Source organism: Pelmatolapia mariae, linkage group LG23 (genome assembly GCF_036321145.2).
Source record: "Pelmatolapia mariae isolate MD_Pm_ZW linkage group LG23, Pm_UMD_F_2, whole genome shotgun sequence".
Lineage (NCBI taxonomy): Eukaryota > Metazoa > Chordata > Actinopteri > Cichliformes > Cichlidae > Pelmatolapia > Pelmatolapia mariae.
Window position 1 is genome coordinate 41,208,732 of NC_086246.1, and position 144,179 is coordinate 41,352,910.

General features: G+C 40.8%; 4 protein-coding genes and 1 long non-coding RNA gene across 6 annotated transcripts; 1 reads left to right on the forward strand and 4 right to left on the reverse strand.

Moving 5' to 3' along the window:
• Positions 1-8,773: 8,773 nt before the first annotated feature.
• grin3bb (glutamate receptor, ionotropic, N-methyl-D-aspartate 3Bb) lies at positions 8,774-66,822 on the reverse strand. Of its 2 annotated transcripts, XM_063466935.1 has the most exons (10): positions 66,127-66,822; positions 29,699-30,339; positions 20,668-21,760; positions 19,114-19,259; positions 17,675-17,790; positions 15,430-15,581; positions 14,605-14,769; positions 14,441-14,508; positions 12,577-13,431; positions 8,774-9,435 (listed from the first exon to the last, which is right to left on the reverse strand). In XM_063466935.1, the coding sequence occupies exons 1-9, from the start codon at positions 66,613-66,615 to the stop codon at positions 12,621-12,623; spliced, it is 3,681 nt and encodes a 1,226-aa protein (XP_063323005.1). In that variant the 5' UTR covers positions 66,616-66,822; the 3' UTR covers positions 8,774-9,435; positions 12,577-12,620. The 2 variants fall into 2 exon arrangements, with proteins under 2 accessions (XP_063323005.1, XP_063323004.1); XM_063466934.1 differs by lacking the exon at positions 8,774-9,435 and having other exon boundaries at positions 10,613-13,431.
• A 9,647-nt stretch (positions 66,823-76,469) lies between these two features.
• On the reverse strand, positions 76,470-99,757 carry wdr18 (WD repeat domain 18). Its single transcript, XM_063467507.1, has 10 exons — positions 99,507-99,757; positions 96,246-96,356; positions 94,703-94,836; positions 94,319-94,460; positions 93,875-94,018; positions 93,717-93,781; positions 91,684-91,808; positions 82,300-82,463; positions 81,422-81,490; positions 76,470-76,631 (listed from the first exon to the last, which is right to left on the reverse strand). Exons 1-10 carry the CDS (start codon positions 99,717-99,719, stop codon positions 76,503-76,505), a joined length of 1,296 nt encoding a protein of 431 aa, XP_063323577.1. The 5' UTR covers positions 99,720-99,757; the 3' UTR covers positions 76,470-76,502.
• A 4,097-nt stretch (positions 99,758-103,854) lies between these two features.
• On the forward strand, positions 103,855-112,285 carry LOC134621263 (uncharacterized). Its single transcript, XM_063467692.1, has 8 exons — positions 103,855-103,886; positions 105,743-105,916; positions 106,623-107,380; positions 108,358-108,433; positions 109,426-109,636; positions 109,851-109,939; positions 110,017-110,189; positions 111,530-112,285. The coding sequence occupies exons 1-8, from the start codon at positions 103,855-103,857 to the stop codon at positions 111,721-111,723; spliced, it is 1,707 nt and encodes a 568-aa protein (XP_063323762.1). The 3' UTR covers positions 111,724-112,285.
• Positions 112,286-112,395: 110 nt separating this feature from the next.
• On the reverse strand, positions 112,396-118,315 carry stx6 (syntaxin 6). The gene is made up of 8 exons (XM_063466031.1): positions 118,113-118,315; positions 116,337-116,506; positions 115,229-115,323; positions 115,024-115,080; positions 114,744-114,872; positions 114,561-114,667; positions 114,089-114,183; positions 112,396-113,811 (listed from the first exon to the last, which is right to left on the reverse strand). The coding sequence occupies exons 1-8, from the start codon at positions 118,145-118,147 to the stop codon at positions 113,735-113,737; spliced, it is 765 nt and encodes a 254-aa protein (XP_063322101.1). The 5' UTR covers positions 118,148-118,315; the 3' UTR covers positions 112,396-113,734.
• Positions 118,316-124,291: 5,976 nt separating this feature from the next.
• Positions 124,292-125,470, reverse strand: LOC135932288 (uncharacterized). The gene is made up of 3 exons (XR_010573399.1): positions 125,404-125,470; positions 124,486-124,534; positions 124,292-124,317 (listed from the first exon to the last, which is right to left on the reverse strand). It is a non-coding gene; the product is annotated as an uncharacterized LOC135932288 (long non-coding RNA).
• Between the last annotated feature and the right edge of the window lie 18,709 nt (positions 125,471-144,179).

Consider the following 144,179-nt stretch of genomic DNA (forward strand, 5'->3'; position numbering starts at 1 on the left):
GTTTTAAGAGTAAGAAATTGAACCACACTTGGTGGTGTTTGTAGTTCAACTTGACCCGGTTTAAATTTCTTTTTTACTATGGATTTAATTTGTTGATATTCTAAAAATATTTTCTTGTTGATCCCATATTGTGTAACTAGTCTGTCAAATGAAATAAATTCTGTTCCTTCTAGTATATGTTCTAAATATTTGATTCCTTTACCACTCCAATCTGAAAAGTTTATCATATTATTGTTTTGTAATATGTCAGGGTTGTTCCAGATAGGTGTACGTTTGCATGGGATTAATGAAGACTCTGTCAACTTCAGAAACTCCCACCATGCTGTCAGAGAGGAGCTAATGTTGACGCTTTTGAAGCATTCATGTCGTTGAATGTTTGAGCTGATAAATGGTAGATCTGAAATCTCTAGATTATTGCAAAGTGCTTGTTCTACATCTAGCCAAGGTTCATCTAAGAGGGTATGTTTTAGCCATCCTGAGATAAATTGGAGCCTGTTGGCTAAGAAGTAGTGCTGAAAGTTAGGTAGTTTTAATTATTATTTAATTTTTTAAGGAGAATGAACAGAGGTATGCACGTGTAGCTGTGACTTCATCAGCTGTGATCTTTTCTTCTTTTATCAAAGTAATAAGCGTGCTGCTTTAAGCAGAAATCCTTTCAGATACGCTGAAGCTGAATTCGCTGCTTCAGCCATATCCAACACGTTCTATCAGATCAGACGGAGCTCCGGCTCCACCTCAGCAGCTTCACTTAACCTCGCTCTCCTTTCTGTTTTTGTTTATTGTTGATGTTAGAGTGACTTTGATTATTGACAATTTTATCAAAGACAAATTTGGATACAGATAATATCACTCTAAACAAAGGCAAATCCTTCTTCTCACATAAAGTCTGGAATAATTATCTTAAATACCTTGTAGTACCTTTGTTACCCTAACAGAGCTGCTATAGGCTCAGACTGTCCTCAATTTAAATGATTGTTGTTTAAAACAATGATTTCTCAAACTGTCCAGTTTGGTTTACTCATTCAAATTGACTGCCTAAAAAAAACAAGAGAACGAGATAGGAAAAGGATTTTCAAGTTTTGTTTGTCCAATACAGGTAACAATGGCACAGTATGTGTTTCTGTCTTATTTTGTGCTCAGCTAAGATAAAATGTAGATGCTAAAAATGACAGTCTCAGAACTGGCTTCTCTCAAAATGTAAAAGAACCCACACACAACTTTAATCACACTCTGGATCTTGTTTTAACATATGGCATAGAAATGGAACATTTAACAGTGTTTCGTGAAAACCCACTTTTGTCTGATCAGTTCCTAATAACTTTTAAATTTACAATAATTGATTACACAGCAGTGGGGAGTAGATTGCATCACAGAAGATGTGTTTCTGAAAGTGCTGTAACTACGTTTAAGAATATAATCCACCCACTGTTACCATCTTCAATGCCCTGTACTAACACAGAGCAGAGCAGCTACCTGAACGCTAGTCCAACAGAGGTCGATTATCTTCTTAATAATTTTACCTCCTCACTACGTATGACTGGATACTGTAGCTCCTGTAAAAAATAGCACCTCAAATCAGATGTACTGGTATAATTCTCAAACACGTTTATATTTTCAGATAATTAGTTATTAAAAGCGAGACATTTTAAGAAATGAATGATAAAAAAAAAGAAGCAGCTGTGCAGCGTAAAGACACAGAATAAATCCAGCTTTCTGTCTTTTTTTTCATTCTAGCTGAAGTACAAAAGGACAATAGAAGTACAATAGGACAAACTGCGTTCCTTTTCGGCTCAATACGAAACACATAATATTTTCTCTGAATATGGGACGATTTCGTTTTTTACGGGACGGTTGGCAACTTACTAACTAACCTTATGAATAAAATAAAGTTCACTATCAGTAACATCAAAGCACCCACTCAGCTGTATAGAAACTCCGTCATGCTAGCTAACACGCAGTACAAGGTATTGTAACTGACTGTAAAAGGTTAGCACAACGAAAATAAACTACACCTAAACTTGGTTTATATTTGACCCAGATAGACTGCAGGTCATAACTTCTTACCTGAAGATCAGTTCACCTGACACTCGGCGGCCGTCTCGGGTCTCTCCTCCTCCTGCCTCCCCTTTCCCTCATCAAGCTGCTGGCCTCTGTGGAAGCTCCGCCATAGCCACCACCAAACAACTGAGTTATTTTTACACATCGGCCATGATCTGGCCAATCCACCACCTTTCATTGTTTATACCGTTACAAAAGAAAAACAAAAAAACAGAATCACCATCGGCCCACTGGGCAAATGCCCGGTATGCCTGATGGCCAGTCCAGCTATGGCTCTGCACACCTATTTACCTTACAATATAAATCCCCTTGAAGCAACTATTGTTGTGATTTGGCACTATATAAATAAAATGAAATGGAATTGAACTGATTTGGTCAGGGTTTTTGTTGCCTCTTTGCTTGTCTTGCAGGAGTTCTCTTGGCCTGTCAGTCAAAGCTGAGGGCACACACGTAACTCATGGGTGACATGCTGGAGGCAGTTCAGGTTTGGGACTCACCCCATACCCCAATGGAGGACGGTAAGGAGGATGTACTGCTGCGGGAGCTTTCAAAGCTACCAATTGTGGAGCTCTGGAGGATCCAGTGGGGTCTCAGTCAGTCAGACCTGCTGCAGGACTTCCCCCCCATCCCTCCACGCTGGCTGCGGTCTGCTGACGCCTGCAGCACCGCCAAAACCATGATGAGGTGTTACCAGGAGGACAGAGCACCAGCGGTGTTGGCCGCAGTCCAGTCTCTAATCGGCGGAAATCATCAGGTTCGCCCTGTATGCTTCACCATGATCCCCCTGAGACCTGAATCAGATCTAAAACCTGTCCAGGGCTTTGTGAAGACTCAGCGGCGGAAGCTTATCAGCAGGATCCAGAGACCCGGCCCTATCCGTGAAGCCCTGCAATGCTACAGGATCCTCAACGCCTCAGAAAGGGAGGCCATCGCCATCTACGGAGCTTGCAAGGACAGGAACCGGGTTCTAGTAGACCTGGTCCTCAGGAAAGGGGAGGAAGCTCAGAAAGTGTTCTACCACGCCCTTGGTCAATCAGAACCCTTTTTACTGCAGGAGCTGAAAGAGGATCACATCAGGGGCAAGGTTTGTTTTTGTCACCTGACAGTTTCAGCAAGGCTCAGAGGGAATGTCAGGTCTGAAGACCACTAGTTCACCTTGATCCATGATGTCACCAGCTGTCCTATTTTTGTTTCCCAGAATGCCTCAGACTCAGTTGTCATCATGGAGATGTTGGAGTTTCTGGTCTCAGATGAGCTCAAGTGTTTCCAGTGGTTGGTCAACAAATGCATGACTGCAGAAAGTCACTCTCCTATTGGTGGAGAGCAGTTGGAACACGCAGACAGACGGACGACGTGGAGACTTCTAGAAAAACTCTTTGGATCCAATCAGGCAGAACGTGTCGCCATGGAGATCCTGATGAAGATTGTGCCAACGCTGTGTATGTATGCAAAGTCTGTGCTGAGCTACACTTGACTCGATATTTATCAGGAAGGATGTAATCATGTGATGTGATGATGTCATCTTTCTGCAGGTCTCTGTTTTCAAGCAGAAGCAGTGACATCACTGACCTACTCTGACATCAGGTTGGAGACAAATACACCACAGGTAAGTTGTGTCACTGTGATGTCACTGATGTGCTAATTGTTGATTTTATGATCAGTCCAGTTTTTTAATCAACCTTTTTTTTTGGTCTGTGCAGGTTGAGATTACACCTGAGGTCAGCGAGGATGGGAGCATATTCAGGTAACACAGGGTTGTTGGCTGATGTGGTTTAATGGAGGGTTAGGGCAGATCTGGTGCCATGCTGCTGTTGACCCCGCTCTTGATGTTGTGACCTCGAGTTATGTTTGTGGTGTTTGATGTGTTTTTATTTGTAAGTTCTTGTGAGTCAGACCCAACACATACTGACGTTATCACCAAATCATACGAGTTTATCAATACCACCTTACCCTACAGTGGAAGTATTCACAGTGCGTCACTTGTTCCACACTGTCATGTTGTCTTGTCATGTTACAGCCTTATTCTAAAATGGATTAAATTCATTTTTTCACCTCAAAATATTTCTCAGCAGCAGAAACAGGGAAACTAGCGACGGTTAAGGGAAAGATTAATGCAGCAATGTACAGAGACATCTTTGATGATAACCTGCTCCAGAGGGCTCTGGACCTTGGACTGGGGCGACGGTTCCAACAGGACAGTGACTCTAAGCACACAGCCAAGATAACAAAGGAGTGGCTTGGGACCACTCTGAAGTGACCCAGCAAGAGCCAAGACTTGAACCTGACTGAACATCTCTGGAGAGATCTGAAAATCGCCGAGTACCAACGGTCCCCATCAAACCTGTTGGAGCTTTTCACTTTGTCATTTTGAAGTATTCCCCAAGATTATTGGACAGATACGCTACGTCCAGATGAACAGATTGATTCTGTTCATCTGGACGTAGCGTTTTCAGTGGGAGAAATGTTTCACCACTTCTTTTTCTTCTTCTTCAAACTGAAAAAGTCACTTGGATGACTGACAATATGTTTCTCCCACTGAAAACGCTATGTCCAAATGAACAGAATCAACCTTTTGAGATTTATTTACCTGGATGATTGAGCATGCATCAAGACATTATGGGGTATTCTCTGTAGAATTTTGAGGTGAAATGAATTTAATGCATTTTGGAATTACATTAAATTAAATTCAGTTTCACTTGTATACCACCAAATCGCAACAACAGTTACCTCGAGGCGCTTTATTTTGTAAGGTAAAGGCCCTACAATAACACAGAGAAACCCCAACAACTATATGATCCCCTATGAGCAAGCACTTGGCGACAGTGGGAAGGAAAAACTCCCTTTTAACAGGAAGAAACCTCCAGCAGAACCAGGTTCAGGGAGGGGCCATCTGCTGCGACCGGTTGGGGGTGAGGGGAGGAATACAGTACAAAACACACAGTGTGGAAGAGAGCCAGTCTTGTTGATGATCTCAATGAGTCTAGTCTCTGTCTAGTCTTCTAGTTTGCATCACATCCCTATAGGAGCATTCAGGTGAGCCATTTTATACTATGGTTTGTTCTTTCTACCTCGTTGCCTCGTTCTTTTGAGTCGGCTACAACATGCAGGGGACGAGCGATTGCAAGAAGAGCAGGCTGGTTTTCGGAGTGGCTGGTCATGTGTCGAGCAAATCTTCATCCTCCGCATGATTGTTGAACAAACATTGAAATATCAAAGGAAGATTTCTATCAATTTTATCGATTTCAAGAAGGCTTTTGACAGCGTCCACCGGCCGACTATGGGCTATCCTACATCACTATGGAGTCCCCCAGCAGTTTGCAGATGCCCTTCGTGGTCTCTAGTCCAACTCCCACTGCTGCGTCCGGATGGTTGACGGCTGCACGTGTCGCTGGGAGCTCCAGCACCCCCCGCGACCCTGAAAAGGATAAGATGAATGGATGGATCAATACTGGCGTCCTTCCTACTGGGACCGGATAACGAACAAAGAGGAGCAGTCACCCGTCCCTTAGCCTGATGTTGTTGCCGAAAGACGCTTCCACTTTGAGGGCCATATTCTACGTCTATCCCCTTATTTGGAGATAAAGTATCTGAATTTCAGGAGCGGGACGATGCCTCCCAACAGGCTCCTTCCGGTTCTTATCTATATATGATCCCCCAGTTCTACAAGCTCTTTGTTCTCACCCTCCCTCTCCTTTTCAATTGTTTCACTTCTTCACTTCTATGTAGTACATAGGGATCTGCCAGGCCCGGGAGCCGCTGCAGGTTCCCTTCGAGGCCTTCCCCAAACCGCAGCTCAATTCATGTTTAAGCCATTCACCTCTATCTACTAAAATTCTGTCAAACCTAAAATGAGGACATGGGCTTTAAAGCCTCCCAACAAATAATGACTGTGGTTTCATCCTTCTTTAGTTCTTTATGTATTAAGTATTTATCTATGCACCTTTCTACAAATTTTCTACAAATGCCGTCACTGGGGCCATATATATTTATAAAATGTATTTTTTGTTATAGGATATCAACTTGAACCATAATGTACCTTCCCTATGGATCTTTGATGAACTTTGGAGTTTGAAATAGTGACCTGGCCATCTTGTAGTCAGTATTTTTATGTCTAATGTGGTCGAATGTGTTTCTTGTATGAAGACAATCTTAGATTTATTTAGACTCACTAATGATTAAATGCAAAGTGGCAAAGGGCTGTATAATACAATTTAAGGCTGTAACATCACATCATGTGGAACAAGTGAAGCGGTGTGAACACTGTCTAGATGCTCTGAATATCACCTCACAGTTAAGAGCTAACAAATCAACAGTGATGTCTCCATGGTTCCATGTTGCCAGGTTGCGCTGCCAGCAGCCCGGTGTGTTCAGGTGCAGTCTGACAGGCCTGGTGTTGGAGGGATTTGGTGACGTGGTGTATGAGATGGTTCCCTGGGATGTGGACTTCCTGTCCTCTAAAGGGCTGCAGGTGGCAGGAGCTCTGTTCAGGTTCCACCTGCTGACTGGGAGCTTCCAGCGACTCCACCTGCCACATTGCCAGCTGCTCTCAGGTCACTAACTGTTTCTTTGACACGTTTACTGCCAGTTATATGTCACAGTCCCACCATGAGGTCAAACTTCACATTCACATCCACGTTTACTGGCCTTGCAGCAGATAATTAATGAGCGTACTCATGACTGCAAACAGAAACTGCAGAAGAAATCATCCTCGCCTGATGTTTTGGAGGAAAGAAAAATACTTTCTGATCTTGTTTAATCCTCTGAGTCCGAGACTTTGGAGAGAAGTTTAGATTTACATTTTGTGTTTGGCTCATTCCAGGGTTACCATGTCAGACACGTCTGAATTGCCATCGCTGGCTGACGTTTGTTGATGGTCTCTGGATGAATGTTTTCCTATCTTGCAGATGGTGGTCAGCACTTCCTATCTGTAGCTCATGTCACTGGGGACTGTGTGGACTTTATCACTCCAGGTCAGGTGACTGATAGTCATGTGACAGTTGATATCTCGGGCTTCTCGTGCTTTGGTCTGGTGACACCAGCGCCCAGTGACCAGATTGCTGGCTTGGTGTTGATCTTCTCTCAACCCACTAATTCCACACTGTTCGTCCTGCTGCTGCCCAGGAATGTCTGCCTCACTCAGGTAAGCAGGCCCTGCCTGAAGGGTCCTTACAATATCCATGAAAAGTGCAGTGAAAGGTTTGAAATCTTTGAAATATAATATAATATATTTGAAATGATATCCTCTGACACCTGTAACAAATACCTGAATCAGTCTTTGTGGCTCTGACTGATCACCTAATGTGCAGGTGAGAAAGGAGTGGAAGCGGCGGATTGGGGCTGAGTACGTCGAAGCTATTCCTGACTGCGAACTGATCCCAAATCACACATACAAACTGATTGGAGAGCCCGTCACAGTCATCCAGCCAGAGGTATGTCACTTAGACGCTGCACCTGCTCTCACCTGTGAACACCTGATGCTTTGCTTTCTCTTTGTTTACCATTGCCATGGTGAATCCTCGAATTGGAACTCCATCAGCTGTTCAGAAACAGGAAGCTGAGTTTGTTGACGCTGCTTCCCGATCAGAGCCTTGATCTTAATTTTTACAAACACACACTCTCATGAAGCTCATTTGTTGTTTTTATAATTTCAGACATCAAAGTTCGTGAACTTCAGAGACTACAACAACTTCCTGCCGTCATTCCAGGTGCAGCTGAAGGCTGGAGCCACACAAGTGAGGCTGCAGCTCAGGAGTCATGTGGCTAGATCCCGTCTGATTGGCTGGCTCTTTGGCAACAAAGAGTGTGAGGTCTGGGCCCGAGACATCCAGCTGAAAGGTAATTCACACTACATGTGACCTTCTTTTACCTGTGTCTGTAGTTGATTCACAGTCAAACTGAAAACACATCATGGTTCTTGAAAATGTGAGACTTTATCATGGAGGCTCGTTAACCTGCAGCTTCTCTTTGTTTGTTTCAACCAGACATCTCCATTGAACGTTTGCCTGTCCTGACCAGTGTTTTTTTCACGGCTCCCAGTTTGTGTTCATGCGTCTGAATCCTGTCCTTTAATTGGCTGGTGTCCAGCAGTTTCAGACTGCTGCCCCCAGACATGCTTTTTGTCCTTTAGAGGCTTTAATCAAACCAAACTTACTCTTTCATCAGCTAATCAGAAATCCAGCTGTTCCACCTGAGAAATGTTTATGAGGTAACAGTGATAATATAAAATTTATTAATGAGTCCTTTAATTAATAACTGTAGTTTCAAACATTTCTTTTTTTTGCCTGTCCCGTTTGGCTCTTTTGCCATCAGAATTATTGTCTAAAGGCGAAGAAAGATGCCCAACGGATTTACTTTACCAAATGGACCATCCCAGCCTTGCCGTAATGGTCTATTTGATTCACCTTTTATTGTTTATTTTATTTTCACTTGCTGAATACGGGACAGACTTGACTGGGGGAAAGAAAGGGGAGAAAGAAAGAGGGAAAGAAAAAAGTTTCAGACATTTCTGATGAATTAATCTGAATAATCTGTTTAATCCAGAGTGACCCCAGATCTTCGAGTGTGTTCACACAGACAGATCTTACTACAGTATGAACGTCAGAATCAGAATCCTTTATTAATCCCCGAGGAAATTAAATAATACAATATATTACAAAATTACAGAATATAAAAAGTAGCTTTAATATATACAAATAGCTCAATTATAAATATCCAGAATCTTACAAAGGTTAAAAATATATGATTGACATTTTACCCTAAACTGTAAAACTTTATTTATATGTTATTTGTTATTTTACTGTAGGGGATGTGCAAAATGGTGTAACTACTGCAGTGTGTACTGTGCATTAGTTGGATGTGATATCCACAGGGAGGAATGATTTCCTGTGTCATTCAGTGGTGCATTATGAGTCTCTAACTAAGCGTGCTCCTGTGACTGGCCAATACGTCATGGAGTGGGTGGGAGGTATTGTCCAGCACTGTCTTTATCTTGGCCTCTTTGACACCATCTTAAGGGAGTACAGCTCCATCACCACAACATTACCGGTCTTGCAGATCAGTTTATGTGTGTGGATCCGGTCTGACCTGTGTTCCGGTCTCTCCCATCTCAGTGAAGGTGCTGGACTTGCAGGAGGAAGATGCGACCCTGCAGCTGCTGCAGATGCTCAACCGTCTCGGTTCAGAGGATCTGAAAACCTTCCAGCGCTTCCTGAGTCTCCAGGCTGATCCGATCTCCGTCAGCCGACTGGAGGCCGCAGACAGAACCAGAACTGTTGACCTCATGGTCCAGAAGTACCACGCTGAGGGGGCCAAGGAGGTAACTGAGGAGATCCTGAGGAAGATGAGCTACAACCAGCTGGCAGCTGCTCTCAACAAGAGCTGATCAATCAGAAAACAGATGTTAAAAAAAAAAATTAACACGATTAAATGTTTATAATTCTCTGTGTGAACAAGGTTCAGTGGTTTATTTTTACAAACACCTGTTTCAATATTTGAGATGAAATTATCTAAAAGTTTTTTTTAAATAAAAAGAGAGAAACTCTTAAAGTGACAACAACCACATTTCTGTTTGAATTTCCAAAAATGTCACAAGATCAAGAACAGGAACACTGATTGCATTACAACTCCCCAAAACTAACAGGTCCGCGAACACCTCATCAGGAAACAAGGTGTAAAATCTCACCTATAGATGTCAGCAGATTGTGTTTCTTTTCTGATCACATTAAGTAACTATGACAGTATTGCAAATAACTTGTTTATGCACATTTTCATGTGTTAGAGCCCCAACTTCATTTCAGGAGATGAGACTTGAGGTGAGGAAAAAAAGGATTAGGTTTTAATAAGATCGTGGTGGCATTGTCCCTTTCATGTTTTTGTTTCTATTTTCTTTAATGATAAAACATAGATTTGATCCTTGATATCTTGAGTTTGAAATGCAGATAGGAATTAAAATGCCCGTCCACAGCATGCCAATGCCTACCATTTCTGTTCTCCTCCACCTCTGGTATGGGGCCAGTCTATAATCGCTGTGCTGATTAGGCAGAACAGCAATCACTGTATTCAAGATGGTTGGGCAACATGGCAGCTGTTATCTATTTTTAATACATTAATGATAAGTTCATGAGGGTTCCTCAATTGTTGGAAGATGTAGCTACCTACAAATCAATGTATATTTATGATTACAGTATTTTCTTCAATTAAATAAAGAAAAAAATGACTGAGTATACCCTTCATCACATCTGCAGATGACATTTTGTGTTACTTTAGTGTAAATGCTAGAAAACAAAGGAAAGTGTTAGCATAGGTGCATACTTTCTACATGCATGCTCTTGTGGCTAAGACGTCTTATACCGGTTTAAGCCAAAGTGTATGACAGCTTTATGTCGTTGCAATACCTTTTACAGCAGTAAGAGGTATTGTTATTGTTATGACTGATGGATGCTTAGTGTACACTCAGTAAAGCTGTGTTATAACAAATCACTGATCGATCATTCTACACCTAGCTTGTTAGCTGTGAATAAAACAGAGTTTAACAAATTTTAGACTGACACTGAGGTTTAACCTTTTAATAACTCCAGCCGATTCCTCAGTTAAATCAGATCAACCAGTAAAATACAACGTCACAGACTTCATTATAAAGTCGATTTTATTAATTATCATAAAAACACTTAAGAAGAATAACAGGATGATTAATGGATTTAACTCAGTAAAATATCTGAAAGTTAAAACTCAGGCTCATCTCTCAGATTTAAGTTTAACTGATGAAAAACAAACTGAATGAATGAATAAAATAGGAATCAATTTTTTTCTTTCTTTTTTATGAGAAACCTGTAAATGTACCAAACAGAGTGAAAACATCCTCAACTTTTCAGACCATTTGAAGGTTTAACAACAGATTTCATGTTTTCTGGAGAATCTGAACATTTCTTCATCTTTAGTTTGGAAAGTGACGCAGTTCAGTGTTTCTAAGAAACATGTTTGAAGAAAGATAAATATTTGTTTAATGTAGATGCTGAAGGACATATCCTGGTCAAAAACGACTCCGCGATTACTCACAGTGTTACTGGAGGCCAAGGTAATGCCATCCAGAGTAGGTATCTGATTAGATACCATATTTCTAAGATTTTCAGGGCTGAGTACAATAACCTCAGTTTTTAGAAGTTTAGAAGCAGAAAAATAGAGGCCATCCAGGTCTTCATGTCTTTAAGACATTCCTGCAGTTTAACTTATTGGTGTGTGGTTATTGGTGGGGTTAAAGTCACATTCGGGGATGGGTTCAGGCTCTGTGGTAACATTTAAGGTTTCATGTCTGTAGTGAAGTGACTCTAATAAAAACCTTCGGCATACTGCTTACACTAACCATGTTCATGTGACATGAAGAGGAGTTGCGTCTGTGTGAAGAACAAACTATGTTATTGCATGAACACCACCGTTTCTGCTCCCAACAGGAAACAGCTCTATTGTTCATGTTGTGTCTGGTGGTATGTGTACTTCTTGTAATTTATTTTTAAAGAGTGGACATGCTTTTTGCGCACTGCCAGAGTTTTAGAAAGTTCCAGAAATGCTCTTCAGTCTCTGTCACGGCGGCCGTTTTAACCAGTCAGAGGTGGAAACTGAACATCAGACTCTGATTTTATATAAAAATAAAGAATAAAATCTTTAGACTCACTGCAGCTATTTTAATTATATACAAACTTATTTGTTTTGTTACTAAATATGTAAAAATATGCAAAAATAAGTCTCTGGATTCTTTAGGAATATGCACTTCTATAATACAACTGCTACATTATTCTGTATTTGGCTCAAACTAAGAACTCATTAAATTCGGTGTGCCTCAGGCTCACGTCCTGGTCTTCTTCTCTTCCTCAGTTTACATAATTTATCTGACAGACTTTAGACTTCACAAGCTGTACTTGTGACTGAAAAACATTAAAAGATTTTTTTTTTTTATTGAGCACTTAATTGACAAAAAAACATCACTCTTAAAGTGATAAATATATCATATTAAAATATTTTAAATAGATTGTCTTTGACGTTTAGGAGTAAAAAACCCTGAAAAACAAACTGTACTCACAGTAATACTAATTCAATACTAATTACTAATATTAGTAATATTACAAAATAATAAATTTAGTGTATAAATAACTGATTACTCAAACTTTGAAATGTGTGAAATAATAAAGGTTCGGGTTTGGGGCATGTTACCTGATCTTCCGACTTTCATTTTAAGATTTATGGATTTAAATTAGCATATTTTCTCAACAGTAATTTTTTATTTTATAAAGTCATTGAAACAATTTCATTTTTTCTTTAATGTTTTCACAGGATTTCTAATTTTAGCTGGAAATATAAAGTGTTTGTACTCTAAGGGGTTCAATAATTTCATCCAGCCTAAAAATATTGATTAGGTAACCAATCATCTGATTAGCTTCACGGCTCTTTGATGTTTTCATGTCCAATCAACTTATTTGAGAACTTGAGAAAGTTAAACAAAATAAAAGGAACAAATTTTTTCCTCACTCTTGATTAGAATGGCCGCCGTGTCGTGACCTTTCCAGAGAACATCACCTCCTCTGACTGGCCAGGCTGCTATGGAGGGGCCGGACTTTAGATAGGACTTTGTGAGGTGGGTCGGTCATGGTCGTTACGCATTTCATGTTGGAAGGAAGAGTTGTTACTGGGGTAATGGTGGGTATGGGAATGGGCGTGGCTCCTGTCGTTGTTGGGGTCGCCATAATGGTTGTCGTGGTAACGGATGATGGGGTGCTTGTCACTGTGACAGTGGGTTTGGTTAGAGTCGTCTGAATCTCAGCTCTCCTTGCCAGAGCTGTCCGTAACTTCTCCCTCATCTGTTCGATCTCTTCCTCCAGCTCCTCCAGCTCGCCAGGCCGGGGCGGAGCGACAGCAGCACGGGGTGGGGCATCTGAGGCAGGCGGGGCTATGGTAACGGGGGCAGGGGTGGAAGTAGCAGGCGGAGAAAGCGCCGCGGCTGTGGGGGGTGGAACTGAAGCATTGAGTCTTGCAGAGGAGGATGAGGAGGGGAGCGTGAGGAGTCGGTTGGTGAACGAAGCCGCCGGTCCTCCATTCTCACACAGCCTGCTGTTTGGCCCCGCCTTCGGCTTGGCTGGACCCTCCCTCTCAGCCATGGCGCTGCCCCCCTTGGCTTCAGAGACTGCGAGACGAGCAAGCAGACGGCGGGTGTTGAGCGTCTCCAGGTTGAAGTGGACTCTTTTGAAGTCTTTGGCATCTTTGGCAGCAGCGGCGGCAGCTGCTGCAGCAGCGTCCTTGCTCGTCTCGTTGTTCCATTTGGCTGAAGCTCCCGGAGCTGGAGGGGCCGGAGGGGCCGGAGGGGGCTGAGACTTCTGCAGGTTACAGCTGAACACAGACAAAGACCTTAGGCTCAGAATAATGCACATAAGTAAGTGAGAAATATGTGGATAAGAAATCTCTAAACTCCAAAGGAGGAGCATGAAGAACTGAAAAAAACATTATAAGGTCATGTGTTTTGTGGGGATTATATCATTTTATATCATGTTGATTCTTTTATATCTTTTTATTTAGCTTTGAGCAGTGCCATTTGATTAAACATTTATTCAATTTATTAAACATACAGTTTCAGTCATGTTATTACACACATTGCATCTGTGCTCATGATAGAGTTAGGCATACACTCTGATGAAGGTTAAAAGCGTCGTTCAGCGTTATGTCTGAACTGATATATTGATGAAATGACTTGAATGCTGTGAAGGAATGCATAACATGCTTGCACACACACAGACATTAAGTACAATTTCTAGGGTAAAGGTGAAATACATCTTGCTTTGTCTCTGCTTAGCAACGAGTGATGCAGAAGGTGTTAAAGATAAGCTTGCCATGAATAAGTCTACAGGAAATATCTGGAGAGTGAGACAACCATATAGGGCAAAACGCTGTTGAACACGGAAACTTGTTTAAATTGTCATTAATTATAACCTATGCATGTGATGTTTTGTCTAACGCGAGAAGGGGCGTTAACCCTGACATAATAAAATCATGCTGAAAGTATGTTTTGACGAGAGATCTGTGTTGACAATATTGAGCTGTATCTTTCCACACGTGTTTAATAAAATCATTGTTTTGACGCACTTGGACCAGTAGTCGTTTGTCTCACACATCAATCACGAATCGGGACAGTTTCTAATTTAAAACCAAGATTTTTTCAACAGTGTTTTTGCTCATGAAAGTTTATATTTATTGTATTTCTCATTCATGGATTACAAAATCAGCTTCATAACTGAAAGAATAACTGGAGATTGAAGCCTGAGGTTGTGCTGTTCTCTGTTGACATCCTGCAACTCCCATCAGAGTTAACCTAAACACTCTGAGCTCAGATGGTGAGACTGACCTCTTCTCTCTCTCAGCTCGCTGCCTCTTCACGTCCTCGTACGTCATGTTCAGAGCTCGGTGGATTTTCTGCACACAGAGCGTTTAGTTTTCTCATTTAGTTTTTCACAAACATGAATGAATTATATAAAAGCACTCGGCTGAGGTCATCCTTCTCTGACTTACCTGTGAGGTGTGCAGCCAGTACTTTAGGTTCTGACGGCGGCGGATGTGTGGCAGAACGAGTCGGTAAAAACCATGTTCGCCTGCCAGAGTCAGCAAAGCGCCGCTCACGCCGACGCACAGCAACACGAAGAGTCCGGAAAAGTGGCTGATGCCCATCTGAAGAGTCTAAAAGAGAAGGGAGTGGCGATTACTTATTTACCACATTTCATTAGTTGCAAATGGAACATGCTTAACACAGAAGAAAACATAAAAACCTGTGCATGTTTAAAATTGTAAAGGCATCGAAAAGAGCAAAATATAAAACTAAAATAAACCAAAACAAAAAACACCTGATGAGTGCAGGCCTGTGCAAACAAAGAGATTTTGAGTCTGTTTTTAAATGGACGCACAGATGTAACTGATCTAAGGTCAGCAGGCAGCTTGTTTTAAAAGAGCAGGAAGATGTATTTGCCCTGTCCTCTGTGCCTGCAGTGTGTCTGCAGCTGGTTTCTTGCTGTGTTGCTAACTGGTTTCCTGTTGCTTTGTTTTGTTGCCAACTGCAGTTTGTGTTATGTTTTTTAATCTGCCTTTATGAGGTTTGATGGCTGTGTCTCAGAATGACCAGTAGGGGACAGCATCTGCCCACCTGAGCACAGTCAGAAAGTATATCCACTCCAGATCTGAAGTGTCCAGACGCCTCCTCATGTTGTTCTGTTGGCTTTGAGAAGGTTGAAATAAAATACATTTCATGAAAGCATCTCAGGTTTGATCTCTGAGCAGCTCTACACCAGCAACAGGAAGGAACAGGTGGCCACGGCCACACAGGTGTGCTGCTGTCACACTGACCTCAGTAACGGCGAACACGCGGTTCCCACACGGAACTACTTTGTACCACTTGTCGTGCAGCAGGTCCATGTAACCATCGGATTTGTATCTGCTGATGAACTCGGAGACATTGGATGTCAGAGGAGAATTCTGAGGGAGGCCGATACCGTAACCTGGAAACAAATAAACAGTAAACAATAAAAACAACAAATGGCAGTACATAATTTGTTTCTCTATCTGTCCAGGAACTGCAGAGAGAAATCAGACATTTGAGCAGACAGATGTTATTGAGCATAAAAGAAAAAAACAAAACAAAAACACAACACACAAACAACAAACAAAGAAACTGTCAACAACAATCAATAACAGGCGATCAGGCTCATATTACAGAAAGCTGAACCTCAGAGGTTCTGAGAGGAAGAAAAAACATCAGAAAGGTGAACAATACAAACAGCAACATCAGGCATTGTTCATGTCTGTTTGTGTGGAGGGAGCAGACGGATGTCTGAGCCAAGAACAGGAAGTCGAATAATTCAGGAGAGAAAACCACGGACCTGTTAATTAAGAGGTCTAAGCAGTAATTATTCTGGAGGATGACGCGAAGTCTAATTAAACTAAAAGAAAATCTTAATTATGGTTCATCTGAAGGTCAGAGCAGGAAACTTTTACTGCTCATATTCAAATTTAAACTTTATTAATGTTTCAATCCAATGTTTGACCTCATAGAGACGAGTCACTGTGCTGATCTACATCATTTCCTGTCAGCTTTGGTTTGTAGGCCTGCCTCTACATGGTTCATGATGTATAACATCAACAATCCACCATTGGTCTTCTTCTCCATCTAAATCTGAGAACTGATCTTCTGCCCCTACACTGTGATGGCATCAGCCACATATGGGTAAAACAATTCCATTCGTTCACTTTATTTATTTGGTTTGCAGCTACTTCACTAATATAATTCATTAATCATTTTACCTAAAGTTAACACTGATATTACAAAGCATGCACATAATAGCATTGTGTGGTTTTTCTAAAAATGTTTTCTGTTATATTAATTATGTTTTTCTTTCTTTGAGTTACCTGGTGTGGGGCAGTAGCTGTTTCCTGTCTGGGCAAAAGGCGTGGCTGAGGACTTTGAAAACAAAATGCCTGCTCAGCAGGACCAACAATGTTCTTAACAGAAACAGGGATGTTTTAGGCTTACTTATGTTATTCTGTGCTTAGTTAGTATTAGTGTTTGTTTTTGTTTCCCTCCTGTTGTGTGTAAATGGTTTGGCCAAACCACTATAAAAGCTACCCTCTTGTGTCTTGTAATGAGGTCAGTTTGTGAGTTAAGTTGTGTCCACTTTGTTTAAGTTTCTGGAAATTATGTTTTGTAGAGTTATATTTAGTTGAGCTCTTTTATGTGCCCTCTAATTATATATATATATATATATATATATATATATATATATATATATATATATATATATATATATATATATATATATTTATTTATTTATTTTTTTTAAAAACGTTTTTTTGAGGGTTAAAATAAAGAAAACCCATTTTGAATATATTTTTTCCTGTGTCCTCTATGCCTTGGCTACTTGGTCCCTCACATACACCCACCCATCTTCGAAGAGTCTGAGTCCGTGCCTTTTGTCAAATCTGCAGACTCAGTTTGTCCAAACAGTTAAAATAAAGAACAGTGACGCAGGACTGGTGCAGACCTTCAGTAAATGTAAACCTGAAACCATGAAAGTGAGAAACAGATGAAACTAACAGCTGTGGACTCTTTATTTCCATTATTTATTAAAACTGTTTTTATTGTTGACGTCATCAGTGTGTGTTGAGGGATCACGTAAACTTCAGCTTCACCTTTTTTCTGTTAGTCGCCATTTTGACAATAGTGATGCTGTATCAGAGCACCAACAGTGAAGCATTCGTCTTTCTCTACAATGACTCAACAATTTGGCTTCAGACTAAGATCCGTTTTTCTGTTTCTTGTTATCTGAAGGTTCAGGTCACCTGATAAGTTTCATAGTGCTGGCTTGTTTTCTGAACTTCTGAACTATGATGTTACACCCCTCAGTATGTCAAGGTTGTTTGACTGATTCACCAGCTGATCTTTAAATTGTTAAACTATCACACAACTTTGCTCCTCTCCTCTGATTAGTCCAATTAAAAGAAAACACTGACAGGAAGTGACCTAAACAGAAACAGCAAATGTGCACTTTGACCTGACCGAAACACAGACAGAACACCAGCAGTATTGCTTGCTTACCTTCGATGGCAAACGGTTTCCCGACTGTCGCCAGTTTGCAGTCGGCATCGATGGAGACTTCGTAATCCAACAGAGCTTTGTCCATGATGAAGGCATCGAGCTGAGGAGGATCTGTCCTTCAACACAGAGCCACACTGTTACTACGGAAAACTCCAAAACACCGCACAGAGACAATGATGCATGTCATGTCTTCCTGTTTTCTCCTGACGTGTTTCCAGTCCGAGCCTCTACTGTACTGGGATGTTCAGTTTTAATTATGATCAGCCTGTCTTCATCAATCACCTACATACCACAGTATAAGTAATTAAATCGTATCTTGACCCAGCGGTCTTAGCTACTTATAGGCCAATCTTTAACCTTCACTTTCAGTAGCTGTCAAACAGCTTAAAGACCATCTGCAGAGGAATGGCTTGTTTAAAGAGTTTCAGTCAGGTTTCAGAGACCATCACATTACAGAAACAGCTTTAGTGAAGGTTACAAATGATCTTCTTATAGCCTCTGACAGTGGACTCATCTCTGTGCTTGTCCTTCTAGACCTAGGTGCAGCTTTCGATACTGTTGACCATAATGTTCTATTAGAACATTAGAGGAGGTTCCCAAAGTGGGGGACGCCATTGCAGGAGGGGCGCAGTACGAGAAAAAAAAAAAAAAAGAAGGCTTGGACACTGCTAGCATAATGGACAGGTTTTTGATGGGGCTCCCACACAAATGCAAAGCAGAAGATGAACATCGCCAAATATGTTTCCAAACCAACTTCCTTCCAAGCCAAATACTAGAAAATATGATGAAGCATATCTTGCCTTTGGCTTCCCCTGCATAAGTGCCAAAGTAGGTGTCCCCGACAGAATTTGCCAAAGCACAGAATTCATGTCTAGATTTTTTTATAATCCAATTATTTCAATTGCTTGATGAATTGCTGCAGTGGTTTGGATCATATCTATCGAACAGATTGTTATGAACAGATAGCCATTTGTTCATGTAAATGTAGAGTCCTCTTCACATACTAAGGTTAATTATGGAGTTCCACAGGGTTCAGTGCTAGGACCAGTTCTGTTTACACTATACATGCTTCCCTTAGGCAGCATCATCAGAAGGCATAGCATACATTTTCACTGCTATGCAGATGACACACAACTTTGTCTATCCATGAAGCCAGATAGCACACACCAATTGGTTAAACTGGGGAAATGTCTGAAAAACATAAAGACCTGGATGACCTTTAATTTTCTGCTTACTTAATTCAGATAAAACTGAGGCTATTGTACTCAGCCCTGAAAATCTTAGAAATATGGTATCTAACCAGATGCCTTTAACTTACAAAACCTTGAGATGTTTGTGTTTGGCCATAAATAAAATTAGAAAAACTGAACTGAGTCTGGTTTCTCTGTTAGATCCAAGAGAATCAGAGCATAACCTGCAGCTGAATGCTGCTTTCTTACTTGAGGGTGGCAACTCCTTCAGGTGTGGTCGGCTCATTGAAGCGTCTCATGTATTCATGCATTTCTGGAAAACTCTTCTTCATGTAATCCTCCGCACTGCTTTCCCTCACTGTCCCAAAACGAAAACCCTGTGACGGATGATGCAGCTGCACACACCAACGAAGAGGAGAAGAAGAATGAAGGACACACAAACAGAGGAAACAGCGGATGCTGCATATTCAGCTGAAACACCTGAAACATCTGTGAACACATTTGATCTGAAACACCCCACAAAGCTGCACAGTACAGGGCCACTCTGGCCACTCACACTCACATTCAGTTTCATGTTTCTTCTTAGTCATGCTTTATTTTATAGATTACATCCACAAATTTCCTTCACAGCCTCTTGATACACTATGAGGACAGACGGCACCCAGAAAGCTGCAGGGCTTCACATTTAAAATAAAAAGCTAATCACACACAGATGGACGTCCAATTAAAGCTCCCTGAGCTCCCAGCAGCCCCGGCTGTGCAAACACTGAGAGGCGTGCTTCATGCTTCAATCAGCCGCTGAATTAAAAGTGTAATTATGACAAGGCAGGTGATCCACAGAGCAAATTTAATCTGTAATTGTTTCAGGATGGAGAGCACAGAGTGAAAAGAGTGTGCAGAGAGTTCACAAACACAGATCTGACCTCGACTGAACCAGCAGCACCACATTGCCTTTATCATGAGACTGAAAAATGTTTCACAAGAAAAACACTCGTGGTCGTCTCACTTCAAACTCACCGTGTGACCGCAAATTTTACCAGGAACCAGTTGCATAGAGTGTGAAACTGATGGTGTCAGACCGGGCATGGTTAGAGGTGAGAAATGGTCGAGTTTAGTCGCATGCTGTGTGAACCCCAGGCTCCAAGTAAGACTCTGACCTGGGCGTCTGTGTGAGATCTTATGTGGTGTAGCTGATATCCCCTGTTGGTGTTTTTCCTGCATCTTCATATTATTGTTGTTCCAGGATCACCATTGCAACTGACCAATTACATTGTGATGTCATAGCTTTGCAATTTGGGGGTAAAAGTCAAAAACCCCTTTGTTTATATAAAACTGTAAAAATTTCTTCAATAAATGGTAAGTGTTTCAAGTGTTTTTTTAATTTTAGTTTTAGTTTAAAAAAAATTCCTATGTGTGGGACTAATAAAGGTTTATCCTCTTAATTAATTCATACAATATAATAAATATATTGTCAAGTTAGGTTTCATGTTAGCCAAATTTTGCTAGTGATAGTTTTTAAGAGCATTCGCTAACTTCCTGGCTGATAACTGAAGGTTCAAGTTGTTCTTGCCCAACTTGGCTGAAAATTTAACTGGTCCTTGACCAACATTATTATAATGATGCAGGATGCTAATCTCCAGTATGAGCCCTATATGCTGAACCAAAAGGATGCTTCAGAAATGTTTTAGTCTCTCAGGATGTCCTGTTTGCACTCTCCTTGCTCTACATGTGATTGGAGACCAGCTGAAGATCCTGACACTGACAGCAGAACCATGACAAAATAATCTAACCTTACGGTCTCACCTTGGCATCATGGATCCCTGAGACCTCCTCAAAGGTCTTCTCTCCCACCATGACAGCAGCAAGGTTGGCAGTGTAGCTGGACAGCACCAGCAGACAGAAGATGGCCCACAGGTTCATCAGGAAGCGACCTGTCCAGCACTTTGGGGTCTTAGAGGAGACGGTGCGCCCGAACAGGATGGCGTAGCACAGGTTGAGAGCCGATGAGTAAGAGAATACCCTCACCCGGTTGCGCCCATGAGGTGTCATCCCATAAGGACTCTTCCACTCGTAGAGCGTGAGGAAAAGTGCAGTGATGTGCAGCGCCAGGAAGATGCCCACCCACATGGACCAGTGCAGGGGCCACATGAAGGCCCCGATGGGGGCCGCTGTGTCCTTACTGCGCACCAGGATGCCCAGGCTGGTGGAGAAGAAGGGCGAAGTGAAGTCGATCACCCGGCTACGGGCAGAATTTATGCTAAATGAGGTGACGGCCATGTCTGCCAGACCATTCAGGAGATCTCCCACCAGCCCGGTCCAGCGCCCTCCCTTCCAAGCTCCATACTTTCCATCTCCGACGATGTAAAGGTCAAACTCAAAGCCTAGGTCCTCAGCCAGCTTCTCCAGCAGGTCTATACAATATCCATAGCAGCACTTGGTGTAGTCTCTGGGCAGCGAGCTGCTGTTCCCAACTGCCACTTCCCTGAAGTATCTCTCCAGGGTCTCTGAGCTGTTAGCGGCAGCATCCAGGCAGAATTGACCGGCCGGGCAGCTGCCCTCGTCGTCCACGTCCCGCGTGAACACGAAGGGATGTTCCACCAGGGTTACCACCCGGACCCGACTCCCTGCCACCGGCAACCCTGCCCTCCACTGGCCCCTGGTCCTCCCACCCATCCCATCCATCCTGTGGTGAGGCTTGGGTCCCTGCCACACTTGCTGGTCCTCCACCTGCAGCGAGCCATCCTCCCAGCTGCCTACTGTCACCCAGGTGGGTTGACCCAGTGCGTCCCGCCGCAGACTCCAGATATGGAATCGCTGCAGAGTAATAACCTCAGACCAATTCTGGTGGACTCGGACGGGACCGGTGAGTCCAGAGAAAGATGTGTTTGACAAAAACCTGCAGCAGAAAAAAAAGAGGGTTGCATGTGAGTGGGGGCAGGGCTTGTGAGCAGTGCTGTTGGATCATTGTCTACTGAATTATCAGTTTTTAACTGAGAGTAGAAGAAAATGGATCACAAAATTATCAGTCAATAGGCTAATAAATTAATATGATGTATACTTTTCAAACATGGTCTCTTAATAAAAACTTACTTTCCCACCGGGATCAACGCTTGACCCCGTCTAACTTTAACCATAAAAACTAAATTTTTAATACACAGATGACCCTGATGTGTTTCCAGCTCTGACTGGTCAATATGATGGCAGACGCTACGTTTCCACTGATCATGAAGAAGTTTTTTGGTTCTACAGATAATGTAACTGTCATGAATCGCTGTATGGTAGGCAGGAGATTGGACACAAAATGCAGGACTCTCAACCACAGATGGGCAGTAACGCATTACGGTAATCCGATTACTTTTTTCAAGTAATGAGTAAAGTAAGGGATTACTATTGCAAAAAAGGTAATTAGATTACTGTTACTTTCCTGTTAGCACGCTGCATTACTGCGTTACTAAAACCTTGATTTTTTTGCGAGAGTGTCTTATGACAATGACATAAGCGAGTGCGACGTTCCTGGCAACAGCTGTGTGCAGATCAACAATGGATAATATATCGAGTGCGGGAGAGAGTATGAGCATGCAGCGTTTAAAGCGTGGAAGTACTGACCTTACTTTGAGTTTGATTCCGTAAAAAGTGACAAAAACATTAGCGTCTGCTGTTCACTGCGTGGGAAGCAAACTTCTTTTTTACAGCGAACTTCCGAGCAAGCACCGAGAGTACGCTGCCACAGAATGGGAAATTCACAGAGAAACTCCCAGATCCTTCCACTGACCGCTGCGACACACCTGCACCAGGGCAAACCTCCCTCCGCCTGCCCCACTCCTGCTATACAGGTGAAAATAGAGCAACAGGACCGCTGAGTCTTTGATTTTATTTATTTTCTGCTGTGTTTTACTTGCATCTATTTGAGTGAGTGTAAACACAAAAAACTATTTTATTTTATATGCTGGAATGTGCAGAAAATAGGTTTAAATGTTCCAGAAATTTCTTCAAGTCAGAGAATGTGGCATAGAATTTAATTTTTGCTTGATGCATAAAGTTAAAAGATTAAAACTAATAAAACCAGTTTTAAAAAGAGACTTTTTCATTTGATTACATTTTGTATGATGGATTATGCAGAAAAAGTAGAACTGGGCTGAAAGATCTATCGCTTTATTACCTGTTCATGTTGTAAATCATGTTTTTAAAAAGTAACTAAGTAACTAATTACTTTTGAAAATAAGTAATCAGTAAAGTAACGGGATTACTTTTTGGGGGAAGTAATTAGTTACTGATTACTTTTTTCAAGTAACTTGACCAACACTGCTCTCAACACACCTGGGTGAACTCAAAATGCAGCTTTATTGCTGACTCAAGGGAAAATGATACAAAACTATACTGGAAAAATATAAACTAAACGCACAGAGAGGCACACAAAGGAACACACAGCATGAGGGACTGAGGGAGACTCTGACATAAATACACAGAAAATTAACAAGGAACCTAGGAGCACACAGGGAACACAGCTGACACGAATCATGATAATAATGAGACAGGGGAAGAGCAAACACAACATGAGGGACACAGACAGAGACTATCAAAGTAAAACAGGAAGTACACAGAGATGCAGACCGGAGAGGGAGAGAGAACATGAGGAGCACGAGGGAGAGAGGCAGGTATGACAGGCTGGGGAAAACATGATGGCACAAGAACTCACACAACCATATAAATGCAGACACCCAGGTGGAGACACAGAAGGCAACCACACAGGGGGAATACTGAACAGAATAACGTAGGAAACCTAGAATAATCCTTAACATAATGCAGAAAATGACAAAAAACACAGGAAACTTAAACCGCTGGGCCAAAATGACCCAGAACCATGACAATAACGTGATGTTTGTGTCAGAGATGGTTTTTACTCTGTAAATCGTCCTGTGTTTATTCTCATGTCTTTAAGGCATTTATAACCAAAAATAATACCATTGATTAAGAGTTTCAGAGTCAGGACATCACCGTGAAAGCTGTAAAAGGTTAAGTTAATGTGGAGTTTTATTGACAGAGCTCTCTGTGACAGATGTGAGCAGATATGCAGTCTTGAAGTCTTTAACCTTAAACAACCTGAACAAAGTTTAAGTGTTCTTAGATCCTCATGTTTGATGATTCTAACATTAAATGTTTCACTTCACATTTTACCTTTTCTTCTCCTGCAGCTGATAATCTGTCTGCTCTGGTTTTATCTCAGTCGAGTATAATTTAATTTACTGTGAATGTGTTTGATCTGCCTTTGTGAGGAATCCCGGCGCAGCAGCTAAACCTTTTATCCTTCTAAAACTTGCAGCTCTGTTTCATGTACACCACAGTATTTGATGCAGCTCTCAGAGTTTCCTGCAGCTCGGGTGCAACTGTTGGTTTTGGTATTTGACAAATTTTTGCTTTCACACCTTTTAGGAACTGATATTCTCATAGTAGAATCCTGCAGTCAGTGTCTATTTTTACTTTTTTTGTTCTATAATTTAAAAAAGTATTCATTTCATTTTTGCACACCAACTCTTGTGGTCATAAACTGTAAAATTATCTGTGTTCACATGTTTATAACTGAAAACTAAGGCAGACTGATGATATGTTTAACATGTTAACCTGTTTTAATGCAGGATTCACTTAAAGAACTGAGTTCTCTGACTCAGTCAAATATGAGGAACCCAGTTTATCAGATTCTGCATCTAAACTTTGGACATCTAAAGAAAGACTGATCTCATATTCTTGTGTCTTGTGAAGAAGTAACAGATAAAGTTAATCTGAACAGAAAACACATCTTTAAACATGTCCAGATGTTTAACATAAAAGATAATCATTCAATCAAACAGCTGCTTACATGATGCTGACAGAGAAAGAGCATCTCCATCTCACGTTCAGTGTTAGAATAAAACTCCAGCAGACATAGGGAAATGATCAGACAACTGAACCCAGAGCTGCTTCTGCTGGCTTTGAATCCAGGAGGACACCATTAGAAGATTGAACAAACATTAATGAAGCTCAGCTTTTAAATAAGAAAAAAAATAACATAAAAGTGCCCAATCATCCAGGTAAGAAAATGCCAAAAAAGTTGATGTAGTTCATCTGGACGTAGTGTTTTCAGTAGGAGAAACGATTCATCATCATCCAAGTGGCTTCTTCAGTCTCAGCTGACTGCAGTTGTGCCCAACCTTATAAATAGTACATTTATGTAATGACTGTAACTAGCCCACTGAATGAACAGTTTCTTCATCATTAATATGCAAATTGTCATAACCACTGATCAGCAACCACTGATCAAAGACCATGAGTACCATTCACAGAGAGTTAGGAAATGGCTGCAATCACAGCATTGTAAGATGGTGATTGATTCCAGTGTAGATTCCAGTCAACTGAGTTTTTTTTCTTACCCCTCCCAATTCAAATGCATCAGACTTCTTCCTATCTGTGGAAGGCTGTTTACCTCAGCTGCCAATACTGGGTGAGAAGTATTTGCCTTGATTTACTTTTTTTTGCCTGTCCAGCTCAGCACTGTAGCAATCAGAATTATTGTCTCAATAAAATGCCCAACGGATTTATTTTTCCAAGTGGATCATTATTGGTCCACTTGATCTTTATTATTATTATTATTTATTTATTTATTTATTTATTTTATTTTCTTTTATTTATTTATTTATTTTTACTTTTAGGTTTTGACAAACACATGATTGGGGGATAGGAAAGGGAAAGACGTAGACTTAGAGAAGTTCAAGAAAAGGAGAGGGGAAAGAAAAACAGAGCGGAAGAGGGACAATGAGAAAAGACATTAAGAAGTCCACTGAATCACCTGCTGGAAGAAAAAAAAAAGAAAACAAGCAAAAAGAGAACAACACAGTAGGGAGACTACAGCAACAACCTAGATAAGATAAATATAAGTAATAGTAAATAATAAATATTGAATGTTACTGAGCAGCATGCAAGATCAACAACGCACGGTATGCTTTGAAGCAGGAGCCAAGGAAGATATGGTGTGTGTCTGTGAACACCTGTGTGTACACCTGTGTGCGTGAGCACGCTTGGATTTCAAAAGGTTTCTCCATGTAACTATCTGATAGAGAGTGTGGGGAGCCATAGCCCTGCCCCCCATGACATGAAGCAGGCATGGAGGAGATCCAGGCCCCAGACATCTAGAGGCCCAAGGAGGACTACCGGAGGGGCAGCCGCACCGTCCTCCTGGAAAAAGCTGAGGAGAGCCCCATACAGGGGGTCACCCAGCAGCAGCGGTGCAGAAGCTACAGGTGACTGCGGTGACGTGCCTGCGGGCTCTGCCGGCAGCCAGTTGCACCAGAGTGGGTTTCATGTTAATTCTCCAAAAAAAGTAATCCTGCTACTTTACTGATTACTTATTTTCAAAAGTAATTAGTTACTTAGTTACTTTTTAAAAACATGATACACAACCTGAATAGGTAATAAAGCAATAGACCTTTCAGCCCAAGTCTATTTTTTCTGCATAATCCATCATATAAAATGTAATCAAATGAAAAAGTCTCTTTTTAAAACTGGTCTTATTAGTTTTAATCTTTTAACTTTATGCACATTGCATAAAGCAAAAATTAAATTCTATGCAACAGTCTTTGACTTGAAGAAATTTGTTTAACGTTTAAACCTATTTTCTGCACATTCCAGCATGTAAAATAAAATAATTTTCTGTGTTTACACTCACTCTTTCAAATAGATGCAAGTAAAACACAGCAGAAAAAAATCAAATCAAAGACTCAGCAGCACTGAGTCCTGTCGCTTTTAAATCTATTTTCACCTGTTTAGCAGGAGTGGAGCAGGCGGAGGTTTGCCCGGTGCCACAGCGGTCATGTCAGTGGGAGGATCCGGGGGTTTCACATTCCCATGGCAGTGTGCTAGGTACTTGCTCAGAAGTTTAGGGGTTTTTTTCGCTGTAAAAAGAAGTTTTCTTCCCACGCAGTGTACAGCGGACGCTAATGTTGTTGTCACTTTTTACAGAATCAAACTCAAAGTAAGGTCAGTACTTCCACGCTTTAAACACTGCACGGTGATACTCTCTCCCGCACTCTATATATTATCCATTGTTCATCTGCACACGTCTGTTACCACAAGCGGTGCACATGCTTACGTCATTGTCATGAGACACTCTCACAAACAAAATCACAGTTTGTGGGGCAACCATGGTTCAGGGGGTTGGGAAGGGGGTTGGGAAGCTCATCTGTAACCAGAAGGTTGCCGGTTCGATCCCCCTGCTCTCTCTGTCCTGGTTGTTGTGTCCTTGGGCAAGACAATTTACCCTACTGCCTACTGGTGTTGGCCAGAGGGACCGATGGCGCAATATGTCAGCCTCGCTTCTGTCAGTCTGTCCCAGGGCAGCTGTGGCTACAACTGTAGCTTTCCTCCACCAGTGTGTGAGAGTGAATGAATAGTGGAATTGTAAAGCTCAACCAGTTTTTAACATGCGGCGCAAGGGAAGCCGATCGGATCAGGGTCTTGGAGCTGAACGCTCCTCCACCTGTTCCCAGCCAACTTCGACTCCCAGTGTCCCCTTGCCGCCTTTTATTCAGTGACAAACAGTTTCACTAACACCCATTTTAAAACCCCCCTGTCGTGCGTCATAAAACTAAGGCACTGTGTGTGTGTGTGTCTTCCTGCTGATCACAAAGTGTCATCTCCCCTCACCCTGTATATGGTGTAATCCCTTTAACGGTCCACCATACACAAGCATAGGTGAGGCCATAAAGGGGAGGAAGTTTACTAAATAAGAAAACAGAACCTTCACATAGGATGTGCCTGCAGTTAAACACTATAGCCTCCCCCACCATTCTACATGTGGGGGAGGAGACCAGAAGAATATCTAAACATGCAGTTTGAAACAAGGTTTACAAATTTAATTACAATAATGACAACTATTATCAAAATCAACCTAACAACTACCTCTGGTTGTCTCGTTCCTTCATATTTTTGTTTCTTTCTCCTTCGATGATAGCACAGGTATGATGCTTTATATCTTGAGTCTGAAGGCGCAGAAAGTAATTTAAATGTTCCTCATTCACACATGAACGCCTGTAATTTCTCTTCTCCTCCGCCTTTGGCTTAGTATGTATGTGGCCGGTCTCTCGTCACCTACGTGCAAAACCATTAGCCAGAAGGAAGATGTCCTTCCCAGCCATGGTATTCAAATATGGTGGAACATGGCAGACTTCGCAAACTGGCAACTGCTCGTGTGCATATTTAATAGATTAATCATAAGTCTATGTGTTAGGTTACTGATAGCTAAACTTATCAGTTTTTTGGAAGTTACACACTAATCTATTTAATAGAAAAAATACTTTACTCATAAATATATCTTAAAAAATGTCTGACTGCACCTTCAAAGTCTCTCAGAGTAATGAGAAATGCTGGCACCACTTTGGATCTTATGTTCAGAAACACACCTTTGGTTAATGGCAGTAACTGGTTCAAATACATCAATGATCCTCATGAAGGAAACATTCTGGTTTCCATCAACACATTATTCTTCTGAGGCTGCTGGAGGTCAGAGAGTGTGAACTGTAATAAACTTCCTCATAAATAACAGCTAGATCCAACATGTTTATTTCCAACACACGCACTGTATATATGAATATAAGGCAGTATTAATATAAACTCCTCCTGCCTGCAGGTGTGGATGGTGTAATCAAAGTCACCCGGTTTTTCCATCAAACAGTTGCTGGAGCTGAATCTCAGTGTTGATAGTAAAGCTGAAATAACTCATTAAATCTACCATAAACATTAATTGCTTCACTACTTTCTAATTATGAGAAGAATTCATGTTTAATTCTGAGAACAGAGTGATGTACCCGTTCCTTTCAGTCAGAGCAGCTTCAAACATGAGACACACAGAAGGGTGACACTGGTCTGTCGATGAGAGCTGTGTTTTACCTCAAATGCTGAATCTGGGACGATCTTCGGCTGCATTCGAGCCTCTCTGTACAGTCTGCATATTGACGCCTACCTCTGCAGAGGCTTTAATCCTGTTACAGCTTCCTTCTTATCGGCTCTGCCTCCAAATGAGCTCAGCTGCTGTATTTGTGACAGCCTCCTTTGTTTCAGCAGTGCTTGCTTCATAGTTCAGTCACGTTCCAGAAGGTTAAAGGTCACCAATAATTGATAAATGGGGGTCCAGGAGTCCAAAAGGGCTTTTAATAAGATTGTAATTCCTCTGTAATTAATGGAATTTGAATGCATTTCAATGCAATTGATGGAACTTCAATGCAATTGCATTTTACAGTACAGTACAGTAGAGACAAACTATACTGTAGTTAATTTTAAGTACTGCATAATTTCTTGGTTATTTTGGAGAAAAACAATATTTCCCCATCTTGCATCTTAAGCACACTTTGCTTTTCAGGACTTGGGTCGTATTATAAAGTGTTACTCAATGTTTTTTAATTAACTTGATAATTAAATAAAATTATTTTGTCTTCCTAAGGGAAACTTCTAAACCATCAGCATGGCAGACTGAGGCACAGACTGATGAAAAATGATTTCTTCTGTGCTGTTTTTGAAACAGATTTATATAAAACTGTATTAAGTATGAAGAGTCAAAGCTCTAAATGATCAGGCCTGCTCCATGTGACTACCTTACTGTAAGTCTTCAGCTTCAGGTGTGCTCTCAGATGAAGTCCACCTGGTCCGCCCTATGAATCCACAGCTCTAAGAACACTGGGAGAGTAAAATCTTTTCTTTGGGTTGTGATGTTTTTTGTCCTTGCTTAAAAAGCTATGAAAACATCAAATCCAGAAAAGTGAAACCATTTCTGTGATGATATCAAAACTGAGAGACTAAAGTGTCCTCTTACCTGGACAGGTACTGTCCTGAGGTCAGCAGCTCGTGCTTTTTGGGTTTGTCGTAGCAGTTCATCGTGTTCTGGATCAGAGCCAGGTCCGGCCTCACCGCAGTTGCCGCAGCAACAGCCCTGGTGATGAGCTGCAGGGCGTCTCTAACGTAGTAGTCAAGCGGTTTCCGTTCCACCTCACCGTAGGCCAGTAGGCCGAGCGGCAGCCCGATGGTGTGCAGCACGTCGGGGCTGAGCGGCTGACCCAGCACCCAGTGTACCATGGGTAACGTCAGGCCCAGGTCCTGGGCGCTGCGCAGCACAGCCGCTGCGCACTGCGGGTCGGCCCCAAACAGCAGCACTGAGGCTGGTGAGGCTTGGTTCTGCCGGAAGTGTCGAGACAGGAAGTCGTGGATCTGCGTGTCATCGTGAGCCGACTGTGTCAGGTTCAGCAGGGCTCGCAAGTGCCAGGTGACCCTCCTGCCGCCCTCCCACGATGCACTGCTGTGATGGTCTAGGAGCTGCAGAAGACCCCGAGCCTCCTCCCAGCCCCGACACAGCACGGCGGTCCCCTCCCGCCAACCGGACCGCTGCAGAACAGTCAGCAGCAGATCAGACAGACCGGACTCTGGAACACCCGTCACCATCTGCAGGTGGAACCGGTTCTGGAGGAGAACAGTTTTAGAAATGAGAATATCAATCAGATCAGTCAGTCCTGTTCGTGTCTGGAAGTTAAATCTGCTACTAAAGAGCAACGCTCCACAAACCCACACAAAACCACCAAGAAACAGCTTCCTGTTTCAAACCATCAGAGGAGAGCATCAGAGAACAGACTCTGGTTTACATGTTCAGTTGGTCTTGGAAAAAAAAATCTGATATGCTTTTATTTCTGAAGTGTGAACAGATTGTTAGTGACATGAAAACTGTGAACTGATTCCTACGAAGTTCTCACAAAAGTTTATACATGACACACAAAACATACAGCAGAACATACATTCATTTAAAACAGCTTCCTGTGGGTTGAAGCAAACTAACTGAGGGCACCTGTGCTGCTCATTTCCAGCTCCACCTTTTGATTCCTCTGTGGCCACTTCACATGTCTCCACAAAAGCCGAGTGTTACTTCAGTGTGTGCGTTCGTTTGTGTTGTTTACACCACATTGCCGGGTGTTCACACTGTAACATGAAGACCTCCCTGCAGGTGTGTCCAGGTATGATAATCAGTCCTGCCGTGACCTTTGAGCCAGGCACTCACCTCAAAGCTGCTGATGTCTCAGCTCAGGTGCGGCTGCAGGTGATCAGTTTATCACCTGCAGCTGCTGATGCTTAAAACTATCAGACAGCTGGAGGCAGATCAAAGAGATGCTGCTCTCTCTGTTGTTATGGTGATGCAGGACACGTCCTCTGTCCGTCACTGTGACAATGCACTGACAGGCGGAGCTTTAAGGATTTGAAGTGTCAGACCTGCGAGAACAGAAACGTTGGATTGGCCGTCAGGTCGACACCTCGCTTTACTGCAGTTCACCTCCAAATCCGCAGCAGCACGAGGTCACCTGAGGTCACCTGATGTTACCTGAAGTCAGGACAATGTTTGGTTTTGAACAGATAAGGTTTCTGGGTACACTGTGATGTCATTTCCTGTTTTTACTCTCAGCAGTTTCAAAGGACCACGAAGAGTTCATTTTAAGAATGTTTAAGTTTGAGTACTGTGGCCACGCACACAGTCACATGATGTCACAGATCAGAGACGATCCTCGCTTCAGAGCCATGAGATCACAACAGAATAATTGGGTTAAATCTGAGTTGAGACACCTGAAATCAAGAGGAGGATGAAGAGGAGAAGGAGACAAAAGCAGTTTGCTCAGGAAGATAATAATGATGATGATGATGATGAAGAGCCCAGTGAATATGCGAGTTCCTGAGCTCCAGAAAGTTTTGTGCGGACTGCAGCATGAAACGTTTCCTGAGGAGAAACAAAAAAGCAGCTGATTTTACTCGTTTCACTCCCAGAATAAAAGCAGCCCTGCAGGGTCTACCTGTCCTAGGGCATCATGGGAAATGCAGGAAATCACCGATGAAGGCAAAAGGGCCGTGACACTTGAATTTTTAAAACATGAACTCGTAATCCTTGGAGTAAAGGGTCATTTCCCGTTCCTGATGGGATCAAATTGTCAATCCTCTCAACTGCATCTGGAAACGTTTCTGTGTGTGTGTGGGTTTGTGTGTGCGTAAAACACACTGTGTAGTTTTGTGTGTATCTGTGTGTGTGTGTGCGTGTGTGTGCGTGTGTAAAACACACTGTGTAGTGTTTTTCGTGTTTGTGAGTCTGTGTGATGTTAATCGCAGCTGCACAGATTTAACCACTGGATCACTGGATGTGTGTGATGGAGGAACAATGAAACACACACACACTGATCTGCAGTGTGCGCACAAACACTCGTCAGGCTGTGATTTAAACATAGATCACTCTGAGCAGAATGCTGCTCGCTTCTTCATTTCAGAGGTTGTCAGGATCTCAGATGTTCTTCCTTTCATGAACATTTTGTGATCTCAGTACAGAAACCATGATATGAGAAGGAACAGAAGGCTAATAAAAACACTAAATGTAAACGTCATCGCCTCTAACTCAGACATTTGTCCACGACATTCGCCCAGGATCAAACGTATTTGGGATAAACCTGGACCCGAGTTTTGATCTTCTGCTGAGCCTGCAGGTGCACCATGAAGAACCACGTATTTTAAATGGACAATGGGGTGGAGTTCTTGCTGCGAGTAACGCAAAAGTACAAAGTTGCAAAAGCGAGTGAGAATTAAAGAATTTGAAGAAAAGCTATCTGGAGCATGTACAAACTGATATTAATCTTTAATAGGGCTGTCAAAATTGAGACCAAACAAAACAACTGCTGTATAATCCTCTCCGCTATCTTAGTTTAGTTGGTCACATGACTGCATCATATGACTAAAATGTGTAATTGTTTTCGAAAAGCTCCAGGTTCACAGTCCACACCGTGACGCAAAAAATGGCGTTTTCAAATGTATCCGCTTTGGAGAGGGTTTTCAAACACCTCCGTTTTCCTTGACCAAAAACTCCATCTCAGTGTGGACGGAAGGTCAAAACTGAGAGAAAACTATGTGTTTTCAAACGAAAACGTATTAGTGTGGACATGGTCTCAGTGTTTCTGACTCACCTGGATACAGGTGGTATTTTTCAGCACGGAGCTGCAGCTCTCTGCATCTTCTCCACCTTTCTCCAGGCAGTGCAGGTACAGGTGAAGCTGAAGTGTGAACTCTGAGGTCTGTTTGTTATTTTGGAGCCGTCAGGCTGTCGGCTCCTTGCAGACTTAAATGAGGCCATCCCGGCCTTTCTGACCAGCCGTTTGGATGATAACTTGTCATCCTACAGGAGAACTGCAAGAAGAACAAACCTACCCTCTCTGATTTACAGAGTGAAACCTGAGATCATCTCCTGACAGGAAACACAGGTGAGACCTTAAACACGCCATCAAACTCTGAGGAGTTTCTGTTTCGAAAGCTAAAGCTCACCGAAGAGCTGCTAAGACCAATGTGAATGTTTCATTATTCAACTGAGCGTTAACAGCAATGCGGAAGAAAAACTGTGACGTTTCAGGTGATGGAGATGTGCAGCTGCTCCGAGTCTGAACAAAGTCAATAAAACACAGAAATGAGATCAAAGCACACACTGAATAAAAGATGAAAACGAGGAGATAAAAAGATAGCAGAGATGAAAGATTCACGGCTGAAACACAAACTGAGTTCATTTACAGCCAAACATTAGAAACCCACATCTGACTGAAGCTGAACATAACAGATTCAACAAGAAGCATCCACCTCAGCGACAAAACAGGAAGCAGGACGGGTCGCTTTATAGAGGAGCTGCTGAGAGAGTCTCAGATCATTCTGCGTTTCACCGAGGAAGGGGTTATTGATTGTCATGCTCAGCAAAAAGAGGAGCATCATCAGCATAGAAATTAAACTTTGATGAGGAACACCCAGCTTGAACTCGGTCCTTTCAGAGAGGATGGGGAAAAAAAATCTTTCTAGCATTCTGAATTGACCCACTGCAACTTCGAGAGCTGGTCAGAGGAGTGATGAAGCTCAGGACAGCCTTTTTTCCAGGCAGCCAAAGCAGAGTTTTAGCTTGGGGGATAAAAGACATGTTTTTACACATGTCAGAAATACATTTTCAAGTATTTTATATTGTGCTTACACCTAATCCATAATCACACAGTTTAAACCAGGGTAAAAATGATGTGGTAGACTCAAAAGATCAACACAAATCAGTAGTGTCACAGTGGGACCTGCCGCTAAGGAAAAACGAGGGAAAAACTAAACTAAACCTACACTGGGAGCAGCTAAACGACTATGACAATTAGAACATGAAACAAGAATATGAAATTGAACAGGAAAATGTGAAACATGAACGTAAAGAAAACTAAATCTGACGTGAGTGTGAACCTAAACCGTAAACAAAAAGACTCTGTGACATGACATAAATAGACGACCCGTCAAAGAACAGAAGGAGACAGACTTAAGGAGACTTAAATACACAACAGGGTAATGAGGGAAGTGGAAACACCTGGGGAGACACAGCTGACACGAATGAACATGACGCCACAGGGGAAGTAAAACAAAACACACTGAACATGGAAACACCAGACTCTCAAAGTAAAACAGGAAACATGGAGAGACGTAGACATGACCAGTGTTGGGGAGTAACGGAATACATGTACCGCCGTTACGTATTTAAAATACAAAATATGAGTAACTGTGACGCGCTCTCTGCGGCTGTGTGTTTCCTGGGTGAGAGAGCGCCTTTTTGTTGTTGTTGGTGTTGTTGTGCTAAGCTAATAGGCAGAATGCTACAGGCATAGCCCTAAAGAATGTAGCATCATGGGCAGTGTAGTCCGTGCTGCAGGGAGAATGGACTGCCATACACGTTATGTGTCTGTGAGCAAGAGGAGGGAGAAAAAGGAGAGTGGAAAAGTACGAGCTGTCATCGAGCAGAAGCGGGAGCTGGAAGCATGTAAATATAATAATAACCACTGCAGCCAAGAAGAGTGCCTGACGAGCCCAGTTGTAAGTAAGCTATTAAGACTCGACTGTACACTGTGTTCGTGTTTTCCTCCGAAACAATAAGTTCCGCTGGAGCAGTCTTTCAAATCCTCTCTTTGTCTAAACTTGACCCAGACAACAAAGTAAAGCTATTTTTCGGCTACGAGGCCGACACGGAACCCGAAGTATTAACCAGAGGTACCTTTACTATGGTTCGGAGCCGCGGACTTTCAGTAATCGTAATAAACCACACAGCAATAGTACATTCATGTAGTTGTAAAAAGCATGATAAGTAAGTAATCCAACGTATTCAGAATACGTTACTCTCATTGAGTAACGTAACGGAATACGTTACAAAATACATTTTGGGGCATGTATTCTGTAATCTGTAGTGGAATACATTTTAAAAGTAACCTTCCCAACACTGGACATGACACACAAGCTTGACAACATGAAACACGCAGACAAGAAACACATGACAGACTGACACAGAAGACAGGAAAAGACTCACAAACACAGGGACATAGATGAAACCTAAACTAGACTAAAGACAACTAAACCATAACTAAATAATAGCACAAGAACTTGATATATTTCCAAAATAACATAAGAAATCCAAAATACAGAATAAACTCAAACTGCTGGGTCTGCACAGACCTAGCCCCTGACATAGAGACCAGTTTATCAGTTTATATTTGAAGGTGGTTAGCTCTATAGTGTCTAGTGGTTGGAAATCAGCAATGCAGGTTGTGAATTATCTGCTTAGATTTTGCTGAATTCACTTAGTCCAGAAAGCAGCAGCAGGTTCAGTTCACAGCCACACAGCTTCTTGTTCCTGCTGTTGTCAGCCTCATCACACACCTGATAGAGTACAGTTCATCTGGTTTGGTCTGTAAGTTACTGACAGAATCCAGAAAGAACAATCACAGGTTGACAGACGAGCCTACCTGTAATCTGCAGACATTTGCCTCACTTTGAGTCGATCTTAAGGTTTTGGTGGATGTGATGACTCTTCTCAGGGCAGCATGCTGGAGATGCCATGAGGCTGATATAAAGGATACCCAGGTGTCAGCTCAGTCTCCTTCCATGTTCTCAGGCTCACGTTGTGTTTAACTGAACAACAGAGTTTTGTGTGTTTCAGGCCTGTCTGAATGAAGCCATGGGAGGAGAACAGTTTGATCCCTCTGACCTCTGTCTCTCTGGGAAACTCCAGTGGGCTTTCAACAGTTGGCTCTGATCCCTGTCCCCCCACCCGGATCAGACCAGGGCAGCAGCTCAGATTAAAACAAAGCCCGCTGTTTCCCCCAGGCTTCGTGCTCCGTTAAAGCATGTTTTATCAGCTACGCTCAGAGCTGCAGCAGACTGTCTCTTTGTCCTGAGGAGCCTGAATGCATTGTGGTTCAACAACAGAAACACATCAGCACTGGGAGGAAAAAAGTGGCCGGCGGCCCCAGTCCGACCTTCAGAGAGATTACATGCGGTCAACAAACTTCTGCTGCACCCATTAAACAACGATTAGCAATAAAACTGCACAACAGGTCCAGTTCATTTTATTGATTTCTGCAGCCACTGGACCGACTGCAGTCACACCGGAGAGGTCCAAAATTCCACACACAGGCCTGTGAACCTGGCTCTGTTTGTGTGTGTGAGTGTGTGTCACACAACAAATCCTAAAGAATCTGATTAAAAATTGTTTGTCACATCTCCTCCAGACACCATCGGCTTCCATCATTCAGGGAGGCCTCTAGCCTGGACCGAGGATGTGCCAAAGCAGCCCAGACTCCAGTTATGATCCAGTTCCAGGTGTGGTATGAAGGAGGGTTGGTTTTAAGTAGTTAGAGAGCCCTAATGGTTAACTCAGGCTGTCTTTAGTAGACTGAGTAGTGTCGTGAGTTAATTTTAATAATAATAATTAATTATTATTTCCTGGTGTGGATTCAGCAGCTCTCAGAGGAATGGGGCATAGCATAGCCACCTAACAGCCATAGCTGTTAGATGAGGTATCTTGATCATCACCTTCAGCTCAGAGGGTCCTTCTTCAGTTTGATCGACTGATCTGCACTGATGTGAGGGAAGGAGACTGGGCTTTTGACCTGTTTAAGTCTTTTATTTCTGCCTCATACGCTCCACCATCACTCAAAATCATTTCACATGTCATTCAAACTAAACGGCTTCTAACTCGACCCTTTCACACATGACAACATCACAAAGACAAGAAAAATCTGAGACAGTCGAGCAGGCAAGTGTAGCTATATGTACACTGGGAGAGTAATGACCTGATGGGAAACCAGAACAAAGACAGGAAGTAGAACTAGCAAAAATAAAACAGGAAATGGTGAGTCTCTTCAGGTCATATTTCAGGAGACAAGTTTATCAAGTTTGTCTTCAGCATCACTTCTCCCTCTGATCTGAGACCTGATTAAACAAAAAGTCAGCAGGTGAATGTTCTACACAGCAACCTGAGCTCGAACTGAGACACTAATGAAGCTTCATGAAACAGTTCACCTTCTGCAAGAACCATCGACAAGCTTTAACCACAGGGTTCCTCACAGAGAGGCATTCAGGAACATCAGTTCAGGAACTGTTCAGACAGTGGTGACTGTAAATAATGGCGGTTAAATAGAACGACTGAGTAGATGATAGAGTTGTCGTCTTCTTCAGGCAGCAGCAGATCAGAGATGATTTTTCTGTTCTTTCTGGTGAAAGAAATGGAGCCAATCAGTCTAACGAGCTCTCTCTCTCTGTGCTAATGTTGCTGGCTCGTCCGTGACGACAGATTTATCACGTCACAAAATGCTGAGTCGACCAAGAGATGAACTCATTCTTCTGAATTACAGTGAGCTGAAAGGTGGATTGGTTTAAACTGTTTACAGCTTGATTTAATACATTTATCCGAGCGCCACTGCAGGAACCGTTGCAGGTTTTAGCAGGAGGAGCGGCGCTTGGCTCGGAGCTCTGTAGCATCGAGCCAAAAGTGTTAAAGATGGATTTAAGAGAAATTGTTCTGTATCAGTACACTGCAGTAAGAAGCCCTGCTATCTGTCAGTGAACGCCCCCTCGGTGATGTTAGGTGTGTTCCTGTTGGTCCTGGTCTGAGTCCCTGAATCACACTGACTGCTGCGCAACATTCAAGTCAGAGATGAGCTGATGCAGTAACACCGAGGAGTATTTAGAGCTTTGCTGCAGTAAAAGTACAAATGCCACAGAATGAAAATACAGCAGTACAGGTCACAGTCCTGGGTAGGAAAGTTCTGCCAGCGTTCAGTTTTGTGCTTTTCTAAGTGCTTAGTGTGCACTGATGGATTACAGAAAGTCAGGCTGTTTTCAGTTTGTGAGGTTTCCAGCTCATCCAGAGATTTTTAAAAAGATTTGAGTGGAAAAATGAGAAAGTGCACCTCACAAACAATGCTGGACTGGATTTAAGAGCACAGTGTTCACCTTTGACCTCTTTTCTGTAAGCAGGTTTGAACCAGATGCTGTGAGAATGCAGACCAGTAATGTCTGCTGAGGTTTTTACGCTATCACAGACTGTATATAAAAGATGGTGGCACTGCGACATCTCCTGCTGTTCTCTCACATTGAGCTCTCACATTGGGTGTTGATCCAAAACTTTTCCTGTATTCGCAGAACTAACACAAGCTGAAACTTGGCTTTATGCTTTGTGTGAACACACCAGCAGAGAGAGAAATCCTAGAATTTCAATCAAAACTCGAACTCAGCTTTCTTGGATGGTCTGTTACTACAGTAACCTCACAGCAGCCATATTATTGGCCACATGATGTCATTAAAAATACTCCAAAAGGCTCAAACAGAACAAACACAGGCCAGAGGTCCAGTTCAGGTGAAGACAGCAAACAGCTAGCAGCTACAGCCACCTGTCACCATCCACCTGTCAATCAAAGAGGCCACACCCCTTAATAAAGTTTATACAGGTGAGTTATGGAAACATTCTCTCCCTGTGCAGTTGTTTGAAGAGGGAAATTATCTATAGAAACCAAAGCTCCAGAAGCTCCAGACAAATGTAAAGTGAGATTATCCAACAGGAAGTATAGAATAGAGTAGAATAGAATAGAATAGAATAGGCCTTTATTGTAATAACAACAAAATTATGTGTGCTCCATGCCATCTGTGCAGGAATAAAATATAAATAGTAGACAGCAGGCATACATAACAAACAGGACAAATATATACAATCAAGAGCAAAGGCACACAGTGGAAAGCAAAGTGCTCGGAATCAGTGCAAAGAAAAAGAGGACTGAATAGTCCGCATGTGAGTGGCCTGAGTGATTGGGGTTACTCAGACCATGGGCACCCCTGCCCCTAACCCTAACCCCAACCCTTAACAGTCCGAATGGCCCAGGGGAAGAAGCTGTTAGTGAGTCTGGAGGTGTGGGATCTTACTAACCTAAGTATTTTGTGTTATAGGGTCTACCTTACAATATAAAGCGCCTTGAGGCAACTGTTGTTGTGATTTTGCGCTGTATAAATAAAACTGAATTGAATTAGAATTATGGAAGGTAATCAGCTGACCCATCAGCTGATGTGTGCATCTCTGAGATCAGCCCCTCCTTTTACACTGTCATGGCTCTGCCCATCTCCACCTTTAACCCACAGTCTTCAGCTCCACTCCAGTGTTTTCTACAGTCATTGGTCCTTACACTCTGCAGCGCTGAGCTCTGATCTATTCCAGGGTTTATTGGCGAGGCAGGGAAACTTCCTGTCTCATTCTGAGGCCTCATCTCACTAAAAGCTCAGCAGACCCGAATCCAGCGCCTGATTGAAGGGGACAGACGGATCAATGAGTCCCCCTGGCTCTCGCCGAGTCCACATCCATCACATCGGCTGCAGAGTACATCACGCTGTCGCTCTTTACATTCTACATTAGGTAATCACAGCCCCACCAATCACATGGGCCCACAGCCAGCTGGACGTCGCTGGCTCCAGCTAATCAGGAACAGGTAACAGATCAGATCTGGGTCAGCAGCTCCGAGCAGGAGGAGGTGCTCCATGTGCCGCCACCTGCTGATGTCTGAGGCTAAGTGGAGGTCAATGGTCAGCTGACTTTTACCTGGAATTAAAGGACTGTTGCATGCTGGGAAAATTGAGCAGCCAGGTAGGTAAGTCTCAGCAGACACACACACACGTACACACAATGATTCTGCAGCATCTGATTGGATGAGCACAAATGAAAACACAAAGAAAGATGTAACTTATATAAACCTGAAGATGTGACAACACGACTGAGACAGAGGGTAGGATCCGAATAATTGGGAACTGAGAAGTCAGAGACAAAACCAGCTCCTCTGACCAATCAGATTTCAGGAAACAGTGTCATCATTCCTCATACTCTGGGAGTCAGAGGATCTGAGGATCCTGATAATCATCAGGAGGAAACACAGAAACTTTATTTTTCTTGTGGCTACAAATTAAAATAAACTTTATTGTTCCAAGAACTTAAATATCTCACTCTGAACTCTCTCTTTGATAAATGTACCGCACATGCTCACAGACTATTTAACTCTGGGATTACTTATCGAGCATAAAACCTTCATGTGACCTGCCTCCTGCACGCTCTAACCAGGAGCTTCCACAAAACAAAACGAACCAGTGAGAGATGCCGTCCTAAAGTGTTCTACCTCTTAGAGAGCTCATGAAGGAGCACAGCTTGAAACAAAGAGCTGATTTAAACGAGCTTGCTGTCATCACTCTGTCAAAACTCCATCCCCTAACATGACTGACTGTCAGATACATTTTTAATCTGATCAGCTCAGGAACCTGACAGAAGGTAAAAAATGAAACATTAAAATGGTTTCAGACTTCGACCTGCAGCTGTCTGTTTTTCTGGTAAAATAATTTCATTTATACGTTGCTATTATCACTCTGTGACCGCAGCACACAGTGAAGATTTAAGCTTGTCTCCTGTTGCTGCCACACTGCACTCGTTTCCTCCGTCCTCGCTGTGTAACGCTTTCAGCTGCTTTTTGTTGTCACTCAGCTCAGATTGATCTGACTTCCTGTGAGTTTTCCTCTTTGATGCTGTCAAACTCTCATCCAGTCTGAATTATTGATGATGTGTGACGCCTCCTGGTGATTATGGTGCTCTTTAAAAAAAGGCATCGGGCTTTGGGATGATGGTGAGTGGATAGTTGTAGTGTTTCTGGGTCTGCGAGCTGATGGCTGAGGTGAGAGGCAAGGTGAAATTTCAGCTGTACTGTGACAGATGCATTAACTGCTGCAGCATCACCTCATTTGACGAAGAGGAGGCAGATCAAAGAGGAAACATCTGCAGGCTGAGAGGATCCAGCAAAGAGTTTAACTCTGGGGATGAAACCACTGCTCTTCATCAGTTCTCAGAACCAGCAACATGAAAAACTCCAGCAGAGATACCATCACGCCACAAAATGCAGCACACGCCAGAGATTCCCAACCAGGGTTTATTTCTGCAGACACAGAGGAATGTGTAAGGGGGAATTAATGATTCAGTGAATGTGAGCAAGAATAAATTCCAGATGAGACGCTGGTTTAAGGCTGATATTTGTAGATTTACAATAAGCAGAAAAATTCCTTTGCAGAGTCAGGTTGGTGTGGCAGAAGAAAAGGGAAGCTGCCCCTTAAATATCTAAAAAACTCAGACAGCATTCCCTTGGATGTGAAGAGCTCCTCAATATCAGTTTATTGTCCTAGTTTGAAATTCTTTACATCCAGCTGAAACCTGCCTGCTCTCACCTCAGACTCAGACTAAAGGATCAAAGTGTAGAGGCAGCCGAGAGCAAACACAGCTAACTGTGCTGGACTGATACCCACTCATCCACTTCTAATCGATCAACCCATCTTTCACTTCTCCAATTCAACACTGTTGGTGGTGGAGCCTATCCCAGCTGTTGAGTCTCCAGTCTGTTGCAGGGCTAACACACAGCGACAGATGACCATTTTCTCTGATTAACTCCTATCACAGGTCAGAATCAGGTAACCTGACCTGCTGTAGGAAGAAGCTGGAGAATTCGGAGAGAACCCATGGACAAACAAACAGAACTGGCTTGTGGAATCAAAACCAAACACTTTCTGGTGTGAGGCCACTATGCTGACCACTGTGCCACCAAAACAAACAGTATTTATGACATCATGATAATAATGAATTACAGTAGTCTAGCCAAGAAGTAATAAATGCATGAACTAGTTGTTCAGCGTCACTCTGAGACAGGATATTTCTAAATTTACAGATATTGTGCAAACAGAAGAAAGCAGTCCAACATATTTGTTTAATATGTGCATTGAAGGACTGACTTCAGTCCTTCAGGACGGATAAATAAAGTTGTGTGTCATCTGCATAGCAGTGAAAATGTATGCTATGCCTTCTGATGATACTGCCTAAGGGAAAAAACGTCTTGATGCATTCTCAATCATCCAGGAAAGTAAATCTCCAAAAGTTGATTCTGTTCATCTGGACGTAGCGTTTTGTGGGAGAAACGTTTCGTCACTCATCCAAGTGACTTCTTCAGTCTCAGCTGACTGCGGGTTTCCCCAAATCGTATAAACAGTACATTTGTATAATGACTGAAACCAGCCCAGTGGGTGAAGGAACAATGGGCTGGGAGGTCAGTTCCTTAATCATAATTATGCAAATTCTCATGACCATTGATCAACAACCACTGACCAAAACCCACTGTTCAAAGACCACTGATCAATGGCCATGAGTACCATTCACAGTCATTATGCAAACGTACTGTTTATACGATTTGGGGAAACCTGCGGTCAGCTGAGACTGAAGAAGTCACTTGTATACGTGACGAAACGTTTCTCCCACAAAACGCTACGTCCAGATGAACATAATCAACTTTTGGAGATTTACTTTCCTGGATGATTGAGAATGCATCAATACGTTTTAACCCACTTTAGGAAGGACTGCCTAAAGCTTGTACGTCAGTATGAGCCACCTGAGATTCAGCCTCAGATGCCGACAAAACAGGATTACTCCTAAAAGTCTGCAAATGAGCTCTTCAGTTAAAGGCTTCCGGGCAACAAAAATCCTCCAGAAGGCACAGCATCAGTTGCTTAATGAACGGGTGAGGCAAACAAATTTTACCATTGACATGCTAAAATCTCAAGAGGAGCGGATCCGACAGAGACTGACAATGCTTTTAGATGAGAATACTCTTAAAAAGGTGTTTGACTTTACTGAGAAGGCTCGTCTAGCACAGCACAAGACGTCTAAGACCAGGCAACAAAGGAAGTTTGACTTACTTGTTGTACGTCGGAAACCACCGCAAAATACGGAGAGCGTCCTCAGCGGCCAGAAGAGAGAAGGATGCGACACGGAGGATGTGGACAAGTGGGTGAAGAATTTGTCTGACAGACAGCTCACCCAAACAGAGAAAAACATCCTTGCTAAAGGGTTGAATTTTGCTGTCACACCGAGACAAATCCCGCTAGTGGAGCTGATCACAGCCACAGAAACAGCAATTCGTAACAACAATATTGCAGAAGTGGAAGCAGAGCAACTACGGACGAAAGTTTCGGCCTGTCTCAGCAATGCAAAGCCCCCAGCATCCAACATCACCATGGAGGAGAGGAAGGCACTCACATCACTTAGTGATGACAACAACATTATCACCCTTCCGGCAGACAAGGGTAGGTGCACAGTATTGCTAAACCAGAAAGACTATCATGAGAAAATTTTGTCACTACTCAGTGATGAAAATACTTATGAGCCCCTGAAACGAGACCCAGGAAGTGGCTGCAGGAAGAGGGTGATAGACTGTCTGAAGCAGTTAGAACAAGACAAGGCTATTGACCGGACCTCATACCACAGGCTGTACCCAGGGGAGTCTACACCAAGTCTGTATGGTTTACCGAAAATACATAAACAGGGTGCACCTTTAAGACCGATTGTCTGCATGATCAACTCTGTCACCTATAACATCTCCAAGTTTCTGGCTTCGATCCTCAACCCGCTGGTGGGCAGCTCTGAACACCACATCCAGAACACTCTGGATTTTGTTGAGAAGGTGAGCGATGTCATTATGGAGGCAGATGAAACCATGGTCTCGTACGACGTTACATCTCTCTTCACTTGCATCCCAGTCATGGAAGCGTTGGAGGTAGTCCGTAAGAGATTACAGGATGACACCAACCTCAGCAACAGGACCACTCTCAGCATCGACCAAGTGTGTTTGCTTTTGGAACTGTGTCTTCATTCCACCTACTTCACATACAAGGGTCAGTTCTACAGGCAGAAACATGGGTGTGCCATGGGCTCCCCAGTTTCACCCATCGTGGCCAATTTGTACATGGAAGAAGTGGAAAAGAGGGCTTTGCTATCCTACCCTGGAACACCACCAAGCCATTGGTTCAGATATGTGGATGACACCTGGGTGAAAATCAAATCTCAGGACGTACTACATTTCACGGATCACATTAACTCGGTGGACCGACACATCAAATTCACCAGGGAGGATATGAAAAGTGGCAGGTTAGCCTTCTTAGACTGTGAGATTTCCATCAGTAATGGGGGACATCTAAAAGCTGACTCGTATCGTAAACCTACACATACGGATCAGTATCTAAGGTTTGACTCTCATCATCCACTGGAACACAAACTGGGTGTCATCAGGACGCTACAACACAGAGCGAACACAATCCCCACTGACACAGCGGCCAGGGAGGCAGAAGAACAGCACATCAAGAAGGCCCTGAGTAAATGTGGTTATCCCAGCTGGACTTTTGTCAAAGCTGGAAAGGCACCTAAAGAAAGCTCCAGCCGATCCAGGAGAGAAGGACAACCGCTGCCCAAGCGAAAACCTGTAGTGATCCCATATGTGTCAGGAGTATCTGAGCAGTTGAGACGCATTTTTTCTAAACACCGGGTCTCTGTGGCTTTTAAACCCCAAAACACACTGCGCCAAAAATTGGTCCACCCCAAGGATTGGGTCCCCCGACACAAACAGAGTAACATAGTGTACGCTGTTAAGTGCCAGGAGGATTGCCAGGATTTATACATCGGGGAAACCAAACAACCTCTGGCGAAGCGGATGGCACAACACAGAAGAGCTACCTCGTCAGGCCAGGACTCTGCAGTCTATTTACACCTGCAGGCCAGTGGACACTCTTTCAATGATGAGGATGTACACATCCTGGACAGGGAAGAACGCTGGTTTGAGCGTGGAGTCAAGGAGGCCATTTACGTGAAAAGGGAAAGACCATCTCTGAATCGAGGAGGGGGCCTAAGGGTACATCTTTCGCCATCTTACAATGCTGTGATTGCAGCCATTCCCCAACTCTCTGTGAATGGTACTCATTGGCCATTGATCAGTGGTCTTTGATCAGTGGGTTTTGGTCAGTGATTGTTGATCAATGGTCATGAGAATTTGCATAATTATGATTAAGGAACTGACCTCCCAGCCCATTGTTCCTTCAGTGGGCTGGTTTCAGTCATTATGCAAATGTACTGTTTATAAGATTGGGGAAACCTGCAGCCAGCTGAGACTGAAGAAGTCACTTGGATGAGTGACGAAACGTTTCTCCCACAAAACGCTACGTCCAGATGAGCAGAATCAACTTTTGGAGATGCCTAAGGGAAGCACGCATAATGTAAACAGAATTGGTCCTAGCACTGAACCCTGTGGAACTCCATAATTAACCTTAGTGTGTGAAGAAGACTCTCCATTTACATGAACAAATTGGAGCCTATTAGATAGATATGATACAAACCACTGCAGTGCAGTTCCTGTAATACCTACAGCATGCTCCAATCGCTCTAATAGAATATTATGGACAGCAGTATCAAATGCTGCACTAAGGTCTAGCAGGACAAGCACAGAGATGAGTCCGCTGTCAGAGGCCATAAGAAGATCATTTATAACATTCATTAAAGCTGTTTCTGTGCTGTGATGAGCTCTGAAACCTGACTGAAACTCTTCAAATAAGCCATTCCTCTGCAGATGATCAGAGCTGTTTGACAACTACTCTTTCAGTAATGTTTGAGATGAAAGATTCGCCTGGTTGGATGAAGATTCGCCTATAATTCACTAAGACCACTGGGTCTAGAGATTGCTTTTTAAGTAACAGTTTAGCCGATTATTAGAGATAGGTTGAACATATTTAATATTAAAGCATTAATTAATGGCAGGACTTCTTTGAGCAGTCTTGTCGGAATGGGGTCTAAAACACATGTTGATGGTTTGGAGGAAGTAACTACTGAAGTTAACTCAGAAGGATCAGTTGGACATAATGTCCATAATGTTACATCTGTGAAATGCTTATGATTAATTTTTTCTCAAATTTTTTTCTGTAATGGTTAAAATTTTATTTGTGAAGAATTTCATGAAGTCATTACTAGTTAACATTAAAGGAATAGTTGGCTCAACAGCGCTCTGACTTTTTGTCTGCCTGGTTACATTGCTGAAGAGAAACGTAGGGTTTCTCTGGGCTAAATGATAATCTTCCAAATAAGTGAGATGCTGCTTTTACTCATGTTTTTTTCTTTTTTTTTGCATTGTAATTTTGTGCAGCAAGCTCATGGGGGAGTGCCAGGGTGGCTGGCAGGGCAGCTGCTGCCACTCAGTAATCGTGTTCTCACCTTTTTAATAATAATGGATTGTATTTATATAGCGCTTTACAATTCATTCACACACTGGTGCAGGCAAACCACAGTTGTCAAAGGAGTTTGCAAAGAAAAGCGTCTGGACTTCTTTAAGTTGCTTGAAGATGTTTCACCTCTCATCCGAGAAGCTTCTTCAGTTCTAAGGTCAAATGGCCGAGAGTCCCAGATTTAAACCCAGTGGGAGTATCCCCCCAAAGAGGGACAAAGGACCCCCTGGTGATCCTCTAATCACATGAGCCAAGGTGTGAAAGTGGGTGTGGGACCTAATCAGCCAGGGTTTCGGGTGAGCTCATTGTGAAACCTGGCCCCACCTTGTCATGTGAATTCCTGAGGTCAGATGGCCCAGGATGTGAGTGGGCGTTAAGGTGTCTGGGGAGGGAACTCAAAACTGGATTATAGATGGCAGACAGTTGGTGTCGTAAACCACCACCTCTGTTCAAAGATGGTCGCTCACTGTGGACATAGATGGCCTCTTTCACTCCTCTTTCAAACCATCTGTCCTCTCTGTCCAAAATGTGAACATTGGCATCCTCAAAAGAGTGACCTTTATCCTTAAGATGCAGATGGACTGCTGAGTCTTGTCCTGTGGAGGTGGCTCTTCTATGTTGTGCCATGCGCTTGTGAAGTGGCTGTTTGGTCTCTCCAATGTAGAGGTCTGGGCATTCCTCGCTGCACTGTACAGCATACACCACGTTGTTAAGTCTGTGTTTTGGAGTTTTGTCTTTCGGGTGAACCAGTTTCTGTCTGAGTGTGTTGCTGGGTCTGAAGTACACTGGGATGTCGTGCTTGGAGAAAACTCTCCTGAGTTTCTCTGATACACCGGCTACATAGGGGATGACAACGTTATTGCGTCTGTCTTTCTTATCCTCCCTCGCTGGTGTCTGATCTTCTTTTCTGTGCCTCTTTGCTGACTTTATGAACGCCCAGTTAGGATAACCACATGTTTTGAGTGCTTCCTTTACGTGTGTGTGTTCCTTCTTTTTTCCCTCAGGCTTAGAGGGAACATGTTCTGCTCGGTGGTGTAGGGTCCTAATTACTCCAAGTTTGTGTTCCAGAGGGTGATGGGAGTCAAAGAGGAGGTACTGGTCCGTGTGTTGAGGTTGCCATTCTCTTCAATGTGCACGGCGCAGTCCAGGAAAGGCAAACAGGATGCCAGTGTTCACATTTTGGACAGAGAGGACAGATGGTTTGAAAGAGGAGTGAAAGAGGCCATTTATGTCTCTTCTTTGAACAGAGGCGGTGGTTTACGACACCAACTGTCTGCCATCTATAATCCAGTTTTGAGACGCTTTTCTTTGCAAATTCCTTTGACTACGATGACCTGGATGACTGAGAACCTTCACAGACAAACCACAGTTGTAGCCACAGCTGCCCTGGGGCAGACTGACAGAAGCAAGGCTGCCATGTCGCGCCATCGGCCCCTCTGGCCAACACCAGTAGGTGGTAGGGTAAAGTGTCTTGCCCAAGGACACAATGACCAGGACAGCGAGAGCTGGGGGATCGAACCGGCAACCTTCTGGTTACAGATGAGCTTCCCAACCCCCTGAACCACGGTCGCCTCACCTTTTCCACTGACACTGGGAACAGAGGGGAGATGAGTGCGGAAGCAGCTGGAAAGCTGACTGCCCCAACGTCAAAGCGACCAAAGAGAACATGTTGAGTAAATAAACATTGCAAAATTGTCACCTGAAGCTGCGTGGGGTCCCAATCATTCAACAGTCAGTGTGTCATAATACAGATGGACAATGACCCAAAACATACAGCTAAAGCAACCCAGGAATTTATTAAAGCAAAGAAGTAGAATATTCTGAATGGTCAAGTCAGTCACCTGATCTTTATCCAACTGAGGATTTCACTTGTTGAAGACTAAACTTCGGGCAGAAAGGCCCACAAACACACAGGAGCTGAAAGCCGCTGCAGTAAAGGCTGGCAGAGCATTAAAAAGGGGGAAACCCTTTATGTATGTATGTATATATATATATATATATATATATATATATATATATGCATGCATGTGTGCGTGTGTGTGTGTGTGCCTCTAGTCTGCATGCCAAATATCCCCAACACACAGAGACACACACAGACAGACAGTTCAGGTCTGTGCTCAGACAGTTTGAGAATTGGTTCATTATTTTGTTCAGCTTTCAGATTGGCTGACGCTATCAGACAGAAACCCCCACAAATCCCCTCACTCACACACACTGGTTTGCTGTCCTCATGGGGACATCCCATTGACATAATGCTTTCCCTAGCTGCTTACCCTAACCATCAAAAATGAATGCCTAACCCTAACCCTTACCCTAAACCTAACCATAACCAATTGTAACTCTGACACTAAAACCACATTTTGAGTATGAAAAATGCCTTCAACCCCATGGAGACCTGGATTTTGGTCCTCACGAGGGCTGTTGGTCCCCACTGAGATAGTAAGAACCCGTATACATGCACACGCACGCACACACACACACACACACACACACACACACACACACACACACACACACACACACACACACACACACACACACACACACACACTTCTTCTATTAAAGTCCAGCAGCAGCTGAAGAGGTCGATAATGAAATCTGTTCTGTTCTCTCTGCTCAACTTCTGATCAGCCTCCTCCTCCTCGCCCCTTACCCCTACCCCCCTTTCTTGCCCTCCTCTTCCTCACCCTTCATACCCTCCTTCCTCCCCCTCCTCCCCCTGTGAACTCTTCCTCTCTGTGTGGAAATATTAATCTTTTCATTAACAGAATTTAATTGCCAGCAGACAGACAAGCGAGTGCAGCAGCTTCAAAGCTCATCAATGGAAAATAAAAAGATTTTTCTCTAGTTTCTCTCTTTTAACTGCGCTCTCTGAGGTTTCCACAAAAATGCTATGCTGCTGCAATCTCAGGGAGGATGTCTCTTCAAAATTGAACAATCATCTGGATCCAGTGCTCCACAACAACCAGTCAGCTCTCAGCCAGGAAAACTCGTCCAGAACAGCACCACTGATCCTGAACCGGGCCAGTGCAATTGTGACTGTAGGACTTTGTGACTGCCATTGAACATACAGCCAGCACTGTGGTTAGTCTGCCCAATCAGAGCCTGAGGACGGACAGGAAGATGATATAGGAGAGGTTTGAGTCGGTGCTAGGGCTGCTGGGAAATTAGAGCATTCAGCAGATGTATGCAGTGATGTAAGCCATGGCCTCCAGCTTAAACCGAACCAACTCCATGCAGCTGTCAAACCAAGTGCTCAGGTGATGGGGAAGGAAAGGAGGCAGAGCTATGATCCCTAAAATCTAAAGTGAAGCATCTGTTTGTAAAATGTCTTTGAGTACAATGACACATCTGTAATTCTCTCTTTTAATAAAATTATTTAATTTATTGTTGTTCCTAAGGGCACAGAAACCAAAGAAGTGTAAGACTATCAGTTTAATCCAGGCTTCACATTAACACAGTCACTGGTAATCTCCATGTCAGTCACAGCAAAGGCTCAAAGGTAAAGGTAATTTTGACTCACAAACAGTTTCGCGGTATGATCTTTCTATTTCATAATGAAAGATCTGTAGGGCATTCCAAGTGTTGAACCTGTGTTTGGCCGCTTCTTACTGAAACTCTCAGCATGAGGTCCACAGAGATGCTGTTGAAGCCATTACTACCCTGGAAACGCAAGATAGTCCAACAGCAGAGCAACTTTAGGAGAGCCCAAGTCAGCAAAAAGAATGAATACACTGAGCATCTTACCAACAGCAGCAGACCTCAGAGCACAGGAGACACTAAAGATAATAGAATAATTTCCATGATTAGAAAAACATCTTCACAACATCTAACCAAGTCAGGAAGTCAATCAGTTTCAGGACACAGACACTATCGCTACTTTTATGATTAGGCTTTAAACTTTCCCTTTGGATAAAGCATATAGTAAGATTCAGGTGATCCTGAATCCTGCCTTGGTTATGCTGCAATAGGTGTAGGATGCTGGGGGATTCCCATGATGGTGTTTTTTCTTCACTTAATCTGTGTTTATACACCCCTCTGCATTTGACCATTAGTTCACTAGCTGAGACCATATCTTCAGTTACAATTGATGATGGTGGATGAGGGAAAGTGAACTCATGTTGTGATTTGGGAAAGGCCTTAGAGGGGACTGGCAGTGGCTCCTGGGCCGGGCAGATCCCCAATTAAGGCATCCTCTTGAAGAACCGAAAATTGAGCATTATGAAGCATTGCTGCGAATGTATAATTGGTAGGTTTGTGATGACCAGCGGCACATGAGCTTGATTAACTGGTCAGGGATTCATTTGAGGGAAGCAGATGTTGCAGCACCAATGCAGAAGGAATGGCCAGAAAAACGATTCGGAGAAATTCTGGACAATGAAAGAACTTGGAGAAAATGTGAAAGAAACCATGATGATGATGATGGTAGTGGTGGGGCTCAGAGGTGAGTTTATTTTGAAGCAGAATATCAAAAGGGGGTGCCCAATTGATTGATTTTACTTCATTTGAGGGAAAAGATAAGGCAATCTTCAGAGACTGGGTAAAGGTCACTTATGCGGGGATGAAGAATGGATGGAATATGAGGAAAGCGAGCAGGAACATTTATTCAAACGTGCGTGCCAGGAAGTAGTCACTACTTCTGCTGGAGCGTGAAAGAACCAAAGTTAGGAGTAAATGGCATGGGGTCAAAGAGGGTGCCTGACTTTGGAGACCTTTGATGGGCAGCGACAGCTGAGACAATATAGAGGTCGAGCAAGGTCAACCCCTGAGTATTTTGGCAAAGAAATTGATGCTGCTGATATATGGTTAGATCGTGTGATTTTTGATGGCCAGGAATCGATGTGCAAAATCATGAAGCTAAACATGGTAGCAATGTCGAAGGATGGGACGAGAACATGAAGTGGTTGTGGAATGAACGGCACGCTTTCCAAGCAGTCCAGTAGGTGGACAAGGTGCTAGGGGCTGTTAATTATAACTTTTTGGGAAAGGGTGATGAGCTCTACGATGCTAGGGTTTGGATCTCGGATGTTGTGGCTGAAAAAGGAGCAACTGGTGAATAAGGCTGGAATTACCAAGGGATAGATTTCAAAAACAGTCGAAAAAGGCAGCAAACACTCCTGGATATGTTGGCAAATCTCGGGAGGCCACGCTGAAGAGAACTACATTCCGCCAAAATAACCCTCTAAGCTGACAAAAAACCCAGCATCTGTGTAAAGCTGAATGTCATCGGGGTGGGACAGCTGATCGTCATAAAAGAAGGTAATGCCATTCCAGTTAGCAAGGAGTAGTTGCCAGAGCCACAGGTCGGCTTTGGAGGAGATGTCCAGAGTGATTGTGTCGAGGAGTGATTGATTAGATGCTGCAAGAGAGAGCAGGTGACAAATAAAGGAGGTGCCTTGAGGAATTATACGTAGGGCAAAGTTTAGGTGTCCTGCAAGGGAGTGTAGCTGTTGTTTAGTACATGTGGGAACACGGAGAAAGTTTTGAAGGAGGAGAATAATACGACTGAGTATTTTGATAGGCAAAGAAGCCTAGAACTGCATAGTGTCGAGGGTTATACCAAGGGACTCAACGAATGTTGAAAGGCCCTCTGTTTTTTCTTCTTCTGAGAATGGAACACCGAAGAACAGAGAAAACTGACTTCAGGGTGGATAACCCTTGAGCTAACCCTTTTGATGTGACTTACTAGATGCATTCTGAAAAATATCATGGAAACTGATGGAATTTTCCAAATAAAACAATTTCATCTGTTGCACGAATGGAGTTTGTTTTCAGTGACATCATCATCAGCAAAAAAAAGTGTGTTTTTTTAATCTGTCTGATTTCAATGAAACACGATTTGCTGAAATGTCCAAGTCTGAGGACCGATTCCAAAATAAAATTCATTCTGTTTAAATTCTTTGTGATGAATTCTTCACAGCGTGTAAACGCCTCAGAAGAAGACATCAAGCTCAGAGCCGGCAACGATGTGCAGAAAGTAAAATGGCCTGGTTCTTGTACAGTGCTTTACCTGAGCACTCAAAGCACTTTATACTACTTGCCTCATTCACATCAGTTCATACAAGCACCTTTTTCTGTGCTTTTTCTGTGTAAGTGCTTTCTAACAATCACAAACACTCTGGTGGATGCCTCAGCGAGTGACTTGGGGTTAGTATCGTGCCTGAGAACATTTGGCATGCAGATCAAACCACCGATCTTCTGACCTGCTCTACCTCCTGCCGCCTATACTTTCAGATACAGTCATGTGACGCCCGTGATTAGAGTTAGGGAGACTGTGGGCGGTAGTGGGCCCCCGCATGAGATTTTGTCTGATTTGCAGACATCACACGTCACACTGTAAAAACTGAGCATGCCCTTTCAGCTGCAATGACAAATGGCTCAGCGCAGTGATGGCAGTCAGAGTCAAGCTCAGGCCACGTTGAGCTGTTGGTCAGCCGACTTCCTGCTGGAGGTCACGCTGTTGCCGTTGGCTGCAGCACGTTAGCGACTCAGACTCTCAGCAGGTGAAGGTGACGCCTGACTCCGCACATCCAGCCAGCTGATCAAGAAGCTTCCTGCTGCTGGGCTGGACAAATCTGATGATGGTGCAGGTGAGATCCTTCTTGTCGTCACTTGGCTCGACAACAGCAGGAGGAAAACGAGCTGCAATCAATGAGTGACGAAAGCTCAGATTACTGCGGTGAGGAGAATGAAAGCACTTCCTCTTTTCCATCCAGAGTTTCAGAGAATAAGGCAGACATAGTTTGACTCCCAGTTTCTCTGCTGAAAACACGACACAGGGCCAACCTAATCAGGCAGTCTGCTCTCTGAATCAGCTTCACTCCAAATCTGCAGGAAGGAGACTCGAGTTCAGTCATCACAGAAAGCTCAGACACCTGAACACTCACCTGAGAGTGACCTTCAGACACCTACAAACAACTGAAATCTGACAGAAACATTCATGTTTGACCTCTGACCCTCTGTGATGACCTCTCAGTATGGCGTCAGCCCTGTTAACCCCAGCGGTCTGGACCCGCGACACTCTCACACCAAACAAGGGTTCACTTCCTGGTCACTTTGGAAAAGTGTCAGTGCTTCCCTGAACGTAGTAGCGAAGCTGGTGCTTCACAACTGGACTTTCTGTGTGGAGCCCACAAGCATGACTCAGAGCCAGGATCAAAATTGAGTTTAGCCTCACATAACAGATGATTTCATGTTTAGTATGATGTACAATTTATTTGTTGTTGTTACAAAGTTTGTCCTCTGCTCTGCTACCATTAATCTCAGAGGTTTTCTTTAACGAGACGCCCGGCAGCAGAAGATCTGCTTCAGCTGAAAGGAGGGAAAACCTTTGAAATCATGCTTGCTGATGAAAACGTCTGAATGATGTTAATGAGCAGACACGTTCCATCAGTGTGCAGCAGCAGCCTTCACCTGTTCACATTCACCTTCGTCAGCAGGAAGCGTGACCGGGGCGGGGGAGGACAGCTGGGAGAACAGCTGCTGCCATTCTCAGCTTTTTACTGAAAATTTAAGTTCAATCAGCTGACAGCAAGCAGCTGCTGTGTTACAGTAGAAGGTTTGATGGTGGGTTCAGCTTCAGTGTCCGTTACTTTCTACATGCTCACTTGCTGTAAACGTCTTTATCGTAAAACAATTCAAATCACGAGCCAGAGAAATGTTTCTGCTCATGCGCAGTATGTTTAAATAAAGTTTTTTTTTATTGCAGCAGGTTGCTTAAATAAAGTTTTCCAGGGTTTAAAGTGAGAAGACCAGCTGCTCCTGGTTGAAGCCAGATGTTTCTGTTGTGGTAGATGTTTCAGTGGGCGATGGTCTGGACTGTTCAGGTCAGTTATGGAGTCATGTTGCTGAAGTCTGAGCTCATTGTATGAAATCAGAGAGATAGTAAATTAATCATACGGGGCCTGGATGGTAGACTTTGCTCTTAAACCTGCAGATGTGCTTCAGCCTTATGGAGTCTTCACAGATGTCCAGTTACGCCTCCCATGTGCACTAATGCATGCTTTGAGCTGTGAGCTTGATGGTCCTTTTCCTCTTTAGCCCGGAGGACGGCATCCGCAAACAGTAACTCATCTTCTGATTGGTCAGAGAGAAGCTTCTTCTCTGTTTGGACCTTTTCTTCTTCTTCTTCTTTATCTCCTAGTGGGTTTTGTCTGGATGTTTTTGTGCTGTTGCTTTTTCTTGCTGTGAAACAAATTGCAGAGCAGCTCATTTCCATGCCATTCGTTCTGTTGTTTATCTTCATCTGTCCATCAGGGAGCAGAGGCTGGTGTAAAGCAGCAGCAGCAGCTGATGTCAGCGTGCAGAACGTGGAGAAGTCAGAGAGCGACGGCAGACAGACGGCTGGATAATCCTCTCTGATCAAAGACTTTCTAAAGAGTAAAGAGATGTTTGTGTTTGTGGAGGTTTTCACTTCATCCGTGAACAGCAGCTCAAAGCCACACTGGATTTATTTCACACTGAGACACAACAGCAACACAAACCGAGTCACAGAGAGGAAACACAAGCCATCAAAGTGCGGCAAGATTTCACTCTGCAGAGGAACAACAGCAAACTGCAGCGCTGCTCTGATGCAACGCAGAAGAAATGAAGAGTTCAGACAACCAGAAGCACAGTCAGGTGGACGGATACAGCACAAACACTGGCACAGGTTCAAGGTCATTCAACAAAAGCCAGTTAGATGACCATCATGTTCACAGACAACAGAAACAAACCTGCACAAATGAGACACACAAGGAGGACGGAGGCAGAAATTACATCAAAATAATCAAGTGAGAGGGGATAAATCACCCCTACAGAGACATTCTGTCACAGAAACTGTACAAATAAAGCTCATCGTCCGTCTTTGATTGGACAGCAGGAGCTCATGTCAGTGCCTAAGTCTATTGCAGCATAACTAAGGTAGGATTCAGGATCACCTGATCCAGCTTTATCTATATGCTTTATCAAAAAGGAAAGTTTCAAGCCTCATCTTAAAAGCAGAGATAGCGTCTGTCTCCTGAATCCAAACTGGAAGCTGGTTCCCGGGAAGAGGGGCCTGAAAGCTGAAGGCTTTCCCTCCCATTCTACTTTTAAATACTCTAGGAACAACAAGTAAGTCTGCAGTGTGAGAGCAAGGAGCTCCATATGATCACCTCCCACTGAGCTCATCACTCCATCGCAGCATCTTCATCCTAGCCCCTGAGTTTTTCTCTTCCATCTAAATAACGCAATTTATTGAGCATCCCGTCGTCATCACACCATCGATCGCAAATAAAATGACTTCATTTATGGCATGCTGCCACCAAAGTGCCACAACACAGTGCTCCTGTGGTATGACTGACTTCTCAAAGGTCAACAGTCCACACATATTTAAAAATTCAGAAAGAACTTCTTTCTGTGACCTTCAGCTTCTGATACCTTCCACCCACACAATCTCAGATTAACCCAGCACATGGTTGGCTGTGGTGACGAACTGTGTCGCCCACATGGTGCCTCGCGGTGTTTCCTCTTATTTCACAGATGTGTAGTTGATTTTACATGTGTGGACCCAGAGCATAAAAAGTGCTGAGTGCTCAGCGATTTTGAGTCCTCAGCTTCTCCAGTTTACATCACCAGTGATATCACAAACACGCCACGTGGTAAAGGCACAATATGAAGGCTGCTCTACAGACGGAGCGAGGACAGCGAGCGGATTAGCGGGCCAGTTATAAGACCGAGGACCCGCGAGGACCATTGGGGTCCCAAAACACCACAACAAGACACTCAGAGCGGCGACCAGTGCGTGCGCACAGACACACACAGACACACACACACACACAGACACACACACACACACACACACACACATGTCTGGTTTGCTATCCTCGTGGGGACATCCCATTGACATAATGCTTTCCCTAGCCCCTTACCCTAACCCTAACCATTAAAAATGAATGCCTAACCCTAACCCTTACCCTAAACCTAACCATAACCTAATTGTAACCCTGACAGTAAAACCGCATTTTGAGTGTGAAAATTGCTTTCAACCCCGAGGGGACCTGGATTTTGGTCCCCACGGTGCAGAAAGTCCCCACCAGGATAGTAAAAGTCAGATTTTGGTCCCCACCAGGATAGTACGAACCCGTACACACACACACACACACACACACACACACACACACACACACACACACTCCCGTTCCTCTGACTGGATTATTTGAGTCTTTACTCGTTTCACCGTTTCTGTCTTCATGTTTCACACTCTGCTTCAGGAATTCAGCTTCGAGCTCCTGATAAATCTGGGACTCACTGAACTGAATTAAATGCTCGTTAGCAGCTGCAGAACGAGGCATTCGAGTATCAGCAAGGTCATTAATAAAGGTGATCTAAGGTGTTAGCTTCACCTGCTCAGTGTTTGTGTTTGTAACATCAACAAAGATGAAAAATCATCATAATCGTCTAACCGAGCAGCATGTAGGCTTCAGGCTGTTTCCTGTTTACACTTAAATAATGATCGCATAATGAAAACATAATTAAACTGAAACCAGGGGCCTAAAAACAACACATGGGGAGAAGGAAGTCTGCGTCTTCTGATTGCACCCTGTACACCTCCACGTCTTCTTCCAGGAAAGAAACGACCTTGAAATCAGATGAAAATGGAAAAGCATGTGTTCTGTGGGTGTGTTATGATTCAATTTGTGTGTGTGTGATCCTGTGGGAATTAATAAGTAAATCTCATCTGTAACATACAGCCTCACACTGAATGTAGATATTTTTACTGTCTGTTATCTGGTGGAATGTTTCTCACCAATGTCTGAGAGCCTGAAGGCAGCTCAGGGCTCCGAGTGTGTGTGTGTGTGTGTGTGTGTGTGTGTGTGTGTGTGTGTGTGTGTGTGTGTGTGTGTGTGTGTGTGTGTGTGTGCTGTAATCATCTCTGAATGAAGCAGCATCTAAACTGAATTTATTACAAACGAGTAGTTCCTGTTTGTCCCACAGGACCTGAATGCATCATCACTGCCAGTGGTGGTGGTCCAGAGTGTGTTTGTATGTCTGTGCCAGCTGGTGTAGGATCAGTCTGATATGTTATCAGCAGTCTGTTTATCAGCCTACAGAGTGCCACGCGTCAGCAGCTAATTATCAGCTCGTTAAGCTTCCTAACGAGGGAGCCCTAATGAGATTCTGGACTGCGTCCGGCAGCTCCGGCTGTCCCCGTCTATCATATGTGAACATGTTTCTGCTTCGCTGATAATATTGTGCACTCTGTACCTGGCAGCACAAAGGACATTTATGTGTGACTTGGTAACACAAATACAACTGATGGCAGGTCAAAGGTCACAAAGAGCCCAGCAGGTTGATGTCAGAGAGTCACAGTCAGACTCTTCCCAGCATTCTCGGTTTTCCTGTCACTAATGAAAACATGTGACTGTGGCAGTCCCAGAGTAACCCTTCACTGTACCACTGATGTTTCCTACAAGGAGAGCTCAAAAAGACTTTTTACACAAAATAAAAGAATAAACTTTATTTGAAACTTTATTAATTCAGTCTGAAGACGTCACCTGGTATTTCCATTTAAAAAAGAAACAGAATAAATTCAACTAAATAGCGTTTTTTCTATGCGAATAAAATATGAGTTTATGAGAGTTACAGTTGACCTTGTTCTGTTTTCAATCACATTTTAGAGAAACTCAAAGCAAACTTCAGCCACAACTTTGCACCTTCAAAGGTTCAAGGAGAAGAGCACCAGCCTAATGAAGTTTAGGCTTCACTTCCTCTCCTGGACCCGAGTTTGTAGACCAAAGATTTATGGCTGCACAATGTTTCCATACTGCTGTACTAAACCCAGTAATCAGATTACAGTTACTAATCCCAGCAATCAGATTAATGTGACTACACCCATTAACCGAATTAAGGTAATAAAACAGAAAAATGACCTGATGAACATTTCAATGCCTCAGTTCATGTGGCGGTAGGAATGAACAGCTTTTCAGGGGTGACAATTACTTCTAATTTAATTAATTAGAAGTAAGAGATTACTTCTGATAAAGCCCTTGAAAATGTGAGTCAGTGTCATCTCCTTCAGTTGGAGCACAGCTCATCACCATAGAAACAGGAAGCTTGAACTCCTAAACACAGAGTCTTGACCTTTCCTGTCATCACATTTTTCAGAAACCACATTTCTCCCCTTCTGGCTGCTCCTCCCTGCTTCCGCTGGAGGTGTCTTCCTATTGAAAGGGCTTCTTCCTCCCCACCGTCTCTGAGTGCTGCTCATAGGGATCCTCTGTGTTGAGATTTTCCCTCCAACATTGCAGTGGTCATAACCATGAAGTGCAGTGAGATGACTGTTACCGTGAACTCAAACTGTATAAATAAAGTCAAACTAAAATGAAAATCTTATTTGGATCAGTCAAAAAATTTTCCAGCAGCGGTAAAATTGAACTCCACCCACCCAGTTAGGTGACAGAAGGGAAAGCTCCTCTGTGACACAGGGAGGAAAAGAAAACGCCATTATGGTTTCAGTTTGTTTCTGCTGTCAGAGGACTAAACAGCTCTTTAACTCTGAAGGTCACAGTCTGCTGATCCAAAGTTTATCTAGCTGCAGCCTCAGAAAACGCTAAAAGGTGAATAACCAAGTTTAATCCACCCGTTACATCCACGCACCTTCTGATGGGATCAGCTGATGTGTCGGCGCTCTGAGCTGTCAAACGGTTTAGAGAAATCTTTCAGGTAGTTTGTGTTAAAAAGTCTCAGGGGCCAAATCTCATCTTTACTCTGCAATGCTCAGACGAGACGTTTGATACGAGCGCCGCTGACTTTCAGTGTTTCATCAGCAATTCCTGCCAGCTCATTGGTCCCCGCAGAGCTCTAAGCTGAAGTATTTTTAGTCGGGATGTCTCAGTTAGGTGTTTGCATTCAAACCTCACAGGTGAAATGAAACCAGTCAGACCTGCTGAGGTCAAACAAAGAGACGAGTGAGGCATGATGGGAAACTAATCTGCTGCTGCTCGTCTTCAGAGGGATTAAAAGATTCAGTTATTTCACCGTCAAGCTGAATTTAACCCTGAAAACATCAGATTTACAAACAATCATCAGCACACTCACTGAGCCACATCCGCAGCTTCTAAACTCACCTGGCCTTACCTGTCACACAGCATCAGCAGTCTCACACACAGCTCAGGTTAAAGGACAAATTCACTGTTTCCTCTTCATAAGTCAAGTTTGGATTCAGAACAGAGCTCTCATGTGACCAGGAGCATATGTTCATTCATATGTTACAGCTGAGTGACAGGAAGTGACAACAGGAAGTAATCTTTGAATAAACTGTTTCACCCCAGACCTCATTCAGATTATTTTAATGCAGTTAAAAATCTGTATTTATAGGGCAGTGGTTTCAGAAACCTGGTGAACCTCTTTTAAATGCTCAGGATGAGCAGGCGTTACACTTGGTCACCAGTCGTTAAAGCTTGTGTCACGTCACACACTGATCCTATTTCCCACTGCACACCGTGCTGTGACCTCAGCACGAGAAATGACTCGGAAGGAAGGACAAACAAGTGTTCATCAGACAGTTTCTAGTTCACACCTGGGGGAAATCCCTTCATTTACCTGCATGCAAAAAAGGCTGCTCAAACATATTTGGTTGTAAATCACTGTAATACAGTAGCACACATCATCCTTTCGCTGAATTTTTCTGTTTTTACAGGTGACTCCAGCAAAACAGCCTGAAAATGACGAGCTTATAAAGCACACCTGAGTGATTGTTCTTGGACGTTTCACAGCTGTTAATGATGTGGTCCTTGTGAAGCAGACTGCAAACATTTTCCTGCTCCTGGATGTGATTCGGCTGTGTTAGGTGGAGTGAGCTTCAAACTGCAGCAGCTGAATTCACACTCTCCTTGTCTTTGTCTCTGTCCACACTTGGAGCGTGGGCCCACGTCAGCTGATAAAAGGAGTCACCAAATGTTTAAAGCACTGCAGCACGTGCTGCCCTTCAAAACTTTAATCTGATTGCAAAGAAAACTCAAACCCATTCATATTTTCACAGGTTTCAGGCACCCCACTGCCTCAGTGACAGATCATGAAGAAGAGGAAGCTGTTGCTGAGTGTGCTGACCGAGTCGACCCGATCAGAGACGTCTGCTGTGCAAACATCAAACAGAATCTCCCGTGTTCCTCCGAGTCTCTGAGCAGATGCTGGCACTCCTTCAGAGAATCTCTGAGATCAACAAACAGCAGCAGGACGAACCAGAAACATGAGAAAAACAATGTGTTTGTAACCAATCAGAGGGGTCAGAGACATGGGGCTTTCTGCAGGCAGTATATAGAGGGGAACAGCATGCACTGGCCCAAGGAACACAGTAAAAACTGATCCAAAAAAGCAGTCCTCAGTCGAACCTAGATTGATGCAACCCAGCATGGTGAAGGACATCAGAGGACCGTCATAACCCAGACATTTATTAGAAATCAGTTAATGATCAGAACTAAACTCCTAAACATTCACAATTTCACTCCAGTGATTGGGCGTGTAGGTCGGATCAATAAAGGACAGATTAATTTGATTAAGTATGAGTTTGAATCACGTCGATAATCTGAGCAATGAGCAGGAAGGAGGTTTTATATTCCATCACTACAAACACCGGCTCCCAGCCTGCCATTACGTCAATGATTCTAATCAATACTGTGTTTGTGTCTCAGCATCAAACTGTGGTTCAAAGCGTCAGAGAAAAGGTCGAGTCAGGTCTGCAGATTATTGGACATAAACCAGCCACAGGAGGACGGTTTAAAGCAAAGATTGTTGTAATTTCTGCTGACTTCTCACTCGGATCTGTGCGCCGCCAGGGACGAGAACATGACGGTAAACTGTGTCCAGGCTAAAAACATCTGCTGCAGATGTTTCTGGTCTGCAGCAGATAAAGTAAAGCTACAACTGCTGGGGCCCAGTCTTCAACAGGCATCTCATACCTGTACTTGCACTTATACCTGCACCAGCGTCTTGTGTGTGTCTCTGTGTGCGTGTGTGTGTGTGTGTGTGTGTGTCTGTACCTGTACCTACACCTCTACCTGTACCTGCACTTATACCTGTACCTTTACGTGCACCTGCACTTGTAGCTGTACCTATACCAGGGGTGGGCAACTCCAGGCCTCAAGGGCCGGTGTCCTGCAGGTTTTAGATGTGTCCTTAATCCAACACAGCTGATTCAAATGGCTAAATTACCTCCTCAACATGTCCTGAAGTTCTCCAGAGGCTTGGTAACAAACTAATCATGTGATTCAGGTGTGTTGACCCAAGGTAATATCCAAAACCTGCAGGACACTGGCCCTCGTGTCCTGGAGTTGCCCACCCCTGACCCATACCTATACTTGTGCCTACACCTGTACTGTACCTGCACCTGTACCTATAGTTGTACCTAAACCTGCACCTGTACCTGTACTTACCTGGACCTGTACCTATACCTGTACCCGTACTTGTACCTCCACCTGCTGCTGGCTCACCTCTCCTCCCCCTTCTCCCCACATCGTGACAATGAACTACAAGCAGACCCTCCTACATACTCTCATCAGCTCCTACTGTGGGGTGAAAAACATCACTTCACACTGAGGTCACAGAGGAGAATAGCCCAATCACATCCTCCTTTATTATAACTTTGGGATCTCTGACGTCAAAACCGAGCTGAGCTCCAGTCTACAACGAGAACCTCTGAAAAGACTTCACACAGCTCAAACACCAACAGGTGGTGCTATCAGGTTGAGCATCGCTATGAATTATGGGACACCATGATCTCCTTTAATTTCTTAAGGATGCTGCAGTGTCTCCACTGCTAAAAGAGGCAAATAAGGACTGAAGCTCATTTCCAAGATGATGATGGTGCGAGACAAAAACGGGTTCTGGTAGAACACCTGAGTCACAGGATTAAACCTGAATGATGAAGGCTGCTGTGTGTGTCTGTGTGTGTCATTGTGTGTCTGAGTGTGTCTGTCTGTGTCTGTGTGCGTCTGTTGTATGAGTCTGAGTCTGTGTGTGTTGGTCTGTCTGTGTGTGCCTGTGTGTGTGTGTGTGTGTGTGTGTGTGTGTGTGTGTGTGTGTGTGTGAGTGTGTGTGTCTGTATATGTCTGTGTGTATAAGTCTGAGTGTGTGTGAGTGTGTGTGTGTGTGTGTGTGTGTGTGTGTATGTCTGTCTGTGTGTGCCTGTGTGTGTGTCTGAGCAGCTGTGTGTGTCTCTGTATGTGTCTGTGTATGTGTGTGTGAGTGTGAGTGTGTGTTGGTCTGAGTAGGTTTGTGTGTCTGTGTGTGTGTGTGTGTGTCTGAGCAAGTGGGTGTGTCTGTGTATGTGTGTGTGAGTGTGTGTTGGTCTGAGTAGGTCTGTGTGTCTGTGTGTGTGAGTGTGTGTGTGTGTGTGTGTCTGAGCAGGTGTGTGTGTGTGTGTGTGTGTGTTGGTCTGAGTAGGTGTGTTTGTGTGTGTGTGTGTGTGTGTGTGTCTGTCTGTCTGTGTGTGTGTAGGTTTTTGTGTCTTTGTATGTGTGTGTCTGAGTAGGTGTGTGTGTCTGTGTGTGTTTGTGTCTGAGTTTGTGTGTCTCTGTGTGTGTCTGTGTGTCTCTGCGTGTGCCTGAATATGTGTCTGAGTGTGTGTCTGAGTGTGTGTCTGAGTTTGTGTCTGAGTTTGTGTGTCTGGATTGCAGCTTTAACCGGATTGTTTTCAGCGTTAAAAATGAAAATCTCTGCTCAGTTAATCCCATCACCACAGTTAGGCTTTTACTCTGAAACCCTCCCACAGGAAGTGCTGCATCCTCTACTAAATAAAATCACATCGAGAAAAATTTATATTTTCATAAAGACTAAAAACCTGCTAATTGTTTCAGAATAGTCAGTCAGGGAAGAAAGAACATGAACCCTTTGATGTCACTGCCTCGGTTCAGCTGATTGATCAGTTAGCTGTCTAGAATAAAACTAATCAATAATCAACAAAAATGATGGTTAATTTCCACACAGCTGAGCTGAACACAGCTCAGTTAACAGCATGTGGTGGGATTTGAGCTTTGGTCTTGTGTGATAGGCTGTCAGAAGTACAGGGGCGGATCAGGAGAAATTTTCTTAGGGTGGCATGAAAATCAAAGCCTTTGTCTCACAGGTGTTACATCCTGTTACATCATTATATATATGAGGTTAAAATACATAAAATACAGTAAGTATACACATGTCTCATGGAAATATTCTCTATAACTTTGTTTTCTTTAGCCCAGATAATTAAAGATTGCAGTTACATAAAACATGTGAATTTTGATGTTATGTACTGTATAGCCTGGATGATAAGTAAGCATGCAGCCCAATAAGTTTAAAATCCAGAAGCTACAAAACGCAAGGTGGTTCATTTACAAACACACAGGTCTAACTCTTTTTTAAAAATTACAAATAATCAAATTGTTACGTACTTAAATTTACACAAAATGCCAGAAATCTGCACTGTCATGAAACACTTTTCACAAAACATTGAAACCTAATTTTCAATTTATCGGGTTAAGTCTCTGGGGTCCAGGATATAACTGCCCATTGCTGACTACAATTTGAGTTTATCTTTATAGTTGACCCCTAAAATTTTCCACCTTGCCTTGCTTGGTATCATTCTTTTCAGTATAATCTCATTTGTCTGAATTTACAGTTATCTTTTCATTTTGACATACTGTATTAACCCAACTGATCTGAAATCACACAAAATCAAGTCGGGAAAAAGTTAACATTTTTCACTGTAAATCTACAGAAGTGTTTAGTGAATTATTTTCATAACTTGAAATGCAAATATAAATTGTACATTTTAAAAACCTATGCACAAATGTTGTACACAATAAAGTTATATATTATGCATTTGCCTAAAATCGCAGCCAATGCATCAGGCGGTTTTTCTAAACCATTTATAAATACAAAAACTAAAATGAGAGAACAATCAGGAGTCACAATAAGATGCCACACAGAGAGGAGAACACTACAGGTCTGAAACCTGCAGGCCTGACAGCAGGAGGTGTATCACTTCTGTTTCCCACCTGGAGACAGCGTTTACACTGCAGTCTGCATATGGAGGGTTTTTGGCACCAACTGTGACATTCAGTACTCGCCTCTGTTCTGACACACAAAACAAAACAACAACAACACACTAACTGTACACTCCAAACACGCTACACATCACAAATCTCTCACATCTCAAAACTCGCTGTCGATATTGCTCCCTCTCGCTCTCTTTCATCACCGTCACTCTGAAAAATTTTCCCTCTTCATAAATAACCAAATCCCACGTGTTGCTGTGTCATTTTTATTGGTCGACGTGGTACACTTTTCCACCAATAGGAAAGGGTGGCATTTTTTTCCTTTTCTTTTTTTCCCGCTGCCCTTAGAAAATTCTGTTTTTACCATTCCTTCCTGCACAAAACATGACGCTAGTATTCAGAAAATTATATATTTTTTATTATAACTCTGGTTTTAGTGGCCTAAAAGTAAAACGTAAAAATTGGCATATAGTTTGAAGTCCAAACTTTCAACACAAGCTGAAATAAAGACTCAGCGTGGCTGCAGCTTGAAGCTATGTCAGCTTAAATTGGTCACGTGATTTGGCAACGCAGCATGTCTGTGGACCCCAGACGGTTACTACATTCCATTTTCAGAGTGTAACAATTAGCCACCTGTGCTGAAATCTGAAATGCCCATAGTTTTGATTCAAAATGTGCTCTCACAATCATAAGCATCGGTTGCTACTGACTTCAAGAAATAAAGCCAGTTCGGGCTAGGGGCTGGACCATTTTTTAGTGGTGGTAGTTTTAGAATTTATATTCAATGTTAATTGTAACCAGGCTCAAAGTGGTAATGCTAACTTATTTTAATAAATAACATTGTCATATGCAAAACTTGGGTGGCACGAGATTATTTTAGGGCGGCACATGCCACCCCATGCCACCCTGTAGATCCGCCCCTGCTGAAGTTTAATTCAATTAGCAGTGACATGCACAGTGCCTCCGCACACTTACTGATATCAACGCCACACCTGGAGAACAGAACAGGAAGTCCAGCATCTCTGTTTAAAAGACTTTTCTCTGCGTTGTATCAACATTGATGCGGCTCAGGCTTCAGACTTACAGTGACGCTCCACCCAAAACAGAGGCCAAAGCCTCACCTGCTCGTGAGCTGAAGTTTAACGCAAGGACCTCTCGTGGTTGTGAAGATGATGAAACATCATCTTCATGGAAACCAGAATTAAATAATGCTTTAGATGTGACTGTGTCAGCTCCAAGGTGCCACCACTGTCACCTTTAGATGGGCAGGACTAATTTCCATGGTAACCTAAAGACTTCATCAAACCAACTTCTCCTGAAACATCCATGGAAAACATTCTGTCTCTCTTAACTGATCAGTCAGTTCATTGATAAATCTGATCGGTCCAGTCTCGACTTGCAGGAACTTCTCCTCACATTAGACCAGCTTTGATTTTTCTCATCCAACCTGTTACACACCTGAGCTCCACCTGACGTGAGCTTCACCTAACCTGAGCTTCAGTTATTCAACCTCAGGTGGTTTCTCTGCTACTCCCTTTCTGTTCTCCCATGTTCTCCTCCCTGTTCTCTGTTCTCCTCCTCCACATTCTCCTCCCTGTTCTTCAGTTGTTGAAGCTTCAAAGTGAATCCATGAGAGCAAATAAGCAAACGCACACATACGCGCAAGCGCAGTTCCCCCCCCCGACACACCTCCAGACGTCACACAGGTCAAGGTCAAACCGGGGACTCGGACCGGGTGGTTCCGGGCGGTTCCGGAACACGTGCCCTGGGTCCAGGTGCGGGCTCGCGCAGGCGCAGCTCTTACCTGCGTGCGGAGCGGCTCTCCGTGCTGGAGGACGCTGATGAAGGGGATCTCCAGGGAGGAGGCGGTGAGGTCCACCTGTAGCAGCTCCTCGCGGCTCTGCGGGAACGCGAGCACGGCGGACACTCCCTGCACCACCACGCCCTGGCACGCGCAGCGGAGCAGCGACTCCGGGTCCGCGGCGGTCAGCTGCCGGGGCACGAGCTCCAGGCTCAGGTTGTAGGGCAGGAAGTTCACACGCTCCGGGTCCCGCTCCAGCTCCCGGTCCCTGCTCACCGCGGCCGCCGCGCGGCTCAGCGCCGCCTGGACCTGCACGCGCGCCGCCCGCTGCGCCGGCAGGAGCGCACCGACGCGCACGGAGTGACCGATCTGCGCCAGGAGGCGGCACGGCTGCGGGTGGAGGAGGCACGGCGGTACGAGGAGGAGCTGCAGGAGGAGGAAGGCTCGGAGAGTCCGGAGGCAGGAGGAGGAGGAGGAGGAGGTGAGAGACATCCTGCCGCGCGCTCAGCATCGCTCCTCCGCTGACTCCTGCTGCTCCGACAAACACGAGAGGAGGCTGCTGCTCCTCCTGCTGCTCACAGGAGACTGAGGGAGGAGCAGACTAAGGAGCGGAGGGGAGGGGGGAGCGCTGTCCCAGAAACAGGAGGTGCAGAGGAGAAGAGAGAGAGGGAGGGAGAGGAGAAGCAGAGGAGGAAATGAAAATGGGGAGGTCAAAGAGACAGAGGAGATGGTGAGTGGAGAGAAGAGGAGCAGATTCAGTTTGTTTATTTATTTATTTTAACAACTTGTTTTATTTACTTAATTTTATTCAGTTGTTTCCATTGATGATCATTTAAATTATTTTTTTTGTTTGTTGGTGACTTTGATGATAATCTTCTCTGACCTTCACAATAAAAGTGGCTCCTGATCACAATTTTTCCTCCCTCCTTCTCCTGTTTGTATTAATCACAGGTGTATTCATCGGTATTGATTATTGGGCATCTGGAGGAGCATAAAAAGCTGCTGCAGATGTTTTATTGAAGTTTTGAAGGACGATAAGGTCGGGAACAGGAAGCTGCTGCCGAGGCTTTCTGAGGAGAATCCAGCTCGATTCGTCATCCTCCGAACATCACAGCTAAGAGCTGGGCCGTTACATAACACACACACACACACACACACACAGAGTTAATATTCCATTTGAAATCTGTGAGAGAAAGTGGAGCAACAATCAGGAAATAAAAACTGACCTGAAATCATTTTTTTCCTGAGCATTTGGAGCTCTGCGTGTTTTTAATGAAAACCTCCAATCAGCTTTTATCTGAACTCTCCTGAAAACAAATGAAATCATTTTCATTACTGAGTGAGAAGGAAGAGGAAGGCAGGGTGATGCCCAGCGAGGGAAAAACTAACTGAAAACTGGAAACAAAGACAAAAAAATCAAACAAAGTAGAACAAAATTCTAATATGAATTTATTGTGAAACATTAAATCTGAAAACTGATGAGCTGACAGGTGTCAGGAAAAAAAAGACAAGAAGGGTGAGCATCACTGCTCACAGCAACTTCAATCAGCTCACTGACTGGTTACTATAAACAGCTGACTTATCACCTGTAGATCTACACTTTTCCAAACAGGTAGGTGTATGTGAGTGCACCAAACCAGGTAAGCAGCCAGAAACCGAGACAACAGTTCCACATTAATTACAGATGTGTGAGGTTTGACAGGTATGTGTGATCTAGCAGGTGTGTGAGGTCAAACAGGTGTGTGCGGTCAGGCAGTGAAGTCAGCGACATGCAGAGACACCCCACCTGACTCGCGGCCACTCCAACTTTTTCAGTCTGTGGTGTTCCAGGGCCTCACACAATGGTCCTTTTTAGGAGGAACTCCTCATTTCTAAATGAACACAAACACACCTTAATTCAGAACCGAAGAAACCAAAAGATCGCCTGTAAATACCTTATACAGGTATGACAGCACCGCCTACAGGCAGAGCTCTCCACTAACCACTGCTAGTTACAGTTTGTTTAGCTGAAACTCGTCTTTCCTCTGAACAGATGTTTAGGGGCCAAGGGTCGTCGCCCACAGAGACCAGGTTAGGTCCCAGACATTCAGTCCATCACAAGCAGAACCATCTAGTCCCAGCGTCGCTCCTGTAAGGAGCGACAGGAGCGACGCTGGGGTGGTTGTAGCTCAGGTGGCAGAGCAGGTCAGCCACTAATCAGAAGGTCGGTGGTTCGATCCCAGGCTGCCTCCTGGCTGCATGCCAAATATCCTTGGGCAAGATACTAATCCCTGTTTGCCTACTGGTGGTGGCCAGAGGGCCCGGTGGCACCAGTGTCCGGCAGCCTCGCCTCTGTCAGTGCGCCCCAGGGCAGCTGTGGCTACAATGTAGCTTGCCATTGCCAGTGTGTGAATGGGTGAATGACTGAATGTAGTGTAAAGCGCTTTGGGGTCCTTCGGGACTGAGTAAAGCGCTATACAAATGCAGGCCATTTATATTTACCATTTACAGGCATCTGAAAATCAGCGCTTCTCTTGGCTGATGTGACAGCTGGTCCAGTTTCAGGCTCTGGTTTCTTCTAATGTATTTATCACACCACATATGTCAATCAGCAGTATCATTCACTCTAGTTGGGTGTCGAGTTCAAAGTTCCTCACCACCTCCTCAAAGTTCACATCTCCATTAGTTTGTCACCTGAACATTAGGTGGTCGCTTCCTCTCCTCCCGGTCTCTTGTGTTCTTTAATTGTTTGCAACAAGATAATTGGTTCATATATTCCCTGTTTAGCTCCTGTTTGGTTCTTTGTGAGAAGGCGAAGGAATAACAACCTCCTTACTGTTAATATGTTAAATATTTCTATTCAAGATCCAGACTTCAGGCCAATTTTTAGAAAAATACCTGGAAAAGTTCCTCATGGTTTTGACAGACAGTAGATAAAGTTCCATTTTGAGCTGTTTCACAGGTTTCAACTGGAAAACAAAACCTTTAAAGAACATCATAGCTGCTCCATTTAGAGTAAAACAAGAGGTCGACAGATGGACAGGATTACTGTCTTTGGTTTGTTTAAATTTTTACTTACTTTAGTTTAGCTGAAGATGGACCCGGCTGCGGTGAGCCGGAACCGGGAGCTGGAGCGGGAGCTGGAGCTGGAGCGTGTGAACTTTCTGCCCTACAACCTGAGACTGCAGCTTGTGTGGACCCGGAGTCGCTGTTCCGCTGCACGTGCCAGGGCATGGTGGTGCAGGGAGTGTCCGCCATGCTTGCTGACTTCACCTTGCCTCTTCTGTGTGGAGTTTGTATGTTCTCCCCGTGTTTGCATGGGTTCTCTCCGGGTACTCCAGCTTTCTCCCAACTGTCCAAAGACATGCAGTTAGTGGGATTGGTTTAGTTTAGTTTTTACATTATACATGTTTCCCTTAGGCAGTATGGTTAGAAAGCATAGCGTACATTTTCACTGCTATGCAAATGACACCCAACTTTATCTATCCATGAAGCCAGATAACACACACTAATAAGTTATGTCGTCTCACTGGAGGGCCACTTTAGTATTCAAGTAGTACGAAAAAACCCCAACCAAACAAGAAAAGACCCACAAATGTTTCCTAAAATGTAGTTGTTTTTTGTTTTGTTTTTTAAATTTCAAATATTGCATAACAAGATAAAACTGCAAACGTGAACGCAGATTATTTTTTCTCCCTCTTAACAAACTGAAGCCTTTCATCGAACTGCCAAATAACGACATTGGTTCTCTCTTTCTGGCCAGACACGTGGCAGCACTTCTGCTATCATTTTGTTCGTATTTAACCAAATAAAAAGGCAGATATAAGTGTACATATTAGTTTTTGACTCTCTCTCACTGAACTAACACAGCCAATCCCTCAGCATGTTTGTACTCTCTGCTCATATTGCCTTCATATTAAATAAGTTTTTGCTTTTTAAAGAACTTATTTTAACATTGCACTCAACAACAAACAAATCCCCCCTAACAAAAAAAGTCACTTCAAGGGCCAAACTGCATTATATTTTTTCACATCAATATAAGGGCCGTAAGTAGTGTGACGCGGGCGGGAAGTGGCCCGCGGGCCACCAGTTTGAGACCCCTGTCTTAAAGACATAAAAAGCTGGATGACCTGCAATTTCCTGCTTCTAAATTTATATAAAATGTGTTATTGTACTCGGCCCGCTCTCTCGCTCTCTGTGGTCCCTCTGTCCTTCTTCTCCTTGCTGCTTCTCCCTGATCATGGTTCTGTTGGAGGTTTTTTCCTATTAAAGGGGAATTTTTCTTTCCCAATGGTAGCAGCTGCTGCTCACAGGTGTTGTCTGATTTTTTAGGTGTCTCTCCCAGATATTGTGCTTTACCTTTACAGAATAAAGTGAGTGTTTTTTGAAGTGAAGTTCTATAAATAAAATTAACTAAATTTAAGAAGAGGTCAATCATCAGGTTCACCCGCTCTCAGCTGACTCAAGGTGTTAAACTGATGGTATCAGCTGATGGTATCATCTTCACTGTTTCATCATAGCAAACAGTGAAGATGCTTCATCTTAATCACTTTGACGCTGAACCCGACTCCTTGAGTGGCATTTCAACTTTAGACCGATTTAGACCTGAGTTCTTTCTGCAGATGTTTAGACTGCATGCAGCATGAGAGGCGAGACTCGGGGCAGGATCCACACATGAATCAGATGTTAATCAGTTGCAATCAGCTGATGGAGGCTGAACTAGTAGCAGCTTTCAGAGAGCTGAAACATGATATGTCTGTGTGGTGCTGAGGAAGACGAGCTTAAGAAGAGGAGGACATTTCCGGCTGAACTTTCTGTTTCGTTTCTTGATAAAGCATTCGTGGCATTTTCAGACCTTTCAGTCTGTGAGCTTCCTTTTCCTGTGGAGTCACCTGACTGCAGGCAAATCTGCACTGACCCAGCATGTCTCCTCCTGCTCCTGGGCTTGATGCTCCTGTGCAGTCGAAGCTTTGGGCAGAATGTTAAAGTGTTTGGTGACATTTAAAGAAAACAGCGTAGCAGAGAAGGCACTAACGTGGAGATTTAGGACGTTTTCTGTGATCACATCCTGAGTCTGCAGACTGATGAAGATAAAGAGTATGTGTTATTGATTCTGATGTTTGGCAATCCATTCCAATCAAAATGCTTCAAATGTGACAGTTAAACTGAAATAATTATGCAGATTTCAGTGAAGTCTCAGTCAATTAATGACCTTTCTGGAAAAGCAAAATGTTTTAGAGGTTTTCCAATCTGGTTTGAAATCCTTACATAGCACTGAATCAGCCCTTTTAAAATGTTTTAATGACATATTATTAGCTACTGATGACTATGTTGTTCTTGTGCCTTTAGATTTGACAGCTGCGTTTGAGACACTGGATCATGCCATTTTACTATCTCGTTTGGAGCAGTGGGTGGGCATTAGGGGCACAGCACTGGAGTGGTTTAGGTCCTACTTGGCAAAACAAACTTTTGTGTCAGTCTCTGTGACCATGTGTCGTCCTCCGTTCCTCTCTTGTGTGGTGTTCCACAGGGCTCAGTTCTAGGCCCCCTCCTCATTTCTTTGTATGTGCTCCCTCTTGGTTTTATACTGAGAAAACATAGTAATGCATTTCACTTTTATGCTGATGACTGTCAGATCTATGACTGTCAGATCTATGCCCGTCTAAAGAAATAAGGCACATTTCTGTACAGCCATTGCTTCAGTGTCTGGATGACATTAAGGCTTGGATGTCTCTTAACTTTTTAAAATTCAATGACAAAAAGACTGAGGTGATGATTTTTGGTAGCCCTATTGAGGCCCCAAATCTGTATTTAGATTCCTTGGCCCAGTATAATAAGCCAGCTGTCACAAACCTGGGGGTCAAAGTGGACTCTGAACTGAAGCTTGACAGCCAGCTTAAGGCAGTCATAAAATCAAGCTTCTTTCAGCTCAGGCAGTTGGCAAAAATAAAGCCAATTCTTTCAAGGCAGCACTTTGAGACAGTTATCCACGCCTTTGTTAGCACTCGGCTTAATTACTGTTATGCACATTATATTGGGGTCAGTGCTTCATACATTGCTCATCTACAGAGGGTGCAAAATGCTGCAGCCTGTCTTTTAACTGCCACTTGAAAGTTTGAACACATTCCCCCTATTTTACCTTCACTTCACTGGCTGCCCATTCCTTTTTAGATTTTGAATTCTTTTATTTGCTTTTAAAGCCCTCCATGGCCTAGCCCCATCTTATCTCTGTGAGCTGCTACAGCCTTATACACCCACCTGGTCTCTCAGGTCAGCTGATCAGCTGAATGTACCCAGGACTGAGCGTAAACTTTAGCTGCTCCCAAACTGTGGAGCCTTTAGAGATTAGTCAGGCCTCTTCTCTGCCTGTTTTTAAAACACTTCTGAAAACCCATCTCTTCACCCTGGCCTTTGACACCTTGTGAGATGTTGGTTTTTGTTTTTATTTATTTATTTATTTATTTTTTAATTGATTCTATGTTGTTTTATGTTGTTGTTGTTTTTTAAATATAGGGCTGTTTTAAATTCAATTTGTATGTATTATGTGTTTTATTTTTGTTGCTGTTTCGTTTTATCTATTGTTCTTAACTTATTTAATGTACAGCACTTTGGTTCTGTACTGGCTATTTTAAAGTGCTTTATAAATAAAGTTGGATTGGCTTGAATCTGACATTTCAAGCATCAAACATCTGTAACTGAGACAGGTCAACATGTTCAGCCAGATGTGTGAGGATATGCCCCTAATGCAGGAGGAGGAGGAATAGCTTCTAATGCAGTGTCTGTGAAGGGTTTCAGTCATCCAGGTCATAGTCTAAGGAGCTTGAAAACAAAAGTGTCTGGACTTTTTTAAGTTTCTTGAAGAAATTTCATCCGGAAGCTTGTTGAGTTCTAAAATCAAATGGTGGAGAGTCTCAGATTTTAAGCCCTAGTGGGAGGATCGTTGACCCACTATTGATCATGTGCTTCATCACATGAGCCAAGGTGTAAAAAAGGGTGTGGCTCATTATCAGTGGGGGTTTTGGGTGAAACCATGTGTAGGTGGCAGACAAAGGACAGAGAAGTATGAAAAAGGAGTGAAAGAAGTAGGGCTGGGTATCATCACTGATTTCTATAATTGGTTCGGTTCCGATTCACAAGGTCCAGATTCAATTCAATTTTGACCCAGACAGTAGAAATATTATAATTCTGATCATTTATCAGTACATATCCATATTTTATATGTCTATGTATAAAAACAAAGCTGACACTTGTGAGACTTCGTCAGAGGTGTAAGCATCACAGCAGATGTCTTTGTGTCAAAGTAACTGAGGATAACTGAGGAAACAGAAAAACATGAAGGATATTTTCCTGGCCTGGCATTTTATAGCAGAGAACCACCTTAAAAAAATTTTTTTGTAGTAGATCAAAAACTGAAGAAAAATATGAATCAACATATGAACATTACCTTACCTGCTGCTGAAGTGAAGCGGAGCAAAGTTACAGAGGTTTTATTAGAGACACGGCTAAGGAGCTATTTCTAAAAGGTTAGATTTCTGAGGCTTTTATGTCAGAAGTCGACAGCACTGAAAACAACAGTAGACTGGTGCGTAATAAGCAGTGAATAATGCAGAAAACAGAGATTTTTGATGGCAAACTGGTCTCTGAGTACACTGAGAGAGAGAGAGAGAGAGAGAGAGAGAGAGCTGTACAGGAACTGTGATTTTATTGTGGTGGAAGCAAAACAGCCAAAATAAGAGGGAATTAATGATGATGTTTATCAAACGTGAAGCATAATTTTGATCTTCTTTTGCTGCTGGTTCAGTGAATTTTGGTCAGAGTGGCATCTATGAGATGTCTGCGTATGTGCCGTTGGGTGAACGATCCGCACTTGGTGTTTACATCTTTGTGCAGAATCCATTTACCTGCTCTCATTTGCTGTTTTAGCTGTTTGGTGGTTGTTAAAATAGTTTTGTAAGCTTTCACCTTAGATTCTGGTGTTTCTGGCAAAAATACGTTTATATTTAAAAATCGATTCAGAATTCAGTGAATTGATATTGTGTTATTCAAGCTAAAATCAATTTGAATTGGAAAATTGATTTTTTAAACCCAGCCCTAAAAAGAAGCCATCTATGTCCACTGTGAACGACCATCTTTGAACAGAGGGCGGGGCTTATGACACCAACTGTCAGCCACATACAATCCAGTTTTGAGATCCTTCCCAGGCGTGTTAACACCCACTCACATATTGTGGCAGTTGATCTCAATAGGTCACATGATAGGGTGAGGCAAGGTCTCACAACTCTCAGATTAAATGTCTTCATCCTCCTTCTAATGCAGTGTTTACACACAGGAACATCACATCATTATACCTGTCAAATAAATGAAAAATTAATAAATAAATGTTTGTAAAATGATTTTACCTCCTCTTTGCACACCAAGGCAGTCACACTTGTTTCCTCAGATCCTCTAAAAAAGGCACAACTCAGCAGGAAGTGATGGAAGAAAAAATTACTGCAGGATTTCAGATTTTCTCAGCCTTCATCTTAGCAGCTGTCAAACAATTTCCAACCAATCGGAGGTACCGACTGCAGACATTCAGTGTTTGGTTTTAATATGATTTTGTGATGATGTGAAGTTTAAAGTGAGCTCATGAAAAATAATCAGTTTGCTGAATATTTGAACCTGACATTTGATCATTTTTCATCATGTGTTTACAGATATGTGGCTCACACGAACTTCAGTCTACAAAAACACACTCTTAATAAAAGATGTTGTTTTTTTTATTTGCATAATTGCCAGAGATAATTGGAAGAGACAGTGGATTTATTAGCTAATGTGAGCTACTTTCAAACAGACTCACTGCTCAGCAGCATCCAATCAAAATCCTTGAATTTCACTGTGCACCTAAACTGGAGCTCAGACGTCTTGGAGAGTGTGCTCGTACAATTAACAACATTATTATTATTGTGGTCAGATAGCATTAAAAATGCTACATGCAGGGATTTCAGGTTATGGTACCCTGCTGTGGACAGTTCTGCTGAATGTGACACTGGCAACTAAAACACTATTAAAGTCCTCTAAACATTTACCTATTAATTGATTCATTTAGCCTAGTATGAAAGGGCACGAGGGACCTCTCCATCAGCAGAAAAAGCTGTAAACGTATGGGAAGTACAAATTGTATGCCTCCTTCAAGCTGTCCAGTGGACTGGAGTCTTTGCCGGGCTGATTCTGGCCTCCGGGCCTTATGTTTGGCACCCTTGCTGATGTAATCCACTAATTCTCACAGTCTTTGACAGAGATGTTCAGCTCAGCCTCTCTCCAAATACCTTTTATACCGGTCATGTGACCAGTAAAACTGATGCTGGGGTTTTCTTTGTCCTTGGACTTGTTTAATTAAATCAATCCCTTATCGGGCTCTGGATTGTAGTTTGAGCAAAGACAACATGTAAAAAAAGGTTTTTGTGGTTTTCCTGTTTGAACTGACAGTTTTCTTCCACCTGCACATGTCTGACCTTTAATCTCCAACTTTAATCCAGTTTTCAATTTTTATAATGTGTTTTTTTCCCTCATGTTAGTTTTTATTTATAGTTTGACATCTGGGCTCTTTTTATGTGAACACCTGTCACTGCTGGTTTAAATAAAGGTTGAAAGGCTCAAATGCAGAGTGCCAGTTTAACTGTGAACACAAATTAAATGTTTGAATACAGTTTGTTGATATTCAAATCTTCACTTTAAAAATGAGAGTAGTAAAAACATGAGATTATAAAACAAGTTAAACTGTGTCACATCTTCAAACACCTGATTACAGGAAGGAAAGCACACCTGTCCCAGACTACCTCCTACTGAAAACACAACATTATTTACTTTCTGGGGATTCCTTGTCTGAACGACTGTGTTTTTGTGTGTACAAAGTAATACACTTGGAAAAGCTGCTGCACACCTTAGTACAGATGTGGACAAAGTGGAACCTGAAATTTAATTCTTCTCTGGTCTTCAGGACCTGGACCCTGATCCAGGAAACTGGATCAGCTAAAACTCTGAGTTTCTTAAGCCTGACTCTCCATCTTTGTAACGGAGAGCCTCTGGAAAGTCTGAATGTAATCTGATTACATTTACTGCAGATTCCTCATTTACATCACTGTGATCAGTCATTTATCAGGCTGATCAGTGATTGATTATTGGTCATCTATCTGATTACATTTCGTGTTCACAGACTGAGATTCACCCATGTCAATGACTGTCAAACAACATTTTAAAGGTTCAAAGTCTGAAAATCACCTGAATCAGTCTCGGCGCGCGACCCAGAATCACCCAGAAGGAATCATAGGCTCACACACAGGAAGTTTTCCAAAAACTTTTATTTTGTAGAAAAACAAATAAACAAAAAAACCCATCACAGTTTGTGTTTGTGTGTGCGCTTATGTTGGTTTGGTGAGCAGCTGGCTGGAGAAGTCGTACAAATCTTTGTTCATTTTTTTCAGAGTCTGAACTTCTTCTTCGAGCTCAGCGATTCTAACCTTCGTGTTCTCGCCATCACCAAACACCGACTGAAAACACAAACAAAAACAAGCAATTACACATCACAGAAAAAACAAATCTCTGCCATCTGTCTCCAAACATCGTCCTCTGCTCAACGAGCTCACCAAAATCACTTTTTTCCCGTCACTTTAAATACAATACATGACTGGTTCCGCACCAGATGATCCTGCCGCTAGGAGGTGTTTGCCCCCATTATCATCATCAACAGTACCAACAGTAACTGCAACTTCAACATGCTTTCTTTCTAGCGGCCACTCACTAGGGGGTGAAAGTTGTGGTTCTAAAAAGACTCAGTCCTGACATTAAGTTTTAATTAAGTTTAATTTGTAACTCTGTCAAAATGGAGGGTTTTTGCTGTACACTCATTGGCTGACAACTTGTAATTGACAGGTTGTGAACCAGTCGGTCACAGTCAGAACCTCCCATCAATCACCACATTTGGGTTGAAAACACGATGACGTTGGCAGCAGACACGCTCATAACAAGGCTTCAAAGTGCTAGCTCCGCCCATTTGTTAACCCTCTATGGAAGCTGGTGAAGTTCAGCTCACCTGAGGCCTGGTACCATATCACCCTATTAGAGTATTGCAGTGCGAGAGCGTACTATTAGACTATGCTCTCACACTGCAGGCTTACTTATATGGAGATAAGATTGAAAAGATGACTTGAAACTGAAATTCTAAGATTTGATGTTTAAAAAAAAGAAAGGAAAAAATGAATTTTATTTGGAATTTATTATTTGTTTTCATGCAAGTCTTTTTTTACAGTTTCAATTTTTCTTTTTCAGCTTCAAATTCATTTTTTTTTGTTTTAAACCTAATTTTTTCTGTTTCAGACTTTTGACCATGATTTTGTGCTGTGGCGTGTATCAAGAGGGAGAGGTGGGTCGTAGGCTAATGATTGACAGCTGCTGTGTCACGTTCATTACAAGCTAAAAATTTGCATTTTGGTTAAAGATGACCACGACTTCTTCCTGGGATGCCGCCGACACCAGCCAACAGGTAAGAAACATGATTTCTGATCATCCTATGATGGACTACACATTAAGGTGGGAAAAACATTTACCCAGCAACAGGAAATACTGTTATCTGATTGGCTGGGCTGAGCTGGACCCTAACTGATCTCCATATACTTGCTGTTCCTTAAGTATTTCAAGTAGAACGGGAGGCAGAGCCTTCAGTTTTCAAGCCCCTCTTCTGTGGAACCAGCTTCCAGTTTGGATTAAGGAGAGAGACACTCTCTCTACTTTTAAGATTAGGCTTAAAACTTTTCTTTTTCCTAAAGCATATAGTTAGGACTGAATCAGGTGTTTATACACCTCTCTGCATTTAATCATTAGTTATTATTAATCTCTGGCTCTCTTCCACAGCGTGTCTTTGTCCTGTCTCCTCCCCTCACCTCAACCGGTTGCAGCAGATGTCTACCCCACCTTGAGCCTGGTTCTGCTGGAGGTTCCTTCTTTTTAAAATAGAGTTTATCCTTCCCACTGTCACCAAAGCACTTGCTCATAGGTGGTCAATATGATTGGTGGGGTATTCTGTTTTCTTTAAATTATAGTAGCGTCTTTACATTACAATATAAAGCACCATGAGGTAGGGGTGTGCAATATATCGAGTTTTTCCACATACAACGCTTAAAGTGGCTTTATTGTAACCATCGACTATAAATTGCCATGGCAATATTAAGCTGTCTGCATATAATTCACTGAGATTTTTTTCCTCCCACACGCTGCTAATGCATCATTAACCCCCATCCCACCCCAAAATTTTCTACCTGCCACACTGGGCTGAGCATGCGCATTTATATACTACCAGACAGGGAAAAATATAGCGACAGCTGGAGTTTCAGACTCGCTGTCATTTGGATTTCACAAGGACAATGCTGCACAAAATGCAGTAATTTGCAAAAACATGCCGTAAAACTACACAGGTCAACAATTTTTTTTTTTTTTTTTTGCAATCATCAGAAACCACAAAACACTTTTCTAAACTGGTTTTTCATGCTGATTTCAGATCTGCTTTCAGTTTCCTTTCAGTCACATCAGCCACATCATTTTGAATTATGAGTAATATTAGTTTGCAATGGACCTTCATGCAGTTTTTATTAAACAGGCACCAATCAAGCAACTGTTTCAATATTTTCAGTCAGATAGGCGCGCACTGTGGCATAGATATGATGATCAGTGGCAGTCAGCTACCACCGTTTCTTCAAAAAATCCTTAGCATATGATTTTTTTGTGCACACTGTGTCTGGATTGTCAGGGTACAGCGTCCAGCAGTGGTCGGCCATCATGCTCTCATTCCAGAAACCTTGGTAGTGACGCTCCATTAACTGAATGTCCTGATGAAAACGCTCTCCCTGTTCATCACTCATCATGCCAAGATTTTCTGGAAAGAACTCGAGGTCTGAGTGCAGGAAGTGTATTTTCAATGACATGCGACAGCCCAGTTTCTGGTAGAAATCAACCAGAAGCTGAACTCCTTCCATGTATGCAGAAAACTTGTGGATGCCCAGAAAGTTTTTGCAGAGCCACTTCAATTCCTCCCAAGCTTTGAACTCGGCTGTTGAGAGAGATTGTTTAAAGCCTTCATTCTGCAAAATGGACTTGATCCGTGGACCTACAAATACTCCTTCATTCATTTTTGCACCGCTTATGTTTGGAAACTTTTCAGTGGGGCACTGAAAACTGCATGCATTCGCTTTGCCTATGGCCTCGACAAGCTTCTTCATCAAGCCTAGCTTGATATGGAGAAGTGGCAAAAATATTTTATGCGGCTCAACCAGAGGCAGAAACTTGATAATGCTTTTTCCTGGCTCATAGGCATCTGGTGGCTGCCAGTCACGCTTGACATAATGTTCCACAGTAGATCGGCTGTCCCACAGGCACAGGAAACAGTAGTATTTGGTGAATCCTCCTTGCATTCCCGTCAACATACCAATCACCTTCAGATCACCACCGATGATGTTCCACTAATGAGTTTTATACCCAAATGATTCAAGCAGTGTCTTTATGTTGTCATAGGACTCCCTTAGATGAACAGAATGGGCAATCGGCACACTTGGTTTGGCATTTCCGTTATGGAGTAGGACTGCCTTCAAGCTTTTTTTGTAAAGAATCAATGAAAAGACACCATTTAGTTGGAACATGCTAAAGAGTCTGTTGATGTCATGACAATGGCACATTGAGCCATCAGTTGTGAAGAACGCTGTCAAGTTATGACTTCAACTTCTGTAGTGAGTTACAGTAACACCCTTGGCAAGCGAATGCTTCTGCTTAAGCCTCGAAGCAAGAAGTTCTGCTTTGTCTTTCGACAGATTTAGATCACGAACGAGATAGTTTAGCTCTGCTTGTTTAAAAGTCTCTGGTTCTGAATCTTCATCAGCCAGAATGGATCTGATGGCTCTGGATTGTAACCAGAGGCACCTTGACCGTTTCCTCGTCACCTTCTACAGAAGCGAATCCATCATGTGGCAGCACAGGAACAGGCCTTATTGCAGAATCCAGGCTGGTGTATACAATTTTGTGCTTATTTTTGAATGAGAATCCTGTTGTATTCACAAGGCAAAAATAGCAATTGTTGAGATGATCTCGTGGTTCCTGCCACACCATCGGGACTGCAAATGGCATTGCTGCCTTTCACAGATTTAGCCAGTGCTGCAGTCCATTGGAACAACTGTTGCAGATGACATGTGGAGCCCAAGATTTTATCCTGGTCACCCAGAGGGCAGCCAAAGTACAATTTGTATATCTTCTTAAGATCTATAGTAATTGGGAGACGTGCTTTTGTCATGAATGAACCACACACATAAGAGAAACTGTCTGGATGATTAATAAAATCTAGGCACGGTAACAACTGAAATCAACATGAAAAACACTACAGAACCCACATAAACTCATCTCTTACCTGTTGACCTATGCTATTGGTGCTAAAGGTAGCCGTACAAATTTGTTCCGCTGGCTGAAAAGTCGTCCAAAATGAAGACTGTTTTAAACTCAGCACGTGAACGTCTCCCCACACACCAAAGAAAACCAGCTTTGATACCTGTAATTGCTCTTGGTCAGTCGTTTTATACTCACTGTCTAGACTTTTGTTTCTGTAGTCTAAGATCATCACATTTTTTTTTTTTTTAAACAATGATTTATTGATTTTTTGGAACAACACAAACAGCCACATTTTTTATTTTACAAATTTTATATGTTATAAGCACAAAAATTTGTTTTATTTTGACTCGTGAATTCTTGTTTGATGTTTTTGTTGCTGTGGTCTAGTCATTTGTTAAAAACCTCTGTGTACAACAGATGGTTAAAAAAAATAGTTTTTTTAATAAAATATAAACATTTGAATACAAAAAATCTGAATGAACTTAAGTAGAAAAAACCACTGAATTGTCGATTTGAATGAGTGTACCGGTGCAGTGTTAGGCACTATATGGTTGAAAATAACATTTGTTTTTGTAGGTTATTTAAACATATCATGATATACATTGTGTATATTAGATTTTCCTCATATCGCTGACCCCTACCTTAAGGCGACTGTTGTTGTGATTTGGTGGTGTATAAATAAAACTGAATTGAACTGAGGCAGTCTCAGAGTCTGAACTTTGACCCCACACTCAAGACACACACAGTGCTGACCAATAGAGCTGCCAGCTTCACACCATCTCAGACCACCATTGCTATCAATAATCAATAAGACTGACTGGAACGTCAGGCTCACAGTCAGTTAGTCTCTGACCCTTGACTGTGGGATTGTCAGAGGATGCAAACCAACACTCGACGAAACCTCGGCCCCTCTCACCTTGTCAGTCATGCCGTTCATCAGCGAGTTCAGCGTGTCGGCTTTCTGCAGGTACGTTTCCTCCTCCTCCTGTAAACAAACAGGAAGACCTCTTCAAAGTAAAACCTGTGACGTATCAGCTTTAAGTGAGATGTGCAGATTGTCACTTCAAAATAAAATTGAAGCCTTCCACCATAATTACAAAAATAATTTAGCAATAAAATTTAGTACTGCCTTGTGAATCTGGTGATGATGATGAAGACATCTAAAAATTTTATGTCTTGAGAACTGATCAATTAAACGATGTTAAACACTCCAAACAGGACTGACGATGTTAGCAGGCATGCTGGTGATAGCTAACAGGAGACAGAGCACTCTGACCTGTCAGGCAATCAAAGCTGTAAATATTGATATTATTGCTTACCCACTGAGGCGCCAGCAAACACACGCATTTTTCAAACCCATTGTCATTACAGCAGAGAGTGTGTGTGTGTGTCTCAGCCTGTATTAGATTCTGTCTCATTAGCATAAACTGCTCTGAGGATGCTTATGAAAGTTTCCCTCTCATTGTGTATGCATTTGTGCGTGTCTATGTCACCTTCCTCCTTCAGAGGGATCGATGTGTTTGAGCTGCAGCTTCATGTTTTATTTAAACGTTTCCCCGAATCATGTTTGATCTTTCCATTGATCTTTTCATCTTTATGTTCAGCCTTCACCTGCACAGCTCCTTCGTTCATATGTGTGTGTGTGTGTTTTCATTTCTACCCTGTCATGTCGGAATTTCTTGTTGTTGTGGCTCCCATCTATGAAAATAAATTGCTCAGACCTTCATTTGGTTTTTACTTCCGTAAACAGGAAGCTCAAATATGGAAGACACTAGGAAGAAAGGCAGCACTCACCTGTGTGTGGAGCCTGAGGCGGACACACACTTCCCCCGGCTCACCGCCGTCGCTCTCGGAGGCATGCAGGTGTCGGCTGAAGCGTGGCAGAGGGACGGCAGGCCGACTGTCAGGCAGGAACATGTTAGCGGGAGCTGGCGTGATGATGGCGTTTGTCACTGGCCCTAAACACACAAACAGGAAGTGATGTCGTGGTGCTCAGGAAGTGTCGTTTGTGGATGGAGAGACATAATCACTACAGAAGAAATTTTGCTTCCTGTGTAAATTCTACAACACGCATGATCCTCTGCTAACCCCACATCGCTCATGACATCATCAGCTCATTAACCATTAGGTCATGGGTATGAACAGGAACCGGCTAATCAGGGGCCAACTGACCAGAGACATTAGCTGAATGACAATGACCCCTAAGGTGATGAGTGCACGTGAGTTTCCTCGGTGATTCGCAGGTGTGAATGGCGACCTGTCCAGGGTGAATGCCGCCTCTTGCCCCATGGCAGCTGGGATAGGCTCCGCCCCGCTGGGGTGATAAAGATGATGTAGGGAGCTCCTGAAGGTCAAAACTGTTTCTTCTTCTTTCATGATAGCTCCACGGTGTTGTTTAAATAAAGCTGTTTGTTTTTGAATAACATTGCAGCCCATGTTTACATCACTTCCTGTCATCTTGGCTTTCAAGAACGTATCAGTCTCTTAGATGAAACAGGAAGCAAGTCAGTGATGTCATGAAACCAGGCTGAAACTGTACCGATCTGAAACATGCAAATGATTACAGGCTGCAGATTAAAAAGTCACTTAGGTGAAACAAAATTAGGGTTTTTTGCTTACTTGTTTTTTAACCTTTAACATTTTTTGGTGCGTTGGTTCTATTACACGTCTGCAGAGGCTAAGCCTACACTTGAAGCCACTGAGGTTTTCGTTGGCGGGAGTGACGCAATGCCACTGTTATCCCACTTCCAGCAGTTGTATTTGTTGTTCCACAGTTCTCTTTATTCAACATCATTTATCATAACAGCGTAGTGGTCACAATCTGTTTGCTCCTTCCGAATAACAACACCTGGCACTAATTATGTGTATCTACCTTAAATACATTCACATAAACACACCATACCATAAAACAAAAAAGGTGACCCCTAGCGGCCGACATAAGGTAACAACCCCCAAAAAATGGCTCCTACAAAGTCAGTTAGGTGAAAAATGCATTGTTGGTTTCCTGCACGTGCTCAGTTCTTATCTACTGATGTTCGTTGGTGTGCTCTCAGCAGCTCCTTCGGCTGATAAAACCTTAATTGTCCTGCAGTGTTTCCTCATCCGGCACACTGACAGAACCTCTCTCGAGCACCAGAACAGAACAAGAAGAGACGAGTGGGCCTGACCTGACCATCAAACTTTCATTACATCAACCTGGGGGGGGCAGAGGGTGGAGGCAAAGCCGGGTGTTGGTCACGCTACGTATCCTGTATGAGGATTTTACTGCATTAGATGTGCCTGCCTGAAGTTAGCTTAAACTTTTACACACAGCCTCATTGACAGACCAGGACTTCACCTCCACCACCTGATTGCATACTGTATGTGAAGAGCATCCTCTTCACTTTATACAGAAGAGGATGCTGGAGAGGCAAGATGGAGGCAGATCATCCTCCCCTGAAGGGAGCATGAGAAAGGAGGAGGAGGAGAAGAAGCTGTCCACTGTCACTTGTAGGGCTGCCACAAACGATTATTTTGATAGTCGACTAGTCATCGATTATTTTTGCGATTAGTCGACTAATCAGATCATGCATCCATTGGACGTAAAACTACAGCTTATTGCACCAGCATGCATCTGCTCTTATATAACTATCATTAGCTTACAGCTTTAAGTGTTTAAGGTATGCCCTAACTAAAAATAAAGACAAGATGATAGTTTATTACATTTTAATGAAATTCGCAGATTGTTTCGGTGAAGTTTAATAAACTCAGCCGTCTGCTCCTTGCTATCTAAAATATAACAGGACACTGGAGTATATTCTCGAGCATCTCACACATCTAATCAGTTGTCTGCTTGACGTTTATTCAGCTGTGTAAAAACTATAACTTTAATCTCAGCCAAACCGATTTACTCAGGAACAAATAAAATACTGAAAAAAGCCAAACAATAACATTTTAAGTTATCTAAGTGACTTATATATCATGTTTAACCTGAGTAGACGGCGGTGGGTTTGAAAACGATTTGCCGGGAGTCCGGTGTTCTCACCGGCTCTAGCGAGCCTTGAACCGCAGCTGGCTATCGAGCTGGTGGGTAACAGACGTCTACGAAAACGTCGGAGCGCTTTTGAAAATATGTGGTGTCTTGATAAACTGAGCAGATATTTGAGGTTTACAGAGCTACATTCTCGCCTGAAAATATGTTCAACGTTTATTTTGTGACCCAGAAAGAATAATAAGAGTAATATTAAAACTAACTAGCTACCGCCATTGTTGGAAACTGAGCAGGGCCGCACTATGAATTCTTCGGGGTTTAACGGCAGCTGGCATCCTTGTACATGCAGTGCTGCCATCTTCTGTTTCAGTCCGTTATTACACTCTTAAATCCTGCTACTTATTCCTGCGTCTTTTGGGATCTTACAAAGCTTCAAACGACGCGTCGACTATTAAATTAGTCGTCGACGATTTTGATAGTCGACGTAATCGTGACTAGTCGACTAATCGTGGCAGCCCTAGTCACTTGACGTTTCCATCACAGGCGCCTTTGATTTGGTGTTCTACAAATGAAGAGTATTAAAAACTGAAAATAGAGCAATGTGTCTGAGTTTGTGAAGGACATTCAGAGAAACTCGTGTGAAATATTAAAGTTCTTCTGGTTCATCAGTAAAATATTTAAGCTGCTGCACTCAAGTCACATCAGGAGGAACTGATGGACATCAACAGATGGCGATCACCTCAATAACACATGACTGCTTCTGCGCTGATGAGGCGCTCTGCAGCAGGGGCAAGCCCACTTTGTTCCTAAAAGCTGCCTGGTCACATGACCTGCATGATCATTTATCAATGAGACTCATGAAGCAGACGGGATTATTCAGATCCCGAAATTCATCACGATTCTGATTAGCACCAGGTAAATCACACCACTGATGTGTTTGGTCCTGATGCACGCTACCTGTGACAGGTTCTCTGTCAGGCATGTCTGACCTCAAGTTTTCAGACCTCGGCTAATTTTGCTGCGATTGCTGCGCCAGTCCCTCAGACAGCTGCGGTCTGCACAAACACGTTCAGTGTTTTTGTGGGAAGAACGGAAACAGGAGGATCTGCATGTGAATGAACTGAGCGCGCTCTGTCAGTCGTAAATGTCTCTGGAATGTGGCGCTTTGTTCCAAACGGGTGGTTCTAGCAGCAGCAGGTTGGCATCCAGCGGCATAAAGATCTACACAGATGAATGAAAATCATGGAATATTCCAGACCAATGTCCAGTCAGGGCCCGCCACGCAGCAATTAAATAATCCAATCATCATCAATGGCAAAAACAACTGAGGTCAAAACATTCAGAGGTCAAAGGTTAAATTACAAGGTCCACGGTGGCTCTCCTCCACCTATTGAAGATTCCTCTGGCTGCTGATTGAGACAAGGACCAGAAGCTCCGCCTCCAGCACACTGTGTGTGTGCGTGAGAGAGAGTGAGAGAACCAGTTTAAAGTGCCATCTGTAACCACGGTGACCACAGGTCCTCTGAGAAACTGTCCCACTGTAACTCATCAACCTGTCATCAACGCTCTTCCATCAGCTGCAACAGCCAATCAGGTCAGGACAAACACAGGAAGTGGAATGGCGCCTTTAATCTCCTCTGCTTCCTTCACTTGCAGCCAATCAAAAGGAGCGGCTCTGAGCGAGGCGTGCTCCATCAGTAAATCTGCCGCCACGCTGACACGCTGCCAGACTCATTTCACGCCAACAGAAGCTCCAAACCGCAGCGCGTGGGAGCGGATTTACTGCATCTGCCTCCACCTTCAGTCCTCCATAACAGCCCTCTTCACCTCCACCTCACCGCTCTGTATTCACTCCGCCTTCAGCGCCTCAGCTCACTGTCACTCTAACTTCCTGTCTGGGGACTTTTAAAATTAATTTCCCTGAGATTAGCTCGAGGATCTGTTTAAGAGCCTGAAGGATGACAAATCGCTCGGGAGATGATAAAGCTGAGCTGACTGACACGCCTGAGCCCCAAAACAGGAAGTGGCTCATCTACACACAGAAAGAAACAAGCGAGCTGACCTCACCTGCTCACTCTAAACAGCTTTTTTATCACCTGTACTCAGGTAGCAGCTTCACCTCTAGCAGCCGCTTGACCGTGCTCCTCGCTGTGAGACCAGCCGGCGGCAGCATCTTTCAAAGGTTAATGTGAAACTGGTCCAACTGCAGCAGCTGCTGAAGATGTCTTATCTGCTCAGAAAACAGTTTACAGCAGACTGAAGACCACGGCCGTGTGACCACGACTCAGAGTCTGTTCACCTGAAGGTTTCCCATGAAGAGCTTAGCCACGCCCACCACGCCCCCTCCCCACCAGAGCAAATCTTATGCTCAGCGATTCTGAAATCTACCCATCCATCCATCAACTTCTCCATTATCCACCTTCTTAACCTCTGATGCATGCTGCGTGCTGCCCCAGCTTCAGATGTTCGAAAATAAAGTTCAAGACGTTTTTCCCTGCAGGTTAAACGTCTATAGCCTCACACATTACAGCTGCACTCCTGAGAGCCAGCAGCTTCATCTTTGACCTAGAGCACCAGACACATAATGTGTCAATTTAAAATATGGACACAGGTCAAACAAGCAGGACCACAATAACAAGCTGTTTGATTGGCTCCTAGGTTAGCATGATGCTAAATGTTTAATACACTAAAGTTTGTGATTAAAATACTTTCAAATTCCAACACCAGATCAATAAGTATAAAAGCAGTTGCTGAACCAGGTTTACACCTGCAGTCTTGGTCAGATGCAGCTGATAGCTCATCTGATTTCAACCAAGCTGCCGCTCCTCAATAAAACCAATCCCTGAGAGACCATGCTCAGGGTGAGAAACTCCACCAGCAAAACATAATGACCGCCAGGTCACCTTGCAGGTGAGCCGAAAGAAGCTCAGACATAGATTTCAAAATGAAGGTGTTTATAAACCTTTAAAAGCAGCTTAAATATTTTTGAGCTTTTATATGAAAGTCAATGATACAATGATTCAAGGTGAAACAAAGTAAACGTGTGTGTCTACCACCGAGTCTCTGCATGACTGCTACCACTTATTGAAGGGTCATTCTGATATTTATGAGATTTTATTTTGAAAAGCCATAAAAACTGGCATCACTTACAGTCCCTGATGAGTTTTAAAAAGTCTAGCACACTTCCTGTAACACCTGTTAGTCATTTAGCTTTGAATGACGTGTCTATGATAAAGAAAGGGTTTTTTTCAACATGTCCTCCAAGTAAAACAAAGGCAAGGGGGGGGGGGGGGGGGGGGGGGGGTTCAAAGCTGAGGGAAAGTTAAACATCAAAATTTAGGTGGAATGATAATAATAACTGGTGCTGATGCTCAGTTATTTAATTAAAAACTGTAAATCTCTAGGGGACCCGCAGGCTCTGTTTTAACACATCGTTTAAGGGTTTCTCTCAGAAGGGTGTCCTCGCTCTTACATCATAAATAAAATCCCCGAGCAGTGAAACTCAGGAGGTTTGTACTGAAAAGTCATAGCAGAATTCCTGCTTGTTGTGCTAATAGAAACGGGCTAATTATCTCCCACTCAATTACACATATTGATCGTCTGCTTGGCTCCGGCTGCTGGAATTACACTAATGGTCTAAATGTGGTCCAGAACGACAGATAAATCAGACTGAGTGTGTTAGAGGCTGAAGGGCTGCCAACACACTGCAGACACTCTGAGGAAACACCCTCAGCTGGTTCGGAGCCTCTCACCTGGATGTTTTATCGATATTCCACTAAACCAGGGGTCTCAAACTTAAATGAGCTGTGGGCCAATCCTGGCACTGTCATCTCATTGGAGGGCCACTTTAGTGTTCAAGTAGTACAAAAAAAACCAAACAAGAAAACATCCACAAATATTTCAGAAAATGTTTTGTTTGTTTGTTTGTTTTTTTATTTCAAATATTGTATAACAAGACAAATCTTTTTTTTTCTCCCTCTTAACTAACTGAAGCCTTTCATTTAACTACCAAATAAACACATTTGTCCTCTCTTTCTGGCCAGCACGTCTTTCGTGGCAGCACGTCGGCTATCATTTTGTTCGTATTCAACAAAATAAAAATGCAGACATAAGCGTACACATCTTCCCCCAAACAAATCCTCCCTAACAAAAAAGTCACTTCAAGGGCCAAACTGCCTTTAATTTCTTCACGTCAATATACGGGCCAAAAGTAGGGCTGACGTGGGCTGCCACTTTGAGAACCCCTGCACTAAACAAACCCATGAAAGACACTTATCACATCAACTGCTTCATGAGTTGAAGGAAAGTTGGGTTTTTTTGTTGTTGTTTTTTTTATACCATAAATCTGCAGTTCATCTACCATCCAGCAGAGGCAGCAGTGAGTCTGTCTCCATGTTAAAATTAACAAGTTTACGACCAAATACAAAAACTGGTTTAGCCTCTAAAGATAATTTCTCTCTTCACAACAACTGTACAGGTGAAGAATGTTTTTAGAAAACAACTGTTTGCATTATTAGGGGCGTGGCCTCTATGATTGCAGACAGCTAGCCACCTGTCAAAGCGTCACCAAAGCCTAATTTTACTGAGTGTGAATGTTAATGTAACGCAAGTATGCAGATTAGTTGCTAACAGAATTTAGCTCATCTTAAAAACTGTCTGATTCTATCATCTGAGCACAGCGCCCCCCATCAGTAGCACTGATAACTGCAGGTGGTGAGTCTTCATCAAATTTTCATTGAATGTCGTTTGTTTACTGAGATACTCCTGAGAACATTGCATTTAATTTAATGCTATCAAACACAAAAGAAATTAATTGAAACTGTCAGTCAAATGTGGGCTGCTGAAATGAAAGCTTCCATGTTTTGCGATGTGACAAAAATCATTTATCTTATCGCTATCATGATAATTCCTTTCTTCTGCGAGTCAGCTACCTGTCTGTGGTTCTCTTACACTCTGATCATAATTCAGCTGCTGATGATTCGTCTCAGCAAAAAGTCTCAGGATTGTAGTGAAGATGATTCTCTGGGAGGTAAAAGCAGCAGTTAAATGTCAGCACTGCAGATGGGCTGCCTCGCAATAGCCTTCCTGTACGGCCATCACACTAATCCCGCCCACCAGCTCTTCCCAAAAGTTCCTTTTTAGTTGAACAACAAAAATCCAGCAGCTCAATTAGAGAACACATCAGGAAGCGACTCTGACGCATCACGCCAAGGACGCCGTCCAAACAGCTGATCTATGACATCAGGAAACACCTGGCGACTACAACGGTAACCTACAGCCACATGAATGGACAGCTTGCCTCGCCATGGAGTTGGCAGCTTCATGTTTAATAGTTGAAAAAATGTAAAGAAAACCTGCAGTTTGCAGGAACGCTGCAAAGACAACTCAACTGAGCCACTGATGTTTGTGACTGAAAATGCTGTCACGCTCAGGTGTACGGTTCAATGCAGCATGGTGTGTTCAAGTGTCACTGTGTTTTTTATTCTAGTGCGATGTGTTCAGGGGCCCTCAGAGCTGACAGCGTCTCCCCCAGCCTCTCGGGGTAATGAGTCCTGAGATGAGGTGGCGGCAGCAGAGAGAGGTGGTCTCGCCTCGTTGCCTGCAGGAGCGGTGCTCTGCTGTCAGACGGATGTTTCTTTATAACAGTCGCAGATCTGACACGCTGAGAGACGGCGGAGGAGGCAGGAACACTCGGACTGATGCACACCTCCCCCTCCTCGCTTCTCATGAACTCTTCATGAACCTCTCACTTTATTTGGTTTATTTCACAGCAGCTCAGATAATCAATCGCGCGCACACGCACACACACACACTGTGTTCGATAACAGTGATGGGATGCAGCGTCTCCTCTGAGCTTAGCACCTGTAGATGGATCTCAGATGACGTCTCTGAGGATCACGTGATGCTGAGCCAATCACAGCATCTCAGATCTGAGACTTCTGCACCAACTTGCCTCAGTCAAACCCAACCATCAAATGATCTACTTCCTGTGAGGCATCATTGTTCTCATCAGAACCAAATGAAACAAAATAACTGATTAAAAATGGCGAGGAGATGTCTGAGGACCGCCTTCTGTTCCTGTGTTCTTCCTGGGTGCTCCAGGGTCCTGGAGCCATGTGACTTTACATTTTTAACAAAGTGATAGACAGCGACCTATCCAGGTGCGTCCCACCTCTCGCCCGTTGACTGTGCTCAACAGAGGGCGCTTGTGAGCGCACTGGTTTCTGTGAAGGTCGTCGGCATGATGCCTACAGACAAACATCTGCATGTTAATCAGTGACATCTCTATGATGTCATGCTGATTGTTCTTCACTTCACTCAGTTAAAAAGGCTCAGCTTCAGCCTGGATTCAACTCATAATCCTGAGATTATTTCAGGTTTGTTCCACCTGTGACATACCTGCAGCGCTACCTGTCTGACACTGGTTTCCTGTGCTGACCCTGCCCCTTTTGCCTCACAGCTGGACTCATAGACCGGTGCTGAGGGGAGCACATTGGTCATGTTTAGTGAAGCCAGGTTAAAAATCCTTCAGCAGCAGGTGAGGTTAGAGATGGCAGGAATTATGTTCTATGGTGTTTCATCACGCTGATGAGTCCGACTCTGCAAACATCAGGTAAAATCATCAGACGGGCTGAGAGCGAGCACCTCCTCTCGCCTGTTTGTGAGGAGCTGAATCTGCTCTGCTGAGACGAATCCTTTTGAGGCGCTGTCGTCATGGAGGATGAAGCTTTCTCTTTAAATTCACTCTGGCTCTTTGTGAGCAGAAACGTGACCGGGAGGGGGGGAGGGTGAGCCGCGCATCCGGCCAAAGCAGGGATTACGGTCGCTGACGGCCGTTTGAAGTGAGACGAATTTGGCGCGGAGGATTTGGTTAATTACAAAATGTCAGTCATGATCACGGCGGGGAGGTCCCTTCTCGTGTTCCTGTCAGAACCACACCGCCGCTCATCATCAAGCAGACACCAGAGGAGGAGACGGCGCCGCCAGCGTCACCGCTCATTAATAACCCAGCAGCAGCTGAGGAGGAGGCGGTTAAATCCAGCCACCTCAGGTTAAACAGCACCTCCCTGAGGTGACAGCTTAAAAGTGCAGCTTCCATTGACCCACATGTAACCAGAAGTAGATCTCAAGCTGAGATTTCTTTTGAGCAAGGCAGCATGGATAGAAAAACTCTCAACCCTGATGATGTCACAAGGTGCGGGACTTACCTTTGTGTGTGAGGCAGCGGATGCTCTGTTTACTCTGAATGTCCCACAGTCTAACCGTTTCATCATGTGACCCTGACAGCAGGAGAGTCCCGTCCATCGACACTGAGAGACACGTCACCATGTTCCTGAGGAGAACACAGAACCACGATCAATAAAGTTAATTAACCCTAATCAACAATCATCCTGAACCTTGATCATTGAAGTTAATCCACAGTAAACACCTGTTAGAAGGGCTTCCTCTGACGTGTGTGTTATTCACTACCATCTGGATTATTTCACCGATGGAGACAAGAGCTCTTCATCACACGTGTCGTTTTCCCCACACCTGTTTTCAGTTTATGGTCGTTCATGTTTCCTACCACACCCACTGCTTGGCGAGCTTGGAATTAATGAAGAGACAACCCACCACCATTTATCGCCGTGATGTCACACCTCAGCCCAAGCAGACTCCCACAAGTCCGACGAGAAGCACCGTGAAAACATGTGGACAATACTCTGCTGTGATAAATAACTGGTCGCCTGGCATGGTCATATCCTGTTGAGCATGTGACGGTCTACATGTTATTCATTTATTTTCAAACATGGAGATAAAACTGTTTGTACAACACATGAAGTTTCTTAATTTTCTGCTACTCATATTAGGCCCTAGCCACACTCCGTCTGAAGCCCCGCCCCACTTGTTCTAACTTTGTGCTTAAACGTCGTGACTGTTACAGACGATGAAGGTTAATTATCGGTGGACTCGCTGACCTCCAAACGCTCGACGTGATCACCAACGCCGCTCCTCGCACCGTACCGGAAATACAATTTGTTCCACACACATGAAAATACTCACACTTCCTGTCACCGCCACAGAGAAATGGTTGGTGTCAGATTAAACTCATTGAAGCAATCCCGTCCTCTCTACAGATTTTCACCCTCTGCTTTCAGTGAACAAGACTTTTACTGCAAAAGGAACTGCAAAAGGAACAGGAAATGACCCAGGGCTATCCGCTGATATAAATCTTTACACACAAATTTCTATCTTGTCACACAGTGGAAATTTGTGTTTGTTTTATGCTACATTTTATTCTGATTTTAGCGTTTATTTGTATTGATGTTATTTGCATCATTTTTGTGTTTTGCATAATGTTGTTATAATCCACTGTGGAATGGTTGGACAATAGACAAAGCATCTGTGGAGGTGTGGGTGGGCCCTGAGGTGGCCTATCAGCAGTCGAACAGACTTGTTAAAAGAAAAGGACAGGCGCAGGCTCGAGAGGAAGGAGGAACCAGGCGTGGGAGAGAAGGACATGCTACTGGATCGCCAGGTGAAACGGCTTCCAATGATGTTTGCCGGGTGCAGCCGTGTTGGGGGAGGGTCACCGTGGCTATTAGCCAGGCCAGCTTCACGGATGACGTTTCTGTCCAGTGTCTGTCTGTTTACAGGGCGGTGACACGAGGGAAGTAGCAACTAGTGAGAGACTCAAGTGCGGAGCGCAGCTGGGTTGTGATGTGACGAGCCTGATAGAGAGACAGGACGGAGATGGGAGTTTCTCCTCGTCCTCCTGAAACTAGGCTGGCGTGGTCCAAACTTCAGAAGAGGAATTCCACTCTCTAACTTGTACATATAAGGAACATTCGTCTTGGGTTGTAGGACAATTTTATCGCGGCACTGGGCAGGATTTAATGTACAAAGAACATCTTATTGCAAGAGTTGTGCAAAAGAATTGTGTTTATTTATTCCTGGTCTCCTCCTCGGGGAATAAACTGTGTGTGTTTAAGATCTGCTCAGTCTCTCCTCCCTGGGTTTCTGATACATGTGTTCCCCCTCATATTCTAAGAACCTGTGGCGTGACATTTAGGCCCACCAGCTTTAGTGTCCACACAGTTTTTTTCTCACTATTAAGCAAAAAAGTAAAAACGGTTCATCAGAGCTTCTAGCGTAAGACTTTATTTTGAAAAGAAGAAAAAAGAAAGCTGGTTTTCGTACACACACACACGAGATGTCATGCGACCATATTCCTGCAAACAAACACCAGCGGCTGTCTCACCTGTGACCTTTAAACACCTGATTCCCCTCGCCATCCGACTGGAACGACTTTTCCCGACCGAGACTCTGCAAACAGTTCAAACAGGTAAACTTTATTGTCTCCTCTTAAAGCTGGGAGGAGTCAAAACATGATTAGGTGAGAAAATGAGACAGACTCACCTGGCTGCACAGAGACACTTGGAAAATATTTCCATCACTTCCTCCACAGAACACGAAGTACTCAGCAGGGTCAAAGGTCACAGACATGATCTCCACATCAAAGAGGATCGAGAGGAGTAGCTCGCCTGAGGACAGCTCCCATACCTAGACAATTAGCAGAAACAAACACCTCTAAGACTGTGATGACTTCATATTTTACTGTGCTGAGCTCTGATTGGTATAATTTAACCCATTACTACATGAACTACAGACACAGACACAGTTTCAAGACACTAAGAAGACACTAACTTGTTTAGAGAAACTAAATGAAGTAAGCTTCCTCCTCAATACCACGCTAACTCCTGTTCTTGATTATGGTGAGATGAAGATCATCAGCTGTCCGCTTTATCTGGGTCACAGCTGTCTGGATCGCTGAGCGACATCAGCAGAGGTGCACAAACTCACCTTCACTGTCTGATCTAAGGAGGCGGTGGCGACTCGAGCCTGAGCTCCCATCAGGCCACAGTGCAGGTCTGTGATTGGCAGAGAGTGACGAGACATGATGTGGCGAGGCTCAGGGGCGTGGCTTACATCCAGCTGGACAACACTGAAACACAGCGAACAGAGTGAGTGAGTCAGCGATCCGTCTGGCACATCTCAGTGTCACAGGTGACGCGCAGACCTTACCAGGCAAGTCTGAATTTTATAAAACACACACACACAGCTAAAGCTGCAACTGCTGGACACTGCGCCTCTCTCCAGGCTGACTTCACATTTGTGTTCTTGTAACACCTTGCTCCTGATTAAAAGCTCCAGAACACTCCAGATGTGTTTTCAGGTGTGTCTCACCTTGACAGACTCCACACCAGAGCCAGGTTGTCTTTTCCACCAGAAACAAAATGGCTGCTGTCATCAGTGAACTTCAGACAGGTGATGTCCTGATAGTGACGACTGAGGACAGACAGCAGTTTACCTGTGCACACCTGATCAGTGAGAAAACAAAGTAAACAAACCTGAACCAAGAGACAAAAAAACAACAACAACAAAAAAACCCGACAAAAACATAAAAGGAAGAACTGTCTCTCTAAGCTCTTCGTGAAATGTTTGAATCCTCGCTCCAATCAGCTCCTTCAGCCTCTGATCACCTCCATATGTCTGCTGGAGTTTTATTCTAACATTGAACCTGCAGGAGGTCCAGGTGTTCTCATGAACCAGTTTTAGTGAGTTAGTCTTAGCACAGCACGAGCTGATCTCCACTCCTGTGTTCACATTTCACTTTCCAAACCCTCCTCCATGCATTCAGCTTCTACTGTGACCTCTCTGATGAACAGGATGGAAACAGCTGAGGAGCTCTGAGATGGTGATGCTCTTTCTTAAACTCCTCTGTCAGCATCATCTAAGCAGATTTTTTTGTGGTGTCAGTAAGTCAATAATGAGCTTTTATGTTAAACACCTGGAGATGCTTAAAGATGTGTTTTCTGTTCAGATTAACTTTATCTGTTAGTCCTTCAGAGAACACAAGAATATGAGAATCTTTTCTCCACACGAATCCTGTGGGGAGTTGTGCTTCTTAATCTTGTGTGGGTTCTCTCCTTGTTCTCAGAGTTCCTTCCCTAGTCCAAGTCCTGACTGAGCCTGAGTGCTGATCCGTCTCTATGTTAACCCTGTGATAAACTGGAGACCTGTCAAGGTGTACCTGGTGTCACCTATAGCTCAGATAATCTCCTCCCCCAGCAAGACTAAATTAAATAAGAGTGAAACAGATGGATGGATGTATTCTAAACTTTCTGTTTGGTCAATAATTTCTTTTTGGTAACAACTCTTCCTGTAACATTGGAAAGTCTGTTTTTTTTGTTTTGGTTTTTTTAAATGGTGCCACATTTGTAGAGAAAAAGCATTCGTGGGTTGAGCAACACAGTTCAGTTATGTGGGCTGTGCCCATGACAAACCAAATCTTCTCTGCCAATGCTAAACAGCTGCTATTGACTCTCTTTTGTGTAACATATATTGGATCGGATGATTGAAGTCTGAAGAAACAAGACATGTTTAACAGTATATTTACTGAACTGAACAATCAGGGGCCTCACTAGCATCTGTACAAACCACACAGAGCCACAACAGCCTGACACCTCCTCATCACACTGGTCACCAGCTTGGTCACAGACTGGTGCAATCCCATTCATCAAAGGGCAGATTGCTTACTGACCGCTTGATTGATGAGTGACCAGGATGAATGAATGCTGCTGAACAGTAACTTAACATCAGTAGAGTTACTGAAAGAACTTCTCATCAGCATCATGCTGTCTGCTTATTGAGTCGTACAGCACAGGCTAAACAGGATCTTAAAAATTAATAAATTACATTCAGCCAATCAGATCTTGAATAGACTCACCTCCCACAGGTAAATGGCCTCAGCGACTCCAGCAGCAAGAAAGAGTCCATTAGGTGAAGCAGAAAGACAAGTGACCACACCGGGACACACGATCTTCTGCTGCAGCTGATCCTGAACAACAAAAGAACAAGTGCGTGTGTCTACGAGGGAAGATCAACATATCCAGGCTAGTGCTGGGCGATATGGCCTAAAATCCATATCGCGATATAATTTGAAGCATGTGCGGTAACGATATATATCGCGATATATTCTTTTCTTCTGTATAATGTATTTTACACACTATAAGGCACACTTAAAATCCTTTAATTTTCTCAAAAATCGAGAGTGTGCCTTATGTATGAATTCTGGTTGTGCTTACTGACCTCGAACCGATTTTGGCGTGCAGAAATCTGTTAAAAATGTTTTAGTACAACTTTGGTAAGCCGCACTGCTTGATGGATTGTCAGAGCATTACGGCTGCCGTAGTGAGGAGCTTCGCGGAGTAATCTGGGTCCAAAACTCCATCCGCTTCAGGTCCCAAAGTCAAACGAATACTGAGAGTTAAAAACGGTCTAAATTCTTTCATCTTTAATAAAATCATCAGCGTTGCTGCTTTATCAGGTGTAACAATTAAGTTTAACATCCAGGCATCCATGAAAACAGAATTTATTAAATTTAACGGAGTTAGAAGTTAACAGGAAGTTAGCTCGCTAGTTTCCACCTAAACATGACATACCATGTTCTGACTGAGAGATTTTTGAAACTAATTAAAACGTACAGTTCTGCTATCACTTCCAACATAAATGAAGACAGAAAACTAAACAGCAGTGGCGTTTGTAGGGCTACTGAAGTTGGACTAGCTGGTATATAATGTTGTGCTACGTGATTGCTAGCGACACAGCTATGTTAGCATAACATTAGCACAGTGAAGCTGGAGGATGAACGCCAACTTTTTTCCCATTCGATAAAAGTTAACGTGAGGGATTCTGGTGGTTAGGGACAAATGCAATCGCATAGCAGGATGCTATACACGGACCAAACTTCAGTCAGGAGAACAACTGAGATAATCCATCCACAATACGAGGTTAGTTATTAATATACTGCAACAACATGTGAATAGAGCAGCTGCGAGAGAATTCAACATTAATGAACCAATGTTACGGAAGTGGAGGAAGCGCAGTTTTTGGCTTTCCCCATATGTCAAAAGTGCTTCATCTCTTTGCTATGACTGTCGCCCGGCATAATTTGCAGATGATAATGGTTGTAGCCGCTGCGATGCTTTCGACCAAAACAGGCGCAGCTTGATGACATCATAAACATGTGCTATCGCGATAGAGCGGTATAGTCAAAATCTCTATCGTTGGCCAAATTTATATCGTTTCTATCGTATATCGTTTATATCGCCCACCCCTAATCCAGGCTTACTCTGTTAGCTGGCTTAACAAAATTTAAAAAGCCCAGTCAGAGATTATGAGAGACCATGAATATCAGAACAGTGGGCATCAGCTTGGTGTTTAACCCCCCATCTTCTTTTCTGCTTTAGGCTCTGAGCATGATCAGACATTCAATTTTCACTTCAATTCCATTTTATTTATATACACCACCAAATCACAGCAACAGTTGCCCTAAGGTAATGATGATTGGGTATTTCCAGCAGCATTTCTTTTTATTTTCTTTAAAGACGTCTATCAGAGTTACTACAGGAAATTAAAAGAGTTAATGCAGTGTGAATAACATTTTTGCTACCAAAATAAAACTAGACCAAATAGAATAAAGCAACTGCAAGAACTGAAAACAATATTTGATGATCTCCATTATGCGCTGAGCAGTTCAGATTACCCAAGGTCCCTGAGCGGGTCCTGGAGAGCGCCCCATCTGGAGACTATTGTCCTACTTCTTTAACGTTAACATGGGCGACAGCACCTGGAGGGGCGTGACTGTGAGGAACCCAACATGTTCTGTTATTGTATTCTGTGTTAAACACAGTTCTCCATAACGAACATCATGAAATTTTCAAGTGTATGTGGCACCAGGACACAGCTGCTCCTCTGATAGGAGGACATGGAGCTTAGTTGATGCATTTTGTGGAACATGACCCAGTGGTCTTAGCTAACTATAGGCCAATCTCCAACCTTCCTTTCATATCAAAAACTCTTGAAAGAGTAGTTGTCAAACAGCTCTGATCATCTGCAGAGAAATGGCTTATTTGAAGAGTTTCAATCAGGTTTCAGATCTCATCACAGCACAAAAACAGCTTTAGTGAAGGTTACAAATGATCGTCTTATGGCCTCTGACAGTGGACTGATCTCTTTGCTTGTCCTGCTAGACCTCAGTGCAGTGTTCGATACTGTTGACCATAATATTCTATTAGAATGATTAGAGCATGATGTAGGTATTACAGGTACTGTGCTGCAGTGGTTTGTATCATATCTATCTAATAGACTCCAGTTTGTTCATGTAAATGGAGAGTCCTCTTCACACACTAAGGTTAATTATGAAGTTCCACAGGGTTCAGTGCTAGGACCAATTCTGTTTACATTATACATGCTTCCCTTAGGCAGCATCATCAGAAGGCATAGCATATATTTTCACTGTTGTGCAGATGACACACAACTATCTAATCCATGAAGCCCGATAACACACACCAAGTAGTTAAACTGCAAGACCTGGATGACCTCTAATTTTCTGCTTCCAAATTCAGATAAAACTGAGGATATCAAACTGGGGTGATGAAACCTCCAAGGGAAAGTCAGACACAGATCAGCAAGGTTCAAACAACAGGTGATCAGCATCCATCACCACAGTGACCAGCAGCACACCCTCAACACTCTGAAAACGGCTCTGCGTACCTGCTGTACCACCAGGTATGTCCATGTTACATTTGAGCAGCACGCTTTCGAAGTAGAATGCTTCACAGAGAAACTGCACATCTGTAGAATGTCTCAACAAGACCTGTGTGTACTAACACAGCAGTCTGTGCGGAAACACGTGGACGCACGAATCAGCTTCTTTAACGCTGAGCTGCAGCCATCACACAGGTAAGGTGTGAGGACAGATAAACGGGGTTCGGTAGGGGCTTCGAGTGGTTCTGACAACGGCTCTACTTTTTCTTTTTCACAGAATTAAAGTGGCAGCTTTCTAAACGCTTTGTTTACACCTTTAGAGGGACTGCGGGTTTTTGCGCACCTGTCCGCGCTGGGCGGCGGAGCGTTACTTTGGTGACTCTCGCCTGGTGAGCGAGGTGGGCTCAGGTGAGCTCAGCTGGGCCAGGTGCTGTCCTACCTTTCTCTGCAGCTCCCACACGTTGATGAAGTTCTTGCCGAGCTGCGCGGACAGCAGGTACTCCCCGCCGAGCACCGTGAGGCTGCGCGCGCCGCTGTTCCCGCCGCGGTACGAGAGCAGGCTGGAGCCGCTGTGCGGGTCGAACACGGTGCAGTTCCACAGCTGGGACCCCGAATCGCTGCTCAGCAGGACCTCCAGAGGAGCCGCCATCATCCACACACACACCGGGCACCGCCGCACACTCTACGTCACGTCCGAGACCGATACCTCACGTCCGGGCGCTGTGCACTGTGGGAGATGTAGGAACAAGCTCTATTTAGAAACACCTGTTTTTCTCCAAAAATATTTAGCACAAGTAAAAATACAACTTAGAGCACGGGGGGCGTTATATACACAGACATTCTAAACAAACGATAAATCATTCAGGTTTTTACTCACCTGAAAGCAAATATGAACATTTTGAATAATTAAACCTCCATTTTAAGAACGACACATTTTTACCCCTCAACCATAAAAGGCTGATGGGGTATGATCATCCCCCTGCTGGGAGGCCAGCGTGGACACCCAGGTTTGTGAATGCGATAACTCAAGAACATGTAGGAGTTTTAATTTGACACCGCAGGTGTAGCTACAAAAATCTTGGACACGTTCAAATCTCAGTGTCCTCGTTTTCAAGTTCAAAATAAAACAGGACACATACACTGTATATTTTTGTCTTTACAAATCACCGACCCTGAGTCAACCAAAACAGCCCCAGATCATCAAACCGCTTCTTCCTCCACGTTTGACATCTGATGTCACACACTAATGAACCATCCTTTTGCCCACTCAACGGCGTACAAAAATCCTGCATGATGAACTGAAGGACTCAAATTTTGGTTCATAAGTCGATAACACCTTCCCAGTCAGGCAAGCTTTTTTTTTTTTTCTTATTCTAACATCTTAGCAATGTTTTTTTTTTTTTTTTGCTCCAACTCAACCTCTCAGATTTACAAATGAAAGGCTTGTCTTTACAGACTAAACTGAGACTTGCTTACTATAATCACTATTAAGCTGTTCTTGAAGCTTTGATGCTGTGAGGGGCCTATCACGCTTGTAAGGACACCCGTAGAAATTGGTAGCACCAACTTCAATTACAGTGCTCTCGCCCTTATCACTTTTCCTACAGGTCAGATTGGAGTGTGTTTGACGTTATAAATATATTAGAACAGTTATTGATTTAAAGCGTAATTAATTTTAAAGAAGAGTGATGGGGCACTAGCGACTCATGTTTGAGTAAGCTCTGTTGAGCAGTGCAGCATCAACAGCGATGAACTCGAAGGAAAAATGACGACGGAGCGAAAGAATATACTTAAGCTCTTTGGGAACTTTATTTATACACTGACACACATTACATCCTCTCTTTCAAGGCGAACATTCCTGAGTGCCACCCGCTCAATTGGTCAGGGGCGTGACGAGGCAGCATACGTGCCTTCACGGACAAACTGTGCCCCCTTGTGGTAACAACTAAAATACTGCGTCTCAGTCAAACAATAACACGAATGCAGTTCAACACATTTAGCAACTTGAGTACACAAATTAAATATCTCAACAAGCTTTCTCGTTTCTAGACTGATAAAACCATGATGAGTCTATTTTATTGTGCTTTCATTGAATCCGTTTTATCTTGTGGTTATCTGTAAAGAAAAGGAACCACATCTGAAACTAACATCCCTGTACACCAGACAGTTACAGTGGTTGGCTGGTTCACTTTTCTGGAGTCAAACCCTTTGCACAGTGAATTTCAGTTTCTTCCTTCTGGGTGAAGATTTCTGTGTCTTTAAGATATGAGGAAAACCAGTGCAGAACTTAACATTTCAAAAGAATGTAATTATTGATGGTTTCAAATGCTGCACTGATTCCAGCAACACTACCAATGGTGCACGAAGCATAATCAAGCAAACAACCATTAAAGCCATTAATCAATCAGCTGAACAACCCAACTAGTCAATCAATGCATCGATCAGCCAGTCAGTCAGTGAACTAACATTAGGTCTCTATGTTCTCTATCCTTGTTACTACTTGAATTAATAATTGATCAAGACATTGATTGATTACAGAAACCTGGTTACAGTAGGATGATTATGATAGTTTAAATAAATCAACACCCCTGAGTTAATTGTCAGAATCCTCCTAACACAGGCAGAGGAGAGGGTGTGGTGGCAATCTTTTCCTCCAGCTTTTTAATCCACCAAAGACCCAGACAGAATTTTAATTCATTTGAAAGCCTGACACTTACCCTTGTCTAAATGTAAAATATAGTTTTATTTGTTGTTATCTATCGTCCAACATGGGCCTTACTTAAAGTTTTGTCTGATTTCTCAGACCTTTATCTGATTTAGTGCTCAGATAAATATATTATTTTGGTTGATATTTAACATCAATTCAATTCAAGTTAATTTTATATATACAGGTCCTTCTCAAAAAATTAGCATATTGTGATAAAGTTCATTATTTCCTGTAATGTACTGATAAACATTAGACTTTCATATATTTTAGATTCATTACACACAACTGAAGTAGTTCAAGCCTTTCATTGTTTTAATATTGATGATTTTGGCATACATAACTCATGAAAACCCAAAATTCCTGTCTCAAAAAATTAGCATATCATGAAAAGGTTCTCTAAACGAGCTATTAACCTAACCATCTGAATCAACGAATTAACTCTAAACACCTGCAAAAGATTCCTGAGGCTTTTAAAAACTCCCAGCATGGTTCATTACTCAAAACCGCAATCATGGGTAAGACTGCCGACCTGACTGCTGTCCAGAAGGCCATCATTGACACCCTCAAGCAAGAGGGTAAGACACAGAAAGAAATTTCTGAACGAATAGGCTGTTCCCAGAGTGCTGTATCAAGGCCCCTCAGTGGGAAGTCTGTGGGAAGGAAAAAGTGTGGCAGAAAACGCTGCACAACGAGAAGAGGTGACCGGACCCTGAGGAAGATTGTGGAGAAGGACCTTGGGGGACCTGCGGAAGCAGTGGACTGAGTCTGGAGTAGAAACATCCAGAGCCACCGTGTACAGGTGTGTGCAGGAAATGGGCTACAGGTGCCGCATTCCCCAGGTCAAGCCACTCTTGAACCAGAAACAGCGGCAGAAGCGCCTGACCTGGGCTACAGAGAAGCAGCACTGGACTGTTGCTCAGTGGTCCAAGGAACTTTTTTGAAAAGTATGAAAAGGATGAAAGCAACTTTTGCATGTCATTCGGAAATCAAGGTGCCAGAGTCTGGAGGAAGACTGGGGAGAGGGAAATGCCAAAATGCCTGAAGTCCAGTGTCAAGTACCCACAATCAGTGATGGTCTGGGGTGCCATGTCAGCTGCCGGTCTTTGGTCCACTGTGTTTTATCAAGGGCAGGGTCAATGCAGCTAGCTATCAGGAGATTTTGGAGCACTTCATGCTTCCATCTGCTGAAAAGCTTTATGGAGATGAAGATTTCATTTTTCAGCACGACCTGGCACCTGCTCACAGTGCCAAAACCACTGGTAAATGGTTTACTGACCATGGTATTACTGTGCTCAATTGGCCTGCCAACTCTCCTGACCTGAACCCCATAGAGAATCTGTGGGATATTGTGAAGAGAAAGTTGAGAGACGCAAGACCCAACACTCTGGATGAGCTTAAGGCCGATATCGAAGCATCCTGGGCCTCCATAACACCTCAGCAGTGCCACAGGCTGATTGCCTCCATGCCACGCTGCATTGAAGCAGTCATTTCTGCAAAAGGATTCCCGACCAAGTATTGAGTGCATAACTGAACATAATTATTTGAAGGTTGACTTTTTTTTGTATTAAAAACACTTTTCTTTTATTGGTCGGATGAAATATTTGGGAATTTTGGGTTTTCATGAGTTATGTATGCCAAAATCATCAATATTAAAACAATGAAAGGCTTGAACTACTTCAGTTGTGTGTAATGAATCTAAAATATATGAAAGTCTAATGTTTATCAGTACATTACAGGAAATAATGAACTTTATCACAATATGCTAATTTTTTGAGAAGGACCTGTATAGCACCAAATCACAACAACAGTTGACTCAAAGCATTTAATACTGTAGGCTAAAGACATTCCCATAATACAGAGAAGCCCCCAAAATCTCCTCCAGCAGAACCATGCTCGTGGGGGGAGGGGGGGGGCTGCCATCTACCGCAACCACTTGGGGGTGAGGGAATGTAGACAGGACAAAAGGCATGCTGTGGAAGAGAGCAAGACATGAGTGATAACTCGTAGTTAAATGGAAAGTGGTGTATAAAGCGTGTGGTGAGTTAAAAGAGGTAAGAGCAGGAGAAATGCTCACTGCATCATGGTAAACCAGCAGTCTGAGAGTGACGTGCTGTATTGGGGTGATATGGTACTATGAAGTCTTTAAGACAAAATAATGGGCCTGATTATTCAAGACCTTGTATGTGAAGAGAATGATTTTAAATTTTAAATCCATTCTGGATTTAACAGGGAGCCAGTGAAGAGCCAGTATGGGAGTAAAATGCCATTTGTTTCTAGTCCCTGTCAGTACTCTTGCTGAAGCATTTTGAACCAACTGAATGCTTTTCACAGAGTTTTTAGGACATTCTGACAATAACAAATTATACTAGTCCAGCCTAGAAGTAATAAATGCATAAACACGTTTTTCAGCATCACTCTGAGCCAAGATGTTTCTAATTTTAGAGCTATTGTGCAAATGGAAGAAAGCAGTCATAAATATTTGTATAATGTGCACATTAAAGGGCATATCCTGGTCAAAAACGACACCAAAATTCCACACAGTGTCGCTGGAGGCCGAGGTAATGCCATCCAGAGTAAGAATCTGGTTAGATACCATATTTCTATGATTTTAGGGCCAACCACAATAACCTCAGTTTTATCTGAATTTGCCATGGAAATGAGAAATGTCCATGGCAAGCAGGAAATTAGAGGTGATCCAGGTTTTTGTGTCTTTAAGACATTTTTGTAGTTTAACTAATTAGTGTGTGTTATCTGGATACATACACCAAATAACATGGATGTTATCATGGATAGATAAAGTTGGGTGTCATCTGCATAGGAGTGAAAATGTATGCTATGCCTTCTAACTGCTTAAGGGAAACATGTGTAATGCAATCAAAATTGTTGCTAGCACTGAATCCTATGACACACCATAATTAACCTTAGTGTGTGAACAGTGACACTGATGTGGCTGCGCAGAAAACTGCAGGGTGCCCAGTTAAAACCTGCACAAGTAAAAATATCAGCTGATGTTTCAGAAAACAGAGTCACTGTTTGTCCTACAGGGACCTAATCGACAGAAAGAGAATGACATGGGGAGCATCTTTTTTTAAATGTACTTTTAGCTTTATAGTCACAGAATAAATCATCTGAACAAGTTCAGAAATACTTTTGGCCTAAATAATAGAATAGAATAGCCTTTTATTGATATTGTTCATGTACAATAAAATTGTAAAACATCTTAATAAAAAGTAGCTTTTAGCTCTAGGTAAAATACAACTTTTTAACATCTGCTCCTAGGAGATGAACAGAAGAAGTGGCCTGTCTAGGAGTAGTCTCTCTCTCTCTCTCTCTCTCTCTCTCTCTCTCTCTCTCTCTCTCTGTGTGTGTGTGTGTGTGTGTTGTGTGTGTGTTTTAAAACTATATACGACAATTTTTGGGAACAGGTGGTGGCATCCCCAGTAGCCCTGAAACCACAGAGTTAAACCTGAAGTTACCCTGATAACCAAAAACCCTGCCTCCTGCAGAGTTATGACTCTGCTGTGTGTCATGCTGGTAGAGATAACCCAAAAACTGGGAATTTACATCAGCCGTCAGCAGTCTACACTACCTGCTCAGGTGTATTGGCGGCTGACAACATTTCACAAACGAACACTCAGGGACTAAAAGTATAAAAAAGTACTATCAGTGCTACAAGTACACGATTATTACTTGATCATTACATGAGAACAGGTGAGACAGCACACCTGTACATGTTCCAGGACAATATGATGCAAACTAATTTTTGTTAAAGCACAACACTTTCTCTACTGTCCTGCTGGAAAATAATGAGGGCCAAAAGTCTGAAAAAGCCTTCAGAGCAGAAATGTCCCCACAGAGTGGGTCAAACACACTGTGCTGATGTAAACAGTCTGTGGGCTCGTCAGCTTAATTAATCCTGACGAGCTGCTCCTGGTAATCCTCCTTCCTCTGTCCCTCTGACCAATCAGAGCACCTGATGTCATCCTCGCTCTTCACCCCTCCTCGTGTGTGTATGTGTTCAGCCTCTTTGCGGTTGACCGGTTGCCACGGCAGCAGCAGTGTGAGGACGGAGTTCGTATGAAGCGTCGTTGTTTTCCTCTGAGAGGAGACCACAGCCTGCTGACCCCTGACACACACACACTGTGAGTAATACACACACACATGCACACACACACACACACACACACACACACACACACATACACACACGCATACATGCCGTGAGTAACACACACACACACATACACACACGCATACATGCCGTGAGTAACACACACACACACACACACACACATGCTGTGAGTAACACACACAATCACACACACACGCCGTGAGTAACACACACACACACACGCGCCATGAGTAACACACACAGTGTGAGTAACACACACGCCGTGAGTAATATATACACACACACACGTTGACTAACGAGGCTCAAACAGTTTTATGAAGAAGCTGTTCTTTAGTTCTGTGCTCTTAATTACATCATTATGACTTGGTGATTAAATTAACTGCAGAGCAGCTGACTGGTCACCTTTACCTTTAGTGACAAACACCTGAATCTTGAAGTTTTACCAGATAATGGGAAAAGATAGAAATGGGTTAAACAAACACTGAAATCAAAACACTAAAGAAGTTATTTTTAAATTATATTTTACTTCACAAAAATAATACATTATTTTTAAAAAATAAGGCAAAAAAAATTATTGTTTTATGATGAAACAAACAAAACGATAAATACTAAATAAAGGCTTCACTGACAAATCTGATTTTGTAGATCACAGTTTTATTTTTAACCTTCTCACTGAAACCATTAAGAATCAGCTTTTACATGTCTCACTATTTCAGCCTGGGGTTGAGGCAATGTGAACAGGTGCAGTCAGGGGGTGTGGCCTCTCTCTCAGGAGGCTCATCCAGCAGCAAACCCAACACCGCGTCGGCCAGGCAGCGGCCAGCAGCATCTCCGACTCGTCGTCTGCGTTTTGAGGATGAGACTGAAAAGGAGGCGGAATCTCGTTACCTGGAGCGACAGCGGCAGAAGAGACAGACGGGGAACTGCGGAGTTGGTGTGGTGATGTCCAAACCAGGCTTGAACCTGTACATCAATGGCACGGCGGAGGCAGGGAACGCTGTTGGCAAGCAGCCAAGGGGGCGAACAGTGGTGAGCAGAGCAGGTCAGAATCACACCTGTGAGAGAGGAATAAGATGCGGAGTCAATCTCTGGCAACACTCACCTGGAACTGACATGAGGGGGAGCCTAAACAGACAGCACCTTAACCTGCGGACTGAACCAATCAGAGAGACCTACATCGGCTCTGTCACCAGTGTGGAAAAGGATGGGGCTTACACACAGGTGAGACGGCAATCAGTGGAGCTAAATGGAGCCCAGGTGACTTTTCATCAAGCCATGCCCTACGCTGGCCTGCCAATCAACCCCTATGCCCCTCACTCAATGGGGCTGTGTACCACCCACCCGCCCAAACTGCACAGAGAGCATCAATTGGGGCCTGAGCCTAGGGAGAGGAGAGGGCGTGAGGTGGAGGAAGATCTGAACAACATGATGAAGAACTCCTCATCCTCCTCAGAGAGGAGCGCAGACACAACAGGTGAGAACTTTATCTCCTGAAAAACATTTGCCTACACACTCTGTGTTGAGCTAAGAAATTTACCTGCTAAATCACCACAGTAACTGGTGCTGAAGGCATCGCCTAGTCAGGATCAGGTGATGTTCAGAGTTTGAGTTTAAAATCAGCTGAAGAATTTCCTTTGATTCTTTTATGTGCAGCTTGTTCCTAAAAGCAGTCGATGAAGCTGCGGCAGCTCAGACTGAACATTCCTGTGTTCGTGTGCTGTTGCAGAAAATGTCTAAATGTTGTTCTGCTTGATTATGATCTGCTGCTTAGTCTCTTTCACACTGCTGCAAACACAGAAAACACACCAAGCATAACTGTTCAACAATTTACATTAATTCACGCTGATCTGATTTCCACATCTTCTTAATCACCCTGTGGGACAGGAAGCTTGTATGTTAATGTTTTACATGGATTCACTGCGATTCAGATCTTAATTTTACCACTCTGTGCCACAAATCACCAGATTAAACAGCTACTGCACCATTCGTCTCTCAGATTATTTATATTAGAATTTTATGTTCTTTACAGATTTTTATCTATTTTTATCATCATCTTCTGATAATGGCTCTAACTGGACTGGCAGGACTCACAGATATCATTTAGTGCAGAGGAAGAGTCACAAGACATATGAAATGCCCATTTTTATGTGAGCGCACTCAGAGCCTGAAGCCCAGTTTAACAGAGAAAGTTGATAACCAGTATGCTGACACCCATTATCTCTGACTGGGATTTTAAGTTTTGTTGAGCCAGCTAACACAGCGAAAGCCTGGATATCTTGAACTTCCTTGTACCTTGTAACTTCTGTTGTACCTCTAAACATAAACATGGGGCTACCAAAAATCATTTTTATTTAATCTGTGAGCAGTTTGTTTGGCCTCCAGAGTTCACTGCAGAGCTGCACATGCGCCTCTAAACACACCTTAACCACTAGATTTCTAATTTGTTTACAGCTGAGAGTCATCCCCCGCCCACCTCAGAGCCAATGAGAGCAGAGCTCCACCAACTTGACGTTTCACTTCCTGCACAGTGAGTTTGTGTGATTTCATTATCACAGCTGGTCAAGGAGATGAGCATCACACCTGGATTCATGTGTTTCATGAGTTTAGTTGCAGCAGCCTAACTGATCGCTTACTTGGATTTAATTGTGTTTTGATCACATGCTCATCCCCGCTATTCAATTCAACTCAATTTTATTTATTCATCGCCAAATCACAACAGTTGCCTCAAGGCGCATATTGTAAGGTAGACCCTACAATATTACATACAGAGAAAAACCCAACAATCATATGACCCCCTATGAGCAGGCACTTTGGCGACAGCGGGAAGGAAAAACTCCCTTTTAACAGGACGAAACCCCAGCAGAGACAGGCTTAGGGAGGGGCCATCTGCCGCGACTGGTTGGAGTGAGAGCAGGAAGACAGGATAAAAGACATGCTGTGGACGAGAGCCAGAGATTAATAACAATTATGATTCAATGCAGAGAGGTCTATAATGTATAAGGTATAAGGTTAATTGTGGACCCCCACAATTAACCTTAGTGTGTAAAGAGGACTCTCCATTTACATGAACAAATTGGAGTCTATTAGACAGATATGATACAACCCACTGCAGCGCAGTACCTGTAATACCTACAGCATGCTCTAATCATCATTTTAACAGAAAATTATGGTCAACAGTATTGAACACTGCACTGAGGTCTAGCAGGACAAGTACAGAGATGAGTCCACTGTCAGAGGTCAGAGGCCAGTAATGGTTTAACTACTGCCAGCTTGAAGGCCTGTGGTACATAGCCGATTATTAGAGATAGGTTGATCATATTAAAGATTGAAGCATTAATTAATGGCAGGACTTCTTTCAACGGTCTTGTAGGAATGGAGTCTAAAAGACACGTTGATGGTTTAGAGGAAGCAATAACTGAAGTTAACTAAGAAAGATCAATACACTGTTTAAATCCAGCTGTGATCTCAGGTGTTTCCAGGTGAGGTGTCATGTGACTGATCTCAGGATCTGTGTTGCAGTTTAAGCAGCAGAGAAGATTCCTCCCGTCTTTCTCTGCGACGTTTTTTCTCCACCGTCACACTGAGCAGGACTCGAACCAGCAGCCTCGACCGCCTCTGCTCACGGACCCGTGAGCGAACCCACCCCTCCCTCGCTGACTCCACCTCCTTAATTTCCAGGAACTCCTCCAGCCTGGTGAAGAAAACTTCATCTGTTGAGTCGCTCAGTGTGGTGAGAACATGAATTATACATATATATCTATATATAGATATATATCTATATATAGACATATATCTATATCTATATATAGATATATATCTATATATCTATATATATATATATATATATATATATATATATATATATATATATATATATATATATATTCTTTCATCAGATGCCGAGACTACTTCTTTAACCTATCTGTTTCCTGTCTGTTCAGCAGGAAGTACCACTTTTCCAGTCAAGAAAGTCATCTTTGGAGCTGAAGAAGAAGAAAGATCGTTCTGTGAACTATAAACCAGCTGCTGAACAGTAAGACACACACTTCTCTTTTCTACCCTGATACTCAGACCAGCCCATCACAGCCTACCCACCTGTTTGTCTCTCAGGTTCTTACCTGGTAGTCTTGGCGTCAAAGACATCAGTTGTCCCTCTTCAGTTTGCTCTGTTGGGCGGATTCTTCAGATTTGCCCTGATGGGACATTTTTATTGGAGCTTAAGCGACCAGTTGGTCAAACGTTTGGCTTCATCATCAGCAGAGGAAGAGGACGACGTGACACTGGTACTAACTCTACCGACACTTCCCCTAATACTTAATATATATAAGTATTTTTCACATTACTACTGATATCATCTTAAATACTACTCACATTACTAAATATATCGACTCACTAATATGCTGGGGTCAGGGAGATTCTATCTGGGGACTTTATTGTCCTGCTGTGGAACAGTGACGGTAATGTAGAAAATGACAGTTCCCACAATGAAATGAGCGTGCGGCACCACCAATAGATCACAAAGCACATCACTGCCTGATGAGCTAGTCACAGCTGTTCCTTGCACCATGCAGCTTGAAGTTTCCTGGATGTAGTCCTGGAAAATGACACTGCGTTAAACAACTGCACAAGGATTGGATCACTGCCACATTTGTCCCGCCTTTCCACACAATTTAATTTGTTCTGATTGGATCTCATTTTTATTTTTTTTTACAAAAGTATAAATACATTTCATCATAGTTTTTGTCCTTGTGCATCAGTTTTTAATGAATTACCATGTTGTATTGTCAGGAAAAAAACGGTTATCGACAAAAACTATGCCGAAAACTATAGGTGAAAAAATGTAACAGATTGAGTGTATGTAAGCATCACAAATAAAACTACAATGCTTGGAAGACCTGTGTTAAAAATTCCTTACACTGTTTAAATAAAGAAAAAACTACATTTTTATAGAGGGGTTAATAATTCTTTCCATGTAAGTGTGAGAATTTTAAAATGAATTCTAAAGTCAACTGGGACCCAATGTAAAGAAAATAAAATGGAGGTAATGTGAGCTGGCATCCCAGAGTGTTTCAGGAGTCTGGCTGCAGCATTCATTATTGCTTGGAGGTATAACAGAGATAATTTGTCCATGCCCATAAAGAGAGCATTTCAATAATCTAAGTGTGATGATACAAATGCATGAACAATTTTCTTCATTTCAGAGGAGGCAACTATAGCTTGCAATTTAAAAATGTTCCTTAAATGGAAGAAACAGGAATGGGAGATCAATTTTATATGTGAGTCCAAGGTCAAGGATGAATAACATACAACACCAGAGGCCATAAGAAGATCATTTATAACCTCCACTAAAGCTGTCTCTGTACTGTGAGGAACTCTGAAACCTGACTGAAACTCTTGAAATAAATGATTCCTCTGCAGATAATCAGTTGGCTGTTTGTTAATGTTAAAGGAATGGTTGGCTCAACAGTGCTCTGACTTCTTGTCAGCCTGGCTACAGTGCTGAAGAGAAACCTAGGGTTGTTCTTTTTTTTCTTCAATCAGTGATAAATAGTAAGACATTCTAGCTTTATGAGGGCTTTTTTTTTTTATAGAGCAACTACTAACAGTTTGATGTACATTACAGGTGTGTATATAGAAGACATGAACAGCAGCACTGGGAAGCTGTATGCTGGCCTGCTAGCTATTGGAGATGAGATCCTGGAAGTCAACGAGGAGAAAGTGGCCTGCCTCAGTCTGGACCAGGTGACAAACCTCCTGATCAAGAACCAGTCTGTCACCATTCGGGTCCTTCGACACCAGAGGACATGTTCAGAGTGACAACCACACTGCCTGACTGAAGAACCAGTTGCCAACACTGAACCTGACTCACCTGTTTATGGCAGTAACAGAGTTAAAGCAAAACTGCAGTCTATGTCTTACACTTTCTCATGATGAGAAGCTTCTTGTTTCCTGTTAAATCACTTTGACTTGCTGGTGTGAATATTTGTTTAATGCCATGCAGTATTTGTCCTCTGAGCTGATACTGTTTTTTCAATTTTATTTTATTATTATATTAATAATATTATTAATGATTTTTTGTTTTGTTTTCATGAAGTAGCTTGGTTTTTTTATTTTGTCTGTGTTTGTTTTGCTTTTGTTAAAGAAAAAGAAAAATATTGTTTAAAAACAAGCTGGGACCTGCCAAAAGAAAATTATTCAAAGTGAAAAACTCATTGGTCAATAATTGAAATCAGTCAGACTGGATTAAAATGTACCTTAATCAAATGGTCAAAGTCTATTTTCTTTTCTTTTCTTTTCTTTATTGAATAAAAAAAATTATGCTCGAGACATATCATACCATCGGTCAGCAGATAATACTTTTATCAATCACTGATCTTTAACAGCTTTCTCCATTCAGACACTCATTATTTATTCTTGTTTAGTGTGAGGAATAAAGTTTTGCGGAAACATGAGCAGTCTGGTTAATCTTTAGTGTAAAAGCAGGTGAAATTTCAGGTTTGTCACAATCTTTATTTCAGTTTGTTTTGTGTTTCAGTCAGACATCAGAACACTGAAATCATTTATTCAGGAAACATTTTAGCGGCCGCAGGAGAATTGCCACCGTCACGGCGTACCATAAACCCGATATCTAGGACAATGTGACTGGCTGTTGCTGCCGTCATCCATTTTCATGTTTTAACTAACTTGCTCACCAGCCTTCAGGATATTACACTAAAGGAGCCACAGGAAGTCATCCACAGGTCAATAAGTCACTCAATATGCTGCACATGTGATAAATACAGGAAACAGAAATAAAAAAGACAATAAAATAAAACAGTTTCAGTCAAAAAACAAAACAGGAATTTTAGTGTTTCTACTTTAGCTGTAAAGTACTGCCATGAAGTTCAAACTGAACTAAACCAGTTTGAACTGAACTAAACGTGAGTTAAACTCTGACATTAAATTAAAATTAGTATTCAACACAACTGGATAAAAGTGTCTTTACAGTGGACCTGCTCTCCTCACTTCCTGTCATGTGTCTCCTGCTCCTGTGATGGATGTTTGTATTAAAGTTTCTAATAATTGGGTCACAGTGCATACCCTCCTGAGAACCAGCCTATTCATCATTTCCTCTCTGACATTTGTTTTTGGTCTATATGTTTTGAATTATTTGTTCTACCCTACTAAGTCCTGACGTACTAAATAGAGGACATCCTGGGCTTTCCATGGAGATCTCATGTGTCTGGGTGGCCTCTTTTAGCTCCAAAAAGGAAGGAAATCACAAAAAGATTCCTTTTTCCTTGGTTCTCAGGAGGATATAGTTTTCCCTGTGAGCCAAGAGCTCAGACTGCTCTCAACATTTTTTCTACTCTTGAATCTGGAAGATGCCACAGAGAGAGGATAGAAGCCCCACCCACCTGCTGTTCATACCTTCTGTTTATGAGGGGCAGCCAATAAGACTGTCTTGAAGCGTTGGAGGATAAATTGAGGGGCTGCACCAAGGCCTAGTATCAAATGAAAGAAGGATTACTTTGAGCTGTGACTCACGCAAAGCTACTGTGCAAAGGAGCAGAATAAGTCCACATTAAACTCGAGTGAAACTTGTTATTTTCAGTTTTAAATAAAAAGAACAACCAAACAAAACCACACCAAACATGACCTTTGACCTCTGAGGTGGTTCTAACAGTTAAACACTCAAGGAACCAAAAGTGCTGTTCACTCCCGATCAGCAGGAAGAGTCCATTAGAGTCTAAATAAAGTTCAGCATAGTCCAAAGAATGTTCAGTAGAGTATAAATGGAGTCCAGTAAACGGGATTAAGATTTCATATCGATAGGTGGAGGCATTGATCAGAGGATAAAGAAAAGGAGAATGATGATGAAGAGGATGGTAAGCAGCACGCCGATGGCACACCACTGACGACGATCTGCAAACACACAGAGTTAATAAGATGAGTACAGGTGAGTGCACCTCATCAATACAGGTAGTCACACTGACTCCAGCTCAGTTCAATCCTCAGAGGGAAGAACTACAGTAAGATCAATAATTCCATCATCATCATCAATAAATCCAAATCAGCTTAAAGCTACAAAATTTCCTGCCCTAATTGATCATTTCTGATTCATCAGCTCTGAACATCTAAAACCCTGCCCACCCCTCTGAGCTAACTCATATCTTGTTTCATGTGTTGTTGGGCAGATTACCGCTGGTCATGTGGGACACCTTGGCGAGCTTCTTCATCACGTTGTCCAGTTTGGACTGAGTGTTGTCCATTTCATGGCCAAAGTCATCCAACATCCTGCAGGAAGGACATCAGTAAGTCTCTGACAGGTGCCTCCTCTCCCCCCCTCACCTCTTTGCTTATTACAGGCCAAATAAAGTTCCAGTTCAATTAAATTTTATTTGGAAATTACTATATCAGAAACTAAAAGCTGTCTGAAGGTTTTTCATATACAAAGGATCAGACAATGAGCCGCTATGGTGAGGAGCAAGAACAGGAAGTGACCTTTAATCGTCACATAAAAAACACAACAACAAAAACAAACATAATGCCTTTGAGAAAGCACCGACCTGGGGATCACAGGAACTTTAGTTTACCGAATCACCTTTATCACTCTGACATTTTGTAGTCACATGACGTTCCCACCCACCCCTCTTACTACACTCGGTTCTTACACGGCCTGCTCATCCAGCTCCATGCCGATTCGCTCCGACATGTTCTTCAGGACTCCGATGGTTCCCGACACAAGTTCCAGCTGCTCCTCCTGCTGCTCCGCAATCAGCTATCAGAGACAGGAAACACTTTAGCGGCATTGTAAAGGTGGAAAGCTTGTATAGGTTTCTCAGGTGTTCTTGTACCTGCTGCTGGACCTGCTGTTCCTCGATGAACTGAGAGTTGGCGTTCTGCAGCTGGTGGTCCAGTCGGCTGTACTTATCTGCGCCAGGCTGCCATATGGGGCCCTGAGCACCACGTTCACCCAGCAGAGCCTGAAGGTCACAACAACAGTTACACGTGCACCAAGACCGGGTATACAGGAGGACCCCAAGAGGATCCAACTGAGATCTTGTGGTGCCCTGAAGGTTCTGCTGGATCTCAGTCTCGGGTAATGGATCACCCGTAGGCAGGTGTGACAGTTACCTGTTTGTTCTTACGGTCAGAAGCAGCAGGTGGAATCGACATCTGAGCTTTCATTTCCTGCAAAACAAACACAGCAGCAAATCAAATCGATCAATTCTGGACATCTCAGCTAATCAATCACCTGAACGATCTACCTTGTAAATTATTAGAATATGATTGGGTCCTTCTGTCTGAGCCATTGATCTCCTGTTGTCAATAAAGTTACCTTGATGGCAACCCGCATGCTGTTGATGAAGGCCTTCCTCTTCGACAGCTCGGCAGCATCCAGGTTGAACTTCTTTGGGTTCGACTCAACAATACGTAAACTTACCGTTAAGAAGAATTATCTTATTTTCATATAAAACATGTTACATAATGACAATGTTGGTGACGTGACCTCAACTCAGGGGTGGCATGTAGCCCCCTAATGCATGCTAAAGATGAAAGTAAAACCTAGTTCAGCTCAGAGAGCATATTTAACAAAATAAGAAACACATTTTAATATATTAGCTGAAGGTAATGACGAAAAATCACAACAACAGTTGCTTTATAGTGTTAGGTTAGGTAAAGGCCCGAGAAAACTGAAAAAACCCAACAATCAGACGACCTATGTGCACGCACTTGGCGACAGTAGAAAGGTGGAGGTTTCTTCCTATTAACAGAAGGAAACCTCCAGCAGAACCATGCTCAGTGAGGGGTGGCCTTCTGAGAGACCAATTAGGGATGAGGGGATGAAGACAGAACCATGCTGTGGAAGAGAGCCAGAGAAGCAAAAAGAAAAGTTTGAAGCCTAATCCTAATCTTAAAAGTAGAAATAGTGTCTGTCTCCTGAATCCAAACTAGAAGCTGGTTCCATAGAAGAGGGACCTGTTCTAATAAATTCAACACAATCACACTCTGTCTTCACAATCAGTGATTGATTGGAGCCAATTTCAGTGTTTGTAAATATGTAATTAATGATTACTAATTGATTGATCTGCTCTCAGCATGGACGAGGAAACGGGTGTCAATCAGCAGCTTCAGATGCAGTGGGAGGGGAGGAGTCTGTTAACCCTCCTCTTCTTCATTAAATTGTCATCAAACGGACTCTAACCATTTATGAACCAATCAAATTGCTCCATCTCACCTTGTGCACCAGGTCTATGTGAGGATTTACAAACAAAACTGTCTTCACTGTCCAGGGTTTTGAGGTGATACACATCTCCTCTTCTTCTTCATTCTTTCTTTTTCCACACCAATCTCAGATGCTCTAATCATAAAACTGTATTTACCTTTCCAGTACACCTGTATATACACCTGTGCGTGTTTCTGCTGGCTTCACATTTGAAGGATATTGATTGTCTCGTCAAGGTCCTCTAGGTCCCACTCGATGGAGCGCAGGCTGTTCCTCAGCTCATTGGTTGTCCAGTCTATCTCCTCCTTGGAGGCTCCGCCTCCCTCCACCATCAGTTCGCTCCATCTATGATGGAGGCTCTGAGCAGCGTTGACTGCTTTCTGCACCTCGCTAAAAAAACAAAACAAAAACAAAAAAACAAACAGGTGAAGTTGAACTTCAGAGGAACCTTAATAGCACAAACCAGAAACAGAACCAGGTCTATCTGCTGCATGGTGTTTTCATGTGACGTAAGGTAACTGGAAAACTAAATAAATACAAAACTGGAGGGTCAACTTTATTGATCGTTTACTGATCAGTGTTGAAATGTCCAGCAACAAGTTCAGTCAAATCTGCACAGCCACCCGGTTGTTCTTCTACAGAGCCAAGGAATCAAAATGTTTTTAAAATCACATGGCTCACTATCTGTACTCTGCCATGTCCCCCTTTCTCCACGCAAAATATGAAAAAGAAGAAAACATGTGAAGGAACTTATTATGTCAAAACAAAATGAGTCTAAATCTGAACAAATTCAGGTGAGAAAATATTGATAAGTAACAGATCAATCACAACATGACACATTCATACAAACAGTTTTGTGAATAAGACCCATACTTTAATATCAAGTTGTAATCATTAAAAAAGCTACTTATAGAAAGGAACCTATTAGTGTGAAGTAATGTTACACCTGTAAACAGGTTAATTATCACTGATCAATAAAATCAAACATCTCATCTGTAACGTTCAAACAGGCTGAAATCAGAAGCGATATAAGCACAAGCTGTAGTCCTGTGTGTGAATCGGGAGGAGATACAGGTGTTCCCTCATGTGACAAGTGATTAAGGTGCCAGAGAGGCCAGCCTCGCCCACCTGAGATCAGAGGTGAAAACGTCTCAAGCCTCTGAAGTTTGCACAGTGTATTATACAATCATCATGGGGGTCACTTTCATTTAACACGATGCAGTTGCTGCTGTGTGGTGGTTTATACGTTCGAGGAGACACAGTTCACTTTGGGATTCATTGGGAACATCATGAGAGAACACACACCCCACCCCTCACAGATCACTGAGGAGGAGCATCATAAAAGTTGGAGACACCAACAGACCGTAGAAAGTGATCAGGAGAGCGTTCTGTGATTGGCTGCAGACACTATAAAGCTGTGGTGGAAACGAAGCCAGTGCACAAAGTGTTCTCCACCACCTGCTGCACAAACTGCTTCACCTCCACAACATACAGGAGGTCTGTGACTCTCTGATAAACACACACCTATCTGGAAATGTCATCATTACTATTAATAACAATATTATTATTATTTATCCACTCATTCATTCATTCTCTGTCGCCTATCCAAATGTTATTATTATATAATTTTAATTGTTGCTGTTTCAGCTTCATTCCACCTGCTCCAAACAGAAGCTGGTAAATTTGATCTAAATAGAGTCTCTCACTCTTTCTCATCATCATCATCGTGGTACACACACACGGTCTAAAACACCTCCTAAAACTTTAATCTGATAAAAAACACACAAAGCTAACAGGCTAACATGCTAATAAACTAACTGTGAAGACACGTTTATGTTAACGTTAGCACGTTAGCTGCCGTGAATCTGCTCCGGCAGGCACGTCGGTCTCACTATTGACGGAAACAGATCGATGATCAGATCGATTATCGATCAGATATCACCTGTCCGCAGGCTAATGTTAGCTGCTAGCTCTGTGTTAGCGGCGCAGTTCTGACCCTTTGACGACGAAGAACGGGTCTTCCATGGACATCCCGCCGGCTCTGCTCACTCCATCACCCACTTTCTCGTAACCGAATCCGCGGATTCTGATTTCCGCCGGTCCGTCCTCACGAAGCCGCTAACGGAGCCGCTAACGGGCTTTGTTTACACGTAGCACCGGAAACAGCTCCGCGATGGCGCTCTTCTTCTTCTTCTCCGACTCTTATTACAGTTTCCAAACACGAAAACAGCGCCACCAGCAGTTGCGGGGAAATAACATTTAATTGCAATATTATACAGTGGTCCCTCGCTATACCGCGGTTCACCTTTCGCGGAATCGGTGTTTCGCGGATTTTTTTTGTGTGCAATTTTGCATGATTTTTTTAATTTTTTTAAATTTTTTTTTTTACAGCGCATTGTGCATTCTGCGTCCTGATTGGCTGTAGATCATTGTCAATCAATCTCGTGCCGTGGTCCTGTACAGCAGCGGTCCCCAACCCCGGGCCTCGGACCGGTACCGGTCCGTGAGTCGTTTGGTACCGGGCCGCGAGAGTTGAGGCTCAGGTGTGAAATGTATGGTTTTCAGGGTTTTTATCGGTTTTCAGCGTTATTTTGTTATCGTTTTTATCGTTAACTCGGTTTTCCTGGGTCTTTTCACGTGTATTATGAATAAATCTCCTTTTTTTCGGTACCGGTACTAGTTTTATTTTGTTGTATTTATCCGCGACACCTTAAAGACCGGTCCGTGAAAATATTGTCGGGCATAAACCGGTCCGTGGCGCAAAAAAGGTTGGGGACCGCTGCTGTACAGTACAGAAGGGTTCAGCTTGTCAAATTTACATAAATCTTCGATCGCTAGCAGTGTGACTCTGAAGTGCATTATTGTATGTTTGTTTTCTCCCCAACAAACACAACAATGTCGATGAAACGTTTTGCACCGTCAAAGGCAACTGCGGGTGCCTTTGGTTTCATTCTATAATACTGGACTTATTTTTCTACCAAGGTTTCAACTTTGAGGGTGTTTAAACAAGAGAGAAAAGTGTGAAAATGGTCATGCCTGTCTGAGAAAAGTGTATAAAGTGTGTAGTGAGGGGGTTTACAGTCTTAAAACATCTATTTCACCTATCGCGGGTTATTTTTAGAACGTAACTACCGCGATAAACAAGGGACCACTGTATACATAAAATAGAATAGAATGTCTTGATGCCTGCTCAATCATCCCGGTAAGTAAATCCCAAAAGGTTGATTCTGTTCATCTGGACATAGCATTTTCAATGGGAGAAACGTTTTGTGCAAATTTTCATGTCCATTGATCAACAACCACTGATCATAGACCATTGACCATTGATCAAAGGCCACTTATCAATGGTCATGATCCACAGGGAGTTGGGGAATGGCACAATTTGCATATTAATGATCAAGGGTTCATTCACTGGGCTAGTTTCAGTTATTGTGCAAATGTATTGTTTATAAGGTCGGGGAAACCTGCAGTCAGCTGAGACTGAAGAAGTCACTTGGATGAGTGACCAAACGTTTCTCCCATTGAAAACGCTACATCCGAATGAACAGAATCAACCTTTAGGAAATAGAATAGAATAGAATAGAACGGCCATTCATTGTCATTGTACATCCCCACGAAATTGTGGGTGCTCCAGAGTTTATAGTCACAGTATTCACTCGCTGTGTCTTTAGGGTTTCACTAGCTTGAATTGAATTGAATTGTATAGAATAGTGAACATACAACAATAACAATACTAATAATATTTTTCTTTTAGGTAACTCTTGACTGTGCTGGTGCCAGAGAGAAGCCAACACAGAACACACCAAAAATTAGTGTTTCTGTTTAAGTTAAATAAGTAAGTAAGTAATTACGGTTTATTTATATAGCGTTTTTCAATAACAAAATTCACAAAGTGTTTTACAATACAGAAATAGGTATGCACCAAATAAAATAGCATAAAGAGACAAAATTGGTGTCACATAGAACCTTTTAGAGAGAGGTTAACCTGCTTAACTTGCTGATAATCCTCACAGGGGCATTCTGGACCATCTGTATGTGATCCAGGGATGATTTGCTCAAGCAGAGAAATAACAAATGACAATAGTCATGGCAGGATGAACTTAAAGCATGTATAATCATTTCCATTTAACTTTGAGACAGTGTATTTAAGACGGGCAATGTTCTGCAGATGATGAAAACAACTTTGGACAGGACAGTCAACATGCTTTTCCAAGTTGAACACCTAATCAAAGGTAACACCCAGATTTCTCAAAGTGGAGGAAACTGAACGTGGGAGTGGCTATGGGAACAAAGTTGTCAGGTGCACAGATCAGAACTTCATGTGTTTTTTATTAATTCAAAGACAGATATTTTGCTGCCATTCAGTTCTTTATAACATAATTACGGTCTTTAAGGAGAGAAAAGAATATTCATCCATGTCTCTACATATTAAAATATAATTTGATACTCTACAAAGAGCTGTTTTGGTGGAGTGCATCTGGCAAAACTCAGACTGAAATTAAGCAGTTCAAACTTCTGTTAGCTGGTTGGCCACCACTTTTTCAGATTTTTGGAATAAAAGGGAGTTTTGAAATTGGCCTGTAATTCTCAAGTGGAGGGGTTAGCATTGGGCTTTTTTAAAAGAGGGTAAATAATAACCTGTTTGAAATATGTAGCAACAAAGCAATTATTCATTACCTTAAGAACACATGGTGTGAAAGACCTTTTTGAATAGTGAGGTTCGTAAAATGTCAAGTTGGCAAGAGGGTGGTTTCACTTTACGAGCCACTTCAGAGAGATTGCTTATTTTGTCTAAGAGTAGTGGACGGTTTAGGCATGGGCCCAGAGAGGAAGGAGGAGGGGTAATATTTGGTCTGATATTATGGGTCTTATTAATAGAGACAGAAAGCAAGAAAGTTTTTACACTCTATTAAATCTGCTGGCACATCAGAAATTACTTACTGGAGACAGCTGGGTCTGCCAAAAACACCCTTGATGACTCAAGGAAATGACAAGTTTTCCCACCAATTCCCTGTGTCCAAAGCGGCCTCAGTCACCTGAAGGCACCAAGGCACTGAAAAGAAACACTGTCATTTCCCATAGCAGCCCAGATATGTGGAAGAGCCTGATGATCATACACCCAGTGAGAAGAAAGACCATCACACACCAGCAGAAAAGCCAAGACAAGAACAAAACAAATACAACAGGTAAACGGGTAGTGGCAGCGGCAAAGCCAAACACAGGCACCACCTTGCCTGAAGGGTCTTTTCACAGCTCCACAATCAACCATCAAAGAGCAGGTAACAGAAAAACACAGACCCACAGACATCCACACACACACACACACACACACACACACACACACACACACACACACACACACACACACACACACACACACACACACACACACACACACACACACACAGCAGAGACTCATAGCCATGTCCTGATCCAGCTTTAACGAACTAAGCTTTCTGCCCTAGATCAGCCAAAACATAACCCAACTTTCATCATAACAGACTGAATAAAGTTTGATTCAGATATGTTTGTGGCCACCAGATCAGATGAAGCTCAATTCTGATTTGACCATTGAACTTAAATCTAAGGATTAAGAGCCAGTTTGCCGATGGAGCTGCAACAGCAGCAGACTCTGTTCAGTTTATGCACATATAATTTTTCATTATTATTCAGAAACTCTGAGTGTCCTAATGGGCTGAATTCAATTTAATTCAATTTTATGTATATAGCGCAAAATCACAACAACAGTTGCCTCAAGGCGCTTTATTGTAAGGTAGACCCTACAATAATACATACAGAGAAAAACCCAACAATCAAATAAACCCCTATGAGCAAGCACTTTGGCGACAGTGGGAAGGAAAAACTCCCTTTTAACATTAAGAAACCTCTGGCAGAACCAGGCTCAGGGAGGAGTGGCCATCTGCTGCAACCAGTTGGGGTGAGAGAAGGAAGACAGGATAGAAGACATGCTGTGGAAGAGAGACAGAGATTAACAACAAGTACGATTCAATGCAGAGAGGTCTATTAACACATAGTGAGTGAGAAAGGTGACTGAAAAGGAAAAACTCAGTGCATCATGGGAGTCCCCCAGCAGCCTATGCCTATTGCAGCATAACTAAGGGAGGATTCAGGGTCACCTCATTTGTATAGACGTGCTCATTATTTCTGCCATTACTGCATACAAAACAGCATACAAACTCTGCTTTAATGTTTCCAATACAATCTAACATCAGCTTCACTCAGGTGACAGCTCTCTGAGCTCCCATTAAAGGTCAGAGGTCACAGTACTGACAGTGTTTACCCTGTTGCTCTCAGCATTCTGCAGATAGATTTCTTCAGAGTGCCTCGTCATCTGCTCTCAGACCACCTGAAGCGATACTCAACAAAACAGGAGTTATCCATAAAAGAACGACAGTTTCGCATTCAGTACCCTGCTGTGCAAAGTGAGCTCATCATAGCCAGGGTTTGTCTGTGTTGGGTCTGTTCCCACAAACCCCGCTAGTTCTAGAGACTTATTCATCATGAAAGAAAAACAAGGCAACAGCGTTCGATCGATTACTTGCGCAAGGGAGGCCACATCTGTGTCCAGCACGACAATGACCCCAAATCCGGCCTCCTCTCGCTGCCTTTTATTGAGAGACAGTTCACACAAAACACAGCAAAGCAACGCCCACATGGTTCTAAGGCATTATATGTATATGTGTGAACTTCTGTATGTAGGTAAGAATGTGTGTGTGTGTGTGTGTGTGTGTTACCTCCTGCTGACCAAAGGGTCGTAAACGCAGGAAGTTTACATCAAAAGAAGCAGATCTTCCAGATAGGATGTATCTGCAATAAAACCTCCCCCAGCACAAAGTGGTTAGAGGTGGTACACTGTAAAATCTAATTAGTTCCCAGAACTCAAAAAAATTATGGAAACTCGTTGCCTCAAAAAAATTGAGTAAAGCTTAGCTAAAAATGACTAAGTTAGGACAACTTATTTATTTTGAGTACTCTGTACAAGCTCATTTGTTCCCAGAACTCAAAAAAATTGGATCAAGTTTACGTAAGATGACCAAGTTAGGGCAACTTACTCATTTTGAGTACACTGTACAGCCTTGTTAGTTCCCAGAACTCAAAAAAATTATGGAAACTCGTTGCCTCAAAAAAACTAAGTAAAGCTTACTTAAGATGACTGTTAGGACAACTTATACATTGCAAGTCTGCAGTATTAAGAATAACTTGATATTTCTGACTTGTTGACAATATTAATTGTTTACCTGCTGACAAACATTTCAAGTTCAACTAAATGAAAAAACAATTTGTGGTAGCCTGAATATGATTAAAAATAATAAACAACAATTTTTGTAATGATGTTAAAATGAGCCCAACTTTTATTTTCAAACACAACAAAGTACAACAGCCAACATACTGGACACTGTTCTGCTGAACAACAAACAGTTATATTGCCATCACTGTTATAATCTTACAATGAAAGTGCAGTCTCTAATTTAAACAACACATTTGTTTTCCATTCCAACACATGAGCTGGAATGTTGTAATATTTTAAGGATGGCTTGTTTCCAGTCCAGGCATTACTGCCTGAATGACTGTCATGGATCGAGGTGATCCAAATGTAGGTGCAGAAGAAAGTCTTTAACTTCCCTTAAGTACAGTGGCAGTGGATGTGGGTTGGAGATGCAATGAGCTTGAACCTGCAGGCAACCATCTTCACTGACCACACCATCTGTGACGGAGGACTCATCTCTCCTGGTGTCCTGCAAGCAAACAATCATATTTTTGGAACATGAACTTAATTGCTTTCTTAAAACATTTTTTCTGCATTTGGTATAAAACAGACTCCAATTTAGACAATCTCAGGCTCCCTCCCCACCGGAGAGGTGACATTCAATGTCCCAATTGTCAGTCTGGATAGCCCTGACCACCACCCAACATACAGTAATGTCATGAAAGCATCATTTTAAAAAGGGCTATGCAAACATGGGCAATAACTTTCATTCTAATGATGTGCAAAATGATTTGGGCACAAAACAAATTTTGCTGTTCGAAAACTTGCAGACTTCACTATATACAGTGTAGACCCTCTAAACTAAGTTTGAAGAAATGCAGACCAAACTGTTGTTGTTTGTTTACTTACACAGCATGTCTTGTAGAATTAACTGGAGTCACCAGCAACAGCATAGTGCAGTCATATCTCAAGTCTAATAACAGAAGACAGGAAAAGATCAGTAAAGAAACAACTTCCCCAAACCAAAGCACAAACAAAACAATAAGTAAAACAGGCTGATCTAAAGTATGATTAAAGTTCAGCCTGATTAATATAAATGTCACTGACAGTTGCTAATATATTGGAAAACCAAAATACTTACCACTGAGTTGATGTCTTTCTGTCCAACAACAGGAGTGCTGGTCCCGAGCCTCAAAGACAATAAGAAGCAAGCAGAGGGAGAAAAAAACAGAACATATTTCAGAAACTGATTTGATCCTTAATGGCTGTGCAATCATTGTAACATAGAATTTGCTTATTTTGTTAAATAAAGGCTAGATTTGGCATTAATAGATGCCACAGATGTTCTAAAGCTGCCACAAAGCATAAAAAAAATGGACGTCTCCGAAAACGTCGGAGCATTTTTGCAAATATGTGATGTCTTGATAAATCGAGCAGATATTTGAACTTTAAACAGCTACATTCTTGCCTGAAAATATCTTAAAAATTTATTTTGTGACCCAGAAAAAGTAATAAGTTTTTTAGCCGCGCTCCTCCGCCATTGCCGCGCTTACAAGTACGCACAGGCTCCGACAACCGTGGCCGACAAATGCGATCCTCCTTTTCCCCAGATTACCCTTTCTGGGTCACAAAATAACCTTTTAAGATATTTTCAGGCGAGAATGTAGCTATGTAATGCTCAAATATCTACTTAATTTATCAAAATATCACATATTTGCAAAAGTGCTTCCACGTTTTTGGAGAGCTCTGTTATCCACCCCCCACACCTATCCCACTCCTAACGGCTGCACCTCCCAAAGAATTTTGTCTGGGCTCTTATCTCACTTATTTATTTCAAACGATCAACAGAAAATTTCACCGACATAGTTTTATGTAAGGTTTTTAAGGCTGTGGTGTTAATTTTTAAGTAACATGAGCCCAGCGGCAGCAGCAATGCTAGGCTAACAGTAACTAGCTAGCAAGATTTTAAACCTGGTGCTAAACTAAGAGAAGCCACAAAATCAGTTTGAATAAGAGTAAACATTTACTCACCAAGTCAGTGTATCAGGTAAAGATCCACAGTAATGACAACAATAGTCTCTTGAGCTGACGCTTCTCCAGGTTTGCTCAACATATTCCATAACAAATGCACCGTGAACATGCGGACTGATCCGCGAGGGAGGAGGACGGTAGTCACGTGGCATTTTCAAAACACATCTTTCGTCCTTCCGCCCTGAGAAGCAAAACTTCCAGCTTACTTAGTTTTTCTAAGTTAGGACAACTCAAATTAATCGAGTTTATCAGCGTTTTTGCATAAAAAGTACTGGTAAGTTTTTTAAATTGAGTTCTAATAACAAATTGATAAAAATTGAGTTCAGCCTATTTAATATTTTTAATTAAACACAATATTACATTTTACAGTGTATAGGATCAAAGGAATGGCTTTGATCCTACTGCTTGAACTAAGACTGTACAAATTTAAGAAACACAATGGCAACATTCAACAGTTTGACCTAACAGTCTGCATTATCTGGATTTACTTATCCCAACATCAGCACTTAGGATCTGCAGCCACAGGAAGCCATTCCTGACAACCCAGAATGTCCCAGTGTTCACACAAAAGGGGCGAGACTGGTACGATCTGACCAATCACAGTTACTGGCTCACTTCCACAGCATGTCTTTGTCCTGTCTTCATCTATTGACCCCCATTGGGTTGCGGCAAATGGCCACCCCTCATCCAACTTCTGTTGTTTTCATTCAAATTCTGTTGTTTTCATTCAAATTCTGCTGTTTTCATTCAAATTCTTTTATTTGCATTCAAAGTCTGTTGTTTTCATTCAACTTCTGTTCTTTTCACTCAAATTTTTTTATTTTCATTCAAATTCTGTTGTTTTCATTCAAATTCTGTTGTTTTTCGTTCAGATATTTTTGTTTTCTTTCAAATTTCATTTTTCATTCAAATTCTGTTGTTTTCATTTAACTTCTGTTCTTTTCACTCAAATTCTTTTATTTTCATTCAAATTCTGTTGTTTTCATTCAAATTCTGCTGTTTTCATTCAAATTCTTTTATTTGCATTCAAAGTCTGTTGTTTTTATTCAACTTCTGTTCTTTTCACTCAAATTCTTTTATTTTCATTCAAATTCTGTTGTTTTTCGTTCAGATGTTTTTGTTTTCTTTCAAATTTCATTTTTCATTCAAATTCTGTTGTTTTCATTCAAAATCTGTTGTTTTCATTAAAATTCAGTTGTTTTCATTCAAATTCTGTTTTTTAATTCAAATTCTGTTGTTTTCATTTAAATTCTTTTGTTTTCATTCAAATTCCGTTGTACTCATTCAGATTCTGTTGTTTGTTTTCAAATTCTATTGTTTTCATTCAAATGCTGTTATTTTCATTCAAATTTAAAAAGAACAGAATTTGAAAGAAAAGAACCGAATTTGAATGAAAACAACGGAATATGAATGAAAACAACAGAATTTGAGAACAAACAACAGAATTTGAATGAAAAGGACAGAATTTGAATGAAAAGAAAAGAATTTGAATGAAAGCAACGGAATTTGAATGAAAAGAACAGCATTTGAATGAAAACAATGGAATTTTAAAGGAAAGAACAGCATTTGAATGAAAAGAACGGAATTTAAAAGGAAAGAACAGCTTTTGAATGAAAACAACGGAATTTGAATGAAAACAACGGAATTAGAATGAAAAGAACAGAATTTGAATGAAAAGAACAAAATTTCAATGAAAAGAACAGAATTTGAATGAAAACAACGGAATTAGAATGAAAAGAACAGAATTTGAATGAAAACAACAGAATTTGAGAACAAACAACAGAATTTGAATGAAAACAACAGAATTTGAATGAAAACAACAGAATTTGAATGAAAGCAACGGAATTTGAGAACAAACAATAGAATTTGAATGAAAGCAACAGAAGTAGAAGGAAAACGACAGAATTAGAAGGAAAACAATGGAAGTAGAATAAAAACAGAATTTGAATGAAAACAACGGAATTAGAATGAAAACAACGGAATTTGAATAGAAACAACACAATTAGAATGAAAACAACAGAATTACACTGAAAAGAAAAGAATTTGAATGAAAACAACACAATTTGAATGAAAACAACAAAATTTGAGAACAAACAACAGAATTTGAATGAAAACAACAGAATTAGAATGAAAAGAACAGACTTTGAATGAAAACAATGGAATTTGAATGAAAACAACAGAATTTGAATCAAAACAACAGAATTTGAATGAAAAGAACAGAATTTGAATGAAAACAACGGAATTTTAAAGGAAAGAACAGCATTTGAATGAAAAGAACAGTATTTGAATGAAAACAACGGAATTTGAGAACAAACAATGGAATTTGAATGAAAAGAACAGAATTTGAATAAAAACAATAGAATTAGAATGAAAAGAACAGAATTAGAATGAAAAGAACAGACTTTGAATGAAAACAATTGAATTTGAATGAAAACAACACAATTTGAATCAAAACAACACAATTTGAATGAAAAGAACAGACTTTGAATCAAAACAATGGAATTTGAATGAAAATAACAGAATTTGAATCAAAACAACACAATTTGAATGAAAAGAACAGAATTTGAATGAAAAGAACAGAATTTGAATGAAAAGAACAGAATTGGAATAAAAACAACACAATTTGAATGAAAACAACGGAATTTAAATAAAAACAACACAATTTGAATGAAAACAATGGAATTAGAATGACAACAACAGAAATAGAATGAAAAGAAGAGAATTTGAATGAAAACAACAGAATTTGAATGAAAAGAACAGAATTTGAGAACAAACAACAGAATTAGAATGAAAAGAACAGAAGTTGAATGAAAGAACAAAATTTGAATGAAAACAACAGAATTTGAGAACAAACAACAGAATTTGAATGAAAAGAACAGAATTTGAATGAAAACAACAGAATCTGAATGAAAGCAACGGAATTTGAGAACAAACAATAGAATTTGAATGAAAACAACGGAATTAGAATGAAAACAACGGAATTTGAATAGAAACAACACAATTAGAATGAAAACAACAGAATTACACTGAAAAGAAAAGAATTTGAATGAAAACAACACAATTTGAATGAAAACAACAAAATTTGAGAACAAACAACAGAATTTGAATGAAAACAACGGAATTTGAATGAAAAGAACAGACTTTGGATGAAAACAATGGAATTTGAATGAAAACAACAGAATTTGAATCAAAACAATACAATTTGAATGAAAAGAACAGAATTTGAATGAAAACAACGGAATTTTAAAGGAAAGAACAGCATTTGAATGAAAAGAACAGTATTTGAATGAAAACAACGGAATTTCAGAACAAACAACGGAATTTGAATGAAAAGAACAGAATTTGAATAAAAACAATAGAATTAGAATGAAAAGAACAGAATTAGAATGAAAAGAACAGACTTTGAATGAAAACAACACAATTTGAATGAAAACAACACAATTTGAATGAAAAGAACAGACTTTGAATGAAAACAATGGAATTTGAATGAAAACAACACAATTTGAATGAAAAGAACAGAATTTGAATGAAAAGAACAGAATTTGAATAAAAACAACACAATTTGAATGAAAACAACGGAATTTAAATAAAAACAACAGCATTTGAATGAAAACAATGGAATTAGAATGACAACAACAGAAAGAGAATGAAAAGAAGAGAATTTGAATGAAAACAACGGAATTTAAAAACAAACAACAGCATTTGAATGAAAAGAACAGGATTTTGAATGAAAACAACGGAATTTGAATAAAAACAACGGAATTAGAATGAAAAGAACAGAATTTGAATGAAAATAACAGATGTTGAAAGAAAACAACAGATTTTGAATGATAGCAACGGAATTAGAATGAAAAGAACAGAATCTGAATGAAAAGAACAGAATCAGAATGAAAACTGAAGAAGTACAATGAAAACAACAGAATTTTAAAGGAAAGAACAGAATTTGAATGAAAACAATAGAATTTGAATGAAAACTGAAAAAGTAGAATGAAAACAACAGAATTTGAATGAAAACAACGGAATTTGAATGAAAAGGAAGAGAATTTGAATAAAAGGAACAGAATTTGAGTGAAAACAATGGAATTTTAACGGAAAGAACAGCATTTAAATGAAAAGAACAGAATTTGAATAAAAGCAACGGAATTAGAATGAAAAGATCAGAATTTGAATGACAAAAACAGAATTAGAATGAAAACTAAAGAAGTAGAATGAAAAGAACAGAATTAGAATGAAAACAACAGAATTAGAATGAAAAGAACAGAATTTGAATGAAAATAACAGAACCAGAATGAAAACTGAAGAAGTACAGTGAAAACAACAGAATTTGAATGAAAACAACGGAATTTAAATAAAAACAACACAATTTGAATGAAAGCAACGGAATTAGAATGAAAACAACGGAATTTAAATAAAAACAACACAATTTGAATGAAAGCAACGCAATTAGAATGACAACAACAGAAGTAGAATGAAAAGAACAGAATTCCAATGAAACCAACAGAATTAGAATGAAAACAACAGAATTAGAATGAAAACAACAGAATTAGAATTAAAAGAACAGAATTTGAATGAAAATAACGGAATTAGAACAAAAACAACAGAATTAGAATGAAAACAATAGAATTTGAATGAAAACTGAAAAAGTAGAATGAAAACAACAGAATTTGAATGAAAACAACGGAATTAGAATGAAAAGAACAGAATTTGAATGAAAATAACAGATGTTGAAAGAAAACAACAGATTTTGAATGATAGCAACGGAATTAGAATGAAAAGAATAGAATCAGAATGAAAACTGAAGAAGTACAATGAAAACAACGGAATTTTAAAGGAAAGAACGGAATTTGAATGAAAACAACAGAATTTGAATGAAAACAACGGAATTTAAATAAAAACAACACAATTTGAATGAAAGCAACGGAATTAGAATGACAACAACAGAAATAGAATGAAAAGAAGAGAATTTGAATGAAAACAACAGAATTTAAAAACAAACAACAGCATTTGAATGAAAAGAACAGCATTTGAATGAAAACAACGGAATTTGAATGAAAACAACGGAATTTAAATAAAAACAACACAATTTGAATGAAAAGAACAGAATTTGAATGAAAAGAACAGAATTTAAATGAAAACAACAGAATTACAATGAAAAGAACAGAATTTGAATGAAAACAACACAATTTGAATGAAAAGAACAGAATTTGAGAACAAACAACAGAATTTGAATGAAAAGGACAGACTTTGAATGAAAACAATGGAATTTGAATGAAAAGAACAGAATTTGAATAAAAACAACAGAATTTGAATGAAAAGAACCGAATTTGAGAACAAAGAACAGAATTTGAATGAAAAGAACAGAATTTGAATAAAAACAACGGAATTAGAATGAAAAGAACAGAATGTGAATGAAAACAACACAATTTGAATGAAAAGAACAGAATTTGAATAAAAACAACGGAATTAGAATGAAAAGAACAGAATTTGAATGAAAACAACACAATTTGAATGAAAACAACAGAATTTGAATGAAAACAACGGAATTTTAAAGGAAAGAATAACATTTGAATGAAAAGAACAGAATATGAACGAAAACAACGGAATTTGAGAACAAACAATAGGATTTGAATGAAAACTGGAGAATTAGAATGAAAACTGAAAAAGTAGAATGAAAACAACAGAATTTGAATGAAAACAACGGAATTAGAATGAAAAGAACAGAATTTGAATGAAAATAACAGATGTTGAAAGAAAACAACATATTTTGAATGATAGCAACGGAATTAGAATGAAAAGAACAGAATTTGAATGAAAAGAACAGAATCAGAATGAAAACTGAAGAAGTACAATGAAAACAACGGAATTTTAAAGGAAAGAACGGAATTTGAATGAAAACAACAGAATTTGAATGAAAACAACAGAATTTAAATAAAAATAACACAATTTGAATGAAAGCAACGGAATTAGAATGACAACAACAGAAATAGAATGAAAAGAAGAGAATTTGAATGAAAACAACAGAATTTAAAAACAAACAACAGCATTTGAATGAAAAGAACAGCATTTGAATGAAAACAACGGAATTTGAATGAAAACAACGGAATTTGAATGAAAACAACGGAATTTGAATGAAAACAACGGATGTACAATGAAAAGAACAAAATTTGAATGAAAAGAAGAGAATTAGAATGAAAGCAACGGAATTACAATGAAAAGAACAGAATTTGAATGAAAAGAACAGAATTTGAATGAAAACAACAGAATTTAAAAACAAACAACAGAATTTGAATGAAAGCAACGGAATTAGAATGAAAACAACGGAATTTAAATAAAAGCAACGGAATTTGAATGAAAACAACAGAATTTGAATGAAAACAACGGAATTTAAATAAAAACAATACAATTTGAATGAAAACAACAGAATTTGAATGAAAACAACGGAATTTAAATAAAAACAACACAATTTGAATGAAAGCAACGGAATTTGAATGAAAACAATGGGATTAGAATGACAACAACAGAAATAGAATGAAAAGAAGAGAATTTGAATGAAAACAACAGAATTTAAAAACAAACAACAGCATTTGAATGAAAAGAACAGGATTTTGAATCAAAACAACGGAATTTGAATGAAAAGAACAGAATTAGAACAAGTGGAACAGAATTTGAATAAAAGCAACGGAATTAGAATGAAAAGATCAGAATTTGAATGACAAAAACAGAATTAGAATGAAAACTAAAGAAGTAGAATGAAAAGATCAGAATTTGAATGACAACAACGGAATTTAAATAAAAACAACACAATTTGAATGAAAGCAACGGAATTTGAATGAAAACAACGGAATTTAAATAAAAACAACACAATTTGAATGAAAGCAATGGAATTAGAATGAAAACAACAGAATTAGAATGAAAACAACAGAATTAGAATTAAAAGAACAGAATTCCAATGAAAATAACGGAATTAGAACAAAAACAACAAAATTAGAATGAAATTAACAGAATTTGAGAACAAACAACAGAATTTGAATTAAAACAACGGAATTAGAATGAAAACAACGGAATTTGAGAACAAACAACGGAATTTGAATGAAAACAACGGAATTAGAATGAAAACAACGGAATTTGAAAACAAACAACGGAATTTGAATGACAAAAACAGAATTAGAATGAAAACTAAAGAAGTAGAATGAAAAGAAGAGAATTTGAATGAAAACAACAGAATTTAAAAATAAACGACAGCAATTGAATGAAAAGAACAGGATTTTGAATGAAAACAACGGAATTTGAATGAAAACAACGGAATTTGAATGAAAACAACGGATGTAGAATGAAAAGAACAACATTTGAATGAAAAGAGGAGAATTAGAATGAAAGCAACGGAATTACAATGAAAAGAACAGAATTTGAATGAAAAGAACAGAATTTGAATGAAAACAACAGAATTTAAAAACAAACAACAGCATTTGAATGAAAGCAACGGAATTAGAATGAAAACAACGGAATTTAAATAAAAGCAACGGAATTTGAATGAAAACAACGCAATTTGAATGAAAACAACGGAATTTAAATAAAAACAACACAATTTGAATGAAAACAACAGAATTTGAATGAAAACAACGGAATTTAAATAAAAACAACACAATTTGAATGAAAGCAACGGAATTTGAATGAAAACAATGGAATTAGAATGACAACAACAGAAATAGAATGAAAAGAAGAGAATTTGAATGAAAACAACAGAATTTAAAAACAAACAACAGCATTTGAATGAAAAGAACAGGATTTTGAATCAAAACAACGGAATTTGAATGAAAAGAACAGAATTAGAACAAGTGGAACAGAATTTGAATAAAAGCAACGGAATTAGAATGAAAAGATCAGAATTTGAATGACAAAAACAGAATTAGAATGAAAACTAAAGAAGTAGAATGAAAAGATCAGAATTTGAATGACAACAACGGAATTTAAATAAAAACAACACAATTTGAATGAAAGCAACGGAATTTGAATGAAAACAACGGAATTTAAATAAAAACAACACAATTTGAATGAAAGCAATGGAATTAGAATGAAAACAACGGAATTTAAACAAAAACAACACAATTTGAATGAAAGCAACGGAATTAGAATGACAACAACAGAATTAGAATGAAAAGAACAGAATTCCAATGAAACCAACAGAATTAGAATGAAAACAACAGAATTAGAATGAAAACAACAGAATTAGAATTAAAAGAACGGAATTTGAATGAAAATAACGGAATTAGAACAAAAACAACAGAATTAGAATGAAAAAACCACAGAATTTGAATGAAAACAACAGAATTTGAACGAAAACAATAGAATTTGAATGAAACGAACAGAATTTGAATGAAAACAACAGAATTTGAAAGAAAACAATGGAATAAGAATGAAAACAACAGAATTTGAAAACAAACAACGGAATTTGAATGACAAAAACAGAATTAGAATGAAAACTAAAGAAGTAGAATGAAAAGAAGAGAATTTGAATGAAAACAACAGAATTTAAAAATAAACAACAGCATTTGAATGAAAAGAACAGGATTTTGAATGAAGACAACGGAATTTGAATGAAAACAACGGAATTTGAACGAAAACAATAGAATTTGAATGAAAAGAACAGAATTTGAATGAAACGAACAGAATTTGAATGAAAACAACAGAATTAGAATGAAAACAACAGAATTTGAATGAAAACAACGGAATTTGATAACAAACAACAGAATTTGAATGAAAACAACAGAATTTGAATGAAAACAACGGAATTTGAAAACAAACAATAGAATTTGAATGAAAACAACGGAATTTGAATGAAAACAACGGAATTTGGATGAAAACAACAGAATTTGAATAAAAACAACACAATTTGAATGAAAACAACGGAATTTAAATAAAAACAACACAGTTTGAATGAAAACAATGGAATTAGAATGACAACAACAGAAATAAAATGAAAAGAAGAGAAATTGAATGAAAACAACAGAATTTAAAAACAAACAACAGCATTTGAATGAAAAGAACAGGATTTTGAATGAAAACAACGGAATTTGAATGAAAACAACGGAATTTGAATGAAAACAACGGATGTAGAATGAAAAGAACAAAATTTGAATGAAAAGAAGAGAATTAGAATGAAAGCAAAGGAATTACAATGAAAAGAACGGAATTTGAATGAAAACAACAGAATTTAAAAACAAACAACAGCATTTGAATGAAAAGTACAGGATTTTGAATCAAAACAACGGAATTTGAATGAAAAGAACAGAATTTGAAGAAATGGAACAGAATTTGAATAAAAGCAACGAAATTTGAATGAAAAAACCACAGAATTTGAATGACAAAAACAGAATTAGAATGAAAAGAACAGAATTTGAATGAAAATAACGGAATTAGAATGAAAACAACGGAATTTAAATAAAAGCAACGGAATTTGAATGAAAGCAACGGAATTAGAATGAAAACAACGGAATTTGAATAAAAGCAACGGAATTTGAATGAAAACAACGCAATTTGAATGAAAACAACGGAATTTGAATGAAAACAACGGAATTTAAATAAAAACAACACAATTTGAATGAAAGCAACGGAATTAGAATGAAAACAACGGAATTTAAATAAAAGCAACGGAATTTGAATGAAAGCAACGGAATTAGAATGTAAACAACGGAATTTAAATAAAAGCAACGGAAGTTGAATGAAAACAACAGAATTTGAATGAAAACAACGGAATTTAAATAAAAACAACACAATTTGAATGAAAACAACAGAATTTGAATGAAAACAACGGAATTTAAATAAAAACAACACAATTTGAATGAAAGCAACGGAATTTGAATGAAACAATGGAATTAGAATGAAAAGATCAGAATTTGAATGACAAAAACAGAATTAGAATGAAAAGAACAGAATTTGAATGAAAATAACAGAACCAGAATGAAAACTGAAGAAGTACAATGAAAACAACGGAATTAGAATGAAAACAACGGAATTTAAATAAAAACAACACAATTTGAATGAAAACAACAGAATTTGAATGAAAACAACGGAATTTAAATAAAAACAACACAATTTGAATGAAAGCAACGGAATTAGAATGAAAACAACGGAATTTAAATAAAAACAACACAATTTGAATGAAAGCAATGGAATTAGAATGACAACAACAGAAGTAGAATGAAAAGAACAGAATTTGAATGAAAGCAACGGAATTAGAATGAAAAGATCAGAATTTGAATGAAAAGAACAGAATTAGAATTAAAAGAACAGAATTTGAATGAAAATAACGGAATTAGAACAAAAACAACAGAATTAGAATGAAATTAACAGAATTTGAGAACAAACAACAGAATTTGAATGAAAACAACGGAATTAGAATGAAAACAACGGAATTTGAATGAAAACAACGGAATTAGAATGAAAACAACGGAATTTGAATGAAAACAATGGAATTTAAAAACAAACAACAGCATTTGAATGAAAAGAACAGGATTTTGAATGAAAACAACGGAATTTGAATGAAAACAACGGAATTTGAATGAAAACAACGGATGTAGAATGAAAAGAACAAAATTTGAATGAAAAGAAGAGAATTAGAATGAAAGCAACGGAATTACAATGAAAAGAACAGAATTTGAATGAAAAGAACAGAATTTGAATGAAAACAACAGAATTTGAATGAAAACAACAGAATTTAAAAACAAACAACAGCATTTGAATGAAAAGAACAGGATTTTGAATCAAAACAACGGAATTTGAATGAAAAGAACAGAATTAGAACAAATGGAACAGAATTTGAATGAAAACAACGGAATTTGAATGAAAAGGAAGAGAATTTGAATAAAAGGAACAGAATTTGAATGAAAACAATGGAATTTTAAAGGAAAGAACAGCATTTAAATGAAAAGAACAGAATTTGAATGAAAGCAACGGAATTAGAATGAAAAGATCAGAATTTGAATGAAAACAATGGAATTTAAATAAAAACAACACAATTTGAATGAAAACAACGGAATTAGAATGAAAACAACGGAATTTAAATAAAAACAACACAATTTGAATGAAAGCAACGGAATTAGAATGACAACAACAGAAGTAGAATGAAAAGAACAGAATTCCAATGAAAGCAACGGAATTAGAATGAAAACAACAGAATTAGAATGAAAACAACAGAATTAGAATTAAAAGAACAGAATTTGAATGAAAACAACGGAATTAGAACAAAAACAAAAAAAATTAGAATGAAATTAACAGAATTTGAGAACAAACAACAGAATTTGAATGAAAACAACGGAATTAGAATGAAAACAACGGAATTAGAATGAAAAGAACGGAATTTGAAAACAAACAATGGAATTTGAATGACAAAAACAGAATTAGAATGAAAACAAAAGAAGTAGAATGAAAAGAAGAGAATTTGAATGAAAACAACAGAATTTAAAAATAAACAACAGCATTTGAATGAAAAGAACAGGATTTTGAATGAAAACAACGGAATTTGAATGAAAACAACGGAATTTGAATGAAAACAACGGATGTAGAATGAAAAGAACAAAATTTGAATGAAAAGAAGAGAATTAGAATGAAAGCAACGGAATTACAATGAAAAGAACAGAATTTGAATGAAAAGAACAGAATTTGAATGAAAACAACAGAATTTGAATGAAAACAACAGAATTTAAAAACAAACAACAGCATTTGAATGAAAAGAACAGGATTTTGAATCAAAACAACGGAATTTGAATGAAAAGAACAGAATTAGAACAAATGGAACAGAATTTGAATGAAAACAACGGAATTTGAATGAAAAGGAAGAGAATTTGAATAAAAGGAACAGAATTTGAATGAAAACAATGGAATTTTAAAGGAAAGAACAGCATTTAAATGAAAAGAACAGAATTTGAATGAAAGCAACGGAATTAGAATGAAAAGATCAGAATTTGAATGAAAACAATGGAATTTAAATAAAAACAACACAATTTGAATGAAAACAACGGAATTAGAATGAAAACAACGGAATTTAAATAAAAACAACACAATTTGAATGAAAGCAACGGAATTAGAATGACAACAACAGAAGTAGAATGAAAAGAACAGAATTCCAATGAAAACAACGGAATTAGAATGAAAAGAACAGAATTAGAATGAAAACAACAGAATTAGAATTAAAAGAACAGAATTTGAATGAAAACAACGCAATTAGAACAAAAACAACAAAATTAGAATGAAATTAACAGAATTTGAGAGCAAACAACAGAATTTGAATGAAAACAACGGAATTAGAATGAAAACAACGGAATTAGAATGAAAAGAACGGAATTTGAAAACAAACAATGGAATTTGAATGACAAAAACAGAATTAGAATGAAAACTAAAGAAGTAGAATGAAAAGAAGAGAATTTGAATGAAAAGAACAGAATTTAAATAAAAACAACACAATTTGAATGAAAGCAACGGAATTAGAATGACAACAACAGAAGTAGAATGAAAAGAACAGAATTCCAATGAAAACAACGGAATTAGAATGAAAACAACAGAATTTGAATGAAAAGAACAGAATTAGAATTAAAAGAACAGAATTTGAATGAAAATAACGGAATTAGAACAAAAACAACAGAATTAGAATGAAATTAACAGAATTTGAGAACAAACAACAGAATTTGAATGAAAACAACGGAATTAGAATGAAAACAACGGAATTAGAATGAAAACAACGGAATTTGAATGAAAACAACGGAATTTGAATGAAAACAACGGAATTAGAATGAAAACAACGGAATTTGAATGAAAACAACGGAATTTGAATGACAAAAACAGAATTAGAATGAAAACTAAAGAAGTAGAATGAAAAGAACAGAATTTGAATGAAAACAACAGAATTTAAAAACAAACAACAGCATCTGAATGAAAAGAACAGGATTTTGAATGAAAACAACGGAATTTGAATGAAAACAACGGAATTTGAATGAAAACAACAGAATTTGAATGAAAACAACGGAATTAGAATGAAAACAACGGAATTTGAATGAAAACAACGGAATTTGAATGACAAAAACAGAATTAGAATGAAAACTAAAGAAGTAGAATGAAAAGAACAGAATTTGAATGAAAACAACAGAATTTAAAAACAAACAACAGCATCTGAATGAAAAGAACAGGATTTTGAATGAAAACAACGGAATTTGAATGAAAACAACGGAATTTGAATGAAAACAACGGATGTAGAATGAAAAGAACAAAATTTGAATGAAAAGAAGAGAATTAGAATGAAAGCAACGGAATTACAATGAAAAGAACAGAATTTGAATGAAAAGAACAGAATTTGAATGAAAACAACGGAATTTAAATAAAAACAACACAATTTGAATGAAAAGAACAGAATTTGAATGAAAAGAACAGAATTTGAATGAAAACAACAGAATTACAATGAAAAGAACAGAATTTGAATGAAAATAACACAATTTGAATGGAAAGAACAGAATTTGAGAGCAAACAACAGAATTTGAATGAAAAGGACAGACTTTGAATGAAAACAATGGAATTTGAATGAAAAGAACAGAATTTGAATAAAAACAACAGAATTTGAATGAAAAGAACCGAATTTGAGAACAAAGAACAGAATTTGAATGAAAAGAACAGAATTTGAATAAAAACAACGGAATTAGAATGAAAAGAACAGAATTTGAATGAAAACAACACAATTTGAATGAAAACTAAAGAATTTGAATAAAAACAACGGAATTAGAATGAAAAGAACAGAATTTGAATGAAAACAACACAATTTGAATGAAAACAACAGAATTTGAATGAAAACAACGGAATTTTAAAGGAAAGAATAACATTTGAATGAAAAGAACAGAATATGAACGAAAACAACGGAATTTGAGAACAAACAATAGGATTTGAATGAAAACTGGAGAATTAGAATGAAAACTGAAAAAGTAGAATGAAAACAACAGAATTTGAATGAAAACAACGGAATTAGAATGAAAAGAACAGAATTTGAATGAAAATAACAGATGTTGAAAGAAAACAACATATTTTGAATGATAGCAACGGAATTAGAATGAAAAGAACAGAATTTGAATGAAAAGAACAGAATCAGAATGAAAACTGAAGAAGTACAATGAAAACAACGGAATTTTAAAGGAAAGAACGGAATTTGAATGAAAACAACAGAATTTGAATGAAAACAACAGAATTTAAATAAAAATAACACAATTTGAATGAAAGCAACGGAATTAGAATGACAACAACAGAAATAGAATGAAAAGAAGAGAATTTGAATGAAAACAACAGAATTTAAAAACAAACAACAGCATTTGAATGAAAAGAACAGCATTTGAATGAAAACAACGGAATTTGAATGAAAACAACGGAATTTGAATGAAAACAACGGAATTTGAATGAAAACAACGGATGTACAATGAAAAGAACAAAATTTGAATGAAAAGAAGAGAATTAGAATGAAAGCAACGGAATTACAATGAAAAGAACAGAATTTGAATGAAAAGAACAGAATTTGAATGAAAACAACAGAATTTAAAAACAAACAACAGAATTTGAATGAAAGCAACGGAATTAGAATGAAAACAACGGAATTTAAATAAAAGCAACGGAATTTGAATGAAAACAACAGAATTTGAATGAAAACAACGGAATTTAAATAAAAACAATACAATTTGAATGAAAACAACAGAATTTGAATGAAAACAACGGAATTTAAATAAAAACAACACAATTTGAATGAAAGCAACGGAATTTGAATGAAAACAATGGGATTAGAATGACAACAACAGAAATAGAATGAAAACAACGGATGTAGAATGAAAAGAACAGAATTTAAAAACAAACAACAGCATTTGAATGAAAAGAACAGGATTTTGAATCAAAACAACGGAATTTGAATGAAAAGAACAGAATTAGAACAAGTGGAACAGAATTTGAATAAAAGCAACGGAATTAGAATGAAAAGATCAGAATTTGAATGACAAAAACAGAATTAGAATGAAAACTAAAGAAGTAGAATGAAAAGATCAGAATTTGAATGACAACAACGGAATTTAAATAAAAACAACACAATTTGAATGAAAGCAACGGAATTTGAATGAAAACAACGGAATTTAAATAAAAACAACACAATTTGAATGAAAGCAATGGAATTAGAATGAAAACAACAGAATTAGAATGAAAACAACAGAATTAGAATTAAAAGAACAGAATTCCAATGAAAATAACGGAATTAGAACAAAAACAACAAAATTAGAATGAAATTAACAGAATTTGAGAACAAACAACAGAATTTGAATTAAAACAACGGAATTAGAATGAAAACAACGGAATTTGAGAACAAACAACGGAATTTGAATGAAAACAACGGAATTAGAATGAAAAGAACAGAATTTGAATGAAAACAACAGAATTTAAAAACAAACAACAGCATTTGAATGAAAGCAATGGAATTAGAATGAAAACAATGGAATTTAAACAAAAACAACACAATTTGAATGAAAGCAACGGAATTAGAATGACAACAACAGAATTAGAATGAAAAGAACAGAATTCCAATGAAACCAACAGAATTAGAATGAAAACAACAGAATTAGAATGAAAACAACAGAATTAGAATTAAAAGAACGGAATTTGAATGAAAATAACGGAATTAGAACAAAAACAACAGAATTAGAATGAAAAAACCACAGAATTTGAATGAAAACAACAGAATTTGAACGAAAACAATAGAATTTGAATGAAACGAACAGAATTTGAATGAAACGAACAGAATTTGAATGAAAACAACAGAATTTGAAAGAAAACAATGGAATTAGAATGAAAACAACAGAATTTGAATAAAAACAACACAATTTGAATGAAAACAACGGAATTTAAATAAAAACAACAGCATTTGAATGAAAAGGACAGCATTTGAATGAAAACAACGGAATTTGAATGAAAACAACGGAATTTGAATAAAAACAACACAATTTGAATGAAAACAACGGAATTTAAATAAAAACAACAGCATTTGAATGAAAAGAACAGCATTTGAATGAAAACAACGGAATTTGAATGAAAACAACGGAATTTGAATGAAAACAACGGAATTTGAATGAAAACAACGGATGTAGAATGAAAAGAACAAAATTTGAATTACAAGAAGAGAATTAGAATGAAAGCAACGGAATTACAATGAAAAGAACAGAATTTGAATGAAAACAACAGAATTTGAATGAAAACAACAGAATTTAAAAACAAACAACAGCATTTGAATGAAAAGTACAGGATTTTGAATCAAAACAACAGCATTTGAATGAAAAGTATAGGATTTTGAATCAAAACAACGGAATTTGAATGAAAAGAACAGAATTAGAACAAATGGAACAGAATTTGAATAAAAGCAACGGAATTAGAATGAAAAGATGAGAATTTGAATGACAAAAACAGAATTAGAATGAAAACTAAAGAAGTAGAATGAAAAGATCAGAATTTGAATGAAAACAACAGAATTAGAATGAAAAGAATAGAATTTGAATGAAAATAACAGAACCAGAATGAAAACTGAAGAAGTACAATGAAAACAATGGAATTTTAAAGGAAAGAACGGAATTTGAATGAAAACAACAGAATTTGAATGAAAACAACGGAATTTAAATAAAAACAACACAATTTGAATGAAAGCAACGGAATTAGAATGACAACAACAGAAATAGAATGAAAAGAAGAGAATTTGAATGAAAACAACAGAATTTAAAAACAAACAACAGCATTTGAATGAAAAGAACAGCATTTGAATGAAAAGAACAGAATTTGAATGAAAAGAACAGAATTTGAATGAAAACAACAGAATTACAATGAAAAGAACAGAATTTGAATGAAAATAACACAATTTGAATGAAAAGAACAGAATTTGAGAACAAACAACAGAATTTGAATGAAAAGGACAGACTTTGAATGAAAACAATGGAATTTGAATGAAAAGAACAGAATTTGAATAAAAACAACATAATTTGAATGAAAAGAACCGAATTTGAGAACAAAGAACAGAATTTGAATGAAAAGAACAGAATTTGAATAAAAACAACGGAATTAGAATGAAAAGAACAGAATTTGAATGAAAACAACACAATTTGAATGAAAAGAACAGAATTTGAATAAAAACAACGGAATTAGAATGAAAAGAACAGAATTTGAATGAAAACAACGGAATTTTAAAGGAAAGAATAACATTTGACTGAAAAGAACAGAATATGAATGAAAACAACAGAATTACAATGAAAAGAACAGCATTTGAATGAAAAGAACAGAATTTGAATGAAAAGAACAGAATTTGAATGAAAACAACAGAATTACAATGAAAAGAACAGAATTTGAATGAAAATAACACAATTTGAATGAAAAGAACAGAATTTGAGAACAAACAACAGAATTTGAATGAAAAGGACAGACTTTGAATGAAAACAATGGAATTTGAATGAAAAGAACAGAATTTGAATAAAAACAACATAATTTGAATGAAAAGAACCGAATTTGAGAACAAAGAACAGAATTTGAATGAAAAGAACAGAATTTGAATAAAAACAACGGAATTAGAATGAAAAGAACAGAATTTGAATGAAAACAACACAATTTGAATGAAAAGAACAGAATTTGAATAAAAACAACGGAATTAGAATGAAAAGAACAGAATTTGAATGAAAACAACGGAATTTTAAAGGAAAGAATAACATTTGAATGAAAAGAACAGAATATGAACGAAAACAACGGAATTTGAGAACAAACAATAGGATTTGAATGAAAACTGGAGAATTAGAATGAAAACTGAAAAAGTAGAATGAAAACAACAGAATTTGAATGAAAACAACGGAATTTAAATAAAAACAACAGCATTTGAATGAAAAGAACAGCATTTGAATGAAAACAACGGAATTTGAATGAAAACAACGGAATTTGAATGAAAACAACGGAATTTGAATGAAAACAACGGATGTAGAATGAAAAGAACAAAATTTGAATTACAAGAAGAGAATTAGAATGAAAGCAACGGAATTACAATGAAAAGAACAGAATTTGAATGAAAACAACAGAATTTGAATGAAAACAACAGAATTTAAAAACAAACAACAGCATTTGAATGAAAAGTACAGGATTTTGAATCAAAACAACAGCATTTGAATGAAAAGTATAGGATTTTGAATCAAAACAACGGAATTTGAATGAAAAGAACAGAATTAGAACAAATGGAACAGAATTTGAATAAAAGCAACGGAATTAGAATGAAAAGATGAGAATTTGAATGACAAAAACAGAATTAGAATGAAAACTAAAGAAGTAGAATGAAAAGATCAGAATTTGAATGAAAACAACAGAATTAGAATGAAAAGAATAGAATTTGAATGAAAATAACAGAACCAGAATGAAAACTGAAGAAGTACAATGAAAACAATGGAATTTTAAAGGAAAGAACGGAATTTGAATGAAAACAACAGAATTTGAATGAAAACAACGGAATTTAAATAAAAACAACACAATTTGAATGAAAGCAACGGAATTAGAATGACAACAACAGAAATAGAATGAAAAGAAGAGAATTTGAATGAAAACAACAGAATTTAAAAACAAACAACAGCATTTGAATGAAAAGAACAGCATTTGAATGAAAAGAACAGAATTTGAATGAAAAGAACAGAATTTGAATGAAAACAACAGAATTACAATGAAAAGAACAGAATTTGAATGAAAATAACACAATTTGAATGAAAAGAACAGAATTTGAGAACAAACAAC

Excerpts from the sequence above, each read along its gene's own strand:
- grin3bb (XM_063466935.1), bottom strand. The coding sequence starts at position 66,615 with ATGTCTCTCACCTCCTCCTCCTCCTCCTCCTGCCTCCGGACTCTCCGA. Across the intron at positions 19,260-20,667 it reads CAGGGATCCATGATGCCAAG|CTGCATCATCCGTCACAGGG; the intron begins GTGAGACCGTAA and ends TGGTGTGTGCAG. Across the intron at positions 14,509-14,604 it reads ACTGGCTGCACACCTCACAG|AAAATCCACCGAGCTCTGAA; the intron begins GTAAGTCAGAGA and ends CTCTGTGTGCAG.
- wdr18 (XM_063467507.1), bottom strand. The coding sequence starts at position 99,719 with ATGATGGCGGCTCCTCTGGAGGTCCTGCTGAGCAGCGATTCGGGGTCC. Across the intron at positions 91,809-93,716 it reads CAGGTGTTTAAAGGTCACAG|GAACATGGTGACGTGTCTCT; the intron begins GTGAGACAGCCG and ends TGTTCTCCTCAG. Across the intron at positions 76,632-81,421 it reads TGAACGGCATGACTGACAAG|TCGGTGTTTGGTGATGGCGA; the intron begins GTGAGAGGGGCC and ends TTGTGTTTTCAG.
- LOC134621263 (XM_063467692.1), top strand. The coding sequence starts at position 103,855 with ATGGTAAACCAGCAGTCTGAGAGTGACGTGCT. Across the intron at positions 103,887-105,742 it reads CAGTCTGAGAGTGACGTGCT|AGCACCTGATGTCATCCTCG; the intron begins GTATTGGGGTGA and ends CTGACCAATCAG. Across the intron at positions 108,434-109,425 it reads GACGTTTCACTTCCTGCACA|TTTAAGCAGCAGAGAAGATT; the intron begins GTGAGTTTGTGT and ends TCTGTGTTGCAG.
- stx6 (XM_063466031.1), bottom strand. The coding sequence starts at position 118,147 with ATGTCCATGGAAGACCCGTTCTTCGTCGTCAAAGG. Across the intron at positions 115,081-115,228 it reads GCATGCGGGTTGCCATCAAG|GAAATGAAAGCTCAGATGTC; the intron begins GTAACTTTATTG and ends TTTGTTTTGCAG. Across the intron at positions 114,873-115,023 it reads CTGACCGTAAGAACAAACAG|GCTCTGCTGGGTGAACGTGG; the intron begins GTAACTGTCACA and ends TGTGACCTTCAG.